Here is a 144,179-nt window from a genome sequence, read left to right on the forward strand (position 1 = left end):
GAGGCGGTCGTCAAAATATCCCACTGAAGTTAACTATACAGGGTAAGGAATCAAACACATGATCTAAAATAAGCTACTTGCACACTATTTCTGGACTATATTCATTGTCATCCAGCGTAGATCTAGCCACCTAGACGGGTTTACCTCAGTTCGTCATTTAGTCATCATTGTTAACTCGGGTATACGTGTACTTGTCATATCGATCAAGTGCCTCCATGTCCTATACCCATATAGACTGGAGACACAGCTGTTGTTTTCTTCATTTGGGAAGTTCTGCCCCATAATTACCTGCACTGTCTGCTTCTAGAGACTCCGGGAGTAAGAAGTTCTAGCAGCACAGCTTCCCATCCACCACTAGCCAAGAAGTGGATCTCGATAACACTGTGTGAAACTACGCAAACACAGTAAGACTAATCACCTCCCTCCACGTGGATGGGGGTCTCACTTTTTAAATAATGAGCATTGAATGCCTTGTTTGAAACATTGAATTATTACGCAAATGAACAGACACACTCTTACACACCTTCCTCTGTTTTTTTTTTCGACAGAGAGAAACAGGACTCCATCACCAAATTCTCCCTTTCATCCTGATGAAGGCCATCCATTTCTCAGCAGAATAGACCAGCTACCTATTGCCCGAAACACGTCTGTGTCGACATCCTTCTCAGTGTTTGATGTCAACACAGTCCCTATTGTAAATTGGTTTACACTAACGTTGTTCTTCTTGAACCAGATTACCTGATCCCAGAATATTACATGGGACCTTGTTGTTTTTTAGATTCCTGTCCAGGTCAAAATGCATGGACTAACATGTTACTTTATTATGTGTAGGCATTGTACTTTCACCATTCTTTGTCCTGTTGAAATTTCGTCTCACTACGAATGTATGTATTGAAAGATTTGGTTAAAACTAAAATGTATTTGCACATCCACAAAAGAATGGCATTCGTTTTTATAAATGTAACAAATACTGAAGTGTGTTCTCTTTGTTTGGTCACCCTGATCATGTTTTTTTTTTGTGACTATGCACATAGTCATCGGACATAGAATTCAAATATTCGTTAAATAAAGTAAAATAACACTGCCCTAGATATGATATGATATGGCATTTATCACACGCCTATACACAAGTGTTTCAAGGCGCTAGTTCTATGACTTTTCTTGGTTGGGGGTTGTGGCAAAATGTCTTCCATTTGTCATTTTGTATATTTCCTAATAGTATTGTGGGGGAAAAGCACCTAAATGTATTTATAAGAACCCCGGGGTTACTCATTTTATAACAATTAAGGATTTTTTGTTTGGCATCACCTGACCAGCTGCTTCTGCAATGACCTTGATATGGCCTGAATAATGATTAAGGAAAAGGTTCTTCAAACTTTGGATGTTTTAGCTCCTCTGTTTATTGATGTAGGCTGCAATTGACATGTAATTCCGCAAGCTTTAGTTCAAACTGTCAACATTTGGGAGAAGATTAAGATGGGATGAGAGCGAATAGAAATCTTTATTGGAGGGTGTGCAGATGAGAAACATCTATTTTAAAGCCCATCTTCAAAGGAAGACAGAAAATGTAAATCCTGGATTAAAGTGTGCATTGTATTCCTTTTTTTACATTCAATTATAAGGTGGTGGGTGAGAGAACAGTCCTAAAGCTACAAACTTTGATGACTAATTCTTCAAACATTTCACTGACCCGATCTACATAGCGAGGATTACAGAAAGTGGATTTTTCCTGGGAGTTGTTGCTAGTCCATATGGAGGTGGCTTGTCATGCTTTTGAAGATGGATATCTTGGGGCTCAAGCAAAAGGATAATTGTTATTTTTTTTAATAGTACGGGTTGGAATTAATCCCATTTCATTTGGACTTGCAGCTGGGTAACAGGGTTCTGCAAAAAATATATATTAGGTGAATTTTATTGTGACTATACAGAGACAGGTCAAGTAGTATCGGGCTAAGGCGATAAAGAATGCTTGTGGCATTCATGACCAAGGAATGCATGCTGTTGTTTATCCTGGAGGCAGAAATTGCATATATTAGGAGTCTGAAAATGTCAGAAACACTGACTTTTTGAGGAGTGATTCGGTGAGATTAGTGTGCTAACAGCATTCAAAATGTAAAGCATAGCAAATGGAATACACTCCATGAATTTAAACTGATGTGGCATTTGGGTAATCAAACAGGGCCCTCCCTCTTTTCTTCTCTACTCCACTCCCTTTGTTTTTCGTGTTCACTGCCAGTGTTCCTTTTCTTTTGGCTGGCTCATTTTGCCTACATGCTGTACCTCTTTGTAAGAGCTCTTACACCAGTTGGCTCAGGGGCCCTTGTGGTAATGAGCTGCTCTGTGGTGCAGACATTTTGTGTCATGGTGCAAGCTCTGCTTCAGTGTCAGGCCTTTTCTATAAGCAACTGTGCAAATTGGAGAGTGAGATATCAGGAGTTGCTTTTAGGAGCTTCTTTTGCTTCCATGCAGAGGCGTAGCCAGGATTGTCTAACAAGTGGGGCCTGAACCTAATTTAGTTGGGCTCACCACAGGGACATTAACATCTGGGAATGCCCACAAAGTGCTGCTGAGGGTTATATGTGATCTTACAGACCACAATTACAGAGTGGAAAATTTAATCACAGACAAAATACCGAAAAACACAGTTTCTCCCCCCAAACCCTCTGTTTTTTTACCCTTATAACGCCACTCCAACCCCATCCCGACCCCTTTTAACCCCTTTACCCCACTACCATTTATTTATTTAATTCATGTTTGCAGTGTTTTCCTGTGTTATGGTCGACTCTGAAATGTACCACTCTGTAATGTTTTATATCTATTGACTGGAGACCCTGCTGAGTGGGTATTTACAGATTCATGGTGGGCTTGCCCGCTCAGTCCCTACCCTGTCTACCCCTCTGGTTCCATGGTGCTTGGTACATTGATGCTGCCTCCACTTTTGTCCTGGGTTACAGTGCTGTTAATAAATATCATAACAGGGCTCCCAAAAGATTAAAATCAGCTGATCCGTGATGCAGAGAGTGCCTTTTAGTGGGCCATTCCATCTCAGCTAAAGGATGCTTTTAATTGGTGCCGTCTTCAAGTGGTATGACCCATCTTCTGAAAGACATTCCACTTTTGCTCACTTTTTGAGAGACTCCTGCACCTTTTTCTTTAATCGCATTCCACTATTGGTCTCAAGTGAATCACATCCAGGCTTCACTGGGGATGCAACGTTTATAATGTATGTGGCTGCTTAGGGACTTGTGAAGACCCACACGATGGGGACTACTGCTGTGGTGCCCCTTAGTGTCTTTAGTCAGTACCATGACCTAGATAGTTGAACTGACTCTGGTTGGTGTCAGTTTACTTTAAAATAGCACATGCACTGGTTGCGATCATTTTGACACAGAAGATGCCCTTTCTCCCTGGAGACTTCCAAAATGGAGCTCGTTGTGTTATGAAATCCACTTACCATGCAGCTGTGCTTGAATACAGTTCAGGAAATGAGCATGTAGATTAATTATCCTTGCCTGGGGGTCACAAAGGAATGTGTGGGCTTGGCTGATTTCTGGGGGTGGCTGTTCTGAATTCCTTAGGAATCCATATCACCTGAGTTTGCAGTGAGAATACACAGGAAAGTGTGTGGCCTGGCCAACACTGGCTGGCTAGCCCGCGGAGTCTGAATGATGCATGTGTGTAAGATTTGTGGTTGGGGTTACCCTCTACACTCTGGCTTAGCATAAAAGCTGACACTGCACCAGAAACAGTGTCAAATCCTGTGTCGTAAATCAACCCTATTTAAAGTCACGAAGACTTGCGATTGCCCCTCCAATCACTTGGAAGATTCCTTGGCGTTTGGCTCAACGCCGAAAACACAGCAGTTCTGTGTGGACTGCAGCATCTAGCATTCCGTGTTAGTACTCAAGTCAGGCGCTATGGTCACGTGATACGCACGGACCGTCATTCGCGTCTGTATGCGAGTACTACTTATTCTTGCTGCGCACACGGAACGGGTGCTCCTTAATTGAGTTTTACAGCCAGTTTTGTAGTATCCGTTTTCTGCAATCTTGTTTCTTGAACCTGTTTTGACTCCTTGGCCTGTTACTATGGATTGACCTATTTGAACTGTCCTTGATTTCTGGTATTCGGCTCCTTCGGATTGATTCCTGTTACCCCTGACACGGCATACGTTACCTGGATTCCTACTGCCTACCGTTTTATTACGTCGTGACCCCGGAACTCTGCAACTCAGCATAATCACTTCTGAAACCTGGTCAAGTACCTCCCGCTCCCGCTTGGACCCGCTACTTACCTATATTTTCCTCTCTTTCAGTTCCATTCCTTTACTCCTCCTGTCCTTGTTCATTTTGTCCCCTCCTCCACACCTCCATAGACGGACTCACTTACCTACACCCTGGGACGCTCTGCTGAACTACGAGGATTGTTTCATTTGGATACAAGAGTGACTGCTGTGGACGCTCTCCTGTTTTCTTCTTTGGTCACTATTTTCACTAAATACCGGGACGCTCTGCAGTATGACACGAACTGTTGTCAATCCTTTTCTGTTGGGATTACGGGACTTCTCCTGGACCTTCTTTATCTGGTTCTTCATTCCATTTCCTCCGTTGTGGCCAAGTAGGTTTCGGGTCTTGTTCTTCACGGAGCAGGTAAGAGTGGGAAATAGGGGGTGGTGTCGGACACGGTTGGTACTTTTGATCAAAGTATTAAACAGCTGTTATTGTTGTTTCCTCGAGCTCTGTTGCTGCTGCTACTGCCTTTTCACTCAAGTCCCTAGTCTGTTAGGTGCTTTCTTATACTCCTACAGACTGTGCTCTTGTGAGGAAAGTCTGGCTGCAAATTGGCTTCAGGCAAGGAGGGGGTTGTGATAAAGACTGTCTGGTTTTGACAGATTAAGGAGCCTACCATTATCATCCTGTGAAATGGATCTGGGGCCAGATCCAGTGCAGGTGCTCATGCACGACTTTAAACCAACGTACGGACGTGTTACAGAGCTTTTTTACAACCGTTACCTCCTGATGAGGAATTTGGGGAGGCTGCTGCAGTTGCAGGCCCCCCGACACACCCAGTTGTCCCTCCTGCTCCGACCCCAGTGGTATTGCCCTGGCTTTTTCCTCTTGCTCCACCAGAACGTTTTATGGGAGACCCTAAAACGTATTGCACTTTCGTAAACCAGTGCCGTTTGCATTTTCTTTGCCGACCCCTGGTAATTTCCAGATGCCACAACAAAAGCTGCCTTTGTTCTGTCCCATTTGGGTGGGACGGCAGCTGCCTGGGCTAACCCTCTTTTAGAGGGGGACGACCCGGTGTTGTATAACTTTGAAATTCTCATCCAAGCTATGGATGTGGTGTTTGACATGAGACATAAGGCGCAAGCCTCTGATCTTGAATTTCTGGCTATCACTCAGGGAAAAACGGACCTTGTGACCTATCTTGCTCGCTTTAACCAGCTAGCGGCTGAAACCTCGTGGCCAGAACAAAAGAAAGCCGCTGTCTTTTATAAGGGCCTTTCCAGCGAACTTAAAGATGCCCTAGCAGTAGTACCAGCAGTACCGTCTGTTTTTTCAGAACTGGTTGACCTGGTCTTACAAGTTGATGCCAGACAGCAGCAGAGACGGGGAGAACGCAGGCACCCGGAACTCTGCACCTCTGGCAAACCAGACACAGGTACTACCAGCGCTTCAAGTGAAGCAGAGCCCATGCAAATAGGGGCTATCAGAGGGCCTTTGTCCAAGACGGAACAGGAAAGACGCATGCTTCACAACCTTTGTTTTTATTGTGGTCAGGCAGGTCACTACATTCGTGTCTGTCCCAAAAGACCAGCTAAATTGGCGGGAAACGCCAAGACTCATCCTTAACTCGAGCCTGCAGGATGAGTCAGCAGATACAAGGCTCAGGGGTCAGTTGTTCTCCCGCTCAAGTATTCCTTCATATGTACTTTTCCGCTCCTGGTTCAGAGGCATTTTCCAGCCCTGTCATGATTGATTCCGGCGCCAGTGGGAATTACATGGACGTCCAGCTGGCTGGTCGCCATGGATTATTCATTATCATCAAAGAGATCCCGGAAGAAGTACATGCCGTTGATGGTTCCCGTCTGGTATCAGGTCAGATAACGGAACAGACGGGGCCTCTTCGGATGTCAACTGCTGAAGGTCACTCGGAGTACATCACGTTTGACCTTATTTCAGATCCACAATTCGGGATTATTCTCAGCCTTTCTTGGTTGCAAACACATAATCCTGTTATTGATTGGTCCGAACAAACAGTGCAATTTTCTTCTGAACATTGCTGCAAGCGATGTCTGGACTCTCCGGTTATTCCAGAGCTCTCGCCTTGCTTGGCTATGGTCGCTAATGTGTCCTCAGTTAATGCCACGTCGCAAACACCTACCCCAGAGTTAGCTGCGGTATACAAGCAGTATATCGATGTCTTTGACAAGAAGTTATCTGAAAAACTTCCTCCGCACCGAAGTTATGACTGCCCAATTGATTTGGTCCCTGAAGCAGTGATTCCACATGGCAGGCTTTACTCCCTGACACAAAAGGAGGAGGACCATCTACAAGAATACGTAGACACTGCCCTACGTCTGGGGCATATCCAGCCATCTCGCTCTCCTGCTGCGTCCCCCATCTTTTTTGTGCCCAAAAAAAAGGGGGATTTACGCCCTTGTGTGGAGTATAGAGCTCTAAACAAAATCACTGTAAAAAATCAGTATCCACTGCCTTTGATATCCAAACTGCTCGACAAAATGACCTCCTCCACCATTTTTACCAAGTTGAATTTAAGGGGGATTTACAATTTGGTCAGGATGCGAAAAGGAGATGAATGGAAGACCGTGTTTAAAACTAAGTTCGGTCTATATGAATACTGTGTAATGCCCTTCGGCCTTTGTAACGCCCCAGCCACCTTCCAGCATTTTGTCAACGATATTTTCAGGGACATGCTGGATTGTTATGTAGTGGCATACCTGGATGATATCTTGATTTTCTCTGATAATTTGTCTCAACACGTTCAGCATGTTTGCTCTGTTTTGCAACGTTTACGAGAAAACTCCTTATACGCAAAACTGGAAAAGTGTGTTTTTCATGCATCCTCAGTTGAATTCTTAGGGTTCCAAATATCAGCAGAAGGGGTCGATATGTGTGCTTCCAAAGTCCAGGCAGTGCTCGAGTGGCCTGTCCCCACTTCTGTAAAAGCCTTACAATCCTTCTTGGGCTTTGCAAACTTTATCGCAGATTCATTGTTTCCTTTTCAGAAATCGTAGCTCCCCTTACACGCCTTACCTACCGTACCGTTCCTTTTCTATGGAACTCTGATGCACAGTTTGCCTTTCAAGCTTTGAAAGAGGCCTTTACAACAACGCCTGTTCTACAACATCCAAACCCATCTCTCCCGTTTATTGTAGAAGCTGATGCCTCTGCTGTTGCTGTAGGAGCTATCCTTTCGAAAATCTGCCCTTCTACGCAACAGTTGCACCCTTTGGTATTTTTCTCCCGAAAGTTGTCACCTGCTGAACGCAATTATACAATAATGGACAGAGAGCTTTTGGCCATACGGGCTGCCTTTAAGGAATGGAGGCATCATCTCTTGGGTGCCCGACATCCGGACACCGTTTATACCGATCATAGGAACTTGCAAGCTCTGTCACAGGCCAAGTGTACCAATGCTTGACAAATACACTGGCACCTTTTCTTCACATTGTTCAATTTCACTGTGACCTATCGTCCCGGCCCCCTACATGGGAAGGCAGACGCCTTGTCCTGGATTGGCACCGATTGTACTCCCAACAAACCGGTAACACGGATTTTGCCAACTGGATCAGTAGTCTGTGTTTGTGCAGCCTCTTCATCACTGTTGGATCTGGTCTGGCGATGGGCCAAGGATCATGTCTCCTCTCTTGAGGAATTGGGGGCTACACTGGTGTCGGGTCTTCCCTATGTTCATGGCCTCTTGTATTTGCCAGACAAGGAGAATGGCTCCTGAGTGGTCCCCAAACTGGTAGCACACCCAGGCCAGACCAAAACTCATGAGTTATTAAGTCGATGGTGTTGGTGGCCCAGGATGAAAAAAGAAGTCGATCTATATGTTGCCATGTGTGCCGTCTGTACCCAATGCAAGCGCCAACCAGGTAAACCAGTCAGTCTTCTGATGAATATGCCATTGCCTCCGCACCCATGGTACATGGTTACGCTTGATTTTGTAGTGGATCTTCCTATGGTTATGGGTAGGACGGCAATACTAGTAGTGGTGGACAAGTTTACCAAGATGGCTCAATTTATTCTGTGTCCAGGTATCCTGTTGGCCTCCCTGTTGGCCTCTCTGCTCTTCGACAATATAGTCTGCTTTTTTGGACTTCCTACAGTGGTGATATCCGATAGGGGATCGCAATTTACGTCACGATTCTGGCGTGCATTAACCAGTGCTCTGGGCATGGATGCTTGTCTGTCTTCAGCATATCATCGGCAGACAGACGGCCAAACGGAGCGTACTAATGCTACCATGGAACAGTACCTCCGCTGTCTATGTCTACAACATCAGTCGGATTGGTTGTCTGTGTTGGGGATCGCTGAATTCGCATACAACAATTCCCGACATTCATCGGCGGGATTTTCTCCATTTTACGCCTTGTATGGCCTGCACCCGAGGACTCTTCCTGCTGTCCTTCCTTCCTTAGACCGGGTTTCTGCTGCTAAGAAAATGAGGGATTTGCTGCTCTCTATACGTACCTCTGTTCTTTGCCACCTCCAAGCCGCCCAGCGTCGCACTAAGGAACAAGCAGATAAACATCACTCTCCAGCCCCTGTTTACACTCCAGGTGACTGGGTATGGTTGTCAACCGAACACCTTACTCTTCGGGGCAAGAAGAAGCTTCTGCCATGCTATCTAGACCCCTATGAGGTTTCGCATTGCATCAATCCAGCTGCCGTGCGTCTACGAATACCTTCCACTTGGCGTGTACACCCTTTGTTTCATGTTTCCTAACTCCGTCCATATGTGTCTGCCACTCGTCTCCCTGTATATCCAGCTCCACTGAAAGTGCAGGGTGAAAAAGAATATGAGGTTCACGCAATTCTGGACACACGAGTGAGGAATGGGGTGCGCTCATATTTGATCGATTGGAAAGGCTATGGTCCGGAAGACAGGACTTGGGAACTGGCTTCCAATCTACATGCTCCTCGACTTTTGCGCTCCTTTTGGCAAACACGCCTGCGAGATTCCAGGGAGCGATGCCCTTTGCGGGGGGGGGGTACTATCGTGAATCGACCCTATTTAAAGTCACGAAGACTTGCGATTGCCCCTCCAATCACTTGGAAGATTCCTTGGCGTTTGGCTCAACGCCAAAAACACGGCGGTTCTGTGTGGACTGCAGCATCCAGCATTCCGTGGTAGCACTCAAGTCAGGCGCTATGGTCACGTGATACGCACGGACCGTCATTCGCGTCTGTATGCGAATACTACTTATTCTTGCTGCGCACACGGAACGGGTGCTCCTTAACTGAGTTTTACAGCCAGTTTTGTAGTATCTGTTTTCTGCAATCTTGTTTCTTGAACCTGTTTTGACTCCTTGGCCTGTTACTACGGATTGACCTATTTGAACTGTCCTTGATTTCTGGTATTCGGCTCCTTCGGATTGATTCCTGTTACCCCCGACACAGCATACGTTACCTGGATTCCTACTGCCTACCGTTTTGTTACGTCGTGACCCCGGAACTCTGCAACTCAGCATAATCGCTTCTGAAACCTGGTCAAGTACCTCCCGCTCCCGCTTGGACCCGCTACTTACCTGTATTTTCCTCTCTTTCAGTTCCATTCCTTTACTCCTCCTGTCCTTGTTCATTTTGTCCCCTCCTCCACACCTCCATAGGCGGACTCACTTACCTACACCCTGGGACGCTCTGCTGAACTACGAGGATTGTTTCATTTGGATACAAGAGTGACTGCTGTGGACGCTCTCCTGTTTTCTTCATTGGTCACTCTTTTCACTAAATACCGGGACGCTCTGCAGTCTGACACGAACTGTTGTCAATCCTTTTCTGTTGGGATTACGGGACTTCTCCTGGACCTTCTTTATCTGATTCTTCATTCCATTTCCTCCGTTGTGGCCAAGTAGGTTTCGGGTCTTGTTCTTCACAGAGCAGGTAAGAGTGGGAAATAAGGGGTGGTGTCGGACACGGTTGGTACTTTTGATCAAAGTATTAAACAGCTGTTATTGTTGTTTCCTCTAGCTCTGTTGCTGCTGCTCCTACCTTTTCACTCAAGCCCCTAGTCTGTTAGGTGCTTTCTCATACTCCTACAGACTGCGCTCTTGTGAGGAAAGTCTGGCTGCAAATTGGATTCAGGCAAAGAGAGGGTTGTGATAAAGACTGTCTGGTTTTGACATCCTGGGACTCAATCCTGAAAAACCTAAAAAAGACTACTGACCCCAGGACAGCTGTGGAAGCTCTGCACCATCATCCTTGGGGACTTTGAAAATACCCGAAGGTACTGTTTCTGGTGCTTATTTGCTCTGAACAATTGGGAACAAGTGGGTTCATTGTTCTGGGGGTGTTTTTATGGCTCTTCACTACTCAGGGCTAGACTATGCTGCTTGACAAGTAGAACTGTTGACTGCATCCTCCTGGCATCACAACATTGCTGTTGACTCTGTGTGGGACCTTTTCCTTGATAATACATCTGTGAAACAGGATGCTGGTATCCTTGTCCCGGTGTGGAGACCTCCAATGGCATTTCCTTATTCACTTCTGAACGAGACTGGTGAACTCTCAGCTAAAGGGTCGTCATTTCTGTTACTCCAGCTAGGCATCTAGGTCTGCTGCTCCTGTGTTAGCGTGTTCTGCTGAAAACATTGCTTGATGGCTGTCAAACCGTGACCGCCAGAGCTGTTGCTCCAAGGGATCCACTTTGCAGGCTCTGCAGGCTCTTCACTAGAATATATCTGTGTGCTTTTCGTCAACAGGATGTACTATTTGGACGCTCATTCATTCTGCTGGGTCACACTAAGGTAACCAAACACTCAGAATGGCATTCAGCAGGCAGGCAGCCAATCGGGCTCACGGTGCATTCAGGCCATCCTCCTCCCTCTCAGACACTTACAACAAGGAATGTGTATTGGGACAAGTACCCAGTCATTCAGCACTCCACACTGCATTAATACCAGTTTAGGGCAGGGCTGTCTCAGTCTTTGTGTCACATACCAGAAACTAGACATCCATAACAAGAAGTGCATATTGGTCACACACTCCATTCACCCAGGTCCCACCCGCAGGGTGTACCCACAACATACAGCCACTGGGAAGGCCCCAGTCAGTCTGGCCTGGACTTTGCCACAATACCATATATGGAACTTCCACCCAACAGCCAGTAAGGGGGAAGGAACAGAGTCAGGGCTTCCCAGGACTTTGGGAAAAACAAGGTAACAGGCAATAGAAAGCAAGAGGCCACAGGGGCCATCTTGTCTCCTATCAGGAATCAACTGATTCCAGTGGCAGGACCTGGGTATCCCAAAATGAAGGATACTCAGAGCTCCTATCAAATTCAGCATGGACCTGCCACCAGCCCATACCCTGCTCTGTGGGCCACACACAGGTGCCCAGAAACATACACTAGGTGCACAGGATTGTACCCCCACCAATGGATGCCATAAGGGTATCCCAAGGGTCTGTAAACCAAACCAAAAAGAGGAAGAGCTGCACAGCCAGGAGTCCCGCATGGACTCCTGTGCAGAACATAACACAGAACATCCAAGAAAAAGAATGACAGAACAAGGACAGGGAGGCCCTGTCCCTCCAATACATTTCCAGCATCCTACATGGGGATTTGTGAGACTGCTTCTAACTGTTTGGACATTCTATGTTCCTGGGCAACCAGTTTATGTATTGTTCACATTCTTGAGAGTTACTTTTAAATGAGTGCTTGCCGTTTATAGGTTGTAGTTACATTTTATGCACTACTTTATCATGTAAATAATACATTTAGCAAATGTAGTATGTGGATCTTCCCTTATTCTGTATTAATCCAAAGTCTCTACTGTGCCTTTAAACCAATTCACTCTCTCAAAAGAGTTGCTTTGCCGGTTCATGCTATTCTACAAGCAGGAGCTAATTCACTAACTACCTTTCAGGCCTAGTAGAGTGATAATTCTGGTCTGCAGAAATAGAGCTTAAGAAAGATCTCCCTACCACCTACCAATCACAGTGTTCACTTGTGTGTACCAGCGCCATGATAATATCTTCATTTCATGTGTGTCTTTCTTGTGTGTGACAACCTTGGACTGCGACAGATAACAATGCATTTAATGAATGAACCAGAGCATTAGATACATGGGAACCTTTTTGCTGTGTGCCTTTTTCTTGCTTCGCAACATTGAAACACTGGATTGTAATGTTATGATACATTATAATGAATATACCTCTATTAAGCTATACAACAATATTTTCTTTACAGATTAGAGTTTTTGCAAGATGGAGTAGGTTTCGGGTGTGGTTTTTGAAAGCTGTGGTCCCAGCTTTTTTAGGGAGCTTCTAATATTTATTGTCAGTGTAAGTACTGAAAAAGATTTACAAAGAAAAACAAAAGGGTATATGTATAAGACTGATTCTGAAAATTGAATAGTAAAGGTGCCCATGTTTATCCTTGCACTACTGCCTAACCACTGATCTCTCTCCATTCAATCCTTTGTAATTCATTCAAATAAAAATAATAGGGCTTCCCGAGTATGGGAATGGGGTCTAGGGGATGTATGGGGCATGCAGAGTGGTTGCTGCTTAGAGAAATTAAAATGAACATGAGGATGCAGAGCAAACATGGAGGACAGCAGTCTGCAGACATTATGAAGTGGAAGCACTTGGAATTATCTACAATGGCCAATCTTATAGTGGGAAATGGCAAAGCCCATAGGTCTGAATTTACAAATGTAGATGGTAGCTTTCTTTTGTCCTGTGGAGGCTGTACAGAAAAAATAATATCTGATAAAATAGCTGAGCGGGTTCCGCACTTGCTGCTGTGGTCTGTGTGTGATCTGTAGGTCGAAGATTGGAATCTCGGCCAAGCCAACTCAGATATTCATACTTCGGAAGGTCAATAAATGGATACCAACTTCACTTCGGTAATAATAATTGTATACACAAATGATATCACGTTCATTTACCAACTGGAGTTTTTTGAAGTCATTTTTAAGGAAATAAAGTCTTTGGGCAAACTCATCGAAACATATAGGGAGCGGTAAGGGGATAAAAGTGGTAGAGAGGGGGTTGAGATAGGGATAAAAATATAGGGAAGGGGTTTTGGAGGTTTGGGGGACCGTCCCACCAAATATAAAAAAAACAATGTTTTTTTGAAATAATTTTGTCTAAAAAAATTACTTTGAAAAAAATTCCTCTCGGCAAAGAGACATAGAACTACACACATGTTTAACATACATCTCTTTTTAAAACGTGCTATATAAATAGCAAATAACTATTATTACCCTCCACATTTACACACTAGCAATATTGGTTTGCTTTGCCCTCTGTAAGGAACCAACATTTAATGCAATCCAATATGTATTGTGTATCATTTCATGCTTTGTAATTAAATATTGTTTGCTGCATTAAGATGTGTATTCTATATATTTGAGTCAAAACATCCATAAATAAAATCTAGTCCTCTTCATTTCTTGCTTAATATGGCCAGAGGGAGCAGCTGGATGCACATCTGGTCACATTGCTCCTATCCATTGGATCCTCAGTGTCTGTTAGGTGTGATGATACCACAACCTATGGACCTGTATAACATAGTAGGATGTGGCAGTATTTTTAACTATGACTTTATCATCTCCAATACCCACTCTTGCTACCTTACCTGGTTGTTGGATGAACCATTCTTAGACCCACAGGATTAAACAGGGCTGGTCATACAAAGTCATCAAGCCCACCTGAGTAGGGGCAATGCTCCCATAATTCCCAAGGGGACATCCTCAGTGTTGCAGAGCTATACACCACAGAAGAGCGGTCATCAGACTCATCTAGATTTTTACCCCCCCCAAAAAAGGGTACACACTTTAGAGAACGTAGTGGGGCATAGGTCCAGTTCAGGTTCAACATTCCTAAACTTTACAAATGTTTCCATGTTTTGCTGCAGTCTTCAGAGAGCAACCACAATTCAGTCACATCACATATTCAACACATCCTTAACAACCTGAACTATTGAACCAAAATATGATTATGCATATGATTTATTGATGAATGCGGTTAGTTCTAAGGTTCCCAACCCTCCTAGCAAAGAACGCAAATATGTGGCCGCCATCTTGGATGCTAGCAGTACTAAAGGGTTATTGCAATCCGGGGTCAGTGTTCCACAACTTTATGAGAGCCCCTAGCAGAACCATCCAGCAGCGGAATCAATGCTGTTGTCTTGTTTAGTGGATTGTTATATCTTGTGAGTGCAGAATGTGGTTCTCATGTTTGGGTTGTTTTTCTTATTTTGCTTCGGTTGACGATTGTGTTGGGTGTTGAGCAATGGGTTTGCTCCATAATTATAGGATGTAGACTTTGAGCCATTTTTGGAACTCATGGGTTTGACCGTGCTTGGGAGAATGGGGTGCTTGTTGCAGAACCCTAAGGTCCTTTGGTCCCGCTGGAACCAATGCATGACCTTCTGGCAGGGCGCTAGTGCTTCACACCCCGCTCCCTTGTATCTGCAATCCACATACCTAGATATTCTCCTCACCTGCAGCAAGGTACAGCCCCCTGTTCCTCTCATCCTAGGTTATGAGGTCCTTGTTGGAGAATCAGTGCCACATGTGTGTGCAATCAGCCCCCTCCAAGCAGGGACAGCATCAGGTCCTTACGGGGGTGGGGGGCATGTGACTATGCCAGAGAGACCTTAAGAGCTCTCTTAAGGGTTCTTTAGGGATGAGTCTACCCTGCTGGCTGGCTTACTTCATTCTGTTGTGTGGAGGGGTAATAAAAAAAAACATCCCTTGTTCATTTGAAGCCTAACACCCCTGCGTGGCTTCATTTAAGATTTTATCAACACAAAATCTAAGGGCGCACAACCTAAGAGACTGCATGCTCAACCAACGGGGCTCGAATGAGCTATTGACTAATGTCAAAGACACCACTCACTTTCTACGACTATTCTGTAATGTGAAGCGCCATTCGACACATATCATGTTTACGGGTAACGTTAAATCCTTGAACGCGTCCTTCAGGATCACCACGGCAACGCTGAAACCGGTAGAGCATTACTGTGGATGTGTAAAAGCTGACCACACGCACCGCGCCAAATAACTGAAAGATAGCCTCAAGAGTGGAAGCCCTCGCCCACTCACGTCTCTCTTCTGTTGCTGACAATATATTTAGTGCTTCCTGATTTTTCTTTTTCCTCTTACCTTTCCTTCTCCCACGAACTAAAGAAGTATAATTTCATCATGTTCCGAGTTTCTAATATTGATTGAATGCAACGGTAACGAATAAAAAACTCGTAATAGACCAATTGTGACCCAAAAACATTTTTAGAGGACCTGTAGATAGGGACAGCCCCTCCCTGTCTTTCACTTCGATAAGCGGCCCCCCACCGCCGACTAGGGACAGTACACCCAGACACAGAGGGAAAGTTAGGGTCTATGCAGGAACAAATAGCTATTTGGTAGATTGAGAACGTAAAATTAAAGTTCCTCTCTCAATAAGTGTTTTCACAATACTATTAGGGCGCAGGAGAGGTTCACGTGCCCAGCCCATCCCCCCACCCTTTGTTTTTCTTCATTGTTAGAATTCACAGCAGTCTCCAGGTTCTCTTGCATGGAATTTTCCAAAGGGACGAACCGCCTGTGGTATAACTGCCAATACTACAATTTACCTCCAGCCTGGGGGGATGTAAACCCCAATTCATTTTGGGTGGCTATTCTGGCAACAGCATTCGGGATGCATAATACCCTGCGCCAAATTCAACTTTCCAATTTGGGCAGGATATCAAGCGGCCAATACTGCATGGCCTCTGTCCATACTAAAGACAGAACCACCTTAACCTTCATTATACTTTAGCAAGGGCATCATAGAGAATGTGCAGCATTTGCGCAGAATAAGTACCACCCGCAATGCCTTGTGCATTAAATAATCCGCGATATGTTGTTTCCCTGATGAATGAACTATCGGGAAACCCAGTTACGTCATATTGTCAACAGACTCCAAAGCACTTTCATTCTGCCACCAACTCGAGCGCAGTTTCCTTTTACTCGCCGTGAATTGCAAGATTTGAGTTTTCTTCACACTAACACATAACTTCACACGAGCATACTCTGAAAATGCGCAAGCAGCAGCGGCGGGCACGCTGGTGTACGGTCTAGCAATAAAGATTTGTCGGCATAAGCAAGCCAGGTCATCCTGCAGGTGCCTATTTTTGAAGGGGCAAGTGAGGTCTGTTCAATGGCCTCTCCAGAATCCGACACGTCCAGATTAAAAAGGCAGGGGGCCAAGATGCAGCAAACAAACCCCGCATCTGTGCAGTTTAACTTGAAATGGGCCCAGCTGGCACATCTCCCGCCGGCCCTGCTTAGGGGAAGGAAGTGTTTCTGTGTCCCTTTTGATTGTATGATGTGCCCGGGAATCTGACGCAACACCCTCTGGCCACACACCTGCTGACGCAACAGATATTAGGAAATAGAAGCCTTAATAAACAGTGCGAGAAGCGCTGCCCAGCCCGTGTGTCTAGTCTGAGAGGTTCCCGTTGTGCTCCGAATTCGGAGTGGGGACTTGGGAGCCGGGTAGGGGGGAGTGCTTCGGTTCCATCAGAGGTTGTAGGGACGGTGCTGCTTCATCAAGGCCGAGTAGCCCGCCCGCCCCACAGCCCACAGTGCCGTGTCCCGAGAGCTTCCTGAGAGGAAAACGAGCAGCTGTGACGCAGCATCGGCGCCGCTCAGAGCTCAGCAGGTGAGCGTCCTCAGGGCACTGGCAAAGGCTGCAATGTACCAGCTGCATGTTCTTTCTCGCCTGCGTCACTATTTCTCCTGCCTCTGCCTGCCGCCAGATTACAGAAACGTTGCACCGGTGCAAGTGCAAAGTTGCACGGTATTAGCAGTAGGAGAAAGTTTGCCCTGTTTAAAAAAAAATGCTGGGACACCTTAGAAAACCACTGCACCGCGACAAGCGCAGATTGGCATATTAAAAGCGCCAGGGCAAGAAATGCCCTTGTGCAAAAAATATACATTTTTGATGCATTTTTGCAGCAGGGCAAAGTTTGCCCTAGTGCTAATACCATTCTGTATTAGCACTAGGGCAAACTTTGCCTTGCCGCAAAAATGCAGTGAAAATACATCTTTTTTGCACTGGGGCATTTCTTGCCCTGGTGCTTTTAATGTGACAAACTGCGCTTGTCGCGGTGCAGTGGTTTTCTGATGTGTCCCAGTGTTTAAAAAAATGGCTCAAACTTTGCCCTAGTGCTAATACCGTGCAACTTTGCATTTGCACCGGTGCAAAGTTTCTGTAATCTGGCCCCTGCAGCAGATGGTGTTGAGGATGTTGAATTCTTAGCGGAGAATAGCAAAAACCTAACAATGCAAAATATCATTGTCACTGGCTACGCCGGACATGTCACGACTCATACCCCCAGCAACCACTCCCACTCCCACTCCAGCAGTCTACTATTACCTTACACAGCTAAGGTCCCATGAAAAGCTGAGCAAAATGCGCAAACATACCTACCAGCTGGACCCATTCCATTCAAGAGGTTTTAATCCAGCTCTGCTTTCTTTGTCTGCATTCTGGGACTTGTAGTCCTGGATTTATAATGGTGGGGGGAGACGGGAATGCAGGACCACAAGTCTCAGAATGGGAAGTAACCTCTGGGACTGGGCGGATGGATGGAATGGGGTAGGGTTGCTTGTATGCGCAAACCCATCACCACAATACCATCCCAGTCTCAATAAATCCTCGCAATTTATATAGTGTTATTTACTTGTACTTCAAAACAATAAGTAGACCTAAACAAGGGTGACAATGTTACAATAGTAAATTAAGTGTCATGCCCTAATGTTTATGATAGTTGTCTAAAAATTAAATGAAGGGCATTGGCCAAGATGCTGCTGCCACAAAAGCCTTTATTGCTGCTGCCTGATCTATGTTCCCAACCGTTTTGCTCTCACTTCAAAGTTTAGTAAAACCTAATAACCTCTCTTCAGTCTCTGAAGGTCGTTAATATGTGTTTTTTTCAGTTTCAATTTACTAAAATGACCGTCACTATTTCCCGCAGTAACGGGAAATGTAGCCAAGCTGAGAAAAAGGTCTTTCAAGTACTTGTGTGTGCTAGGCTATCTATACAGCGCTTAAACTGCCGCTTCTATGCTGTTTAGAATGTTCAGGGTTAAGGAAGGAAGGGGTGTGGATGAAAAGGACGGAATAATGAGGCGAGGAAATGGGGACAGTGCCAGGCGGTAAGGTTAGATTACATGGTTGGCGCCTGGGGTCACCGAGAAGCTATTTCAAAGCACTATAGGTGAAAAGAGGGAGACATGGGTAGGCTATGCGGTGATCAGTCACGTTGTCACATAATGTGAGTACTTTGTCAAAGCATAACAATATCCGCCAAATGGTGCGAGTACAAGGGTACGGTGGCATAGGGTGAGAGAGTCTGAGTATACTATGCCAGTAGCTGGAAGATGGCATGCGTGCCTGGACATATGATGGCAATTGCTGTCTAATGGAGAGGGCACCTGGGCATATAACTAAAACATCTGGAAAATACAAGCAATTGCTGGCATATAATACAAGGATATGGACAAATTATCGAGAAAAATACTAGCACATTGTGCGAGTTGCTGCAGTGCCATCTGATGGCAAAAGCTGCCAGTGTGCATGAGTAGCTGGAGTATATGACTACCTTGCTATCTGATGGCAATGAAGAACACGGTTTCACTGTATTTGGCTTTGTTAATGGTGGTTTTATATTAGCAGATGCACGTGTTTCAGACTGCATGGCACACACACACAATATTGCGTCCAGCGACCTAGAACACCAGAACATGGCACATGTGCCCAATTTCTCACTCTTCTACACTTAATCTGCTTTAACAAATCACCCTCCAGTTTTTCAACTTGTCTAAAACTGTTCTTTGCCTCTCCTTGAGCAAACAATCGTTTGTACCGACCCAGTAAACATCCTACGCTGGCCAACTGGCTCCCGGACACCTACTTCCGAGCCATAGGATTTTATTTAGCAAATCAATGCATTTAGGAGCTGCAGTTGGTTTGGATTACTGTGTACCAGCATACACATATTGTGCTCCGACGATACAGAATCCATCATTTGACTGCCCTAAAACCTCAAACACACAGGAACGTTTGCCAAGTCTCCGGCTGCTAGACCATACTTGTCCCTCTTCCTCGAAACAGTTCTCAATTGTGAGCAGGACTGGGACAAAGAAGGGTCGGACTCCGTGTAATGAGGATTCCTGGTAATAAACTCCCGCGAGATGATGTTCTGGGGGCTCGGAAGTTGACCATTATCTTATGGCTTTGCCCACAATTGGAGTCCCCTGAACAGCGGGAGGCCATCATCCTCATCTACTGGCAATCCGGTCTCCAGTCACTTGACTCCCCCCCCCCCGCCCCCAATGTTATCCCCATCCCACATCCTCCACTCCACGCACCCACTTACCTTGCCTCCTGCCAGATCTCCATGCCACCCGCTCTCCTCTGCCCGAGCCTGATAATGGCTGCCATGGAAAGGGAGAAGAAAGTCCATGGTGGCCAAATTGAACAAAACATTTTTTTTTTACTTGAGAAAAAGTGACTGCGTCATATTTGAACGTAAAAAAAGGCTATTTTCACACTAGAAATTATGTTGGGGTGCTAATTTAGTTTAGTTTATCATTTGTATAGCGCACAAAACCCAGAGGTATCCAGGCGCTTCAATTTAAGAGATTAGTTACAGAACTTCATTTACATGATGGGAAAGATGAAGGGTACATTTACAGCGAAATGGAAAGTGCAAAGGCAGTGCATCATGAGCAAAGTGCAAAAGAGAGGTAACAAATATAGAAGTAACAACATTAAGATAGACCCCAAGTTGCAGGGTGGTGGGGACACACAGATGCACGAGTCAATTCAGGTGGCATGAACAGGGTGCCTACCCATGTTGCAGCGCGACAGACAGCACACACAAATTCAATTGTCAATTCAGGTGGCATGAGCAGGGTGCCTGCCCCATGTTGCAGGGCGATAGCACACAGAAATACAAGTGTCAATTCAGGTGGCATGAGCAGGGTGCCTACCCATGTTGCAGCGCGACAGACAGCACACACAAATACAAGTGTCAATTCAGGTGGCATGAGCAGGGTGCCTGCCCCATGTTGCAGGGCGACAGCACACAGAAATACAAGTGTCAATTCAGGTGGCATGAGCAGGGTGCCTGCCCCATGTTGCAGGGCGACAGCACACAGAAATACAAGTGTCAATTCAGGTGGCATGAGCAGGGTGCTACCCCTTGTTGCAGGGCGGCAGCACACACAGATGCAAGTGTCAATTCAGGTGGCATGAGCAGGGTGCCTGCCCCATGTTGCAGGGCGACAGCACACAGAAATACAAGTGTCAATTCAGGTGGCATGAGCAGGGTGCCTACCCATGTTGCAGCGCGACAGACAGCACACACAAATACAAGTGTCAATTCAGGTGGCATGAGCAGGGTGCCTGCCCCATGTTGCAGGGCGACAGCACACAGAAATACAAGTGTCAATTCAGGTGGCATGAGCAGGGTGCTACCCCTTGTTGCAGGGCGGCAGCACACACAGATGCAAGTGTCAATTCAGGTGGCATTAGCAGGGTGCCTGCCCCATGTTGCAGGGCGACAGCACACAGAAATACAAGTGTCAATTCAGGTGGCATGAGCAGGGTGCCTACCCATGTTGCAGCGCGACAGACAGCACACACAAATACAAGTGTCAATTCAGGTGGCATGAGCAGGGTGCCTGCCCCATGTTGCAGGGCGACAGCACACAGAAATACAAGTGTCAATTCAGATGGCATGAGCAGGGTGCTACCCCTTGTTGCAGGGCGGCAGCACACACAGATGCAAGTGTCAATTCAGGTGGCATGAGCAGGGTGCTACCCCTTGTTGCAGGGCGGCAGCACACACAGATGCAAGTGTCAATTCAGGTGGCATGAGCAGGTGCCTGCCCCATGTTGCAGGGCGACAGCACACAGAAATACAAGTGTCAATTCAGGTGGCATGAGCAGGGTGCTACCCCTTGTTGCAGGGCGGCAGCACACACAGATGCAAGTGTCAATTCAGGTGGCATGAGCAGGTGCCTGCCCCATGTTGCAGGGCGACAGCACACAGAAATACAAGTGTCAATTCAGGTGGCATGAGCAGGGTGCCTACCCCATGTTGCAGGGCGGCAGCACACACAGATGCAAGTGTCAATTCAGGTGGCATGAGCAAGGTGCATCCCCACGAATAAAGGAGGACGTCAATGGGCATGAACAGACCTCCTGTCATGTCCTAACAGATATAAACCCCTGATGGGCGGGTATTATCAGTCAGGTAATGGCATTGGGGCCCACGTTAGCATCGCGCTCTGCTCTGGTCTGTAACACGGGCTCCAGCCCATTGCTTGAGCAGTAAACCCGCCCACTTCTGGCGTATTGCCTGAGTAGCTTGGTCATTACCCAACTAAGGACTGGGAAGAGGAAGAGCAGGACTTGGTGTAATGAAGAATGCTGGTCCAGGCATGCATGCTGTTTGTCCTTTACTATTATAAGTCTTGCTTTGTGCCATTAGTTTGGTCTTAAACCCCTGCCTCCAAAACTCTCTTTTCCTCCATGCAGTCTCTGGCACCTTTGTTCAACTCAGCGGAAAAAACAAGATTCTTTTAGCCCTCCCCGAGCAACCCTCCATTTTGGCAGGCTAGTATTTCGGGAGTCATTATTACACTTTGTCCAAGCTGTCAAGACAGCGCTAAGGATGGATGCTTCCTTTCCCAAAGAGATGCTGCATTTTGGGAGGTGTGAGCCATCTTAAAACGTTGATCAGTGCAGTTAATCCTTTTCCTGCGTCATGGGGAGTGTGGGGGGGGGGATCGATGGACACAGGCAGGGCAGGCGTCTGTCTTCTGCTACAGTGTCTGGCTGCTGCCTGTTATTGATTGCTAAAAAAAACGACATGATGAGCGATTCAGCTGGTGTCCCTGCAGTGTGCCCTCCCATCAGCACCCCAGGCCATTGATGTCTTCGCTCATCCCTAGAAACGGCCCTGCCTACACCTGTCGCTCCTCTGTTATGGCTCCTATTCTTCTGCAACACCTGCACTTCTGTGGCATTACTATTCGTCTGTTATGGCTCTTCTTCTTCTGGTGCACAACTTACTCTTCTGCAACAGCTCTTCTTTTTTTTTGGCTTGTATTGTCCTGCTGCGCCTCTTAATCCACTGCCACAGCTCTCTTCTGGTACGGCTCTTCCTCTGGTACAGCTCTTCTTAGATGCCTTTTGTTCTTTTGCTGCACCTCCTACTCTGCTACAAATGTCACTCTTCTGCTAACGCTCTCATTCTTCTGCCTTCTTCTACGGCTCTTACGTTTCTGCTACGGCTCTTACGTTTCTGCTACGGTGCTCACGTTTCTGCTACGGTGCTCATGTTTCTGCTACGGCTCTTACGTTTCTGCTACGGCTCTTGTTATTTTGCCACCGCTCTTGTTATATGAATGTTGTTCGTCTGCTGCAGCTCTTATTCTTCTGCTACAGTTTTCACTGTTGTTATACAGTTCTCACCAGTGACATATTTAGGCTTTCTGCTGACCTAGGCCCAAATATGTTCATACCCCCTCCAACTTTACTCCACCCCTGCCAGACTCTGCACCTTCGCCAGATTCCGCCTCTTCAACAAAGTCTGTCCGCGTTGTCCAAACTACACCCCTTCATCCCCATTTTGGCTGCATAACATTATAAGGATGTTTTTAAGGTTGCAGGGATTAGAAAGTTATTGGGTTCTCTCTATTAATTCAAACCTGTCATCTTCTATGTTGTGTTACTTGAACAAGTGTTTTCAGATCTCTGCTGTCCAAGATTTGAAGAAGGCAGTGTTTTCTACAGTTGAGTGTACTAAAGGTAATTGTTATGGCTAACGATCAAATTTCAGTTAGGTCAAAACAATCTTTTATAGGAGGCGATAAAAAAATAAGCTGCCCGCCAACTGGACACAAGTGAGAGAAGGTTGGAACAAGGAATTTTAGTTTCAATGCTAATATCTGGTTTCTCTCACAAATGACCTGCTGTCACTCTTTGAGAAGCACCTAGACTGGTCTGTAATATTAATGCAACATAACTAAATCTCTCGGTCTTGTCAAATGGTAAAGTTAACATATGAAATATATGCAAATTGTACAGGTACATCTTATAAAAATGTTGAATAAAAATACCTCAACCCCCTTCTCATGGTTACAGCTCTGGTGTTAGCAGGGGACACAATGGAAATAAGGCAAGTTACCTGCTGCAGCCGATGTACCTCCAATACCTTGGGCTGGAACACCATTAAAATATGACAAAATCACAAGTGAAGTTTGCAAACTCTGCCTGGGCATAGACACCTCAGAAGACAGTTAGTAAAGGTTCTTGGAATCTTTGGCTCTGCATCCTCCCGGTGGAGTAATGGATAAGGGCCACCCTGGACATTCATGTGTGGGAAGCAACAGCATTCCTCGTAGCTGCACAATACAGGCAGCTTTTATAACAAATGAAATGGTACATACTGTTTACATCATTGCTGTTTGTGCCATTGTTCAAAATACCCCAAACTCCAAGAGTAAAATTGAGCAATGGATTGGGCGTTCCAGCACAATATTACCTTTGTGAGCGTGGTTTAGGCTCTGGGTCTTGCAAGCTTGCGTTAAAGTAAATTTAAAATGTTTGTTAACTCAGTAGAGTTGGTCGGTTAGACTGTACAATACATAGGAACATTTTGAGATTTGTGGGTATAGATATAAATGTCCTGCTGTTGTTTGAAGTACTGTTTCACAGTAAAAGCCCTACCTTGTATTTAAAATATAATTAATGTAAAGATTACTTAGAAACATCACAGTTATGCATTGTGTGACATACTTTGCAGTTAGTTCTCCTAGTAGTAGTGAGGGTGCAGCAGAATGTCATCAAAGACACACGATAATCCCGGCAGGAATGCCATTTGCCTGCTAAGCACTGAGCAGCTTCTTTAAAGATGGGTGATTGGATAGCTTTTCGGCGCACCTTTACAGCTCTGAAACAGTGTGTACCTTTTGCACACGGTTCTGGTCTAACCCTTCTATGGTTTTGGGTATCCTTTCACAGGTTTCTAGATGCACTCGCGCCTTTAGATTTACTCTTTGCCATTTTAATTTCTCTATGATTTATTTCATGCTTGCACCTTCTGTGCGGCCGCAGACCTCTGAAATGTAGGGCTGGGGGAGGAAATGAGTGCTTGCTTCTGAACAGCATTTTAGTGCCACCCATGGGAACTCTGTGCTTGACTTACGCAAAGGCATGCATTTAATAATGTAAAATGATGCATCATGTTTAACCTATACTTTTCTGAAGGGAAAACCCTGATTTTTGCAATGGTTTAAAAAATACAAGTGTATGTAATATCAAAGTGATTGCTTGACACAGTGTGTGTGTATTGATTAGAAAGAATTCCAAACATGATGTGAAGTGGCACCAATAAAACCAATGAGGCGTTAGCTGTTTTGCATATAAAATAACATTTTGGGAAGATAAGAATGGCCAAAGAGCTTTATACCTGTCATATATGTCTGTGAGAGTTGTATGACGGAATCACTAAATACCTAAAGCATGCTGCATTTGGTACGCGTTTCCTTTATTTATTTTATTCATTTATTTATTTTATAACAAAAGTCACTCTAACAATAAAGCTTTCGTAAATATCCAGTATATATACAAGTCTGGCTAAAGAAAAACGTACTAAGAGCTCAAAATTACTTGCAGCAGTGTTGTGGACAGCCAGACATTTAAAAAATGACAACCAGTAAATTGAAAATAAACTGCAATAAAATGGTGTTCCTCTGGCAATCTGCCACCCTAGGCCTGGGCCTATTCAGCTTTGTTGTAAATATGTCTATGGTTCTCACTCGTCTGAAAAATCTCATATTCTTTCTCTTTCATTCTTATTCTTCTACTGCAGCTCTTTTTTTGATTTTGTCCTTTTGATGCAGCTCTTCTTCTATAGCGCTTACACTTCTGATATGGTTCTTATTCATCAGCTACAGATCATCTGTAGTTTTTCACTTTTTCTGCAGCTCTCATTCTTGTGCTACAGTAATTACTTTTCTGCGATAGCACTAGCTCTTCGGCTATGGGTGTTATTCTTCTGCTACAGCTCTTTTTCTATGGCTCGTGTGGTTCTACTGCACCATTATTCTTATGGTACAGCTCTTCTTCTATGGCTCATGTGGTTCTACTGCAGCCGTTATTCTTCTTCTACAGCCCTTCTTCTATGGCTCGTGTGGTTCTACTGCAGCCGTTATTCTTCTTCTACAGCCCTTTTTCTATGGCTTGTGTGGTTCTACTGCAGCCGTTATTCTTATGGTACAGCTCTTCTTCTATGGCTCATGTGGTTCTACTGCAGCCATTATTCTTCTTCTATAGCCCTTCTTCTATGGCTCGTGTGGTCCTACTGCAGCCGTTATTCTTATGGTACAGCTCTTCTTGTGGTTCACTGCAGCCGTTATTCTTTTGCTACAGCACTTCTTCTATGGCTCATGTGGTTCTACTGCAGCCATCCTTCTTCTTCTACAGCCCTTCTTCTATGATATGATATGATAGTTTATTTATATAGAGCCTATACACAATGTGTTTCAAAGCGCTTCAAGGCAAGGTAGGGAACAAGGGAAAAAACAATGACATTCTTACAGGCCACGAACAGTAAGGATGTGAAATTAACTATCGTACTCGGTCTGACGACATTTCAGATAGTGCAAGAGCTAAAACATAGATAAGGAAGGGAGGGGGGAAAGTGGGAAGGAAATGGAAACAGACAGGAGACTACCGTACTAGGCCTGACGACATTTCTGGTAGAGCCGGAAAAAAACAAGAGGTGAGGGAGAGGGCTGCAGAAAGGGAGGGGAGGAACAAAACAAGCGACTATCATATTAGGCCTGACAACATTTCAGATAGTGCTGGAGGGGCCTTGGGGAGGAAAAAAACAGTAAGGGGAGGGAGGAGGAGAAAGACGAGGTTGCTATCATACTAGGTCCAGGGACAATTCTGATAGAGTAAGTGCATAGAAGAAAGTAAGGGGAGGATATAGGAAAATGGAGAAGGGAAAGGAGGAGAGAACAGAGAGTTAGCAGTGAAAAGAGTGGAGAAGCAAGAGTGGAGAGTGAATACAATTGCAGAAGTCAGTAGTAACACATAATGTTGCAAGGCAGGATACAAGATGAAGATGGGAACAGCATGATTCAGGGCCACCATGAGTACAAGATGCAAAAGAAGTTCAGCATGAGAGTTGAGAAGGGTAACGCACCATGAATGAATGAAGTCCCTAAAAGTCAAATCCAGCATTGTCCACAAGACGGTGATGGTGAAACCAGAATGCATCAGGACAGACTCCTGCAGAAGTAGGCTTGACTAGGGTGAGGGGGGAGCAGGGTAGAAGAATCAAGCAAAACAGGCAACATCTGTGTGCGAGAATGGGGGGCACAAGGGAACATCACGGGGGGACCAGAGGGAGTAACACATGTTGGTGCATGCCTACCTGCATGCCTTCCTGCTGTCTGGCTCGTGTGGTTCTACTGCAGCCGTTATTCTTCTTCTACAGCCCTTCTTCTATGGCTCGTGTGGTTCTGCTGCAGCCGTTATTCTTATGGTACAGCTCTTCTTCTATGGCTCATGTGGTTCTACTGAAGCCATTATTCTTCTTCTACAACCATTATTCTATGGCTCGTGTGGTTCTACTGCAGCCGTTATTCTTATGGTACAGCTCTTCTTCTATGGCTTGTGTGGTTCACTGCAGCCGTTATTCTTTTGCTACAGCACTTCTTCTATGGCTCATGTGGTTCTACTGCAGCCGTTATTCTTCTTCTACAGCCCTTCTTCTATGGCTTGTGTGGTTCTACTGCAGCCGTTATTCTTCTTCTACAGCCCTTCTTCTATGGCTCATGTGGTTCTACTGCAGCCATTATTCTTCTTCTACAACCATTATTCTATGGCTCGTGTGGTTCTACTGCAGCCGTTATTCTTATGGTACAGCTCTTCTTCTATGGCTTGTGTGGTTCACTGCAGCCGTTATTCTTTTGCTACAGCACTTCTTCTATGGCTCATGTGGTTCTACTGCAGCCGTTATTCTTCTTCTACAACCATTATTCTATGGCTTGTGTGGTTCTACTGCAGCCGTTATTCTTATGGTACAGCTCTTCTTCTATGGCTTGTGTGGTTCACTGCAGCCGTTATTCTTTTGCTACAGCACTTCTTCTATGGCTCATGTGTATTCTACGGAGAATAGTGAACGCGTCTTTTCATGAGGGTATGGTGCCTAGAGATCTGAAGAGAGTTACCATCACTCCTCTTGTCAAAAAAGCGGGACTAGACCCCAAGGATCCCGCTAATCTTCGCCCCATTACAAACTCGAATTTTGTTCTCAAACTACTAGACAAGGTAGCCACACATCAGCTCCAACACTTCATTGAAGTACAGGAGATTCTGCACCAACAACAATCCGGCTTTAGAGCATCCCATAGCACCGAAACAGCTATGCTAGATTTGCAGAATCAGATGTTGACGATGTTGGACGAAAATAAACTGGGGATGCTGATGCTCTTAGACCTCAGTGCAGCATTCGATCTAGTGGTTCACAGTCTTCTTATCAAGGCGCTTAAGGAGAGCGTTGGCTGCTCGAAGGGAGCTATTGACTGGCTCTTATCCTTTCTTTCTAACCGCCAAGCGAGAGTGCACTGGGGTAATAGTTTCTCCGACTCTTGCGACATCTTATTCGGAGTGCCCCAGGGTGCTAGTCTATCCCCAATGCTCTTTAACATTTATATGCGCACTCTGTGCACCCTCCTGGTGAAAGCCGGAGTGTCATTTACTAACTACGCAGATGACACCCAACTCATATTGGAGTTGGGGGGTAGGAACCACGCCACAGATAGCGAAACGCTCACCAAGGTTTATAAGCTAATTGACGACTGGATGCAGGCAAACTGGATGTGCCTGAACGACTCCAAAACAGAATTGATGTTGTTTGGCTCTAGTCGTCAGTTGGAAAAACTGGGAGCAGAGTATAACTCTTTTCAAATAAAAAATGCCACCATCCAAGTGGTTCCCAAGGTGAAGACCCTGGGCATGATGGTCGATTCAGTTGTCGACTCTCACGCCCAAACCAACTTCCTCCAAAAAAATTCAGCCTACTATCTTAGGCTCATGAAAGCAATTAAAACTTTGCTTAATGAAGCAAATAGGGCAACGATAGCCAGAGCCATTATTCTCTCACGGCTTGACTATGGGAACGCCCTGTTGTTGGGAGCCGCTTCCAAGGATCTATCTAGTTGTCAGGTGATTCAGAACAACGCGGTCAGAATAGTAAAAAACCTGAAAAGGAAAGACCATGTCACTGAAGAGAGGCTAGCGCTGCATTGGCTCAGGGTAGAGGAGCGCATTAAGTTCAAGGCCCTCTGCTTGGTTCACAAATGCCTGTATGGCACAGCACCTCCCTATTTGAAAACTCACGTAAGGCCCTACAATCCCACCAGAAACCTTCGCTCGGGTGGAAAATGCCTTTTACACGTGCCCAAGTTTAAGCTAAAAACAGGGCTGGGCAGATCCTTCCTGGTACTGGCTCCCAAACTGTGGAACAGCGTCCCTGAATCACTTAGGTCTGAAGTCAGTCACCCAGTTTTTAGAAAGAGGCTGAAAACATACCTCTTCAGATAAGAACCCGTGGGCGCAGGATCTTAATTAGAGACCTCGTCGCTTATTAGTTAGCTGTACCATTCGTCCGTTCCATATGTGTTGTTTGTCTTTGGTCTTGCAGTATCAGTTTTCTATGTTCAAGCGCCCTGATGCCCGCGGGCTATCGGCGCTATATAAAAACTAAATACATACATACATACATACTGAAGCCATTATTCTTCTTCTACAGCCCTTCTTCTATGGCTCGTGTGGTTCTACTGCAGCCGTTATTCTTATGGTACAGCCCTTCTTCTATGGCTCATGTGGTTCTACTGCAGCCATTATTCTTCTTCTACAACCATTATTCTATGGCTCGTGTGGTTCTACTGCAGCCGTTATTCTTATGGTACAGCTCTTCTTATATGGCTTGTGTGGTTCACTGCAGACGTTATTCTTTTGCTACAGCACTTCTTCTATGGCTCATGTGGTTCTACTGCAGCCGTTATTCTTCTTCTACAGCCCTTCTTCTATGGCTTGTGTGGTTCTACTGCAGCCTTTATTCTTCTTCTACAGCCCTTCTTCTATGGCTCATGTGGTTCTACTGCAGCCATTATTCTTTTGGTACAGCCCTTCTTCTATGGCTCATGTGGTTCTACTGCAGCCATTATTCTTCTTCTACAACCATTATTCTATGGCTCGTGTGGTTCTACTGCAGCCGTTATTCTTATGGTACAGCTCTTCTTCTATGGCTTGTGTGGTTCACTGCAGCCGTTATTCTTTTGCTACAGCACTTCTTCTATGGCTCATGTGGTTCTACTGCAGCCGTTATTCTTCTTCTACAGCCCTTCTTCTATGGCCCGTGTGGTTCTACTGCAGCCGTTATTCTTATGGTACAGCCCTTCTTCTATGGCTCATGTGGTTCTACTGCAGCCATTATTCTTCTTCTACAACCATTATTCTATGGCTCGTGTGGTTCTACTGCAGCCGTTATTCTTATGGTACAGCTCTTCTTCTATGGCTTGTGTGGTTCACTGCAGCCGTTATTCTTCTTCTACAGCCCTTCTTCTATGGCTCATGTGGTTCTACTGCAGCCGTTATTCTTCTTCTACAGCCCTTCTTCTATGGCTCATGTGGTTCTACTGCAGCCATTATTCTTTTGGTACAGTGCTCACTCTACTACTGAAGCTCTAATTCTCATGAAATGGCTCTTATCCTTCTGTTGCTTCTCCTGTTCTGTTGCTCTGCTTCCCATTCCTATGCGCCCACCCTGATTCTTCTGCTACGGCTTTTGTTCTCTGCTACAACTTACTCTTTTACTACAGCTCTTATTTTCTGTGCTACAACTCTTATTCTTCTGCAGTGACTTTTACTTTTTAGCTGTGACTATCATTTCTATGCTGCATCACCTCTTCTGCTGTGGCTCATATTTTGTTTACTCTTATTTTTTCAGCGCTAGTTCTTCTGGTGCGGTTCTTTTTCTTTAGTTTCAGTGCTAATAGTTTTTTAGTAGTTGTATATTTAGTTGCAGAAAATATAAAGGTCTTCGGCAAATTTGATGTGGTCAGGGCATCAAAAGAAATGTTAATATGTTTATGTTGACGAAAGACATATGACTGAAAATGCATCTGTGAAACATGTAGAAGATGAAATATGAATGAAAAATGTAAATTATAAATTGAAGGAGAGTAGTGCCCTTACATTCAGGCAAAGCACCTCTGTGGCAAGCGTCGTGGCTTCCACACACAGTGGGATTTACTGGCCCTTCAATGCTCGTTCACATGTCCATTCAAAGCAGTGTTATGAAGAATCCAATCTAGACAGTGTCTAACATTTACAATGATCTATTTGTTGGGGTATGTTGCCTACATTTAGTTAATTCAATTCACTATTTTCATTCCCCTAAATACAGAAACATTTGCAACTACAGGGTAACTCTGTGACTTTGTATCAGGATCTCCGGTTCACATTTCAAGTGCCATATGCACCAGATCCAGCTTCCGTCATGGCCCTATCCAAAAAATTCCCAACCTCCAACATGAGCTTATGTACCAGCTCCAATCTCTGTCTTGGCAATTCCCACGAACTCCAACCTCCATCACGGCCATATCCACCATCTCTGACATCCATCATGGCTGTATCCACCTACTCCAGCCTCCATCATAGCCATATTGTATAGTATTATATTCGTTATTTATATAGCAACCTTTCCCCATTTGTATGGCCATAATGCACTTTGTGGTTGGAATGCCCTCTGTGACCGCAGTCCATATATAGGAGGTTCTAAGAGTTTACATTAAAAGATGCATGTGTGCTTATGTGCATTTTTGCCAGGTGAGGAGTTGGGTGGGCTGGCTATGCTCCAGTAAGCAGCCCGGAGGTCAGGCACGTGGGTGGGACTGTTGGTGGTTTAGGGTAGAATGCTATTGCTGAAGATTCAATTTGTCCCCAGCTAGACAGAATTATTTTTCATTGGTTGTCGCTGTATACTAATGGCAGAGGTGTTGCGGTATGTGAGGGGTTTCAGTGTGGACGGCTATGTGTGCTGCTAAACTGGAATGGCATAGCCATAGCTGCATTACAGGGTGCATGGATGGGTGGCCATGCCTTTGGCCTGTGTCCACAGATGTCGTGTAAGGTACAGTTACCGTATGCCTCGATGGAGTTCGACTGCTGTGTTTTCTTTCTTGGTCCAATGCGATTGGCTGGTCTCGGAATTTGTGGTCTCCCTGGAATGAAGGTCTTAGCAGTGGGAGAGGGCATCCGTGAGGTATTGGTGGATAGGAGAGTTGTTGTGTTTGGGTCAGTGTTTCTGAGCACCTATCTAGGGTTTAGAGTGGGGGAGGGTTTCAAGAGGAGGGAGAGAAAAGCCATGTTTTGAGGGCCTTTTTGAATGCCAGGTGATTGTCAATATTGTGAATGTCTAGGGGTCTAGGGGTAGGGAGTTGCATATGTCCAGCGCTTGGACAGAGAAAGAGGATGTGCCCAGTCTGGAGGAGATGTAATATGGGACCACTAGGAGAGATGTTGTATGAGATCCAAGAGTCCTTGTGGGGTGGTAGAAAGTGATTTTGTCTTGAAGGAATTCCGGGCCGGTGTTGTGGATGGCCCGTGGGTGATGCATAGTGATTTAAAGGTAGTACATTGACCAATCCCGAGCCAATGAAGGATTCTTAGTGTAGGGCTGATGTGTTCTCTGGGAGTTAGGTTAATTAGCAAGCAGCCTACACCATTTTGGATTCTTTGCGTATTCTAAGCAGGAGAGGATGATGGAGATGATGGTGGAGAAACTGTGAGGATAGGTGAGATAAGGGAAGATATGCCCGAGGATGCATAGATGGAAGAAACAGGTTTTGGGTACAGAGCTGATGTGTTGGGAGAGGGATAGATCTGGATCCAGTGTGCATCCAAGGTTTTTCACCAAAGTGGAGGTTGCCGGTAGGGGGCCTAGGGACTGCGGCCAGGAAATAGGTTGGGGGAGAAGAGATGTTTTCCTGCAGACTAGGATTTCAGTTTTCCCAGGATTGAGGATGAGGTGGGTGGTTGTCATCCAGTAGTCAATAATCGAGAGGCATGATGACAGATCTGGACGGTTGGAGTGTGGCGATTTTGTAGATTTTAAGGATGATCTGGGTGTCTTGTGCGTAGTTGTAGCAGGTAAGATTGTGGGAGTGGATGTGAGGGCAGAGGATTTAGATAGATGTTGAAGAGCAGGGGAGATAGGGATGCTCCTTGTGGGACCCGTTTGTTACTGGTTGTGAGGTGGAGGTGAACGGGTGGAGGAGCATGATTTGAAAGCAATTAGAAATGAAAGAGGAGATCCAAGAGAGGGCTGTGTCTTTGATTTGTAGCCTGTCTATTAGGATGGTGTGATTGATGCCATCGAAGGCGGCAGAGAGGTCAAGAAAGATGAGTACAGCGCAGCCTTCTGCATCAGCTGTTCTTTGTAGGTTATCCCAGATGGAAACTAGGGAGGATTCAGTTCCTCTGAGCGGTCTTAAACCAGATTACGCAGGGTCCAGGAGTTTGTCAGCTTCAGTGAAAAGGCAAAGCTGCTTGTATGCTGTGCAGTCCATGAGTTGGGCCATGAAGCAGGTGTTGGAGATTGGCCGGTCATTCTGGGGGAGGTGTGGGTTTTTTGAGGAGGGGTTTGGTGTAGGAGGGTTTTAGGGCTTCCAGGAGGGTTCCCTATGTTAGGGAGTGGTTGAGGATTGAGCGTGCGATACTGCCTGCCCAGGTTGATGCTAGGATGTTTTTGAGGAGGGTGGGCGGGCAGGGGTCCTCAGGGGAGCATGATGGGCGGCTTTGTACTAGGAGTGAGAGGAACTCTTGGTGTGAGATGGGAGAGAAAGAGGTGAAGGTTTGTATCGAAGGTGGGTTTCGATGTGGATCAGGCTGTGGGTGAAAAGGGGTAGGGGCATGTGCTCCAATTTAGAGATGATGGTGGAGTGTCTGTCGATAGCGACATTGTGGAAGCGTTCTTATAAGGTGTCACATAGAGATTTGGAGATGGGTGGGGGGTTAGAGCAGGCGGGAGTTGAAATAGAAAATTATTCTAGGCAGTTCCTTGCTCGGGTTGCAAGCATTTAGGTTCCTGTTCCCATAGAATGCTTTCTTGTCTTTCTTATTTCCATTCTGTATGCTCTGGTTAGTCATGCCAAGGCGGTTTTGTTCTGGGCTGTAGGGATGCTTCTCCATGTCCATTCCAGATGGTGCTTGAGGGTTTTTGGTGATTTGAGGTTGGCAGGGAATCCCCTGGGTGTGGGTCCTGATCTCTGAAAGGTAAAAGTGTTCAAGAGCCACGGGTCAAAGATTTTGATGGTCCTTCCTGAAGGGAGAGAGGTGAGGAGAGAGTTGACTAGATCTGGGGTGAAAACAACTTTATTCCATTTTGGAGTGATAGGTGTGGGGGTTACTGGTGGTTGTGCATTGCTTTGGGCATGGGCTGCGGTGGTCAGTGATAGAAGAAGAATGCTGAGTGATCAGTCCATGATAGTGGGTTTGGGGCAGTGTGGATAGGTTTGTGATGCTGAGGATTGCATTGAGGGTGTGGCCTCCAGTGTGGGTGGGTGTAGAGATGTGTTGTGTTGGGTTGAATGCTTATAGATTGTCACTTCTAGGCTGTCTGTGAGAGATTGGGTGATAGGGTTTGAGGGTGAGTCAAACCAGATGTTGAAATCCCCTAGGATGGTAGGTGTTGGATGGAGGTTGAGGTTGGTTGATATAGCTTCACTGTCAGCTTCAGCACTCTGATCGTCTCAAACTCTCCCTTTTCCCTCCTCCTACTCCTCACCTGATAGATCGACGTCCGTAGCGACTGGTGATAGTGATCTTCTTGCCCGGTAGTCTTTCTAGTTTCTAGCTTGATGACAGAGTCTCCCTCGAAGAGAAGCCACACTGAAGGCCTGTCAGAGAGCCCACCTTGTGACCCCTTCTCCGAGAGGGACAAAAAATGGGGAAAAAGCCAGGAGTGGCGTAAAAAAAACCCAAAGAAAGCTGCAGACAAGTTCCTTGATGGAAGATGGGCTCCGCCGGCATTCCAAAGTAACAGCAATACAGGTAAGCGGGAGTCGGGAACCCAGTGCAAAAACTTGCAGGAAGAAAGATACTAAACTGGGAAACCACTGAGGACCACACCCTTACCTATCGGAACCAGAGGTAAGTGAAAAGAGAGAAAGTAAGATAGAATACGAATAAAGAGAAGAGGGGAGGAAGGAATAGAGACACGGCAGGGCCGGAACCGGCAAAGCCGAGTAGCAGCTGAGAAGTACAGAATAGCAGAGACGCTCCGACAAGGAAGCCCGGAACAGACAAAACAAAACAGCACGCAGCGTTAGAGCAATAAGTGGCAGCACGACAGAGCACAGCTGACCGAAAGAGGTTGCAACACACTGTGGGAAGGACAGGGCGGGGTTGATGAGCTCCAGAGCAAGAACGGAGGAAAACATCTAGACGCTGCTGCACGCAATTACGTTGTGCAATAATAACGGGCTTCTAAATGGATGCGAGGCCACAGGCGCCAGGATATGCGGCACATGACAGTATGCCCCCCTCCATATCTAGAACCTCCCGGTTTACCAGGATGAGCCCAATGGAACTTCTGAAGGAGAAGAGGAGCATGAATATGTGAAAGTGGCTCGTATGAGTCCTCTGCACTAGTGAATCCCTTCCAATGTACAAGGTATTCTAATCAACCCCTTCTGTATCGGGAATCACACAATTGCAACACCTCATATTCTGCCCCTGAGTCAGAAGGGGCTTGCAACGGTACAGGTCTGGAGGGGTTTGTTGGATCGGACCCTTTGAGTAGGTAAGAATGAAAACGGGATGAACTCATCTCAAACTGTGGGGCAACTTAAGACGAAAAGCTACAGGGTTAATCCTGGCTGAAATGGGATAAGGACCAATGTAGCAAGGAGAAAGTTTAGAGGGATGAGTCCATCGAGGCAAGTATTTAGTGTAAAGCCGCACCTTGGAGCCCACTTTCCAGTCCGGAATATCTTGTTGATGCTTGTCGGCCTGTGTTTTGTAGGTACGAAGACTGTCCGACAAGCTCAGCTTAGCAGTGTTGTGAGCTTCTTGAATCCGAGACAGGGCTTCTTCGACTGCGGGGAGAGTATACTGTATGGGGGATTTGTGGTATTATGGACCGGGGATGATACCCGTAGGTAAAGGAAAATGGTGTACATCTTATGGCCGAATGTTGTGCGTTGTTGTAGGAAAACTCTGCAGTAGGTAGCAAAGAGTCCCAGTTGTCTTGTTCTGTGTTGGTATAGCTGCGAAGGTATTGCTCCAGAGTGCAGTTCAACCATTCAGTTTGGCCATTGGATTGAGGATGGTAACCTGATGACAAAGCCCTTTTTATGCCTAAATTATGGCAACGGGAGGTCCAGAACTTAGAGACGTACTGACTACCACAATCTGATGCTATCTTGTCTGGAAGTCCGTGTAGTCGGAATATGTCTTTGACGAACACTTCTGCCATATCTGCAGCAGTTGGTAATCCCGGCAGGGGGGATAAATGGGCCATATCCACCAGCTCCAACCTCCGACATGAACATATTCACCATCTCCAACCTCCATCATGGCCATATTCACCAGATCCTACTTGTGTCCTAGTGATGAGGAGCTATAATTTATATTGTTACAACAATGGAATACAATCAGGTGTTTGCATCACACAAAGCCAGTGTCATAATTAACACAGTATGGCATAGCTGTTGGTAATCTACAGGGTAAAGGCCAAAGATGGAAGGGGCATGATGCCTGGCCCCCAGAGGAAGTTTGAGGGGTACTGGTAGGCAGCAGAAATCATACAGTGTTTGGTCTTTGCCGGGCAATATCGGTAAGTGCTGAAAGGATATAGCACAAAGGTACACATGCACTCACCTATAGATGATTGCAGGCTGCTAAGAACAATCATTTTTAATGAAGTCCATAACACTGGCCTTGGTAGCTTTAATAGCATCAAAATTAAAGAAAAGCATTAACTGGAAACAAAATATTTCAGCCTGCTAGTGAGCGCTCCTGCTTTTGCAGATAATCGCCCCAAGGCACAGTGAGATTTAGTTATCTGCCCAGTACTGTGCATTTACCATGATCAATCCAAAGTTGCCACCCTCGCTCCAAGTATCCTTCCTGTGCAATAATGCTCACGCTTCCTTGAGCAAGATTAACCTACAGTGCTTGCGCTCCTGCATCACAAGCTGGGGCCTGCAGCACAGGGATCTGGGTTCAGTCGCCCTGAAGTTAGTGATATGTTTTCCAGCAACACCAGACAATTGTATTCCACTCCATTAGTCCATTTTTGCCACTTTTAAAACTTGCACACGCCTTGTAATCTGTATTTTCATGGTACCTTTTTCCATTGATATAAACCCCTCTTGGAGAAGCCTGTTCTGTGCCTATTAATTTCTCAGAGATCACTCACACTCTGAAAAATCTCAGGGCGAGGCAAATCTAGCAGTTCTAGGAAAGTTTAGACACAGGAAATCTAACTTCGAAAACCAGATCATCAACAGTTGGAATTCAAACCACTTAAAGCATGCTTCTCGTCCCAGCATCCTTCCTGAAGGGTCATCTTCTCTGTTGTATTTTCCACACAGACTTCATCTAGGTTCCCTCTTCTATAAAATTCACACCTTCCTCCGACAACATCCCATAGATCTTCATCACACCAATTCCTTCACCTGTCTGACATGCTTTGCTTATCACTCTTCAGTCTTTGACTGCAATGTGGGATTTACCACTCTGGTCTTGATTATGGACCGTTCGACCACTCTTTAACACTTTAAGTAAATTATGGTGGTCACTACAGCTCAATCCAGGATTTCCCTCCTATGGAATCTCCCCGAAGGATGCACCATCATCGGTCTAGAAGTTCATATCTGGTTCAAAGGTCTAATTGGTTCTTATCACTACTTCTGGGAAGCTCCCAATTTGAGACGGTGGAATCACCAAGGCCTATCTCCTTTCCCATTCTATGTAGCATGCCTCAAAGATCAATTGTTACACGTACTGTTTAACCTATACCAGTGACACACCCCCTGTGCAGCCCAATAGTAAGGGACGTAATTAGTCAAATCCAAGTTTGCTGTTTAGGTTATGAAATGCAAGTTCAAGTCCTCGTCTGAACAGTATTTTGAACCATGCTACCCGAGATGGAACCTCCTTCTTGTTTCAGGCAACAGAACTTTGAAAATGCAGCCCACACCACATGTAAATCATACCTGACTTTATCCTGTTGGAGTGGCTCCTGAAATCATGGCTGTTCCCCACCTTCCCAGCCTGAACACATCTTTAACACCTGCACCGGTTGATAAAACTCACCTCACCAAACTATCCTCTGATTCTCTGCCTCAATTTTGCAACCCCGCCTCCTGTTTGGATCATGCTTCTCCTACCCCACTGGACTCCTTGCTTATCTAGACCCTCCCATAACTCCACAAACTCTCTCTAGCCTATCCTTTTTAACCCTCACCACACCTTTCCCTTCTCCCCACACCTCACTCTGCCACTTATATTTTTATCTGCCTCATCTACCTCTCCCATACCAACTATTACCCATGATTCCCTCACCCCTCCACCTCCACCACTCCCCCTCAAACTCTCTCTTATATACACATTTACACTTTTCCTAATCCCTCCACACCATACCTCCCTGACCTTACTCTGCATCCCACTTTCCAGCCACCTCAACCAAACCTGTTGCATTACTGTGCCCCACCCACCCAACCTACAACCCCTTAACTCCAGCTCTTTCTCCACCTCATCCACCCTGTTCCCACATCACCCTCTGCCACACCAAACACCTACCCCGCACACAACACACCTCATACCCAACAACCTTCCCACACCTATGTATTAGGCATGCCTCTGTCTTCTTCCAGATCCTTCCCCACCCAACCTATATCTACCATCCCAACACTCACACCCTTACCACCTTCAACTGCCACTCTTTCCCACATGTATAACCAATCCCCACGTCCCTCATCTACCACAAACTAATTCCTCACGCACTCCCATCTCCTTCAACTCCTCTGCTATCTTTCTAGCCATCATCCCATAGCCATCCCTCACCCACCGCACATGCCCCATCATACTCTACCTCCCAACACACACACACACACACATGCTCGCACGCATGCGCTCGAACATACACACACACACACACACACACACACACACACACATGCACACTTCTCACCCTATGCCCATCCAGTGAATTTCCCAAATCCACTTCATAACCACCCCCCCCCCCCCCACCTTGCACCTACACCATACATCAATCATTTAGGCACCTCCACCAATGGGATTCTGCATCATTCCGACCCATTACCCACCCAGCACGATCATCATACCCAGGCAAACACTGCACATACCATAATTGCAACAATAATTGCAGCTGTGTTACTTCAAACTAGATGGAACTAACATACAAACATATTTTCTGAGCTCTTACAAAGAGAAACATGGCAGTGTATACATGTTTGTATTCATTTTTGTCTCAAACTATAATTGTCAGCTGTGATCCAAAACATATAATGATATAGGGTGCATGACAGGTGCATGGAGCCATACCTCCAATTGTAGTGGGACGCCGAAGCTGCGTGTCAACTGAGATCACATGCTCCACCCATGAACACAGCATGATGTAGCTGGGTTAAGAATTTCTTAACCCATCCCCATCTAAAATGTTCAACTAACACAATAAACTCAGCACATGGCAGCCCCACCACCACCCCATCAAAGAGTAGCAGCTCATGTAAAGGCATTGCAAATGGATAGTCGTCACTCGGGTACAATGTTATGCAATCTAGCTATGCAGTGTCAGGCTACGATCTACAGGAAAGCCAGAACCATGCAGCAAGGCACTTTCAAGACATGCCAATAGCAGTGTTGCTCTCCTCGGTGCCAAGTAATCATATCATGCCTGCCCTCTCAGACCTCCAGCCACCTCCTCCTGACATCCACGTTTAGTTTGCTTTCACACTGCTGTGCCACGATCATCTACAAGACCATCGCACCCCAAAGTCACCTTACCCCAACAATCATCTTACCTTTAGGAAAGAGAGTATCAATTGTTCGTAGCCTGGCCTCTTCTGCTGCAGTGAACAACACATTGCTTTGTACAAACATCCCAGCTATAAAAGACATTGGCTGTTCCCTTGAACTCTTCACTGTCACCACAGCTGCCTCTTAACAATCTCTCTTTTAGGGCAGCTTTTTCTTTCTTTTTGCTAATTCCTTTTTTTGACTTCTACTTTTCTACTGATCTTGGTGGTTCACCAAGCAACAATTCCAGTCTGAAAGGCAAAAGATAAAGATTAAATAAATACCAGAGCATAGCGCATATGAATGCCCTTAACCATGTGTGCATTGGGCATTCCTCACCTGACAAAGAACTCATTTAGGAAGCCCCACTGCACCTCTTTCCTCTCCCTGTCCGCTGGTCCCTTACGTGTTGATTAGAAGCCATGGCATCTTCTAATCCATTCTGCACCTTGCCAGGGAGTGTACACGTGGTGTATCCACCATGATAACCCTGCCTTCGCTCGCCATCTATCACGTTTTCCTTCACTATCCATCACACAGTTTAGAAGTTCCTCTTGACATGCCCCCCATTACACAAGTAGGGACCTGGATAAAGGGCTTTCGGGGGGCAAGATTGGTTGCTCTGCTGCACGTTGGCAAATTGGAAGCCAACCTGCTCTATATTCCGGAAACTCTTGAAACCCCACTTGTTCTCACTGGACTACCACCCTCTTCAGCTCCGGTAAGCAGTACCATGCTTAAACAGCAGCTAAACATCTTCAGTTCTGTTCCTTTGTGCTCCACACACTGTCTTACTGACATGAAAATGTATGTATTTATTATTATATTGCCATTATATTACAATGCAGCTTACATTTGAAACGTTAAGTATACTTAAGGTGATGATAAAACAAAATATAATAAACTACCATACTTCAAATTAAAAAAGAAACCTTACAGAGTAAAGTTACTAATGGACAATCCAATTCCCACTCTAATGATATTCACATTTTGTTTTGTAATTTAATAAATGCTATCAGTGACCTATGGTCTCCTCTTCTTTTAGATGTCTGGAAAGTACAGGGTAAGTGCAAGGGTAAAGAGGGGATGCAGAGATAGATTGGCCCCCTCAAATTTCTGTTTGAAATTAGAGACAGGAGTTTGAGAGATCAGCAGAATTTTAATATGCAAATTCCAAGAGATTGTATTAGTAATAGGAATGGGTTTTCATAAATGTTAAATAAGAGAGGGGACACGGCAGAGCCCTTTGGGAGCCTACGCTGTATTATCTCTTCAGGAGATCAAAAAGTGAGAAAACATGTTTTTGTCTTTATCTTTGATCCCTACATTTGAAAGTCTAGATGTTAGGATATTATGCTGCATCATTTCAAATCCGGCAGAGAGATCTAAAAGGACTACAGCCTTGCATTATGTGGTCATCCTAAGTACTTGTTATTATTGTTCTGTCCCAGGCATGGGGCAGAACCCGGCTTTGTTGATTGACAAGATGTTATGATTTTCTACATAGGCCTGGAGATGTTACTGCCTGCTCCAGTCATTTGTTCTGGCTAATGGCCATTCAAAATGTTCCTAATGTTGCTCAGGATTTCAGGATCTTCTTTTGAAAGTCGGTAGGATATGATAGGATAACCTGTTTGACATTGGGAATGGTCAGCAGGACGGTCATTGGAACAGGGCATCACTGTGTGTTAGTGGGTGCTGGGGCTGCAGCAGGAGACAGGGAGTTACCCATACTACCCTTACTGCATTCCCAGTGTGAGCTAGGAACTCATCACGTGAGTTTACCTAGGAACTCCACTGATGTCTATGGGAAGGGACTTCCTCTAAGTACCTGGCAGGTAGCTCTCTACATCCTCCCCTGATTCTGGAGAAGTTGTCCCTTCTTGTCAACCAAAGCAGTCCTGCCCCTTTATGGGATATAAGCTGCAGGACTCAGAAGTGAAGAGACATCGTAAGGATTCAAAGCCTCCCTTGGGAATGCTGAGATGAAGTAGGGTTCTGTATCATAATACTGATACATTGTTTTCTCCAACTAGGTTGCCAGGGGGATGTAAGGTTAGGAGTGGTGTTGTCACTTCTTCCGGAGTGACACCTTAGAAAAGCACAGCATTCATACCAGCACAGCCCATGAGACTGACACTGTTACTGTTTTACACCATGTGTAGCAAAGAAAAGTACTTCAGCATGGTCAGCGGAACTCGCAGTGGTACATTCTACCCCTCCCATTCTCAGACTATTACAAAGAATGCTGCGGGAGACCGAAAGTGTCATTTCTCCCATGGCGAACGTTTTCAAGAGCACAATAACTTTGCTGAGAACTTACTGCCTATTTGTGTACATGCTGATAAACCAGAGGCTGCTGAAAAGAAACAAACACACCACAGCTTCCAGGAAGGGAGCTTTCAAATAGTCAGACACAGATTGAAATACAAAATGGTTGCTGGCCTTAAAGTAACCTTACACAGAGACCCTCACAGACTGCCTGCAATGGTTACTGAGAGGCTGCCCTCAACGCGGGGAGTTCCTTCCATCCCCAATAAAGGAGTCACACAACAAACTGTAGAATGGATTCTTTGTTCTGCCCTATTTCAGGCGCCTATCATACCCCTTGGGTCCCTCCACCTGTACAACCAATGAGCCAAGAACCAGACCGGTGTACAGAAAATGTATTTATATTTATTTAAAAGTAATGGAGATCACACTAAAACTACACACGCACCTTCTCTGTGGCTCACAATTGAACTTCATTTTACATAAATAAATCACACAAGTTTGTTGGGAAAACTCAAATCACAATACTTTTCTTTATACAGATCTCATTTCAAACAATTATCAACACTGGTAAATGAGCAAAATCAATTTACATATGCAGTGCTGTGCAATTTTGATTTATTTTCCTGCATGCTTCAAAGGGCTAGCAGTTTGGTTCACAATGTTGGATACAAGAGGTCTCACTTTTGCAAGCACTTCCCCCCCAGCCACAAAAACCCAAGCATCATTTGCATGCAGCACCCTTCTATTCAAAGGCCAGGGCTAGGGAGTGGGGACAGTTTTAGAAGTTTGTTTGTCAAAACCCCTCACTTAAAGGGCTGTGTTGGGGAAGTTAGACAGTACACATTGGGATGATTTAGGAATTTGGGATTTTCAGATCCCCCAACCCCCACTTAAAGGCCTGTGTTGGGGTAGTTGGACATTAAAAATTGGGATGATTTAGGAATTTATGATTTTCAGAACCCCATGCACTTAAAGGCCTGCGTTGGGGAAGTTGGACAGTAAAAATTGGGATGATTTAAGAATTTTTGATTTCTAGACCCCCCTCCATTTAAAGGCTTGTGTTGGGGAAGTTGGCAATTTGGGGATTTTTTTAGTTTACGAATAAGCACACCTCTCTTCTTTAAAGAAGTCGGAATCAACAGGGAAAATAGGATTACTCAATTACATAACAGTGTATAGTTTTCAGAGTACACTGGCAATGAGCTTTGTTAATTTCGAATTTTAACAAAAATCACCCTGTTGTGTTTTGCCAAAGAGGAAATAAATACATTAATATTCAGTCAAATATGCTAAGGATCTGCACTGTTTGCCCCCACCCCAAACACACTATAGGAAAATAACCCACCAATGAAAGGGAAATGGTTAATTAAATAAATCCCCTGCTGACCTTTTGCTGGACAAAATACTTACTTTTGGAAATCTCTGGGCTTGGCACTCAGGGACTGAGCAGCTTCGCACGTAGAGAAAAACAGGATTCTAGCCAGCACTTAAGTCATTTGGATCCCACAGCACTTTTCTCTCTCTGGCTCCAGTGAAGAATCACAGCCTCTGCTTTTCTAGTTTCCCCAGCAACATTTCCATCCAGATGAAACTTCAGCAAATCTCCTTTGCTAATTAGGGCAGCTGTCCCCCTTGGTGATATTTTTGGCAGTTCTTTCTTTTGGTCATTTTTTATAAGCTCTTCTGTTGGTAATTTTAGCAGCTCTCCTCTTTCATAGTGCATCCACTTTAATATGCCAGTGATGACACCATCAAGAATTCAATATGAGCAGTGCCCTGCAAGATCTCCAGCACCTTTGATTGGTCCTGCACATATTTCTCCTACCCCCAATCCCATTCCCTTTCTAAGGATTGGTTTAGGAGTCTAGAACAGAAATATTGCAATTCCAATTTAAAATTCCTCCTTTTTTCTTATGTCATCGTTAGCCAAAAAGTAGCTCTAGGGCAAAACTTCGTAATTTACTAGTAACTGCTGTAATATATATGTATTCCACTTCAGCTAATCATGGGAAATTTAATAAAACGACAGCCGGGTTTGCACAATGTTGCACGGGTGTTGGGCAATTTTTCCTGTTCATCCAGAAAGCATAATAGTTATGAGCATGCAATTTACTCTCCAAATACCTAATTTTACGATCTACCAGTTTGCCAATTCTTACATACAGGACACGTTCAGAGCAGCCAGAAACACATTTTAGCTTGCCATTACAATTCCCTAAGTCAGATGTGGATACATTTTATTTCAACAAAATCACCTTGAAATTATCTTAAAAGTGACACTTAAATGGATGCAGTGTGGTTTGTGGTTACTGAGAAAATGCATCAGCTATGATAGCCCATTCAAACTAATGGGAAATCTACATATGTATACAAATCTTAGCTCTCCTCTCTTCAGGCTAGTTACAATTGTTGGCCAGCATGTGCCCAGAACCTCCTGGACTGTGTTTATTAGCCTCTTTGTTGTTTGAAGTTGGCAGGCTGCAATGTCGTAAATAGTTGGAATGCATCAGCTACACCGAGATCTCCCACTGCAGGCTAGGCGGCTGTGATATCACAGGGCCATACTGACATCTAGCATTTGGTCCTGTTATCTCAAGTTGACCACCATTTCAATCTGAAATCTCCTCTATTTTCGTGTATTTTAAGCTTCCCTTGATTGCAGCCCCTGTTTTTCACAGCTCTTCCCTACATTCCAGTCACGCACTGGCTAGTCCATTTGTCCTCCAAAGAAATGAGCCTTCAGAGACAATAGGTCTGGCCACAGGGGAAGTTTGCTTTGAACACCATTAAGAGCAGGACACACTTTATTGCAGTTGTAAATAGCTGGGATGCAAGAGCCAGGCTTGCAGTGGGGGAAGCCATTTGCAAATTCTGCCCAGAGACCCACGGATTGTTCTTGGCTGAAATGAACTGATCATGGTTCGCTTTGCTTTTGCAAGTGGGGATTTCGTTTCACACACCATATGGCAGCTGAATGTTAAGGGCTGTTTATTTCAGTCATTAATACAATATATTTCTGATGGTCTGCTGTTCATTTTTATGCTGAAAAGTGGGTCTGAGTTGTTATAGGGCATCACCTTTTGATGGTTGCCAGTTTCAATGAAAATGCTGCATTTATCTCTCAGCCAGCAATGTGATGTGTCTTTCCAATCTTACATTTTGTTCAGCTTTCTCTGGATGTCAACTGCAGAAAGACACTCACAAAGTCTGCCTTAATAGACCCATTTTCATTGTGAAGGGTTTTGCAAGGCTGGCAGGTCATTTGTCCTGTTGGCCTTTCAGTTCAGTTTGTTTGGAGATTTGATTAAGCCCCACACGCCAGACCCTAAGCATACAAGCCAAACTAAACCCAAGCCAACCTACACCACCCAGGCGCATTAACTTTCCCTACACTGCATCTTAGAGGAGGGGGAATCGGGATGTCAAGGCGGCCCTGCACTCTGCAAGTGTGGTTGTTCGAGTAGTAGTTGTAAAGCAGTATTTGGTGAGTTGAGGGTGTATTGAAAAGGGAGACAGTTGAAGGCATGGAGAAGGAGGTTGTGCAGGAGGAGGTTTACCATTTAAGAGGAAGTTGTTTATTGAAGGAGGGCTACCATCTGTGAGGGTGTTCTTTGAGGAAAGACAGACATTGCTGGCTAAAGTCAACCCCTAGGTGGCAGCTGGAGAAGCAAAATACCAGCTAGAGGAGGAGATCCTTACATAAAACATGATAAGGGGGATGGAGACCAAGTAATTCCTCTATCCCTATAGAATAAGCAGCTTCCAGTAGGTCAGACTGGTCCAGGGCAAACATTAACTGTGGGCAGGGTCGGACTGGCCCCTCAGTTTCTTCCCACTCCTGGGCCGGTTTGGAAGAAATAAAATTGAAAAGAAATATATCTTTTTTTTCAATGTTCTTTTTTTTTCAAAAAGCCTTTCATCCTTCTTAGGTCGATAAATGAGTACCAACGCAGGTTGGGTGATATTGTATGCATATTTGTTCTATAAAAAAAGAGCTTAAGCGTAAGTGATATACAATAACATATTATCATTTGGCCTAGGACATCTGCTTGCATTCACAGTAATTTGCCAATATGGATCTATACACACTGATATTAATTTTACATATGGTGATCCATTCTTGTATGAAATGTATATCACATTAGTGAAATCATAACAATATTTTTCGTAGTGTACTTAGGAACAATACCATTTGATGCCACTTCCTGTTTTGTCAAGGGGTGAAAGGTGTGTTTCATCGCTTCCAGGGATGTCACTTTGTGTTGGGGTCAAATGACATCACTTCCTGTGATGTCATCAGAGGGCAGGGTCATGAGGCGAGGGGTGGGACACTTTCTTTTGGGTGACCGGGCCTATTTCTTGTCCCAGTGCGACCCTGACTGTGGGTGGAGGACTAAGTCTATGCAGCATCACTGAGTGTTTGGGAAGCCCATGTTAGAGCATCCCAGATCAGGGTGAGCCCTGGGAAAAGCCCAGAGATCAAGAGGGAGAACAGAGGCCTTGCTCAAGAGACGTGCCAGATGCCTGGAAGCACAAACCAAAGGAGCACCCCAGAGCAACCATGCCCACTGAAACTGGTACAGAAACCTCTGAAAAGATAAGGCTTCTTCAGTGGATGTCGGACCAGGCTGAGGTGGGAGACAAACAGAAACACTTGTAAGAGACTTATTTTACCTTTATTAATTGACTGTTGATCATTCTCTGGGGGGAACTGGGTAGCCATACAGGGAAAGGAATGGGGAGCTAGAAAGCCCTACTGATCTCTGGCCTGGACATTTGTTTATATTTCTTTTTTACTACTTGCCCATGAGCATAGTACCCCCAAAGAAGGCGAAGAATCCAGCAACCAATAAACGCTACAGCTGTTGCCAAGCCACTTTTAGCAATGCCATAACCTGGTCATGTTTGGAGCTAAGGAGAGGACTTCCTGTGTGGTTACCTCCCAGAATATTGTGTTCAGAAAGCCCTACTGCCAATTACCCGACACCTTGTTTTGAGCTTTAAAAATGTGATGCCTTTCATTCCGGCATGCTTCATCTGGTCTGTGTCCACTCTGCACTCTCAGGACAAGGGTGGCAACTGCCATTTATTTTAAAAGTATCATGAACTAGTCCTGAGGTTTACGAAGTGTTAAGTAAATTCCCCATAATGTCTGACACCGGACTCAAACTATGTAGTTCTTTATAGAAATTGGAAGGACTCCCATCAATGAGAGATCCAGATTGTTGACCATCTTTAATTAAGTTACACCTCTTGCTTATCAATGGGGTAGCCATGTGTCCGGGTACGCAGGCTGAAGCGTGTTTCAGAGTCAGGGAGTTCTTTATCCTCCTCGTTTCCAGCCAGACATTTTGCTAAGACATTTTTTCTTGGTGTCTTCTTGGATTTTATTCATGGAGAAAGTAGTGACGATATTACAAAGATTGTTGTGAAGAAATGAAGGAATGATGACTGTAGAGGCTATGATAGGATGGCGTAATTCCTCAAGAATCCAGAAGATGTCTTTTTGAGGTGTATCAGAGCAATGCATTGTTGGTAGTGTGACGTCTTTTGGCTTTGCCATCATATTTTGAATTGTCTGTTCAACTTTTTTAGAACAGATTTCGTCCTCGTGCAAATAACGACCTCCTGTTTTTTCTTTTGCTTCGCTTTTAGTAATGTAGCTGTAACCATTGAGGGTTTTTGGTTTGCACTACTTCGTTTGAGGAGCTCATGAAATTGCATTGTGGTGCTTGTATTCCTGCGTTTCTGATTGGAAATTGAAACTTCAAATAGTGTACAAGAAAACGAAAGGACATGAGCTACGCAGCCAGTATTTGCAAGGCACTTCAATCCTTACACAGGACAAGTCAATCTTTTTGTTTCTGCATGTTTTGATGACGTGAATGTAAATATCTACCCCAGTCATTTGGTTAGTCGTTAATTTCCTGTCCTGTAAACTATCGCGATATTTGGAAATGAGAGGACTGAGAACCACAGAGTATTTTTATGTCTGGTCTAAAAAATGGACTATTAGAAACACGGTACTGCATCATGCCCGCCCCCTTTACACCTACCCTTACATGTTTGGGGTAACCAATATAGCTGGCCAGATAGCACGGTGAGCTAAGTGCTCGCCCCTGATATCTGTGTGCAGCCTGCTGTGGCAGGTTTGAATCCCGGCAGGGTCAACTCAGCCTTTCATCCTTCTGAGGTTGATAAATTGTGTACCACTCTGTGGCATAATAATGTCGTCTGTTATTTCAGCGCTCTGAGACCTATGGTTGTGTAGCGCTATATAAAAAATACATTATTATTATCAATAATTCTACTTACCACAATTAGGAAGAGATGTGCTTAAGTCCCTAAGTTGCAAACTTGTCTCGAATCCCTAGAACTGATTCGGCTCACACATAGCACTACTTCAAAAAAAAATCTTGACATTGCCACATATACTAATTAGTGACTATTTGCATATTGGCTTAAGCCTGCCCATTAAAAAAAACGTAATTTACCATGTTCCCCTCGAATGTTAAAGATTCATTCTGTTGCCTAATTTACGTTGATGTCTCTACATAAGGGAATTAGGAGCCCCCACACATCCTTTGCCTCATAGGACCCCGCAAATCCAGGACCGGCCCTGGCTACGAATAACCGGGTCGCTATAGCAGGTGTGGGAGAATCATTGGGTGAACGAGGGGGGTTTGCGGGGGATGGGCAGCACAGAGCTTATACGGCCGCATTTTAGGGTGCAAAGTGGAAAAGAGTCAATAACAGCGCAGACGGGCGTTCAAGTTTATTTAGGGCGGGAGGGGGCCTTTTGAACAGGCCGGTTCAATGACTCGCAAACATTGGAAGCAGCGCGGTTGGGCGCAGAGGTATTCAGTGTTTTTCTCTTGTTCGCAGGATGGTGGCAAAGGTTTCCTGGCCGCTCTTCATTCTGCTTCTGGTCGCCAACGGTCAAAGCTCAGCGTCAGGTAAGGCCAAGTCCCTGTGTTATTGCTAGCTTGGGATCACAACAGCACTCACTGTGAACAGGCTCGGACTGGCGTGTGGGGCAACGCCCGAACCAAAAACGTAAAATGCTGGTGTGGGGCACTTTATTTTGTCAAAGTGGGCCACTTTATTGGGCCAATGTAGGCCAGTTTGATGAGTGACTTCACTATGCGGCTAGTAGTTTTGACCATTGTTGCAGAATAAATATTCTTTAAATTGCACAGTTTGCATCACATTTGATTAAAAAAAAACTCCCCCTGGGGTACTATTCAAACAGTCTGTCACAAAAGGAATGAATAGCCATTTGCAACTGTGGGCCACTTTGTCATCTGTGCCCGAGACACTTTTATGCTCCAGTCTGACCCTGACTGTTAAGTGAAATGCTTAAATATTGGGTGCACCTAAATTACAGTTTTATGACCCCAAAGCATAAATACAGCACACTAGTGGTATTCACACAAGCTGCTTATTTTTCTCAACTGAACATTTGTGCCGAACTCTAGTGTGCTCCGGAGTGTTTGCTCGCACTCACAGCCTCAGTTGTCTTGCATAAAAATGCCCCCACTCCCAGAAGGCCCAGCACAGACTACTGGGGAAAAGGACCGGTTGCAGCCACTAATTTAAAAAGTGAAGCACAATCACTCATGCTCTGAAAACGTGCTAGGTAAATTAATATATAATGAGTGCATATTGACCTCCAACACTGCATCATCCACAAGGCTTTCTGGGGCCTGGGACCCCACTACATCCAACTCTCTCTCCCTAAATATCTCCCTGCTACAGCCCTTCTGTCTTCTAGCTCCAACTCTCTGCAGACCAGATGCTTCTCCAAGCAGAGAGTGGCAGGTAGATCTCTCTCCTCCACAGGTGCCTCTCTCTGGAATGGCCTCCCAACCCCTCTCAGACTTGAGCCGGATCTCCTTAAATTCAAGAAGCTTCTCAAGACCCTCCTTTTCCCTTCCTCCTTCCCTCCCCCCATCTGCCTCTTGACTGGCTGCCTGGTACCTTCATATTATTATAGGGCATCAGGGTCTCCCCTACCAGTCTACCCCTGCACTAGGTCTCCTCTGACCCCCCCCCCCCAACCTGCTCACTCCCCCTGCACTAACCTGGCTGGGCCTGCACCCCTTGAGTCCTTCCAACCCATTCCTCGCACTTAGCACGTGGACCTTTCTGCCACTACACCCTCTTCTCCCTGGGCTCTGCACACCTTGCCTCCCCGGCCCTCCCTCCCCTGCACTTCTATTACTGAACTTGCACAAAATACCTAATGTTGAATCTAGCTCCCCCTAGCAACAGACCCAAGATCAAACCAATGCAGTGAGTTATGCATGTAAGGGCAAAGTTCATGGATTTTGACTTGCAATAAGATGTTTATGTGTTGCTTCTTTCTAACTCTTTGGTAGAAAGCCCAGCAGCAAATGTTTCGGTTCTGAGACCCTCCAGTCCCATCGTGGCCACCCTGTGTGAAGATGTGGTCCTGCCTTGCCAGCTGTCCCACGGTGTCGGCCCCAGAGGCATGGAGGTCCAATGGACGCGGCCACCATCCCAGAGACCAGTGCACCTGCAGCGCAACGGGTCCGATGACAACAAAGACCAGCTTCCGGAATATCGAGGAAGGACTGAGGTGATAAGAGACAACCTGACCGGGGAAGCGGTGGCCTTGATGATCCGTAACGTCACCGCGTCTGACAGTGGGCTCTACCACTGCCAGCTTCAATCTCACAATTTCAGCAGTGGGGCAGACCTGGTGCTGGATGTGAAAGGTCAGTCGAGCATGTTCCCTTTCTCCTCAGTGCTATTGCGCGGAGCTTTCTTCGGTGTCAGTGAAAGTTGTGGAAGATTCTAGACCCACTCCTAGTTGAATTCTCTGCTTGTTTAACATGCTGCATGTTGGCCATTCTCTTCACCCTGTGCTGAATGCTGTGAATTTCTAAAATACAAATAAGGTCCTCATTATACGTTGGAGTTCACAGTACAAACAGGCAGAGTTTGAAATACAGCTGGTGTTTACCACCCACTAAATTATAAATCATAAGGTATATATCTCGTAGCACATTCTGAGGGACTAGATCGTGAGATATTGACCTCCTGATTATGAGGTGAATGTGATCTAGAATGCTTCCATTTCATGCTTCTTTAAAAAAAAAAAAAGGTGGAGGAAAAAATTCTAAAACCCCCCACAGTGTTAAAAAAAACCCCACAAGATTGGCTCCCTGTGGACAATTGCACAGCACAGAAGCATAGCACGGTTGTAGCTTGCTGAAATCAAAGAACATGTGTCCTTATTCTCTTAACATGACCTTTCACTTTCAAAGGTTATTTGAGGTGGTGATGGCAATCCATTACAGGTTCGTACTTACAGTGACAGGTGCTGGCATTTCGGGGCAAAGCCATCACAGTTGTGTATTCATTAATTAATATATTTGACAACTACAAGTGGCATTGCTGCTTTATTTTTCATTAGTACAGGTTGTTTTATGAAGTATGCCTCTTTTCACAACTTTTCCAAATGATGACACTTCCTCCTTAGGTACTTTTGCTGGTTCCTTCAGGAAGCCGAGCAGACCTGGAACTCCATCACTAGAATCATAAGTCCTGGCATCCATCTTGTCCTCCTTCCACATGGAGTGGCTTTCGCTGACAAGACAACTCCCAGTGCTACGAACAAAGGGAATATGCCCAAATGCCTAGGTCCGAACAGACTGGCCTAGTGTGGTCAGACATCTGTCTATCTGACTGACGTTACACAACCACAGGGCGGGTCACCGGACTGCTTTAGGCTCTAAGTCTTGCATACACAGTCCCTACCCAGCAGGATCACCCAGCAAGTGACGAAACAACCCCTATGCTAAACTCCATGCACAGCACACAGTAGGCGATCTCCTTCCCTCCCCCAGTCACCATCACCACTGTGCCCCGATCGAAACTAGCCCAGCTCGCTCATCATGGGTCATTTTAAGGAGAGCTGAAAAAAGCAAGATCTGCTAGGCAAGGCCTGTACTTGGTTTCCCCATTGGACATTCTGGAAAGACCATTTCTTGTGATCTTGACCACTGTTGAAGGTCCCCACCTGCATCCAGTAAACAGTGTAGGAAAGTTAGAGGGCTGTGGATCGTCTGCGATGTAAAGGTTTCACCACATGGGTACAAATACAGCTTTTTCAGCACACAGAACACTGCAGGGCACTCCCTCTTGGGTTCTCACCATCTTTGCTCTGTAAGCTCAAGCTTCCAGGAGTGGTACACCATGGGCTCATAAAACACTACAAGGCTACTGGTTGAGCACTGTTCCGACTACAAGAGCAGACTGGTGCGTTGGCACTACGAGGGGCTTTCTCTGATCAGGACTGGCTAGGAGAGGGATGCATCCATAGGCCCATTTTAGAGCTTCAAGACTGGCTTGAAAATATAGGATCCCCTCGAACCTCAGCAGCCCTGCTAGTTGTGGTGCAACCAAGTAAAAGCTAGGAATGAGTCCGCAGTAAAAGCTGGAAGCATTTACAAAGCTTTGACCTGCTTCTTTGTGGTCTGTACCGACCATGCAAACTAGCCTCTACCTTAGACTGCACAACTTTAGGTGGCATATGCCCTCCACGTTGCCACTGTTACCGTCTCCTCCAGCTACCAGAGGAGAAACAATGGTGGACCCAAGGTTCTGGTCAGCAAGCACTCTGCGCGCTGTGAGAAACCTGAAGGTGTCTCCCTGACTAGTCCCCGGGGGTCTGTCATCCAGGTGGCCAGGACACGGCCATCGCTATTGGATCCAGTTCCTGGGGGTGGACCAGTGAGGGAGGATCACTTGGATCGGGATCCTCGGGGAGTGGAAGTGGGGCACCAATGGTTGAGATGCAGTATCTCCCTTCTTTTGACACCTTTTCCCCAGCCTACCACGTAGCATACACAAACATTTTACGCCCGCCCTCCCCCCGGTTTCCGACGCGAACACTTTACCATATTATGAAGGACAACGGACTAACACTCGAGCCATTTACCTGACATGTCCCAATACCAGGGTCAGGCAAATTCAGGTAATTGACCGGAACCACACACACCTGACGGCACTTTCCCTTCCCCACAGGGATAAAAGGTGGAGCACGAGAGCACAATACGAGCAAGGCAGACCGCACAACGAGAGCACTAACTCAGCATGGCAGTTCAAGAGGAGGAGAAATATGGCACAAACCAAGAGGGTGACAAGGAGATAAGTGACCTGCCCTTTCCAACCAAGCTCGTGAAACCTCAGCAGAAGGAATCGTAAGACCGTGAACAATAGCCAGCGTGGGTTGCAGCAGATGTCAACGGTACACAAGACCCTCCTCCGCTGATGACCAAGCCGAGGAGAGATGCTTATCTCCGTGGTACCAACCTTGACTCCAAAGAGAAGGAAAGCAAAGCAGTTCATCACAGTCGGTGAGTCGAGGGGATGCTCACTCCAGAAAACTGTGGGTTGATCACCCGATTGTTGAAACTACCAGTACCAGGAGGCCTTGGGAAAGGCAAGAAAGGGGGTCAAAGTGGCCATACAGGGGTCTTGTAAATTCCTCTGTACAGTTGAAAGTCTTTGACCGACAGATTATTGTGAAGTTAAGGGAAGTGAATCCCATATTGTAAGAATTGAATGAGAAAAGGTATGATTGACAAGATTGAACCCGAAAGAGGGATGTTGATTAAGAGGGGGTGAAGTCTAAAGTCCCGATATACAGTGTGTTGACAAGAGTGAACCCGACCGAGGGATGTCCACAGTGAACTGTTTAAAAAGACATTACGATTCGGGAATTGCATTGAAATCCATAGTGAACCCGATCGAGGGAGGAAAACATTCTAGGTATCTACGCCCGGAAGAGGGGGATTGAAGGGAGAAAGCCATCACCAACATGCAAGCACAAAGGAACTTGTGTTTATTATTTTTGAATACATTAGGTCCACGGCAGCAAGAGACCTTTTGGTAGAAAAGAAACTTAACCACTGAAGGCCCTGATTTCTGAGAGCGGAACTGCTGGCTCGTGCTGGGAAAGCTCGACCGTGTGCTGTGCTCCGGAATCCTACCTTTTCCCATGCTTAAAACGTGGGGAAGGGAGTCCCCAACCACTGCATCCTGACTTAGTATTTGTGAACACTCCCTTCTTTCTTATAAAAATTATCCCACACTTCTTTAGTATTTAGCATAAGGATTGGCAATAGGTTTTTCTTAGTATAGACCCTTTTATTTGACAAGACACCACAACGACTGCCTTATTTTTCTTTGCTGGTCGAAACTTGCTCCGATCTTAGATTTAGGTTTAGATTAGGCATTTTTCCAACCTACCTATACAGTTTAATAAACACACTTGAACTGTGATCACTTCTGTCTGTCTTTACTGTAAACACCATGAGTTCCTTACAGCGCTCACTGAAATGAGCCTATACATCAAGTGCACTGATAACCTGGGCGACCTGTCTCTCTCAACAGCATTGTTAGAGGTATGTGCCGCAGCCTGAATCCTCACCAATGTGGCATCCGGCCTAAAGGCTTCCCTCAATCCCCTCCTGCCATGGAGCTTGAGGGACCCTGAAATCCAGAGTGACAAAGGATTGGCCACCTTTTCACCCTAGACCAAATGATCCATGCCCTTATGCTCAGCTATCCACACCACCCCATGCTGGGGTACCTTCCTGTTGATAAAGGCATGAAGCTGCTGGGCTTGTGATGGCGGTGAGTGGGCTGTGTACCACTGCTGCACCACCAGGAGCAGCCATATTTTTGTCTTTAATCTGAATCAGCATAGCATTGAGGTAATCCAGTTCTATGATGCTGGTAACTATTCGTTACTTATAAACCCTGACCTAATTGAAGATGTCCCTTAGACCCTACGGACGCCCCGTTGGGAGTTTGATGTAAAATATAGGGGTTTGAGCTTTGCTTTGCTTCTGGAAAGAGACCTCCCCTGTCTGTGCGTTATCTGATTGGGCAAGATGCCATTTCTTTCTACCATGGCCACGCTATTGCTGTAACCAGGCAGAGGCAGACATTCCATCCTATCGAGCCAATCCCTTTGGTAGTGGCCTTCCACCCCACCTCCATGACCACCCTTCCTCACTTCTGGGAAACCCTTGCACCACACCTGGGTACAATCATCCTTTTCATGGCAGACTGGGCCCCACTCTGGGAACAACCCTTCCATGGTAACCCACAATTACTTGTTCCCTTGGACTGGGATCTTGATTGGTACCCGGTTCACTCTCATACTCTTGCTGCTGTTTTGCTTGCAGCACTTTGACGCTTATGGAGACCTGGGTCAGAGAGAAGCCGTGGGTAAAGAGTTATTTGCTTTGCCCCCTCACCTTACTTCAAGATCTGGGTGACTAACCTGTGATTGTTCTCCATCTGTTACGCTCACCTGGTATCCACAGGGAGGCCACCCAGCTGGGTTACTCGCTGGTATGCTTCTCAGCTTTGCCCTGATGTGGTCTGCGGGGAAGGTTCTGCCTGAAAATACAGGAGGACTGTGTTCAAGACTGACCGACTGCGGTAAGTATCCTCCCTCCACCCCCGTATGTTTTCCGTCCCTCTGGCGCCCTCTCCTCACCTTGTGGTAGAATTAGGCGTGCTTTCCGTCCTGCCTTCTTTGCAGGGTGCGTTGTCTTTCATGGGCGAATGCGGTCCAGTTACTTCACTGACGCTGGCCCGTTTTATATTGTTCAGGTAGGTCTTATTGCTGTTCTTTAGTTTTGTTGCTATCCTGCATGCCTTTCTTGGTTTAAAATGTCTATTTTTTCTCACTTAGGTATGCAGAGCTTCAGCGTGGCGAACTGGCTTGGTTGAGCCCCGCTGGTAAATGATGGCGCATTAAGAGCGCTATGATGCGGTAAGTAAGCGCTATGCACAGCGCTGCAAAGTCTTGCCTTTGCTAACCTGTGTTTTCCTTCCTTGTAGGGCGCGGTGTTCTTCAGCGTGAGTGGAATGTCCGGAGTGATGTCAGCCGAGAGGCGACCAGCCAGGTAAGCCTTTTGAGCAGTTCGTAATTTGTAAATGTCTCTACAGCTTTAATGTTGCCTCTATATTCCTCATTCAGGTCGTTCTGTCCGGGAGGCGTGCAGATCCAAGGAAAGCTGTTCTCAGGAGCTGCGAGTAACTAAAGATGAAGACTGCAGGTAAGATGCTGCTGCTAATGATGTTCCTTTTGTCTCCTTGCAGGTTCTGCTTCTCTGAGGTTCGAGGGAATAGCTGGACACGGTGAGTGTCACATTGCAAGCTGCAAAGTAACACGAAGCATGTTCTGCAGTCAGGGTGTGGTTTATATAGCCCAGGTAAAGTAGTACCAGGGAAAGTAGTTCCAGGCCTGCCACACCCAAAACACTAGACCACATAGCTTGGTTCTTAGGAACCAAGCTATGTGGATGCCTCCATGTTGGCTGACAATACAATAAAGTAGTTCCCAAGCACATTGTTGTTCATGGTGTATGAGCGGCGCCAGGGCGAGGGTCGTGACACCATCCCTACAAATGAAAAACCCTCTGGTTCCTTTCCCACTCATCACCCTTCGTGGTAGCCTCCATCGCAGTCACTGGATCAGAGTCCTGTAGAAGAGTAGGATGGGATCTATGCAGACTCTCAAGAAGAAGCCCTGGGGAACAAGCCTTTCAGTCCTTTCACATCCACCACCCCCTCTCTGGCCGGCACAGGTTCCACAGCTCCTTCAGCTTTTGCTGAGGGTTCTTGAAGAAATCAAAGTCTAAGCTTTGAAGCTTGTAGAACCAGTGGCTGGAGTGTAGCGAAAGGACTCCAGCAGCACAGCTTTTATTTCCTCATAGGTGGAAAGAGCAGCTGCTCAAGCTTTGGCTACAGGTACCCTCGCATATGCCCACACCCCTTCAAAATTGTTTAAGAAGTAGAGATGGTTGTCTGTCCTTCCACTACTCAAATGGTTGCATCGGTGCCCTCACCAACTGTTCCTCAAGTGCGTAGGCATTCCCCAAGAGTGAGATCCACACACACACTATTGGGGTTTAAGAGTCCCAATTGGGCACTGATGGTGCCTCAGATCTCTTCCTTTGCACGTCCAGTGCAATGGAAGAGCCAGGTTATGCTGGCACCACCCACGTCTTCTATATCACCCATATTTTCCTTCATATTAAATTATATTAAAGTCACAATGATATTATATGATATGATAGGTTATTTATAACACGCTTAATACCCAGAGGTTTCTAAGCACGGTCTCAGGGATCGAACCTCTGTTGCACTGTGTCGCCATGCTTCCAAAGCGAGCATGTTGCCCCTGTGCTATCCTCTGAGAACGAAATCGCTGGTTTAAATACCCAGACCTTGAAGTAAATAAATGCAAGGGACTAGAAAAACTGAAAATCCTCAGACAAGAAGCAAGAAAGTGACAATGGACACAGAATGATTGGCGTACGAGGCCTTACAGCAGTGGTTCTTAAACGTGTTATGCCTAGCCTCACCCCTTAAGTAAAAGAACGCTAGTGCCCTCCTCCCCCAAATGATGGAGTCACTAGAATGCTTTTATAAATGTGGACTTATTCCTTATTTGAAAGGCTCTCATGTGCCGTGGCCTCACTCTATACACCTCCTCTCCGCCCCACCCACACAATAGCAGTAGTAGAAACATTGCCAGTGCTTTAATTGGGCCGGTGCTAGCTTGGGCCGAGCTCCGCCAGTCTTCAGAAAGAGCTCCAAAGCCGGGCTCCACCAGAGCTCCCTGTCACTCATGAGCAGCCCATGCGATTTTCCCCATGCAAGCGTTCAGAGTGGCTGCCTGGTCTCCCTGAGGTAGACTGGGGAACCTCAGGTCTGTGTGTCTATAGGGGGCACTCCTGCACCTCCCTGCATATTCAGACAGCCTGAGGCTTTCATCTCAGAGCACACTGGCTCCTCCATGCATGTGTAGAAACCAAGAAGCTCTCCCTGCTTCCTGGTTCCTGTTTCGTTGGGCGTGGGACCCGGAAGGCCTTCATGTCAGACAGCGTCAGGCTGATCAGAGTCCAGACTGGGTTGCAGGTAAGGAAAATAAAAAAGCATGAGTGTACGTGATTATGGATGTATGTATGCGTGTGTGAGTGAATGTATGGATGCATGTTTGAGTGTGTGTCTGAATGAGTGAGTGATGTGTTAGGAAAGACTTCACTTATTTGCAATTTTCCCTCCATTTATGGACCCCAACCAAACTTTTTCCTTTTGATTGGCTTACCTAACCTGACTTTCTGCAGTGGAGCACAGCCTTCATCTGTGCTCCTCTGGGATTTTGCTCATCTGGTATGGGGAAACGGACACGCCCTTCACGCTGTCAGTACTGGGAAACTATGTTTCCCTTAGTCTTTGACTATGTTGCCATTTCTTGGTAACTTTTTATCGATGTGGCAAGTACCTTACAGGACTGCGCACAGGGGTCTTTTTGTTTTTTGGCCCTAGCCACCCTCTAAGGATTGTTTGGTGATTGTATAAGTGTGCCTAGGATGAACTGGTGGCAGCAGTTTACTTTAAAGTATTTTTAGTTCTTTTTACTGAACCAAAAACCTATTTACCGTGTTTGGCTCACGACTGTGGCCAGGGCTGAAAATGGTTGTGCAACGAAGTCTTTTGTTCTGTCCCTTCGCATTCCCCCAAGTTGAGTGACCCGGGTATTCCTTATTTGGGCATGCAGCCTCCTGTGAAAACCGCATCTTTCGCTGGATCCTGCATGTCACGTGTACTAGTGCCCAGGAGGAGGGTTGGGACTGTCTGGTCGCATTCCACACTACTGGTGTCAGTATGTCTGGTATGCCTGAATGACTGGAACCATCGTGGCCCGTGATTGGCCCACACCGTGAATGCAAGAGAGACGATCTTCCATTGGCTAGCCCAGAATTGAGCGCGAAACGAATCTTGGATAAAAGAAGGGCCTCTGCATCCATTCCAGGTCAAGCAACTGAAGTTCACACTGAACTACAGAAGGTGCCAAGTATCCTGAAATAAAAGAGCAGACCTGTGGAACCGGCAGAGATGTGCTGGAAGGTTTGGCAACTTAGGCCCGCTGTTGTCCCGTCAGACCCCTGCTTTTGTATCAATCAAAGATGGCCTGCAATGGTGATTTGACCCTTTGGGCTAGTGGGACCAACTACTCTCTGCAGCTCCTGCTTACCCTCGAAAAGAGCCTCTTCGGAAGTGTTCCTGGGCCAACCAGCAAAGTGACCAGTTCGAACACAGGGTATCGTATAAGAGCGCTGCCATCTGAGTTGATAGTTGAGACTTTGGGAATTGCTAACATCTGGTCCTGGGCCCTCTTCCACCAAAACTCGTTGTCCTAGCTCCTCTGGGTCACGATTTATCAGAGTGCGTCACACCCCAAGCATTTGAGGTCCCTATGTTTCCCTGCTGTGGTGATGGTCCTTGTATGAGTCCTGCCTGTCTGCCCCCCCCTGGGCCCTGAGATGTGCTGCACTGGAATTGTCCCTTTTTCTTCACCGAGAGCTGAGAAAAGGCTACTGTCCCTCCACGGATGATTGTCCCGTCTCGCAGTCACTGACAGCCAAGCAACGTGTAACTGCATGGGTTAAACCTACAAGCGACCTAGACTAGACTGGCAAAGTTTGGCCCAGACTGTGTCGAGGGTCGGTGAGTACTTGCATCACTTACTGGTGGCCCCTGGCACAGCCATTGTTCTTTATGCACGAGAAGCCCTGAAAAGATATGCACCTTAGCTGGGCTAGCCTGCGCTCCCTAGCCGTTCCCGAAACTCAAAAGTCACTCTACATGCAAGTGTAGACCCTGCTCGAATAACAGGACACTGTTCTTCATCACCTCAAGCCACTTCCGGAAATGATATAGCTCCCTGTAGAGTTCCCACTTTCACTTTTACGCACGGCCGCGCATTGTTAACGCACTTCTGTTTATTGAGCACAAGGCTCCCCACTTCATAGGGCTGGACTACATAAGTTAAGGGTCAACTCTGAAGCGCTGCCTAATGTGATATTTGTGTTAACTTACCTCTTCTGTTGCAGGTTGTGGTTTTGTTCCCTCTATTATCCGCACTAGGCGAAAACGCATTTGTATATATGGTAAATAGTCTAAGGCGTGTGTGGTAACTGTTTATTATTACTATGGTTGATTCGTGTTTAGCTATAAGGCCTACATGTATTTTTGATATACACTTTTCTAAGAGTATTCTGTGGAGTTTTACTGTGTGTGCTCATTGTGGGCTTCTGATCACTCTCACCCCTCCTGAGACTTAGGGCCTCATTACAAGTGAGGCGGAACAGGTTTACGGGACCCGCTAAAGGAGGCGGACCCGTTAAACCCGTTCCGCCTCATTACAAGCTCCCTTCGCGGGAACCGGTAGGTAACGCCTGTCAAACCAGGCGTGCTTACCGGGTCCCGTGAGGGGAAGAGGAAGCAAACAGCGGGCCGCTCGTAATCGGCCCGTTGTTTGCTCCCCCCCCATTCCCATTCAGCCTTATGAGGGCTGAAATGGGAATGGGGAAGGTCCGGGCCCGGGTTGATGGAGGGAGGAATTGCCGGGCCCTCCGAACTCGGAATGGCCCGGTAATTCCCCATTCTGGGAACCCGGACCGGATTTTGGCAGCAATCGTAAGGAGGCCCTTAGTCTTGACCGCCTGCCATACTACCGTAGATTGTTCTGGTTTGTCAAAAAGGTTCCCCTGTTCCACTAAACTAGGGTGGCCTCCTAAACCTCTGCCCACCAGGTCAGAGTTTAGAAATCCATCTCGATTGGTGTACAGTGGTGGGATTTAATTGCATGTACCCAGTGTTGCGCAATGGTCAAATACGCAGGTTACACTTACACAAGAAACACCATGACCTTAGTTTAAATTTTACTGTAAACCACCTGTCTCACTTATAGCATGGAAGCAATTGCGAATATAACTTTAAGTGCTTCCAAGTCTGAAACAACATCTGAAATGATCCAGAAGATCATGGAATGGCAGGAAAGCCAAATCACAGCTCCCCTCTTATCACAGTGCAGAAGGTGCTGGGGCTGCTCTCAGTAACAGTGTTGAAAGGACTGTTGCTGCCTTCATAGAGGAGTATAATTATGATAGGGATGATGTAGAGTCCCATGTTTCTTTTGCTGGCTTTGACACCGAGGCCATTCTAGAATTCAAAAGACAAGAGCTGCTGTTTGAGCAGAAGGGGATTGAATTTCGCATTCGCTAATCTTGAACTGGAGGTAGCAGAGAAACAGAAGGACACGGATCACCAATTGGACCTTGCCAAGTTACAAGCTGCCAATGGCTCCTATAGAGGATCTGTTAATGGATCTGGCTTCTCCTCTCATTCAAGGTTTCCCAAAGATCTGCTTAGTATGTATGATGACAAGAATGACATCATGGACTGGTTAACTGCATTTGAGTATGCCTGTGAACTGCAAGAGGTAGTGGATGCTGATAAGATTGCATGGTTGCTCAGTCGACTACCCCATTCTGGCTGCAGTGCGATTATGGAAATGTCAAAGGCTGACAGAAAAGACTTTGCAAAATTAAAGCAAACTCTGGTCTTGGAGTTTGGGAAGACTCCTGCCCAATACTTGAAAAGATTCAGAGATTACAAAAAGAAAGTACTTCGGTCCCATATGTAACTGATTCCTTGAAAAACTTGACTGGCTAGTTGGAAGGTTTATAAGGTCACCACCTTTGAGGATATGATTTGTTCAGTCATGCTTGAGCATATACTTGCTTCTTGTTCCCCTGATCTTAAGTAGCACTTGGCTGATTTTAAGGAGATAGATCCAAAGAGGTGAGCCATTGCAGCAGATTTATGGGTATCACACAGAGTGTCCTATAAGGACAAGCCTGCTTCTGGTAAGCAGGAGGAGGGGAAAAAGCACAAAGATAAGGAGGGTGGGGATACTGATAAATCTTCCTCTCATAAGGGCCACAAAAAGCATAGTAAGGGTAAGTCACATGAGAATGCTCAGAATAGTGGGAGTCATGCTCCCAAGCATAGCTCTGGTTACATTAAACCGCCCTATTTCCCAAGACCCAGTGGATCTTGTGTGGCTTTTGGATCAAGTGACCATGTGAAGGGGTCCACTCTGTGAGTCTGGCTTCCCCTCTTATGAGGAAGAAGAAATGGTCACAGAGGCATCCTTCGCTTCAGACTGCTTCCCCAGTGGGATAGAGTCTGAAGTAGTCTTAGTATCCGTAGGTTCCTGGGAGGTTAGGGTTTCAGAGCTTTATGCTAGTATTCCTGATAATACCAAGCACTACTTTAAAGACAGTGTGCTAATCAATGGAGTTGACACTCCTGCCCTTAGGGATACTGGGGCCAGCAGAACTGTGGTGGATTCAACTTTGGTAAACTAAGAAGAGCTTGCCAGAGCTCCCTTGATGCCCACCAAGGTAACTGATGGTCCCCTCTCAAGTGCCCAGCAATGCCTGTAAATCTAACCACTAATGGCATAGTAGTAAGGATACCTGTGAGTGTACAGTGGCAAGTCCCTGGAAAGATTCTGCTGAGAAATTACCTCAGGCTTAGGTCTTGTGGAGGACACAGCAGAAAGACCATGCACAAGGTCACACAAAAAGGCTGCCCTGGCCAAGTCCAAGGATAAGCCAAAACCAAAGGGGAAACACAAGGCTAAGGGAGTCAAAAAACTCAAAAGAGGGAAAGAGAATATTCCCCCTAACTCACTTGCCAGTGAGGTTGAGGTAGTTGGCCAAGTACCTGAACCTGACCCGGAAGAGGTGCTGCCCAAAATTCTCAACCCACAGGACCATCCGGAACTACATAGTTTATTGGTTGAAGGTGGTCCTGATAGGGAAGAGTTTAGTAAGGGCCAATGTGCGTGCACCTCTTTAGAATGCCTAAGTAGATAGGCCTGTTCCCAGCTTGAGGCTGAACCTCCTGCAAAACATTGGATTTATTGGGACGGTGGACTCCTGTACAGTCAGCCCACAGAATCTACTGAAGGTGACCATGGGAGGTTGGTGGTCCCTCTTCAAGGAAGACCCTTCCTCCTACAACTGGCACACGCACTTCCCCTAATTGGTTACCTTGGGATCAAGAGAACCAAGCAGAGGCTATCCATGCATTTCTACTTGCCCAAGATAGGGCTCCAGGTAGAATGCCATTGTAGGAGTTGTGCCACTTGTTAGATTTCTGGTAAAAGTGGCTCAACAAACCAGGCTCAATTTGTGCCACTCCCTGTGGTGGGGGTGCATTTTAGAGGGTAGGGATCAACATTGTTCATCCCCTTGACCATCAGACATCCTGTGGTAATAGGTTATCTTGGTGCTGGTTGACCATGAAACCAGATATGCTGAAGCCATCTCATTGAAGACTGTGACTGCCAAGTCAGTTGCAAAAGCATTACATGGAATTTTAAATAGGGTTGGCTTCCCTAAAGAAGTTGTGTCTGACAGAGGAAGCTACTTCATGTCTAAGTACATGCAAGCCATGTGGAAAGAGTGTGGGGTCACGTATAAGTTTTCATCGGCTTATCATCCACAAACAAATGGCTTAGTTGAGAGATTTAATATAACTCTCAAAAGCATGATTGGGGCACTGGTAAATCCCCAAAGGAGAAAGCGTGATCTCCTGTTGTGATGCTTACTCTTTGCCTACAGAGATGTACCTCAATAGGGTGTTGGTTTCAGCCCCTTTGAGCTTCTTTTTGGTCACCTTGTCGGGGACCACTGGCCATAGTCAAGGAAGGGTGGGAGCTCCATACTCCTTCTATCACTACCAATGTAGTAGACTTTGTGCTGGGGTTAAGGAAGAGATTGGTCCTACTGGGGGCTCCAGCCAGTGATAAATTGAAGGCTGGTCAATCTGTGGTAAAACATTGGTATGTCCAGAAGGCTTCACTTATTCACTTTACCCCAGGCCAAGAAGTCCTGATTATGAACTCTATAAGGCATAAGGCCCTACAGGATACATGGCCAGGCCCTTAAACGGTTGTAGAGCAGCTGGGTGAGGTAAACTAGTTAGTGGACCTTAGGAGGCTGGGTCAAAGCCCCAAAGTGTTCCACATAAATAGGCTCAAGGCTTTCATACCTAGGGTTGAAATAGCTGCATGACGTTTGGCATCTGACATAGAAGAGGAGGAATCAGAACCTCTACCTGGCTTATTCCAAAGTAGCCCTTCAGATGGCTCATTTGATGGTGTCAAAGTGGCCCCTCATCTGACTCCTGCCCAACAAGAGGAAGTAAGAACTTTGCTCTGACAGCTCACCCCCTTTTTCCCACTAACTCCTGGTTTGACACCTTGGTGCAAACATGAAATTGATACAGGGGACAGTGTACCTACCAAAGGTAGAGGGTATAGGATGTCAGACAAGGTGAGATCAAACATCAAAACTGAGATCAACAAGATGTTGGATCTTGGGGTGATTGAGCCCTCTGGGGTCCATGGTCCATTCCTGTGGTTCTGGTGCCAAAGACAGATACCTCTGAACTGAGGTTCTGTGTGGACTACAGGGCTCTGAATGCTGCTCACCAGGACAGATGCTCACCCCCTGCATAGAACGGATGAGCTGGTGGACACCTTGGGTGCCTCCAAGTACCTCAGCACATTTGACCTCAATGCAGGGTTTGGCAAATAGCCCTAGCAGGACATGCCAAGGAGAAGACAGCATTTTCATCCCCAGAGGGCCTTTACTATTTCAGTTGAATGCCCTTTGGATAGGAAAATGCACCTGCCACTTTTCAAAGGCAGGTGAATCATGTCCTAAATGGGTTGGATGAATTCTTCTTTGCATATCTGGATGATATAGCAGTTTTCAGTGCCACCTGGAAGGAACATGTGGAACACCTGGGAATACTGTTAAAGGCTCTTCAGAAGGCCCACTTGACCATAAAGGCTGGTTAGGGCCAGATTGGACAAGGATCAGTGGTCTACCTTGGACATGAAGTAGGTGGAGGGAGGATACAGCCTCTACTCAGTAAAGTACAAGCAGTACAAAGCTGGCCGACCCCCACTACACAAACCAAAGTGAGAGCCTTCTTAGGTCTCACTGGGTATTACCGAAATTTGATGGCAGACTAGCTGCCCCTCTGATTGCTCTCACTACTCCGAAGAAACTCAAGAAGGTCTCTTGATCTGAGGAGTGTGAGAAGGCCTTCGATGGCTTAAAAGACTCCCTGTGCCAGGCCTGTGTTCTAGGGGCCCCTGACTACAAACATGCTTTTATTGTGCAGACAGGTGCCTCTGACACTGGCATAGGTGCTGTACTATCACAGGTAGATGAGAAAGGCAAGGAATATCCGATTGGATTCATTTGTCGCCAGGTTAAGGACAGAGAGCTCAGGTGGTACATTGTAGAGAAAGAATGTTTCTCTGTCATGTGGGTCCTAAGGAAGATGAGGTCCTACCTCTATGGGACCCACTCCACTGTGCAAACTGACCATAAGCCTATAAAGTGGCTAATGAACATAAAGGGAGATAATCCAAAGTTGCTCACTTGGTCCATAAGCTTGGAAGGGTTTGACTTCACCATTGAGCACATGCCAGGTGTACAACATAGCAACCCTGATGGGTTCTCCAGAATGTTTAGTCTGCCTGAATATGACACTCATCCAGGGGTGGATTAATTCCCCCTGTCCTTGGTCTGGGAGAGGTGTGTTTTAGCAAAGATTTCCCTTAGTTGCAAATTTCCCTCCATTTATGGACCCTCCAAAACCTTTTGCTTTTGTTTGGCTTACCTAACCTGCCTTTATCTGCGCTCCTCTGGGCTTTTGCTCATCTGTTATGGGGAAACGGACACGTCCTTCAGGCTGTCATTACTGGGAAACTATGTTTCCCTTAGTCTTTGACTATGTTGCCATATGTGCCAAGTACCTCAAAGTACCCTGACTTGGGGTCCTTTTAGTTTATGGCCCTAGCCACCCTCTAAGGATTTTTTGGTGATTGTACAAGTGTGCAAAGGACAAACTGGTGGCAGCAGTTTACCTTTAACGTATTTTTACTTCTTTTTACTGAACCAAAACACATTTACTGCGTTTGGCTCAAGACTGTGGCCAGTGCCGAAAAAGGCTGTGCCCCGAAGTCTTTTGTTCTATCCTTTGGCCATTTTGTCCCTATGCCTTGCCCCAGGTCGAGTGACTCAGGGGAATTCCTTATTTGGGTTAGCAGCCTACTGCGAAAAACCACATCTTTCGCGGGCTGCTGCATGTCACTTGTGCTAGTGCCCAGGAAGTGGGTTGGGACTGTCTGGCCCCAATCCATACTACTGGTGCCAGTATGTCTGGTATGCCTGAATGACTTGAACCACCATGGGGCGTGATTGGCCCCCACCTGACATGAATGCAACAGAGCAGATCTTCCATTGGCTATCCCAGATTTGAGTGTGAAACGAATCTTGGATAAGACAAGGGGCTCTACATCCATTCCAGGTCAATCAACTGAAGTTCACACCAAACTAGAGAAGGAGCCAAGTATCCTGAAATCAAAGAGCAGGCCTGTGGAACCTCCGGAGACGTGCTGGAAGGTTTGGCACCCTGACCCCAATGTTGTCCCATCTGACCCCTGCTTTTGTAATCGATCACAGAAAGCCTGCAAGGGCACTTTGACCCTTTGGAGTAGTGGGACCAACTACTCTCGGCACCTCCTGCGTACCCTCGAAAAGAGCGTCTTTGGAGGTTTCCTGGGCCAACCAGTTAACTGACCAGCTTGAACCCGGGATATCGTATAGGAGCGCCGCTGTCCCAAGCTGACACTTGAGACTTTGGGAATCACCAACTTGTTTTCGTGGGCGCTCTCCTGCCAAAACTTGTTGTCCTAACTCCTCTGGGTCGTGATTTACGAGAGTACGCCATGCCGCAGGCATTTGCAGTTCCTGTGTAGCCCTGCTGTGGTGACAGCCATTGTAGGAGCCCTGCCTGCCTGCCCCCTTCTGTCCTGAGACGTGCTGCACTGGAACTGCCCTTTTTTCTTCACCAAGAGCTGAGAAAAGGCTACTGTCCTGCCACGGACAATCGTCCCGTCCCGCAGCGCTTAGAACCTGGAGCAACGTGTAACTGCAGCGGTTAAACCTACACACGACCTGGACTAGACTGGCAAAGTTTGACCCGGACTGTGTCAAGGGTAGGTGAGTACTTGCCTCATTTACTGGTTCCCCCTGGCACAAGCATTGTTCTTTACGCACGAGAATCCCTGAAAAAGATATTCACCTTTGCTGGGCTAGCCTGTGCTCCCTATCCGTTCCCGAAACTTAAAGGTTGCTCTAACTGCAAGGGTAAACCCTTCTCAAATAATAGGACATGACTCTTCATCACCTCAAGCCCATTCCTAAACCGCTACAGCTCCCTGAAGAGGGCTCGCTTTCGCTTTTACGCACAACAGCGCTTTGGTAACGCGCTGCTGGACTTTTAGGCACAGGCTCCCCACTTCGAAGGGCTGGACTGCATAAGTTAGGGTTCGACTATGAAGAACTGCCTAATGCGATATTTGTGTTAACTTACCTCTTCTGTTGCAGGTTGTGGTTTTGTTCCCTCTATTATCCGTACTAGGCGAGACGCATTTGTATATATGGTAAATAGTGTAAGGTGTGTGTGGTAAATGTGTATTATTACTGTGGTTTATTTGTGTTTAGTTATAAGGCCTCTAATAAATGTATTTTTGATATACACTTCTCTAAGAGTATTCTGTGGAGTTTTACTGTGTGCGCTCATTGTGGGCCTCTGATCACTCTCACCCCTCCTGAGACTTAGTCTTGACCACCTGCCAAGCTACCGTAGATTGGTCTGGTTTGTACAGAAGGTTCCCTTGTTCCACTAAACTAGGGTGCCATCCTAAACTTCTGCCCACCAGGTCAGAGTTTAGAAATCCATCTTAACAGTATGGTGTATAGTAGCGTAGTGAATTAGCGAGTGAATGCTGTGTGAATATGTTTGCTTGCATGTGTGCTGGGCTGGCAGTGCTGATTTAGGGTGGGGGCTAAGGGGAGGGGTGAGGGTAGCAGAGCTTATGTGGCTGTCATTTAAACAAATATTCTTACTTGGACATGGCATTTTGTACATGGTATCAATGGTAAATCAAACATGATAAGTGTTATTACGCGGCTAGACTGGCCTACTTTGATTCTGCCAGTCTAGCTTTATTTTCTTACAGTGGCATGGCATTTTTTACTGGTCATAAAAAGTAAGAAAACATGATAAGCATTAGTATGTGTCTATACTGCGCTACATTGAGGTAGCCAGTCTGGCTTTATTTTCTCACTATGGCATGGCATTTTTAACTGGGCATCAAGAGTAAAGCAAACATAAAAGTTATTATGTGACGAGGCTGGCCTACAGTATGGCATCCAGTAAGGACGGGTTTTCTTACTGTGACATGGCATTTTCTTCTGTGCATCAATGGTAAAGCAAACATGGTATGTGTTATTACGTGGCCATACTGGCCTACATTGGTGCACCCAGGCGGACATTTTCTTTATTGTGGCATGGCATTTTTACTTGCACATCCAACTGAAGTATGTTCTTACATGGGGATACTGACATATATTGACAGAGCCAGAATTGACAGGTTTTCTTCTAATATCATTAATGGCATTTTGCGCAGCCAGCATGAAAACGTTTTTATACTGGCATATATTGTGGGAAAACGTATCATGAAAATGCGTTTGGAAATTCTCCTGTGCACTATTGATGATTTGCATCTATAGTTTCTTTCACCCTACAACACTGCTTGCAAACTGTGTGGCTTTGTACCCAATTTTTCACAGAAAGGTTTGTTTAAAATACCCCGTGTGAACACATATATTTTAAAATATTCACGGGGACACCTCTCCACATCACCTCGAACCATCCTTTGTTGGTTCGGGTTCTTGTGCTAGGCACAGGCCCTCCCACATATTTATGGCAAACATGTACCCTTCTGCAATCAAAAAAAAATCACCAGCCGCCACAGTTTGTTACTGGATTTGATCAAACCACTCTATGTGGGAGGACATTCCAATCAACTATTTCTGTGACGTGTGGGAAAGCCTCTGCTCGTGTGCCCTTGTTCTGCTGGAATATGTTTGCCCTGCTTATCTAGGTTCTCTATTAAAGCAACACAAAGGGCCTCATTCCGAGTATGGCGTTAAGGGATAGCGGCCACCGGTAACGAGACCGGTGGCGGTGATCCCTTACCGCCATACTCCGAGTTCCCTTTGCGCCCTCGCCCTTAACGCCTGCTTTGAGCAGGTGTTAAAGTCGAGGGCGCAAAGGGGCCTCCAAGCCAATAACGGTGACCGTAATGAACGGTCACCGTTATTTGCATCTTCCCCATTCCCATTGAGCCCTATGGGGGCTCATTTGGGAATGGGGAAGAGCCTTGGTGAATGGGGAATTACCGCCCCGCCAACCTTGGAATGGGGCGGTAATTCCGCCATCCACCAAGGCGCTGCCGGTCCGTGTACGCCGTCAACCAAGGCGTTAATAGCGCCATTGGTTAGCGCCGTACTCGGAATGAGGCCCAAAGTGTACCTAGTAAACTTAACAAAGCACGTGACCTGATTGCGAGGCTGATGAGGATGAGACATGGCTAATCATGGTTCCTTTTCTTCCTTAGCAAAGTCGCCCTGTGAGCTGCAAAGAGAAGTAGGTAAGAAACCTGTGTCCTTTAAAGATTACCTGCACTATTTTTGCGCATGCGCTCTCCTCGGCATTGCATCTCTCTGGGGAGATGGGCGATGGTGAGTCTGCCCCACCCCCCTGCCTGACCACTCTTCACTGAAGGGGTGGGAAAATAAGGCAAATGGGATAGACCATTCACCAGTCCCTGCATTGGTTGAATGGTCAAGGGCCATGGAAAAGTTCTGGAAGAGGGCACCATTTTATGCAGACATTTTCAACCCGCCCTGATGTAGTTGTCACTGTACTTTGTAATAGGACAGGCATTTTGTGTGCAGGGTTGGGCATTTACAGGGCGGGTTTATATATGTTGTAGCTTTCTTTGTTGCTTCTGTGCTGGATGGCCGAGTGGAGACACCTGAGTGGCTAGCTAAAGTTACAAGCTAAAGGTTAGTTCCTTTTTTTTTCATTTATATGACCCGCCCAACCCTGAGGTATCTGGGCGCAGAACATTCAAAGTTTACAAACATAGAGAAGGGAATCCAGTTTACATTTACATTTTGGCTAATTATCAGTTATTTACAACAGTATTACTCTCTCTAGGGAAAGAGAAGTCAGCAATATACATAGTACAGTTAATAAACATAGTTACAGACAATATGGGGACAGTTATTTACAGGTTAGTTACAACAGTGATTAAGTTTACAGGTTTGGAAGGGCCATCATTATTCACAGGTCATACACAGCAGTCAGAGGACCGCAGCCAAACTTTTACTGCATTTTTGAAGGTTTGAAAGGATGGTATGGCTCTGATGGAGTCAGGCATCGAGTTCCAGAAGTGGTTTGCCACAACCGGGACGCTAGTTCCTCCAGTGTTTTTTTGTTTGTATCAGGGATCCTGGGGCTGTTGGTTTGCACCATTCTTATAGGGCGTTCTGAAGTGTGTCTGGTAAATCTCTCCACAAGGTATTGTGGAGCCATGTTGGCCAGACATTTGAAGGTAAGGTTTAGGGATTTTAACTTTATTCTGTCATGTATAGATAGCCAGTTAGTGGAGTGCCTGGTGTGAGAAATATGTTGGGTTTTCGGGATACCTAAGGCAGATCTCAAGGCATTGTTTTGGAGTGTTTGTAGCTTGTTGATGTTATATTTACTAGTACTGAGGTATAGAGTATTACACTAGTCCAGCTTTGATAACATGAGGGCACGTGCTTCAGGTTTCCGTGGAAAGAAACAGTTTGCATGCATAGATCAGTTTACAAGTATAGCTGGTGGCCGAGGCTGTGCCATTAACTTGCTTATTAAGGTTCAGAGATGAATCCAGATAAAAACCTAAGGTTTTTACCTCCTTTGAGACTTTAATGTTGATTCCATCAATAATGAAGGAATTGTACTGGTGGGAAAGTTTGTTTAGTTTGTTAGTTGACCCGATGAGTAAGAGCTCGGTCTTATCATCATTGAGGCAAAGACCGTGTGTGGCCATCCAGGTTTATATGATCAAATATATTTTGTTGATCAATGCAGTGTCTGTGTTATAATCTCCTTGGATGGAGATAAGAATCTGGGTGTCGTTAGCATAGTTAGTATATGAGACACCCAACATATCCAGAATATCGAACAAGGGCTGAGTAAATATGTTGTACATAGTTGGAGGGACACAGGATCCCTGAGGCACTCCACATGTAATGGGTACTGGATCCGCTGCAGAGATAGGGGAGAATACTCTCATGGAACGGTTATCTAGGAAGGAGTTAATCCACATTGTGGCCTCCTTTGATGTTAGATATGGTTTTGAAGAGAAGAGTTTTGGGGAGTTTTAGGGAACTATTAGGTCTGCATATGGTACAGTGAGATTTTTCCATAGAACAATTAGGCAGGGCAGGAGCAAGATTGTGTCTTGGCGGTAAAAGAATGTGTTAGGAAAACCTGTATATTGTTGAGGATATCAAAGAGGCGGGCGATGATAAGCCGCAGGAACATTAGGGGAAGGAGAGGTGGGCAGAGTCAGGAGTGCTTCAGGTATTATTGCACTCATATGGCTGTTCAGGCTTTAAAGACAGCAAGCCAGGTTACTGACAATCGTGAGTTTTAACCTGTCACATTTTGTATTTTTTAATTGTTTTATTTTATTTGTATAGCGCCTCACACCTAAGAGCTGTACATAGGACTAAACATGATACGGTAATAATGAAAATGCAAAACAAGGTCCGGAAAGTTTAATGAGAGGGAGGAAGGATGCCGAACTAGTCACTGGGGAGACGACACAAAGAGCATGTGAAAAAGCATGATAGATAGAACGAAGAGGGGCCAGCTGGTAGGCAGGAAGCCCAAGGAGGAGACTAAAACAATAGAACAGGTGTGAAAAGACGAAAGAAGAAACGAGAAGCAAGGGAGCTTCAAAGGTGAGAAAGCCACAGGCCTTGCCAATATTAAAGTGCTGGGAACAACAGGATCTAGGGTTACAAGCAATATGTGTTAAAGGAAAGAGAGGCGTTGAACGTGATGGCCAGGTTACGGGCAGAAGCAGGGATCGGAAGAGAGGTAGTAGGAAAGGAAATGGATAAGGGAGGAAGGGGTGTGGGAATCAAGGAGGCAGGAAAGAAAAGTACCCCTGTTTTAGACAGGATAAGATGGAGGTAGTGAGATGACATTCAGGCTTGGATAGAAAGCAGGCAGTTAGGACAGAGTGAATAGAATCAGAGAAGGAGGAAAAAGGCAAGATAATTTGCCTATCATCCACATAAAGATGATAGGGAAGACCAAAAGAAGCGATGATAGAGGCCAAAGGAGTAGAGTATAGGAAGAAGAGCAAAGGACCCAAGACAGTGCCTTGGGGTACTGTATGAGAGAGGGGAAGGACAGAAGAAGAGTTCCCAGCCCCAGTGACAGAAAAGGTACGGTTAGAGAGGTAAGAGCAGAACTAGTCAAGGACAGAATCACGAAAGGCGAACTGGCTGAGAGAGGAAAGAAGTATTGAGTGATAGACCATATTGCAGGCGGACGAAAGGTCAAGGAGAACTAGGAGGGAAGAGAGTTAAGAGTAGCAGCAGGATAACAGGTATTCAGAGACAGCCAGAATAGCAGTTTCAGTAGAGTGGTGGGTCGGAAGCCAGATTGATAGGAAGGCAGAGGTGAATTTAGGGAAACAAAGCCCAAAACCTCTCAGTAGATGATACATCCAAGTAGTTTAGAGAGAGCGGGTAGAAGTGAGATCTGGCGGAAATTAGAGGGGAGGGAAAGGTCAAGAGTAGGCTTCTTGAGAATAAGGAGGCTAGACGCATGCTTGAAAAGGGGCGGCACAGTGGAAGAACGGAGAAAGGAGTTAAAAAAGTGAGATGGGGAGGAGTGAAGAATAGACCAAAGAGATAACAGATGAAGAAGAGGATTGCTAGGAGCAGCAGTGGGGTGGGCTTTGCGTAAAAAAGATAGTTAACAGATTCAGATATTGGGGAGAAGGGGTGTGAAGAGACTCAGGAGAGGAGGGAGCAGGGAGAGGAATCGAAGATTAAGAAAGAATGGAGAGAGATTTTAGAAGAGAAATTGTTAGCAGATTCAGAGTCGGAGAGAGATGTAGGATTGGAGGGAGCAGGAGAATAGGGTGTCCAGTGAAAGGATTGATTACAAAAGGCTCGAATGCAAAAGGTGAGAGTCAATAGGGTCGAAAACCAAAGGTTCAATTTTTTTTTTAATTTATATATTTATTTTTAGGTTTCCATGTAGGTAAAAAAAAGTGATATATTAAAAATAAAAAAAAATTCCAACCTTTTGTTTTCGAGACTATTGACTCGAACCTTTTGTCATTCGACCCTTTTCAGTCCATCCTTTGACCTATAACCGGAGAATAGATTGTTAAAGTAACTTTGTTTAGCCGAAAGAAGCATAGAGCTATAGACAGAGTGAGGTGAAGACAGAAGATCAGAGTTTGCTTGGATTTATGCCACTGCTGCTCGGCCGTATGCACGGAGCGGTGGCTGGAGCGAAGGGTGGGGCTTATCCAAAGCTGAGAAAGTTTACAAGAAGGGACACAGGGAGAAGAAAGGTAGAGAAGATCTAGAGTGTATGCAAAGCTCAAAGAAAGGAGAGTAGATTAAAGAGGTCTTTTTCACTTTAGTGGTGCCTGTGGTTAGTGTTGCACCACCCAACGCACACAAACAGGCACAAACATCATGTTTATCAGGGCCTGCCAACATCAAACGTTCTTGATAGTACACTGCCCCACAGTGTTGAATGTTTTGGGTTTGAGCGCATTCTAACACGCGAAACAGTCTTCCGGGGAACCTGGTGTATTATTTTCTTAGCCACAGTGCTAGACTGAGTTTGGTTAAGGGCTAAAGTCCAAACATTTGGCAAAAACAGTTAGCACACAGAAATGAATACTATGGCAAATTTAAATATTGCAAAATTAGCATATGAGGATATAGCACATGTGAAATGATGAATGCAGAATGAATGTACACTAAAAAAATCACATTGAATTTAGCACATACTCTAATATACACACAAAAATCAGTTGTATGTGCACACGGATTGTAACACAGAAATGACTGTAGCCTATTACACGAATAGAGCAATGGAACCAGCCCATTCGGGTATTAATTTGCAACTCAAAATAAAGCTATGTGTTCACAAACTAACTAACTTTCTCCACTCACTGTTATATATCATTATTCACTTCAAATTGTGCAGTGTTAAAAAAAACTATCATTAACGCGTTTTTTCTTTTTTAACAGAGAAATTAAAGGAAGCCAACAGTAAGTTACAGTATTTGGAAACAGTGAAAATGGGTTTGTTTATAGCCATAGTTCCCCTTTATACTTGCAGTAAATACAATACATCTGTTTTGCTCTACCATTTTAATTAAAAATATATATACTCAATGGATTCTACTTTCCTGCCATTGCCAGAGTAAATCTTGTTGAGTCGAGTGGAAATGTGCTCTTATGAATGCTGTTTCGATTCAATATGTGCGCTGATGGAAGGGCTCTGCGTGAGCACTACATCTGTAGATTTATTTATTTATTTATTCAATTCTTCTAACGCGCCAAATGCCCATAGAGCTCAATATGGCAGGTGGAGGGTTATGGCTCTGCCCTTTGACGCTAAACGTATTGTGGTGCCCAGGACCTGCCCACTGGACACCCCATCAGACGTGGCGCATAGAGAAAAGAGCGAAGGGGCATGCCCTCTGTGTACCACCCTCTACCACTGATGGAGATCAAGCGGGCCAATAATGATCCCTTTCATCTACGGGGGTTAATTAGCAAAAGATAAATCTTCCACCTGGTGTCAGAGCCCTTCATTAAACTTCCCCATGTATGTCAGTGCCTAACTTCCACATGTATGGCAGGGCGTGCGCGCCCACCCCCCTCCCCCCCGCTAATCTGATGGAGCATGATACTGCCACTTCTCAAACCAGGCTGAGGGGTCGGCTCCTTTCCGTGCCAATCAATGATTTTCTTTTTTCCCAAAATCAAATGTTATTATCTTTTTGTCAATAATCAGAAAGACATTGAAACAGTGTACTTACTGTACAGCATGTAGCATGGTTCTTTTTCAAACCTCATATGCCTTCTCAAAATCAATGATTTTCACTGTGGTTTTTCTTCTTGCAGGAGAACTTTCCGCCAAAGTGGGTGAGTCTTTTTTTCAGTTTAAAATAGAATATCTTTTTTGTACCTGTTAAATTAGGGCATTTGTGTTCGCTGGCCACTAGAGCAGAGGTGGAGGGCCCTCTATGGCAATCTGGAAAGCCTCCAAGAGGTGGGTGCCTCGGAAAAGCTGTTGGGGTTTAGGCAGGCTCAGCCACATCACACGTCGGGGTCACCGATCATGCTGTCCTAAAACATCCTCATTTTCCTATGGGCCATTGCACTGCTGCTACCTTATATCAGAACCACCTAGTACAGTATTTCAGGAAAAATTGCACCATCCTCTCCAGAAGGGGATGGAGACCCACCATGCAACCTCGATGCGCATCTGTTTGCTTTGCCTCCAGGAAGTCCATGCAGGACGCCATGAGTGAAAGCAGAGATAACTAAACATCATCTCAATGGCCAAGCCATGTCAAAGAAGCTAGCTTGTACACCCAGCATTGCAAAGCAAGCATTTGCAATGCCAACAGTACAGGCTTTTGTGTAGGCATGGGAAAGGCTCTTGCCAGGCAAAGCCGTAGTGGCATTAACTGCCCATTGATGGTAGCAGGTGCAAAATGGTGTGAGTATCTGGGCTTATACTAGCAGTGCCTGGCAAAAGCTGAATACTTATATGCAAGCCAAAACTGTTGCCTTTGCCAATGCTTGTTTTTAACAGGACTTCAGTGAAGGACACGCAGAGTGCTTATAAATCGTGTGGCTGAAGGCAGACCCCGTAAGGCATTTATATTACACTAGTAGCAGATTTACAACTTCAATTAAGTCATTGGACATCATTATAAGTTTGCCGGTATCCCGCCGGTAATTCTGTCGCCTTATCTCTATCACCCCTTTCTTGGGCAAACTCATTGAGAAGCTGGTCATCCCCAAACCGACCCTCCATACCGAAATGGCCAGTTGACACAGTCAACCACTACATCCTCATAAACCGCCTCCGTGATACCCTAGGCATCATGGACAGGGCACTGGTATGGCTATCCTCCTTACTTTCTAACAGACCCTCCCAAGTGCAACTGGGTCCTTTTCTCCTCTCCACCACACACTCTACCTGTGGCGTCCGTCAGGGCTGCATTCTATCGCCATGGCTCTTCAATATCTACCTCGCCCCTCTGGCCTAGCTTATCTCTACATTCTCATCTCATTTCCAGTGTTATGCAGACAACACACAGCTCTCCTTCAAGCTGCCATCCTCTACCTCTTCCTCCTCCTAACTCATACATGACGGCCTGACTGCTATTCAGGCATGGTGTTCTGCCAATGATCTCTGCCTTAATGCCAGTAAGACAGAGATCCTATTCATTGGGACGCCTACTCCTTGTTTCGACCCCTCTGTCTGGCCTGAATCCTTGGGTCCCATCCCTTCAACCACCTGTGAGGCAAAAAACCTTGGGATCATCTTTGAATCCTCTCTCTCTCCACACATCCTGGACCTTGCCAAGAAATCAAACCTTGAGCTCCACCTTCTCAGGGGCATTCTACCTTTCCTCACCTTCCCCCAGAAGCTCAATGTCTCCAGAGCCCTGGTTCTCTCTAGGCTTGACAACTGCAACAGCCCCTTCCTCAATCTTCCTCTCTCCCCCTTTCCCCCCTCCAACTAATCCAGAATAGGACTGCAAGACTAACCTTGGCCTCAAGCCCAGGGACTGCATCTCTCCTGCCCTAAAAAATCTCCCAGTGACTTGCAAGCATCAAATCCAAGACCCTCTGCATCATCCACACGGCCTTCTGGGGCCTGGTGTTAGGACTTGATAGTTGTGTAGATGATGAAACCTCCGTCCCCAAGTACCACACAAGCAAAATAGCAATATTACTGCTCGTGCAATCTTTGAGGCCACAGGTGCAGAGTGCCGTCAGCCTGGAACCAGGAACGCCGGAAAGACCGCCCTGACCACTGTAAGGCAAGCAACCAGGTTAGACAATGGAAGCAATCCCAATCAGAGCAATACAATATCACTACAGAAGGCTTACCCAATACAGGTGACAGGGTACCCAGGATAAGGTGAATGGACAGGGGTCTGCAGTAGTCGACGGCGGTAGGCGACAGTTGTTACACAGGATGGCACTCTAGTTGGGTGGTAATAACACCTGATGCAAGAAAAAAAACATGAGCCAAAGGCAGAGCCAGGAGAGGCGAAAATCAGTCCGGTAAGCAATCCGAGGTCAGAGCACCAAGAGATAATGTCAATGCAGAGGAAAATCCAATAACAATTCCAATGGAAGGCCGAGGTCAAAAATCTGAGTAAGTCGCCAGAACAAATGCAGAAGTACCAAAGGAAGGCAAAGAGGAATCCGGGAAGCAGTCCGTGGTCGAGATAATCAAGAGCATGAAAATCCATGAGAACGCCAAACAGAACTAACGAAGTCAGCTGTGAAGCGCTAAAAGTGAGTCAGTACGTTCCTTTTGAATACGAAGGTGATCACATGATTCAGTCACGTGACGCATGCTCCACGTCCCACTGCTCCGACCAGGTCCCTTCCTGGTCACGTGGCGAATTGCGTGACGAGCCCAGTGGTGCTGGTGCCTTGGGCACCTGGTGGCAAGCCACCACGGCATTCGCCAATGTAGGAAAGGGGACTGCACCGGACGCATTAGACGCAGGTCCTTCCGAGAGTGCCAAGTGCCGTCGCCCACTCGCCGCCGCCAGACCTGCATAGGTAAGTGGGACCTAGTCTTTCTGGGAACCTGAAGTGTTTGTTGTTTCGCTAACGGGGCCGCTAACGGGGGCGTGACACCTGGGACCTCTGTACATCCAGCTTGCCCTCCCTAAATACCTCCCGGCTAAGAGCCCTTCGGTCCTCTGGTTTCAACTCTCTGCATGTAAAACGCTTCTCCAAACAGATTGTGGGAGGTAGATCCATTTCCTTGGCTGGCTCTTCCCATTGGAACAGCCTCCCTTCACCCCATCGACCTGAGCAGGATCTTCTAAAGTTCTGGAAACTTCTCAAGACTTTCCATTTCTCCTCTTCCTTCTCACTCCCCCTCCCTTGCTAACTCTCCCTCTGCCGCTACAACTGGGGACTGGTCCCTTCAGATTTAATACAGGGGCCAGACCGACCCCCACCAGTCCCCCCTAAATCCTTTCCAGCATCTGTCCTCTGGCTCCCTTTCCCGGAGGTCCCACTGCACTCCTCCCTCTCCCCCTTCGTCCCCTGGCTCTTGCAACCTTTGCCCGTCCAGCATTTCCCTGCCCCCTTCCCTGGGGGCTCCAATCTCCTGCACTTCTTCCCCTACCCCCGCCCCCTGCACTTATCACCTTCTCAAGCACTTGCACGGTAGGATTGTCACAAGGCCAATATAATCGTTTTTTGTTCTTTTTTGTTGTTATTCCCTTGTCCCTACCCACCTCCCCTTTCTCCTGTGGCACCTGGAATCACCTGTGTATAGACGCCATACAAATGTCTAACAAATAAAATAAAAACAATGGGCTGCTGAGTTGCCCAGATCAATTTCCACGTGGTATAATTGATTAAAAACTTTACCATTTTCATCTTGCTGTGCTGCATAAGTGGATTTGATGCCAAACCCGTACGAGATCAAGTATTTAGAAAGAAGATAGTATTGCAGATTTTGTGGCTCAAAAAGCGATGTAGTGTGTACCCGAAATGGTGATTTCTAAGAATTCTCTTTCTTTTTCTTTGAACAGAAACACTGGAAAAAGAACAAGGTAAGGCTACTGTATTTAATAAAGACAAGGCCCCATATCCCAGTGTACCTAAAGGGCATTATTACGAGTTTGGTGTTAATTAGACGGTAAATCCACTGAAGTACTGACAAACTTGGTTACTGTTACTGCCACTTGTTCCCGTGCATTTCCCACAGGATTAAAAGTAGTGGTAATTCCCCATTTTTGGAGTCCACATGACTTAATGGAGATTCTTTTGTGGATTTTCCGCTGGCAGAATTACTGTGTGGTAAATCTGCCGATTTTTGGCATTAAAGTGGCGGATTCACTAGCAGCTTATTACTGAAGGTAAATCCTCCACTTCACATCTAAAGTTATCATTCGGCGGTGTGGAAAAAATGGCACTAATTCCGTTACCACCAAAGAAAAGTGGCCATTTGGTGACTGCCTGTACCTTCTTGTCATCCATAACTACTCCTGAGGGTGTCAAAGTGAAACCCAAAAATTCTACTCTGGCGGCATGAAATTCACATCTTTCTAACTTTGCGAACACATGATACTCATGTAATCTGGCTAGAACTGCCTTGACAGGCTGTACATGTTGCTCCACAGACTCAGAGAAAATCAAAATGTCATCTATGTACACAATCAAAAACAAACCCAAATATTCTCGCAACACCTCCTGCATAAAATGTTGAAAAGCAGCAGGAGCGTTTCATAAACCAAAAGGCATCACCAAATATTCAAATAAACCAAACTTTGTTACGGAAAGCCGTCTTCCACTCGTCACCCTCCTTCACCCTGATGAGATGGTACGCCCCCCCTAAGTCCAACTTGGTATACATCTTGGCCATTTTTACCTGGTCTAACAATACTGAAATTAATGGCAATGGGAACCGGTTCTTGATGGTCACCACTTTTTTCCATCACCGCGGAACCTGTAATAAGGTCCTTACGATTCAAAGCAGTGGGGGGCGGTTTCAACCCAGAAGCAGGAAATACAGTAGTTGCTGCTGTTATTGCATAAATAGAAGCAACAAAGGAATGCATCGGAGAGGAAAGGGGTGCAGCATTTGGAAAGTGAATTTTCAGCATGGTAATTGCCTGATACAGAAATCAAGTGTAGCCGTATGACCTAGAGCCACTATTGGAGGTGGTTAATGCAGTGGTGTGTCCCAGGAGTAAATGTCCAAAGCAGAAGGCAGTGTTTGTTGCAACCAATGAATATGGATTGTTGTGGTAGTGGAATGAATTATGCAAATAGGGATTAGGACTAAATCACCTAGGTGACATGACGTGTATACTTTACTACACGAACAAGGAGTGTGTCAGGGTCTCGCAGCACCAGCCCCTCAATCCCCTGTGGCACTCAGCTCAGGCTGAGAGAAAACTGCAAGGCCGCAGGCAGCACTCTTGCCGGTCAGGTCTCCCTGACCACTTCAGCACCATCTACAAGGACTCTCTCCCTGCACTAGTATATGCAAAATCCCAGGACCTTTTGCCTGTGTGCAATCATTGCAGTGGGAGTCAGGCAGGCCCATGCTGTCCATCCGCCAGAAGCCACACAAACGGCGGAAACAGAAATATAGGCAAAGAAAGATAATGCAAACTGACCACCTGTTGGGGGGGGGCTTGTGAGCTTTAACATTTCTGTGGTCTGTCTTCAGTTCCGGGTCATGAATGCGTCCAGTGTTTTCCTCCCTGGGCCTACTTCTGGTTTTGTATTCATTACTTAAAGGAATGGTTCGCCCAAAAATTTTTATTTCAAAAATAGATAGGCAATATTTAAAAAAAAACGAATGGCATTTTTTTTTCAAGTCCCTATGTAAAATTTTGAGCAATTCAAGCTCAAAATTTGCAAAAGCAAGCACATGGGCGCATCCATTTTGTGAAATGGATGCCCGCCTGTGCTGGCTTTTGCTTTTGCGGCACTAATGAAGGAAAAGCCAGCCAGCTGTAGAAAACAAAAGCTACCACTGGGTGGCTTCTACTTCATTGGTGCCGGGACTCAGAGGACACGGACTGGAGACTACAGGCAGAAAAGCTGCAGCTCCATCTCGGTAAGTGCTATTTTTTTTTTTTTTAATATAAGCACTAGCTGTGGGTTTTTTCTAAGTTTTCCGGGCTGGAGGAGCCCGGAAAACTTAGAAATAAAACCACTGCTTTAAAAATGTTGTATTTATGTTTGCGGTCGCTTTTGAAGCGACCGCAAACATAAATACAACGTTATTGTGTTTGAAAACGCTGCGGTTTTTCTTTCTAAGTTTCTCAGGCTCCTCCGAGCCTGGGGCTCTAGGGCTCCCCGTGGGGAGCCCGAGAGCCCCAAATGGGAAAGCAGATTTAGGCAGAAACACTGCAGCATTTAGCATTTCCCATTTGGGGCTCTCGGGCCCCCCGTGGGGAGCCCGAGAGCGCCAAATGGGAAATCAGCTGTAGGCAGAAACACTGCGGCATGTAAACACAACCGTGTTGTGTTTCTGCCTGCCTTGGCTTTCACTTTGGGTCTCCGGTGCTCTCCTGGGGGAGATAGGTCAAAACATAGTGATTGGCCAAATAGGAACTTTATTGGTTCTAGGAAACTGAAGGGTCAAACCATAGTAGGCGCATGCAGACCCTGGATAACAGTGTCACTTGGCCTCCCATTCAGGTACTACAACCTGCTTTACCCAAGAGCTTAACCAACTCCGATGATCATTCACCATTGATTCTGCCCACTACAGCTGGTGGAAGTTGTAGCTCAAACAACTGGAGAACCAAAGGTTGCAGACCCCTTCCCGAGGGGCACATTGGAGTCAACCATCTGTCTCAACTAAATGCTGTGTTAGCAGACACTTTGCCCCTGCTCTGCACTGCCTGTGGTGACATGCAGTAGTCCTTGAAATGCTTCCATAGAAGTGCAGACATGATGCCATGGCCTGATTCCAAGACCCTCAATACTTTGCCGTGCCTCACAGGGGACACTTGAATTGAATGTAGTTGGAGCGGAGGGTGCCTGGTCGTATGTTTCACTCTCTCCCCTACAATTCTGCCTGGTTTCATGCATGCATCAGTGGGCACTCAAGGGGGCCTGGGTATTTGTTAAGTTCCCTGTACCACCTTGTTTCCGCTCCCAGAGTTGCCAGCGGGGCCATTCTCTGCTGATATGCCGGCACCTCACGTACCCTTGCCCGGCTCGGCCTATTGCAGCTCACTGGATTATCAAGCTTCCCTCCCATACTTCCCGCTAGCCCTTTGGGATATCAGCTCCTCTAGACTATATGCAGAGAAGGCTACATTGGTTCAGGAGTCCTTCTTTCCATTAGGCCTTTCCTTTTATTTTTTAGCCGCAGGGGTCAGTTAGGTAAAGTTCGGCTCATGCAACCATTGGCGTCCAAAGCATTCTTGTTAGTTCTGGTGAACACATTGCTTCACTTCTTGTGACTGTTTCTATTTCCTGATTGCTTTGAAAATACTTAGATTTTTCAGGATTGGTTGGTTGAAAGCCCACGCTGGGGTTGGTGCCCCCCACTATTTTAGGCAGTTGTGGTTGTTCCTGCTTGCTCTGCAGGCGGAGCTTGGGTTCCTGTTAAAGGCTAAAGGCTTTTTGTGGGTGTCGTGCTTTCTTGCTTGCTGGTGGCTTCTTCACTCATTACCACAAACTCTGGCGAGCCTCAACTTTGCCGATGACTCGTCTCTAATGTGGGGCCTCTACCTAGGCACAGACGGAGTGGCAGAAAGCTTACTGGCACCAGGACCACACATGGAATCCCCGAGGTGCTGCCCGTGCATGGCATAACCAGTATGAGACAGCAGGGCAGGGGTATGCTATTTCAAGCCCTTGCTATCGCTTAGCAATACCACACTGCTTTGTTATCAAAAGACTATAGTACTTTTTAAATAATAATATTGATCATTTGTATAGCACATACCTTTCATGTGACATTGGCATACATGTTAGTTTACACAGGCACCTTTGACGTGATCATGTGGTTTGCATCACCACACGTTTGAAATATAAGGCCGTCATTTACAGTCGTTGGTATTTGTTTTTGACGCAACAGTCCTGAGAAGTCATTGGCTGTTTATATGCCTACCTGCGCCTTCGATATACAACCTATACATGACTAGAAAGACTGTCCCACAAGGGAGGGGCAGCAGGGGACCTTGCCACGGGTTTCACACACTATAAACAGGTCGTCCAATTGTGAAGTGAGATTTTGTTTTCTTGTGTTCCCGTGGCCGGGCATTTCTCCGGGCCCGGTGCCGGATACGAGGGGGCGACTGCAGCTGCTGCACTCTCCCCCCCACTGCCTCCAATCCATCAAATGACATCACGGTCTTTGTTTTACTCTCTCTTTCCAACATCGTTGGGATTGAATGGATAGTGTCCAGTAGTGGTGTGTACGGATCTATGTGATTACTACGACCCCCAGAATTCCGAGGGCCGAAAATGCCGCCTTTTTTTTCAAACCCCTTTACTCCACATACATATGCGAGGGAGACCCTTGCAGCCCCCCATACTACTATTATATCCCATACCCCCCCACATATTTATATGTGGTGTAGGGGGGGGTTGGGGAAAAAAAGTCTGAATTTCGGGAATCGGAATTCTGTCGGCGACATTTTGGTGCATGTCCGTTTATACCACTACTGTAAATTTGCTTAATGGGCAAAAGCGTAATTTCTGACCGTTGTATGCATTCGAATGGAAAGGTGGTGGGATGGTGGTAATCGGAGATGCCTACTTTTTCACTGCCTTCCCATGTCACCATTTAAAAAGTGTGCACTTTCCTCCTATATAGGAAAAGAATTTGAAAAACACCTGGGAACCTTTCACAATCTTACATCCACATATCCCGTGGCGGTACAAGTTGTCAGCTTTTCTGGGATAAACAGCAGCCTGCAATCCAGCAGCGTTTACCACTAGTGGTATTTGTATACATTTGTAAAGTGCTTACGCTTAAGCGCGGAACAAAATTAAAAACGGTACAATAATAGTTGTAAATGCAGAACAAGAAAATAAACATGTGGAATTATGAAGAAGAAGACTTAAGTCGAGAGCGGAAGACGGGTAAAGAGGAAGAAGAAAGAATTGGAAGTGGAAGGGAGTTCCAGTAGTGTGGGGCTAGAAGAGTGAAGGACCAAAAGTTGTAGGAGGCACAAGGTAAGGTGGCTTTGGCACGGCAAGAAGAAATAAAGACAGAGAACAGAGAGTGCGAGGGCTGTGTAGAATGAAATAATAGGAGACAGATAAGGTGAGGCAGGACTATGTGAATACAATGCATACAATATTAAAGAGGACGGGTGATTAAGAAGACCAACCAAGACAGTGAGAGAAAAGCAGCAGAGGAAATGGAAGGATGTGGAGGAAGAGAAAGCAAAGTCTGAATTGATTGATTGTAGACAGATCAAGGTGGGCGAGCTGATACACAGGGAGACCAAACAGAAGCCGAGAACAGCAGAAAAGACGAGAGAAAAAGAACGCAGGGATAAGGGCTTTAGAAGCAGACAACGCTCGTAAAGGGCAAATCTTGCGGATCTGAGATAGGTGGGCAGAAGAGTTAATGTGGTGAGAAAATGAGAGAGAGGATCCAAAATGTATGCCTAGATAACGAATGATTTTAGAAAAAAGCAAAACTGCAGAAAGGAAAGAGAGAGCAGAGACAGGAGGGGAAAAAGTGGAAGAAGCCAAGAAGAAAAGGACCTCAATGTTGGAGGGATTCAGATGAAGAAAGTGAGAATTCATAAATTGGAGTGGCTGGCAGTGAGGAACTTGTTAGTGATGTGATTTATAGTAATTTCAGTGAAGTGCATGTCTGGGAAAAAACTCGATTGGTGAAGCGGAATAAGAGAGTTGTGGTGAAGACAGCAAGAGACTTGTGAGAGAACAGCATGCTCAAGTAGCTTAGAAATAAAGGGAAGGGGCGAGATTAGGTGATAGAGGGGAGAGATAGATCCAGAGAAGGCTTTTTCAAGATGGAGAGTATTGCTGCGTGCTTGAAGGCAGCAGGGAAAGTAGAAGAAGAAAAGGAGGCGTTAAAAAAGAAGAAAGATAGGAAGAATTGCAGGATAGACTTTAGGAATAAGAAGCAAGGGCAGTGGGTCCAATGGGGAAGCAGTAGGATGGAGACTGGAAAGAATGGTAGCTGTCTAAGAATGATGGGAAAAAAAGAGGACAAAGAAGGATGAAGAACCATGGAAAAGAAAGGCGAAGGAAAGATGGAGGAGAGGATAAGCAAGCTTGTAGTTGTAAGAGCTTGGAGGAGACAAAAGTAAGAAAAATCAAGGGCAGAGAGAGAAGAAAGAGAAGCAGAATCTGGAGAAGGAGGGGAAAGCAAATGATTCACTAATTGGAAAAGATGACGAGGGTGAGGGGAGAATTGATGAATGATATCAGAATAGTAGGATGAATTGGCTGAGAGACGAGCCGAATCATAGGATGAGTGAAGCAAGGTAAGTGAGGAGATATTGGAGAGTTAGCGAGATTTCCTCAACACTGTTTCGTGCCCATGAGAGAGATGCGCAAGGAACGAAGCTGGGGAAGACAACCAAGGCTGAGAGGGATTTTTCATTAGAATACAAGAGCAAAGAGGTAGAAACGAATCAAGAATGGCAGTGAGAGTAGAAGAAAGACAAGAGATAAGCTCAGTCAGGCGAATAAGAAGCGAACGTAGTAACTGAAGGTAAAGAAAAAATAAGTGGAGGAAAAATAGTAGAGGGAATACAGTTCCTTAGATCACAAGGATAAAAAGATACAGAGTTAGAAGGTGCTGGAAGAGAAGAAGGAGAGGAGAGTGAAAAGGAGAATCAAAGAAGAGCACGATCAGAGAGAAAGAGGGACTAGCTGGGATAGGATAGAGTCCAGGATGAAAAGACCAAATCAAGGGTAGAGCCATAAGTGTGAGAAGGAAGAGAATAGAAAGAGGAGAGACCATAAGAAGCAAGCAGGGGCAGAAGTGGACAAGAAGCATGAGTAGAAGAAAGATGAAGATTAAAGTCACCAAGTAAAAAGAAAGGAGAGGCAAAAGGAAAAAGAGAAGACAGCAAGATGTGAAGCTCATTGCAAAATGAAGAAATAGGTGCAGGAGGACGATACATGGTGAGAAAAGAAAGAGAGCAAGGCTTAGAAAAAAGAGACACACTAATATTCGAAAGATTCAAAGGATGGGACAGCAGGAAGTGGAAGAGGGATAAAAGAAGAATGCTGGTACCGCCAAAGATATACCCAGCTAGCAAATGCTGTCCATTTTACCGTAACCTTCAAGGCTGTAATGTGGCGCTTGGTCTTCATCAGCAAAGTTCAGCTGCAAGCATAATAGATCACATTTGATGTTTAAAATTTGATAACTACCCCAAAACATAATCAGAAATTTCAGGGTAGACCATCATTTGCATTCAATGTGAAATTCCGATAATCATGGAAAAGTTACTAGCTTTCTTTTCACCCAAACTGGGCATATATCCATACATTTGGGCTATCTGCGTGCTAACATATACAATTTACAACATGGCCCGAAACAGACAGGATTTTTTGTTACAAATAATGCAGTAAATTATGAAACGACTTATAAAAGCCGAATAAATATGCTGATTGTACTTGTTTTGGAAAGCAAAACTAAATGTGCATCTTTTTCTGATCCTTTTCAGAAAGAAACAGAAAAGAAATAGGTAAGAAAACCATGTGGTATTTGATATGAGAGTGTTTGTGAGGAAGGACCAATACAAAATGCTTAATGAAGAAGCCTTTATTCACTGCAAATATAACAGCACAATTATTTATTTATTTATTTATTGGAATGTCTGAATGTTTGTTTAGCACTTGCCCTACCCAGAGGGTCTCGAAGCACCTTACATTGTTCAAATATTAAAACCGTGTGAGTTGAAAAAAAGAAGTTACATAATGCTTTCATGAAAGGATAGGATGATGAGGATAGACAAGTGATAGTGGAGGAGGGCAGGGTTATGTCTGGGGCAACAGGTATATTTTGAGGCTCTCTCTAAATGTGGTGATGTAGGATGAGGTTTATACGTGCAGAGGCAGAATGTTCCATGCCGTGGGTGGCTAGTGGGTAAATGCTTCTTTTTGTGTGCTTGTGAGTTTGAGGAGTGAATTATGTGCAGGGTGTTGGCTGGCTTGCTTGCCTAGTGCTTGCTGTGTGTGTGATGGCTTTTTAGTTTGTCATGCAGGGAAGATGGAGTTTTGCCTTTGAATACAATGCAGAGTCATTTGAAGGCAATTTTCGGGGAAATGGGGAGCCTGTGGAGCTGGGCAAGAGCTGGGCAACGCATGATAAACTGAGAAGCTTGTATGAGCTGGGAGCAAGACTGTCTGTCTGACATGCCTGGAGCACTGCAGTGTGCACACAGATCAATCAATCTGTGCGTCTCCCACAGTGGGCAAGAGGGTGTAATGTAGAGCAGCAGGTCAATGAGTGGGGTTCTGTCCATCAAGAGGATACACAAGAGGACCCTATAACAGGCGACGTAGAAAGAGAAGGATAAGTTGAAGATCCGACAAAACTATAACAGGCTTTCGAAGGCCTCTTATCCCACTTTAATTTGAAGGATATCAATGGCTTCAGTTCACCTTTTCCTAAAAAGCCAAATGACTCAATACACTTTAACAGGAACACACTCCCATCAATCCTGGAACAGCTTCTAAAAATGTTGATCTCCATTGCCCTCAATGGGATCTGCCCTAAATCGTCTGACTCTTTGGAGACACAACAGGTTAAGTGGTATCCACAGAGAGGTGAAGAGGCACGCTGTCATGTTTCAGGGTCAGCAAGAGGTATGCACATGTATGTCAGGATTAGATATGTGAAAAAAGGAGGCCTCACTCAGCCCAATTCTATGTCAAAATTTGCAGAGTGTGATGAACCTGGTCCATCCCTCCTGTATGGCATGTCTGCATGGGTGGTGCTGGTCAGAGTATCAGGCCATGGTATTTTTTCATTTATTTATTGGTTATTTATATGGCTCTTATACAACAAGACAGTGTTTCAAAGTGCCACAAGGCAAATGGAAGGGAACATGGGAGCAAGAAAACAATGTTAATAACAATTGAATAAATAGAAACAAACAATCAGCGGTCCTACTAGGCCTGTGACATTCAGAATGTGCAAATGCAGAGAAAAGGACGAAGGGGGGGTTGCAGGGGTGTAAGTGCTAAAGTGTCCCCTGGGGGGCAGTGCAAGAGGTACCTGTTGGAGAACAGGTAAGTGCATGGGTGGAGGCATCTCAAGCCAATATGGGGGGGTCTAACGCTCATCAGATGAGTGCAGGGCTGAGACAGACCACCCAACTAGCAGGAGCAGGCCCAGAGGGCAGTGCAGATGGGGTGTGTGGAGGGGGGTGATGCTGGTGGCGATTGGGCAAATGGCCAGGACCCTATTGGTCTCTTGAGGGACCGGGCCAAGAATCACAGCAGCTGTGGGCATGGTTAGCATGGGAGAGAGAGAAGGAGGAGGAGAACTGAAAGGTCTTGAGGTTGATCCGGTTCAAGGTGGAGAGAGAGAAGGAGACTGTTCCAGAGAGGGGAGCCAGCTGAAGAGAGAGATCTGCACCCAGCTCTTTGCTTGGAGGAGAAGCGTTTGACCAGCAGAGAGTTGTAGCAAGAAGATCGAAGGGATCTGGAAGCAGTGTATTTAATGAAAGTTACAGGTAGCATGGTCCCAGGCCCCAGACAGCCTTGTCGATGATGCAAAGGGTCATGAATTTAATCCTTGCGGCAACCAGGTGCCAGTGGAGAGATTTTAGAGCTGGAGAGATACGGTTCCTGGGCTTTAGATGAAGCATAAGTGTTGCAGCCCTATTCTGGATTAGTTGAAGAGGGCGGAGGGAAGAAAGAGGGAGGTTGAGAAAGAGGCTTTTGCAATAATCCAGCCTGGAAAGGACCAGAGCTTTAGTGACATTGAGCTTCTGGGGGAAGGTGAGGAAATGGAGAGTGCCCTTAAGGAGGTCAAGTTGAAAGTGGGCCTTCTTGGTAAGGTCCAAGATGTGAGGAGTGAAGGTGAGAGAGGAGTCGACGATGACCCCAAGGTTTCTGGCTTCAGTAGAAGGAGAAGGCAGAGAGCCCATGGAGGGCATCCAGAGTGCAGGGGGGTAAACGGGGAATAGGTGTCCCGATAGGAAGAATCTCAGTCTTACTAGCATTCAAACAAAAATCATTGGAGGTGCACCAGGACTGGACAGCAGACAGGCAGTCTGGGATGATAGAGGAGGAATAAGGGAGCTTGAAGAAGAGTTGGGTGTCATCTGCATAACACTGGAAATGAGGAGAGAAGGCAGAGATCAGGTGAGCAAGAAGTGCAGGGTAGATATTGAAGATCCAGGGCGAGAGTGTAGAGCCCTGGGGAACACCACATGTAGAGAGCGTGGTGGTGGAGGAAAATGAGGCCAGTAGAACCTGGGAGGGGCGGTCAGTGAGGAAGGAGGTCAACCAATCTAGTGCCCAATGTGAGATTCCAAGGGTGCCTTGGAGCCCCTTTATGAGGATAGAGTGGTTGACTGTGTCCAAGGTGTAAGAGAGGTCAAGGAGAATGAGGAAAGCAGGAGAGTTAGAGTTGGAATTTGAGAGCAGTTCTTCACACGTGTTCAGGAGAGCAGTTTCCGTGCCCCTGGATGCTCAGAATACCGATGGAGGGTTGTGTAAACAGCCAACGGTCTCAGTGTTTTGGGTCAGTTGGGGGAAGACCAACTTCTCCAGGTTTTCCCCAAGGAAAGGTGTGGTAGAGATGGGGCGGTAGTTGGCCGGGTACGAGGGGTCAGCAGAAGGCAGGGTGCACAAGGGAGTGCTTGAGAGAGGAAGTGAAAGAGTCAGAGGCAAAGGAGTGGTTGCAGAAGTCAGCAAGAGCTGGTGTAAGGGAGGAGATGTTGTCCTTAATGGTTCTGGAAGAACAGGGAGACACCTGTCTGGAGGAGACCTTCATAGAGCTGACTACTCTAAAGACCTCATCCGTTGTGATGGGTGAGAAGGAGGAGAGTGTAGGTGAGGGAGGGGGGAAACCAAGGGAGGAAGGGGGACAGGGAGAGGAGTAGAAGAGGTGGAAGAGGAGAGAGCAGTTAGAATAACCAGAATTTTAGAGCAGAAATGGGTGGCCAGTGCAGTGCAGAGGGTCTGAGAAGGAAGAGGTGAGGTACAGACTTCAGATGCATTGGCTAGTCCCTTGCCGATTTGGAAGAGTTCAGCTGTGTTTTTACTGGCTCCAGAGATATGGGTCTGGATGTGGACCCTCTTCTTGGAGCGGATGGAGGGATGGTATTGCCTTTGGAGCTGGCGACAGGCCAGTTTGTTAGAGGATGAGCCCGAAGACTACCACTTCCGTTCAGCTGCTCTGCACTTGTGGTTCAGAGCGGCTAGATTGGAGTCATATCAACTGTTACGCTTGGAGGTAGGTTTCAGGTGGATCCTCGTGACAGGGGCAAGAATGTCAAGAGTGTTAGTAATAGCAAGATGAAAATTGGCAAGGACAGAGTAAGTAGGAGAGTCGATAGGGGGGAAGGAGGTTAGGTGAAGGTGGAGGCAAATGCAGCCACTGACACTCGTTTCATCGATCGGATGAACGCAAAGGGGGCTGGCAGTCCTGGGGAGCAGGAGGGGCTCAGTCAGGGGCCTAGAGGTCCCAAGTGGGACGAGAGGAGGAAGTGGTCAGACCAAGAGATAGGGGCAGTGAGAGGGTTAGAGAACGAAAGTACAGACAGGATGATGGAATCAAAAGTGTGCCCGGCAGAGTGTGTAGGGCCGGAAGGGAGGATAGTGAAGGAGAGAGAAGTGCAGAGGTCATGGAAGAGTGTGAAGACAGAGGAGTCATGGTGGATGTTGAAGTCTCAGAGGAAAAGTAGTTTAAAGGAAGAAGTCAGAAGAGAGGAGGTAAAATTGGCCCATTAAACGAGGAAGAGAGAGACAGGGCCAGGGGGTCTTGTAGATGGTGGCAAGGGTGAGAGAGAGAGTAGGAGAGACACCAAGCTTGCAGACAAGGCTTTTAAAGGAGGAATAGGACTGGGTGGGTATGAGTGAGGTGGGGGAACCACTCAACGAAGATCAGGGCTACTCCACCACCAGATCGGTTGGGCCGATGCTTGGAGCAGATCTTGTAGCCATCAAGGAGGAGGGAGTCAAAAGCAGTGACAGAGCTGGCATTAAACTAAATCTCAGTGAGAGTGAGGACATCGATATCAAAGCCTTCAAGAAGGAGGTAGATGTCAGAAGAATGTTTGACAGCAGATCGAGCATTTAGAGTGGCTAAGTGTAGCCGGTCACCAACTGTGAAGGTTTTCTGAGGAGGTGTGCAGGGGGGTGGCACACCCATCGCAGGTGGTGAAGGGGGTGTAGAGAGAGAGCAAGGAGGGGTAGCAGCCGAAGGTACGAAGTTGATGAGGGGTAGTAGGCACAGGTCAAAGCGAAAAAGATTGGGTTGCGGACCCTGGGCCATGACTGTGCCATTGTGATGGATGTTAACGATGCACCTAGAGGATGAGAAGTGCACCAGAGTACTTCAATATCTAGTGCCACCATTAATGGGTGAAGAGGAAAAAAGGGAGAGGGTGGAGATCATATGGGAGGGCCATAGGTCTGGAGAGGGAACCAAGAGGAGCATATCAGTGATAGTCTGTCTGGAAGCAACACTGACATCGGTGTCAGCAATAGGTAGGCCAGGATTAGATTTTTAAAGCTTTTTTCTTGTAGACTTTGTGCGAGAGAAGGGATAGGTAATAGAGTGACAAATGGAATAGATGGAAGAGAGCTAGAGAGTGCAATTGAGGTAGAGGAAAAGAAGGAGGGATAGTTGGAGAGGCTGCACAAAGCACGGGCAAACTCACCAGGCAGCCTAGCAGCCAAGGGGAGCAGTAGGATGCACGGATGTAAGGCACAACCACATTAACATTTTCCAAAGAGCACTAAAAAAGCAGCACAAAACAAAGGATGCACAGTTGTAAGGAACACCTACATTTAAATTTCCCAAAGAGCACTAAAAAGCAGCACAAAATGGAGGATGCACAGTTGTAAAGCACACCAAGATTTGAATTTCCCAAAGAGCACTAAAGAGCAGCACAAAATGGAGCATGGTACTATAGTTTGTCTTTCCTCTGTTAGGACGTTTTCACAGTGATCCTTTTTTTGAGGTGATTTTATATATTTGTCTTTTTTCTTTACAGGATGGAGAAAAGGACGCATTTTTGAAGGTAAGCTGACATTTTGCTTAGTTTAATGTCTTTCATGCTGTTTAATGTCTTTAATGCTGAGACCAAGACCCCTATTTTGAGGTAGCGGTTTTGACATAATGCAAAATGTTTGCAGTAATGTCACATTTTATCACCTGCAAAAGTGTTATGAACGTCCCAAAGACGTGGCCCAATGCACAGTAATGTTCCGTAGGTCATGCCATGTTTTGACGTAGAAAAGCAAAAGAGGATGGCTGGGAGGTTAGAATTAATCATGCTCTCTGGATTTTATTCTGGGTAACCCTCCAGATCATCATTGTACAGCAAGGGGACAAAGGGGAAAGACATTATGCAAATCAGGCTTGGACCTACCCAAAAAGGGGCAGTCCAACCCAAATTACTTGGTCATATCGCTTCTGCACAAGACCACAAGCAACCCCAGACATTTGTCAGCCGAATTGGCCATCATCAGTAAACTGTGGCTTGGGTCTCTAGGCCCAGCAGGCATATGACCCACGTCTGGGCATACCCGCATACTCTGGGTGTCTGGGCATACCCGCATACTCTGGGTGACTAAAGCAAAACAAAAGAGTGATGGCTGAAAGGTTTTGAATTAATCTGAAATGTTTCTGCCTCATTAGGCATCATCAGTGCAGTGAGATGTGGTTTAGGTCTCTAGGCCCAGAAGTCTCCACACCCATGTCTGGGCTACATCAAGAGAGCAAAGATCAAAGAAGAAAGAAAACCAAGCAGGCTGGTCCCTCTAGAAATAGATATAGGAGATAAGATTCTACCATGCATCTTAACCTTAGTTGATGGGACTTGGAAATCTTACAGACCGTATGTAATGAAAGTCAGGCCAAAGACAAGTGATTCTAACAGGCGACTAATAAAACTAAAATCAACCCTATTGAATGCCGTGATGGTGTCTCACTGGGTCTCCGCTTCTTTACCCAGTACATTCTGTGATCAAATCATTCTTACTGCTTGACATGAACATTGCTATAGCGTTCGTGCATGTCCTAATACTGTCTTTAATAACATGTGGCCTGTGCCATTTTTTCCTAAAACCAATTAACAATCTACAGGTCGTTAAAAAATGCATTAGATCTTCCTCCCTGCCTAGACCGCATGGACATGCCCTCCCTTAATCTAACCAGCACATGCTTGCTCTCAGTGGGAGGGCATTTAATCTGACCATTAGTATAATCCTAGAGCACTCTGGGGATTTGATTTAATCTATGATGGTGAGCGTCCTTGGTTTCTTACAAGAGGGGGAGTAGAATTTTACGGATTGCATTTTACTGATTCTAGCCTGAGTGAGCAAAACTCTGCATCAGGGATCCTTTGCTTAAGGAGGGTCTTACGCTGAGCATTCCAGTGAATGCTTGGGGCGGCTACACCCCCAATCTCCTGTTTTTCATTAGGGCAATTCCATTTAGGTTTATAGAATCTCTTTCATAGCAACCAGTGAGAGTAATGATGACCTGGGTATCATCCGCGTAGTTAGTGTAGGTGACACCCAGATCATCAAGACGGTCAAAGAGGAGCTTAGTAAAGATATTATAAAACGTAGCTGAAACACAAGACCCTTGGGGAAATCCACACTAAATAGGTACTGGATCGGCAGCCGCCGTGGGTGCGAAGACTCTAGTGGTCCTATTTGAAAAGAAAGATTGGATCCAGTTAGTGGCATTCAGTGAAAAGGCATCAGCAGTGGAAACGTGTTTAGTCAGGATTTTATGGTCAACCAAGTCAAAGGCTGCAGATAGAGCTAACAGAAGCAAGTTGGCCAGGTTACCCTTATCTTTAGCTTCATCCATTTGGATTTTTAGGTCCAAAAGGGCTGTTTCAGTTCTGTGCCTGGGTCTAAAGCCAGATTGTCGCAAGACTAGAAGATTATTATCTTCCAAGTGTTGTTGAATTTGGAGATAGGCCACTCTGTCTCATATATTCAGGAGGAATGGGACTGTTGCAATGGCTCTGTAATTTGTAGGTATGTTGGGGTCTAGGTTGGGTTTTTTGGTTGCAGCCAGAGTCTTAGTGGCTCATAATTGGAAATCCAACATGGCTTCAGATGTCCGGAAGTGGTGGGCAAGATTTGGTTTGAGGCTGCGATGTGTATAATTGGAGCTTCAGTGAGGGGTGAGATGCCAGTGTACTTTGAGATTTGGAATCCTTTCATGCAGTTTATTCAGATACATGATTTTCAGGGACCCACCATTAACCCCCAAATTTGAAAGCCTTTACTTTATTATGCAGTTTATTCAGACGCATGATTATCGGGATTCACCATTAACCCCAACATTTGGAAGTCTTTACTTTATTATGAGTGGTTATGATAGTCCAACACTGAAATATGTATCTAGTCTTTTTACGGTTGCCTTGGAATTTTCAATTGCAGTTGGTTGAGATATTGAATGTCATTCAGGATATAGGAAGATTTTGAAAAGGTTACTGTACATTGATAGATGACATATATTGTGTTTGTCTAATTCAGGTGACCAATAAAATTGTCATCCGCCGCCGCTCTTGGCGCCTGTTTCCGCGCTGGCGGATCCTTGACAGGCGGCGGGGCTGACGTTCCACCACGTTCCGTCCCCTGCGTAGACTGCCGGTCTAGAGGTTTTTCAACATGGCGACCGCTGGGAGGTACATAGCTCCGCTTCCCCCAGCGGTCGTCGCGTTGCAACCCCCTTGCTGTGCGTTCTTTCACAACTTTTGGGTCTATGTGCTAGTTTTCCTATTTCCCACAGCCACCCTTGTCTGTGTCTTCTGTTTTTTCTGGCTCGCCCCTCTCGCGGGTCGCCTTCTCGCTCTCTTTCCTCTTTCATTTTTTTTCCTCTCTCCCGCTGCTACTCACCGGCCTCTCCCCTTGGTCCCTGCTTCGTTTCTCCGCAGGCCGGCCACGGGAGTCCACTTGTTTCCTCCTGAAGCCTCTCTCTCTCTTGCCGCTTTATTCCTCCTTTCTCTGCCCAGTGCTGGTTGTGGAAGGTGTGTTCTTTGAGCAGATTCCAGCGGCGCTTCTACGCCTGCAGTTCTCAGTCCAGTCTCGTTCCTGCTGCTATCAACTCCCTACTTGCAAGGACTTGGTCAGTCTTCAGATCCTGGACTTCTCGTGCAACACAGCATTTCCACTCGCCGGAAGGGTTTTTTCCGCCGGTAACGGCTTTTTCCCTTCTGCACAGCCTGATCGCGGGAAGGGGGCCCCAGGACTGGTGTTTGCTAGCATTCACTGTGGCTTCCTCCCGAGACAGGCATTACACCCTCAAGAAAGAAAAAGATTACCTGTCTCATCGACTGCTACATCTGGAGGACTTAGAATCAGGTGAGGAGAGTGGGGAGGATAGAAGGTTGGAAGTAAGCATTGAAGAGGACAGTTTGCAATGCCAATCAGTAAAGATGTCAGCCGAAGAACAAATTCAAGAATTATGGAAGGCAATCCAAAGCATGTCCCAAGAGCTCCAGACCGTAAAGGCGGAGAATGTTGTTTTGAAACAGATGATCTCGACACGTGAACCCCCATCGCCGGAACTACCGGTCATAGCTCTCTCTGCAGGAAAGTTTGATGGGACCCCCAAAAAAGTCAAGGAGTTCCTGGAAGCTTGCATTGTGTATTTCATATTCAGACCCCGTTTGTTTTCTACTGACCAAACTAAGATTGGGTTTATGATTTCTAATATGACCGGTAACGCTCTGACATAGGTTACTACGCTAGTTACCAGTGCCAACCCAATACTACAGAATTTCACCGGATTTCAAACCTTATAAAAACAAACCTTTGAAAGGCCTGAACTGACATACACGGCTTGTGAGGATCTGTTGGATATCCGCCAGGAGTCGTCAGAAATTCTAACTTACATATCAGAATTCAAGACATTGGCGGCAGGAGCCGGATGGTCGGAGAAAGCCCAATACGCCATTTTTCGGCGGGGTCTCAAAGAGGAGATCAAGGATGAACTCGCTAGAAATCCTCGACCACCGTCTTCTCCAGATTTACTGTCTGCTGCTCTACAAATTGAATACCGCCTACAGGAACGGCGTTTGGAATGTCGTAGACACAGAGCGACGACCTATCTTACTGAACCCTCAACTTCCTCCTCCACTACTTCTTCTTCTCACCTTCCTGAGGAAGCCATGCAGATTGGAGCTACGAGGGGACCTTTGTCCGCAGCAGAGAGAAGGAGAAGAAAAGAGAAGGGGCTATGTGCCTATTGTGGATCGGATCAACATCTTCTTAAAGAATGTTCCGAACTTCCTCAGAAGAAACAGGGAAACGGGCTCCCTCTGCACCAGTAGGGACCTGGCTCTGAGGGGCTTCGAGCTTGACTTGCAGGCCCTATGTTTCTCTCTCCATCTCAGCTCCCAGTTTCCAGGATGACTCGAGACTCATGGTCCTTCCTGTGCTCATCAATGTCTATGGAAAGGCAGTTGAGTGCTTCGCACTCTTGGATTGGGGAGCGGCAGGGAACTTTGTAGACACCTTATGGGTCAAACAGGTGGGCCTCCGCAGACTGCCCAGCATCGAGGATCAAAAGGTGGAAGGTGTGGATGGATCACCCCACTCTTCAGGACCCATTACTCACACTACCGAAGAACCTCCTGTGACCATCTTTCAAAATTCTGAGAATATCAAGTTCGACATGATACGAGCGGCTCATTTCCCAGTTATTCTCGGAATTACCTGGCTTTGGAAGCACAACCGTACATTAATTGGGCAGAAAACCAACTAAACTTCTGCTCCTCATATTGTAAGCCCCATTGTTTTTCCAGCAGAAGTGATCTCCAGACCATGACAGTACTGGCCAAGGAGCAACCCGGCGTACATGCCTTACCTTTGTACTGTTCTCCCTACCAGGAGGTGTTCATTGAAAGAAGACCTGCTACCTTGCCTCCTCATAGGCCAGAGGATTGCACCATAGACTTGGAACCCAACGCACTGATACCGTTCGGAAGGATGTTTTCCTTGACGCAAACTGAAAAACAAGTTTTGCGGGACTATTTGGAAGTCAATCTGCAGAATGGGCTCATACAACCTTCTAAGTTCCCGGCAGGAGCGTCTTTGTTCTTTATAAAGAAAAGAGATTCCACTGACCTACGTCCTTGTATAGACTACAGAGGCCTCAATAAAGTGACTATCCGGGACCGGTACCCTATGCCGTTAATACACGAAATAACTGAAGCAGTTCAAGGAGCACGCTGGTTCACTGAACTGGATCTAAGGAATGCCTATCATTTACTACGGATTGCCCAAGGGGACGAGTGGAAGACAGCCTTCCGTACCCCCTTTGGTCTGTACGAGTATAAGGTTATGCCTTTTGGCTTGGTTAACGCTCCAGCAGCATTCCAAAGGTTCATGGACCAAATGTTTTCAGACTTGTCTGTCTCTGTCATAATCTATCTAGACGATATATTGATCTTTTCTGCCACTCTGGAAGCACACAAGACACATGTACAACAGGTATTGGAAAGACTTAAAGACAATCAACTTCTAGTTAAACCCGAGAAGTGTGTTTTTGCCGAATCTTCTGTGCCTTATTTGGGATACATTCTATCTAAGGAAGGCATTTCCATGGATTCGGGTAAGGTGGCTGCCGTACTCGATTGGTCTTCTCCATCTAACGTTAAAGAGGTACAGAGATTCCTTGGACTGTCAAATTTCTATCACAGTTTCATCCCTAACTTTTCAGAGATTGTACTTCCCATAACTCGTCTGCTCAAGAAAGAGGTCAGCCCCTTTCACTGGACTGATGAAGCAGAACAAAGCTTTGGTCGTCTAAAGAACCTCTTCTGTTCAGCTCCCATTCTCCGCCATCCCGACCAGACCAGACAATTTATTGTTGAGACAGATGCTTCCGCTATGGCTATCGGAGCAGTTCTATTACAGTGTTTTGACGACCAAGAACACCCCACAGCCTACCTTTCCAAAACTTTGTCTCCCAGCCAACTTAATTATTCGGTTCTGGAAAAGGAACTTTTGGCAATAAAGCAGGCCTGCGAAGTTTGGAGACATCTTTTGATGGGAGCACGCCATAAGGTCATTATCAGAACTGATCACAAGAACTTGAAAGCCCTGCAGACTATGGAATGTGTCAACTACAGGCAAGCCCGATTGGCTTACTTTTTTGCCCAATACGATTTATGCATCACCTACCTACCCGGCACCCTTAATAAACTGGCTGATGCTCTCTCTAGGAAGGATTCCCTTGAAGCTAGGGTACCTATGAGAGAACCAATGTTCAACAGAAACAAGAATTTGGCTCTTGTCAACACCAATTCTCCAAGACGTTAAGTCTGGGTTGATTTCGGAAAAATCAGAACTGCTGCAAGAAAAGAAAAAGCCATATACGGAGAAGAATGGTCTGGAATACCTGAACAATCGCCTGTATATCCCTGCTGGTCCTCTGCGTCGGAAGATCTTTGGCTGGTGTCATGATGCACTCACCGCCGGACATCGTGGTACATATAACACCACAGAACTGGTTGCTTTGTCTTTTTTCTGGCCAGAACTTAAGAAGGACGTCAAGGAATATTTGTATGCTTGTCCGGTTTGTGCTATGACTAAAACTCTTACTGGAAAGCCTCTAGGCCTTCTCACTCAACCGGAAATGCATACACGTCCTTGGGGTCTGGTGTCCACTGATTTCATCGTCGAACTCCCGGTTTCCAACTCCTGCATGTGCATCATGGTGACTATTGATACCATGACCAAATTGGCTCACTTTTCCCCTTTACCTTGTCTGCCCACTGCCACAGAGATGGCTGAAGTGTTTTCCCGGGATATCTTTAGACTTCACTGTCTTCCAGATAAGATCATTTCAGACCGTGGCAGTCAGTACGTATCCAAGTTTTGGAAAGCACTTTGTTCTCGTCTGGGTATGGAACAAGCTCTTTCCTCCGGGTATCACCCCCAAACTAATGGTCAGACAGAGCGCCTCAATGCTACATTGGAACAGCACCTGAGATGTTATAGCAATCAACTTCAGGATAATTGGGTTTCCTTACTCCCTACTGCTGAGTTTACGGACAACTCTAGGCATTCTGCCATTGGCCAATCTCCCTTCTTCTGCACTTACGGAGTACATCCTCGTGCCTTTCTTCCCCTAGTGCCATTGCCTACCAACTCCCCGACGGCAGAAGGAGTCCTGCAATCCATCGCCGAGGCCCATACCATGGCCAGACAATGTTTGGAGGAGAGTCGGAAATCTAATAAGACTCAGGCCGATAAACATTGTAGGCCTTGTCCGGATTGGAACGAAGGTGACATGGTGTGGTTGTCTACCAGATTCCTACCTCGCTGCGTGCATCCCTCTAAACTTTCTCCTCGTTTCTTGGGGCCTTTTCCCATCCTTTCTAAGAACAACCCTGCCTCTTTTCGGATAAAACTACCCCCTCACTTGGGGCGCGTTCATCCTGTTTTTCATGCTTCACTGCTTAAACCTTTTATCCCCGATTCCTACCAGAGACCCATTCCCGATCAACAAATTACTCAAGAGACACACTCTGATGAATACGAAGTCTCGGCTATTTGGGATTCCAGATATTACCGAGGGAGACTGAAATACCTGATTTCATGGAAGGGGTATCCAAGATCGGAGGACTCTTGGGAACCGGCTTCCTACATACATGCTCCCCGGTTGCTTGCACGTTTTCATTCCCATTTTCCCAGCAAACCGGGGGTGCCCCGGTCTGGAGGAGGGCATACTGTCATCCGCCGCCGCTCTTGGCACCTGTTTCCACGCTGGCGGATCCTCGACAGGGGGCGGGGCTGGCGTTCCACCACATTCCGTCCCCTGCGTAGACTGCCGGTCTAGAGGTTTTTCAACATGGCGACCGCTGGGAGGTACTTAGCTCCGCATACCCCACCGGTCGTCGCGTTGCAACCCCCTTTCTATGCGTTCTTTCACAACTTTTGGGTCTATGCGCTAGTTTTCCTATTTCCCACGGCCACCCTTGTCTGTGTCTTCTGTTTTTTCTGGCTCGCCCCTCTCGCGGGTCGCCTTCTCGCTCTCTTTCCTCTTTCGCTTTTTTTTCCTCTCTCCCGCTGCTAGTCACCGGCCTCTCCCCTCGGTCCCTGCTTCGTTTCTCCGCAGGCCGGCCACGGGAGTCCACTTGTTTCCTCCTGAAGCCTCTCTCTCTCTTGCCGCTTTATTCCTCCTTTCTCCGCCCAGTGCTGGTTGTGGAAGGTGTGTTCTTTGAGCGGATTCCAGCGGCGCTTCTACGCCTGCAGTTCTCAGTCCAGTCTCGTTCCTGCTGCTGTCAACTCCCTACTTGCAAGGACTTGGTCAGTCTTCAGATCCTGGACTTCTCATGCAACACGGCATTTCCAATCACCGGAAGGGTTTTTCCGCTGGTAACAGCTTTTTCCCTTCTGCACAGCCTGATCGTGGGAAGGGGGCCACAGGACTGCTGTTTGCTAGCATTCACTGTGGCTTCCTCCCGAGACAGGCATTACACCCTCAAGAAAGAAAAGGATTACCTGTCTCATCGACTGCTACATCTGGAAGACTTAGAATCAGGTGAGGAGAGTGGGGAGGATAGAGGGTTGGAAGAAAGCATTGACAAGGACAAAAATATGCACAACAAAAAGTTACTAATTTAGTGTTTTCCAGTTAACAAAAATGAACCTAAGACCATCTTGACGATATGTACCTAATTAGTCTTGCATCACCCTGGAAAAAAGTGAGAAATTAATAATTTGGTGTACTCCTCTGCAACTAGCCAATGTCTTAAACAATTAACCAATTACAAGATCTTAATCTGCTTGATAGTCTTCCGCCATAAGTGAAGGATTTGCATTACAAGCTGAACCACTTTTATGGTCTGGTGGGGATATATTGGTCAGATCGACGTGGTAGGGAACCTTCCCGCCTCAAATCTGTATTCAAAAGGCAGCACTGTACACACTGATGTCAACTACCGATAACAAAAACGAATGCTCAAAGATGAACCATGAACAAATCTAATAATTCAACTGTTAACAAATCAAATTAAGAACTCCCCAGAGAGCCCCTGTGATCTACTCCTGGCCTAGGAAATCATGTTGATTCAAGAAGGGGAAATGTGCACTCCAAAGCCAAAGCCATAAATCATTTGGAATAATTGTAGATTGACTTCACCAATCAAAGTCTAACAGATCGAGAAACATTCCTGTTATTTGAAGGCTGAGCCCTCTTTCCATCTCTTGGTCTTCTTCCATCCAATCTGTGGACCCTCAACCATTCCCTGGTTCATGAAGTAGAGCACTTGTGAAGATGTGACTCATCGACAAGGTCAGGAAAGGTGGCTCGGGCATCAGGATTCATGGTTGGGGAATGCATTCAACAAACATCCGCTGGCAGCTGTCTCCTTCTTGAAGACATTGACCTCGACATTTTCGCTCTTACTGAGACATGATTCAACGCCAGCTCAGTCACTGCTTTTGACTCCCTCCTCCCTTAAGGCTTCAAGATCATCTCTAAGCCTCGACCTCAGCGCACTGGCGGGGGTGTTGCCTTAATCTTCTCTGTGTGGGTTCCTACTTCCATTGTACCTACCCAGCTCTGCTCTTCCTTTGAAAGCCTGGTTTGCATGTTGGTAATCTCTCCCATCACCACCCTGACCATTGCCACCATTTACCGGCCTCCAGGAGCCACCTCCATGTTCCTCTCTGAATGGGCTGATTTCTGCTCTTCCTTACTTTCATCCACATCCAACCTCCTCCTACAGGGTGACCTCAACATCCAATTGGAATCCCCAGGCTCTGCATCCATGCTCTTCACTGACCACTGCACCTTGATTTCCCTCTCTGTTCTCCCTTCTGGGGCAACCCACTCAGCTGGACACACTATGGATGCCCTCATACGCTCTGACCTCCCTCTCTCCCCCCTCTAGTCAACCCTCTCTCCTGGTCTGACTATTCTCTCCTCCCACTTGAGTCCCCTTGGGCCCCTGACCGCCCCCGAAAGTCCCACCAACCTTGTTCACTAACATCCGCCCAATGAAACGTGTATCTGTGACTGCCTTCACTTCCACCTTCATCTCCCCTCATCCCCACCTCTGAATCCACTTCTGACTCTGCCCACAGCAACCTCCACCTTTCCATCACCAATACACTTGACATTCTTGCCCCAATCATAAGGATCTGCCTGAAACCTGCCTCTAGGCGTAACACCTGGTATGACACTGAACTTGCAGCCCTGAAATGTAAGGGCAGGGCAGCAGAACAGAAGTGCCAAACCTCAGGCTCATGCTCTGACAAAATGCCCTGCCACTTGATCCAAAGACAATAAAGAGCCCACATTCAGGCACGGGTTTCCGGTGCATCCAATAACACGGCTGAACTTTTCAAGACTTGCAGGGAACTAGCCAACCCTTCCTCAGTGTCCTCCTCCCCTTCTCCCTCCCAGGTCCTCTGCAATGCACTGGCCTCACACTTTGCCTCCAAAACCTAGGACATCCTTACCATCCTTACTACTCTCCTTCATAACCCGTTCCACACCCCTCACCTCCATTCTCGCTCTCTCCCCTTCGCGCCTCTATTCTCCTTGTCCTCCTTCACCCCTGTCACACTAAAAGAAGTTACCAGAGTTGTCCGCTCCAGGAAGGTATATCTTCCCCTATGCTCACCCAGGACCATCAAGGATAACATTGGCTCTCTTACCCTTGTTCTCTCTGATTTCTGGAATCACTCTTTCATCACAGGATCTTTCCCCTCCACCTTTAAGGACTTTCTTGTGCAGCCACTCCTGAAGAAACCTTCATCAGATCCTACCTGCTCTGCCAACTACTGCCAACTTTCCTTTACCCTCTTCCAGGGGAAACTGCTGGAGAAGTTGGTTTTGCCCCAACTCAACTCACACACTGAACTTGTTGGTGGTCTCCATGACTACCAATCTGGATTCTGAGCATCCAGAAGCACAGAAATTGCTCTTCTGAACACCTGTGAAGAACTGCTCGCAACTCTGGACTCCAAATGCCCAGCTGTCCATATCCTTCTCGATCTCACCTCTGTTTTTGACATGATCAACCAATCCATCCTCATACAAAGGCTCCACAATACCCTTGGTATCTTGGAATGGGCACTGGACTGGCTGACATCCTTCCTTACTGACCACTCTCCACAAGTCATACTGGGCACTTTCTCCTCTCCTACTTCCCTCTCCACCTGTGGTGCCCCCCAGGGTTCTATCCTCTCTCCTTGGCTCTTTAACATCTACTCTGCTCTGCTTGCCCGGGTCGTCTCCTCCTGCTCTTCCAACTTCAAGTGTTACGAAGATGACACAGAGCTCTTTTTCAAACTCCTTGCTGCCTCTCTTGCATCCTCCATCATCCCTGACTGCCTATTTGCCATCCAGTCCGGGTGCACTGCCAATGATCTCTGCCTCAACGCTGTAAAATTGCGATCCTTCCCATCAGGACCCCTGCTCCCTCCTTCTTCTCTTCACTCTGACCTTCCTCTTTGGGCTCTCCCCCTGCGCCCTCTTCTGAAGCCAGAAACCTTGGAGTCATCTTCAACTCCACTCCAAGCCCTGGTTCTCTCTAGGCTTGACTATTGCAATAGCCTCTTCCTGAATCGACCATGTTCCACTCTGCGACCCCTCCAGCTAATCCCTCTGCGCCTTGAGCAGGATCTTCTTAAATTACAGAAGCTCCTTAAGACCCTCCTCTTTACCTCCTCCTTCTTATCTCCCCTGCTAATCCCAGAGTTTCTGCGATTAGTGTCCTGGGCCCTTATGCATCCTGGGGCCCTGACCTCCCGCACCCAATGGGCCCTGCTCCTGTCTATTTGCACCTACACCCTCTGCCATGGTGGCGTGTACTTACACCCCTTGTGGCTCCTGGCCATGTAGCACTCAACATTCCTAGCACTTCATCTGTGGCTCACCCATTAACACAGACTCCACAGCACTGACCCCCTGCCTTCTTCCTTGCTGCACTTGCCCTTTCTGAATACCACTGCTCTTATATATTGTGTTTTCTATGCACTTTAATGTTTTTCCCACTCCTGCTCCCTCCCTTGCCCTGTGGGCGCTTTGAAACAGTATTTTCTTATTGTATAAATGCCTAACAAGCAAACAATAAAATAAATAAATAAATCCTTCATCAATGCAACGGACCATTGCTTCTCCTCAAATGTGAACTGAATAGCAGATGTAAATCCCCATCTGTTTGTAATCTCTTGAGCAGAGCCAGTTTTGAAGTCATGCCAAGCTCTTTTTGGAATGAAGTAGCTGGAGCAAGATCCTGAAACTATTTAAAACGTTAGTCCAGAAGTAAATCAATGATCCTCAGAATGCCACAGTCATAGGCCCTCATTCCGAGATGGGCGGTAGCCATGGTGCTATTAGCACCATGGCTGCCTCCCAAACCGGGTCCGGGTCCGGTCTGGTTCAATGGGGATTTACCGGGTCATTCCGACCCTGGAGGACCCGGTAAACCCCCATTCAACCAACCATTCCCCATTCCCATTTGAGCCTCCATAGGGCTCAATGGGAATGGGGAAGGTGCTAATAACGGGCCCGCGAATAGCAGGCCCGTTATTAGCACGCTGGTCCCTTAGCGGGACCCGTAAAGGACGTGTGGTCAGACCACACGTCCTCTACGGTTCCTGCTAAGGGACCTCGGAATTGGGCTGTAAGGGATTACCGGCACCAGTCTCCTTACAGGTGCCCGGTATCCCTTACCGCCCAACTCATAATGACCCCCATAAGGTTTTCTTTCATCCAACAGTTAAGCACAACACTCTGGGGCTCACTCCGAGTTCAGGGGGCGGTAAAAAAGTGGTGGTAATGGAATTACTGCCACTTTTACCACTCCACCAAATCCCGAGTTTGGCCTTGAAGTGCAGAATCTACCTCCAGGATCATGCTGATTGATTGCTATATAGATTTGATGATAAGTATGACTTAAAATATAATGATTAGGGTGTAAACAATTCTCACTGACACATGACACAGATGGGTTGAACAATTTCACCAACTCGGGAAAAACAGTTCAAGGGAATTGTTTATTCTATATATCACCCCTCCTTTCTCTCTCTCTCTCTCTCTCTCTTTCTCTCTCTCAATCTCTTTCTCTTTCTCTCTCTGCCTCTCTCTCCCTCTATCTCTCTCAATATCTCTCTCTCCTGTCACTGCTCCCGCCTTACAGTCTTCCTTGTTCTTCTCCTCCACTCTCCTCCTTCCACACCTCTGCTTTCCGAGTTCCTCTCTCGCCCCCTTTTCCCTCTCTCCCCGCCTTCTATCTGCTCTTCTCACACTCCTCTCTCTCTCTCACTCTCTCTATCACACACTCACAGAATCTCCATCTCCCACACCCTCTCTCTATTACCACTGGCTCTAACATACACGGCCACAAGCATAACATACCTCTGTTGGAGGAGGGGTGTCTGTATTCTAAATGCATGCTTCCATAATAGTAGACAAAAACGCTGTTATCATATGCATCACCAGAAATAAAAGTAAAGACAGTACTCACATTTTGGATTCTGTAGGATATCTTACTTGCTCTAGTAATTTTACAACATATCAGAGCTAATAACTTTGACACAAAATTGTTCTAACATTTGTATTTAATTCATTCAACAACAGTAATTAATTTCATTTTGAACTCTTCTTGCCAATGTATGGCTTCAAACGTTAATAGTTCATATCACTTTTTATTCTTGGTGGCAACGTTTTTAGCAGTTTAAGCTCCTGGTGCCCTTGGTTCCACTTCTCATCACTTTAAGCTTTTAGTGCTGACTTGTGTTTTTTCATCAACTTGGATCTTTAAAGTAAAAAGGACAACACCAACACAGGATTTGTATTATATTTGAAAAAGTAATAGCTAACAATTTGTACACTGTAGTTACCGTGATCAATTGTTAATAACAAACTTTGCATACGTATATCCTTACAAAAATAGTAATGGTGCTCCCCTTCCATTTATTTATTTATTTAGTGTTTTCTTGTTGAGCACTTATACAGCAAGTAACATACTGTTTCAAAGTGCCCAAAGGGCAAAGGAAGGAAACAAGGGAGTGGAACAAATTACAAAACACAATATTTAAAGCCGTGGAGGGAAAGAAGACGAACCTAGTATGCCAGGTGAGTATTCAGAACGTGCAAGTGCAGCAAGGAAGAGGGAAGAGCGGTTACATTCTGGGGAGTCCAAGCTCATGGGTGAGACACAGATGAAGTGCTTAGATTGTTGAGTGCTACATGTCCTGGAGCCATGTTAGGTGTAAGTGCGAAGCTCCAGGGCAGAGGGAGTGCCAAGGCAAGTGCTGAGGGTAGACAGAAGCTGGGGTGATTAAGTGTGGGAGGTTTGGGGCCCGAGGATGCATAAGGGCCCCGGACATCAATCACAGCAACTGAGGGATTAGCCGACAGAAGAAGGGAAGGAGGAGGTAAAGGGGAAAGTCTTGAGGAGCTTCTGGAATTTGAGAACGTCCTGCTCAAGGCGCAAAGAGAGGGGGGAGGCTGTTCCATAGGAGGGAGCCAGCTGAGGAAAGCGATCGACCACCTACCCTCCGTTTATCGAAGCGCTTTACACACAAAGAGTTGGTGCCAGAGGAACGTAGTGATCTAGACGGAGAGTATCTACAAGCTTTACTCAAACAATATAATTCTGTTGGCTAATACATTCATCTCTTTACCAAACAAAACAAATGACTATCAAAACTTATCTTTCGGAAACACAATTTCTCAAGCAAAAAGCTCCTTCTGCTTTGTATTGGGAGACATGTTATGACCCATCCTTCACTTGCAGAATTAGGCTTTACCTTTTATAACTCTTACCTCTGAGTGCATCCAGAGTTCATGTCAAGAGAGTTTATATCTGTAAACAAAAATATGCTGCAACTTCAACCTTTCTTACTTGGTACCACTCTTTCTCACATCCATTACCTTACCTGCACTCGTATCCAAAGGATCACAGACTTCTTAACACTCCGCTCCACCTTCCTCCTGTTTTCTTGGTCCACCACCACACCTCTTGACCTCACCCGAACCCTTTACACTCCGTTTTATGAATGCGATCCTTTGATACCTGTGATCTCCCATTCTTTGTTCCCTCCCCCTTCTCATTGGTTCACTGCTTAATTTGACTATTCGGGCCAATCTAATCCTAGCCCTCCCACCCGCCAGGGCTGGTTTATCACGGTAGACATTTTAAAAAATATCTCTCGGCCTGCCTCCCTTTTCATATGCAGGTGTTGGTACAATCTCAGTGGTCTGTGCAGATTGGCATTCACGAGTCGTCTTGCCTTCCCTTTGTGATGCTACATGCCGTGGCGGTGTGCTGAAAATTGGTGTGATCGGGAGCTTCTTGGTCAGCGTCTTTCTTCATCTGCTCATTTTGTTTGGTTGCTGCTGTGCTGGATTCTGGCCAGAAAAGTAGCTTGTAGTTGTGTGATTGACAGTGGTACCCACATTAGCAAACAAGACATGCTCATGGGGGTTAGGGACTGGGACCCACCAGCTCCCTCACCATGCCTCTGGGATAGGTGAGGCTCTGGCATATACCCTGGTAGGCACCCTAACCCAGGTCGACAGAGGTCCCTGTTCCCCCCAAACCAGGTCAAACCCTGCTCCCCTTGTTCCAGGCTCCCATTACCCCATGCTAACTATCTACGGTATCTGGACCAAAAAATAAACATGAGCTTCACAGGTTAGTTTCTTTGTTCCGGGTCATACATACTAGGGGTGCATCAGTGACCACTCTGAACTCTCGTTCTTTTAAATAATATCGTAAGCTGTCGACTGCCCATTTCATTGCCAGACATTCCAGTTCAATGATGGGCAGTTACATTTTCCAGGACGTAACTTCCTGCTGATAAAAAGGATAATTTTTTTCTTTGGGAAAATAATGTGCCTAGGCTGATCAGTGAAGCATTGGTCTGCAGGATGAATTCCTTAAAGAAGTCTGGCATCCTTATCACACGGCTATCACATAGTTTGGATTTCAGTTGTTCTAAGTCCCTCTGCGGTTCAGTTTGCGTTTTCCCTAATTTTTCAGTTAATGGTGCAGTGAGAGTGGAATCATTTGGAACAAAGTGATGGTAGAGCCCTACCAACCCAAAGAAAACTCTGATGTCCTTTTTGGTCATTGGGTGTTTGAACTCTGAACTGCCCCCACTGTACTGTTGTGGGGGAGTCGAAGGCTGTTTCCGACTTGGAACCCTAAGTATTTGACAGAATTCTGTGCCGGGTGACACATGGCAGGGTTAGAAGTGCTGCCAGCGTTCCTTAGGGAGGTGCAAATGGCACAGGTGTGTTGGATTTGATCCCTCCATGGCTTGCTGTGCATGGCAATATCATTCAGGTAGGCCTCGGCCAATCTTCAGCATGATTCCAAGACTCTATCCATGAGTCACTGAAAGGTGGATGAAGCCCTATGTAAACTGAAGGGCAACACTGCAAACTTGAAGACTCAGTTAGGGGTGGAGAAAGTCACCTTCTTAGCTTCTGGGTGCAGGGGTACTTACCAGTAACCATTAACAAGAATTATTGTCAATATAAAGGTGGCTTTACTCAAGGTTAAAACTAACTCGTTGATGCAACGTATCGGGTAAGCATTGAATTTGGCTACTTCGTTCAGTTTTCGGGTGGAGGCAAAACAACTACCTTTGATCTGGCTTTGGCACAAGCACTCTTGGGGATGACCATTTGCTGTAGGACTTTTCAATGACTCCCAAGTCTAGCAACTTTTTCAGTTCCTCTTGGATGATCATTTTCTGCGCCTCTGGCAGTCAGTAGGGGTTTAATCGGAACACTCTCCCTGGCCTCTTGATTTTACAGAAACTTCCTTGCACTGTTCCTCTTTTACTGGGGGAGATATCAGGGTCGGCTTTTTGGAACTTCACCCGGTCTTTGTGGCTCAGAATCCCTAGACCAAAGGCGATCATCACCACATGTTTGGTGGAAGGGGAGCTTGTCTAGTGTTGTTTCATATTGTGCTAGCAAAAGGGAGTTTCTGTTTTCCTTCCAGTTTTGGAGTTTACTGATGTGGTAGATTGAGATGGTTTCTTCTTATCCGTTTGTTGGATTTTATAGGTCAGGTTGGATACACCTTCAGAAATGACGTAGGGCTCATCACCTTGCTTTCCATTTTGAAAGTAGGTGTGTCATCCACTGAAGCTAGGTTGCACAGATTGTTTGGTCACTTTGATTTCAGAGAGACACCTTCTAGCACTGCTATAAACAGTTAACAACCTCGATTGACCAACACAGATGTTAGCCACCCACCACTAAATGAGAAATGCAACCATACATTCATCAACATAAACATAGAGGAACTGTGTGCACCCCTCATAGGCAAGGCAGTAAGTGCCGGCTTGCAGGACTTGTGACTGTTACTATGCATGTTCAGGATTACTGCCAGAATCCTTGACTTTTCAGTCCCTTGATGAAGAACTGCTAACATTTCTATGCATGCTGGTTTGTGATTGTGCAATGTTGTTCCAATTTCAGGTTGGAGTGTAAAATGACCAAGTGTGCCTATGCGTCTCATCATGAATCGTGTGGCAATAGTAAAACATGCAATTTTTCTCCTGGATGTTTTAAGCACACCCGTCATTTTGAGTAGGCAAAGTGTGTGATAAACACTACATGAGGCAAATAGAAAATACGGTTCTCTCTTCTCTGCTTTCCTCAATCATTCTTTTCTCTCGGTCCTTCTGTCTCTCCTCTTCCTCTCGCTCTCCTTCTACCCTCTCTGTCTCTCTTCCCCCCTTTGATCTTCCTAGGACTTATGTCTCCTCCTTCCCTCGCTCACTAGTTTCTCTCCCTTCACTTCTTCTCTCCCTAAGCTTACTCACACTCTCACTACTCCCTCCTCTCATTCCCTCACCCTCTCTGTAATGCATCAGCCGTGGAAGGTTTGGCTTTGATGGAGATACACCTAAAATGGAGACAGGTGTTCCGTTTTATCGGTCTATGCCTTTTTGCCAACATGGCCGCCAAGACGTATTTACATCACACGCACCGTAGCTCTGATGCGTTGTATCGTTGTTTTTTCCTAAACACCCAACGCTAGTCCTCTGAGGTCCTTTCACTACTTAGAACTTTCTTTGCATTCCTAAATTGCTCGTATTCCTAATTCTTCTATTGACACTCGCAGTGACATCCTTTTAAGGGGATCCTATTTTTCGCGGGTTGTTTCCTGTTAATTTCACCGAGAGGTAAGGTAACTCTGCTTTCTCAGCCCACTGTCTTCATTCTCTATACTGTTTGTCTTGCTGTCCTTATAATTCTGTTTCGTTACATCCCTGGCTATATCCTTATTCTACTTTGCCTTTCCCTTCTTACCTTTTGCTTTCCGTAACCATTGGGTGAACTCCTTGTACTCCTTTCTGTGGACGGGTTTCCCGTTCTCAGAGTGCGGAATACTACCTCGTACCCAGCGAGGTCCAGAATCCTTCTGCTTAGCGGCTCAGTACTATTCTGCCGAGCCGTTCATTTCCTGGTTGCAAGACAGCTCCTCCGGTGACTCCAGACACCAAACTCATTGCGGATCCAATCAGCCAAGTGGAGGAACAGTTTGTCTTCTTACCTGAGTCAGCAGAGTTTCTACTACCGCGCTATTTGAACTGGACATTTCTAAACAATCTCGCAAGAGCCAAGTCACTGCATCCAAAGAATAACATCCTCCTATTCAGGGTTTTTTCTGGCAGCCGGCTTTTTCCCTGGAATTGGGGGCTAGCTCCTTGGGGGCCCCCGGGACCAGGTTTTCTACCTGTCACGGCAGCCTCCGAGGAGTCATGTCCCTATTTACATCACAAAAAGGATAAAAAGGAGAAGGAGACTAAGAAATTCCGATGGAAGAAAGAGGCTGAACTCCCGACAGACTCCATTGAAGACCGAGGTGAGGAGGAGTGGAGGGAAGGGAACAGTATTGTTGTACAGTCTCACACTCTCGCTTCAATTCGTATCACACTCCTATGGAGGAGCAGTTACATGCCTCTGCAGGAAATCCCGCCCCTACTTCCTATATGTTGGAAGTCTGAGATCGTACAATGTTTGAGAACAGCAGTTGTGACGACTATACTGAAGCGTATATTCAAAAGAAGATACCCATTGAGACAACCCTATTGAATGTATCCCCGAAGAGACAACAATCTGAGGGAGGAACTCCCTGAAGGGATATGAAGAAGAGAAAAAGAGAAGCTAGTGACGTCACACGAGACATGTGCGACATCCCGGGATATTGGCTGAAGAGGATGCATGGATCTTACAGAAACTAATGACCAAATAAAGAGTCAAGTGAACTTTTAAATACAAAAAAGAAAATTAAACATGCATAAAGTTGTGCAGAGAATCAACTGTTCAATAATTGTACAGACACTGAAATGCAAGGTAGATTAAATCATCATAGAAGCTGGCTATACAGAGTGAATAGAATGCAGGCAGAGCTGCCATTGTACAGAAGCTGGACATCGGTGTCATGAATTTAGTAAGCCAGGACCCATGAAGAGAAAAGGTGAGAATTGTGTTGCAGCAAGAATAAGCTGAAATCGTGGAGCTGCATGGCTGTCTGGCCTGGTATCAAATCTGAAGCAGCCAAGGTCGGTTATCTATTCTTGAAAGGAGTGAACGTGCAAAAGATGAAACATCTCTTGTTAAGGTGCACAGAATGAACACTAAGGGTGCCAAGTTTTATTAATTTAAGACATTTAAAAACTTGCCAAATGGACTTTATCGTGGTCTCCTGTCACGTGAGCTAAGGTTGAAAATAGAGTCGAACTTGGAGTCCTAGAACAACGATAGTGAGTGCTCGCACTCCCATGTATTCCCAGAGACAAGGATACTTTGCAAGGCCAAATTCAAAGACAATCTTCATGGCAGAAGGCTTGCGTGATGAAAGATGTTGGGCTAATTGGGTGGGGAGACAGAGTCAGGCCACCTCCTTGCATTTGGCCTGGGCTTACGTGCTGCTAAGTGAACCGAATGTTCCAGACATGGCACACGCGTGCCAACAAATTGTAGAGGTCTGTATAACAGAGTACCTTATAGTTTGAAGACCAATTGAAAACTGTGTACTTAATGGGTTTAAAGATGACATTTTTTAGCGGTAGGCATATATTGTCCACCTAACATTAGGCAGCCAATCACAATCCTAGGTTATATGTAATGCATACTTGGATGTTCCCCTTAACCCTATCACAATCCCTAGTAGGTTTTTCATTATTTGCCATGTAGTATGACATCACCTCTGATGTATTTTTAGTATAAAGTCTATGTTTTGTGAAAAGATTGCTGAGAGAAAATTGAGCGAACGTCTGTTGATGTCCATTGTAACTACCTGTTTTAGATTATTGTTAATAAAACAGTATCTTTGCCATCTTCCTGAGTTGGTTCGGTAATTTGGACTCAGAGTTGTTCTGTGAACCCATCCATTGCATGCATGTTCCTAAAGGGCCCTAAACTCACTCCTTCCTCACTCGTCTCCCTCCCCTCCCCTACGCCTGCCTCGCCTTTCATATGACCCTCCTCAATCTCTCAAGTTGTCTCTCTCTTTCACTTCCCTCTCTCTATGTACCACTCTCACCTTATACTATCTTCCTGGAATCCCTTCCACTACTCTCACACTCTCCTCTCTCCTGCCCCCTTACCTACACACACTTTGACACACACCATTCACTACACTCTCAAGCTTGGTACCATTCTCTGTCACACATAATTCCTTACCGGCACTCTCACCCAACACCTCGACAACTGCAACAGTATACCACTCCACCTTCTGCACTCATTCGCCTGGTCTCTCAGTCCACAGACACTGCTTCCGGCCCCACTAGAACACCCCTCAACCATTTATCTGAGTAGGGGTTTTTATTGCCCTACTGATCTTGGTTTTCAGACCTCTCACTTCTCATTGGTTCCTCTTATCACCTATACACTCAGGCCAATCTTCCCCTGCTCTTGTCACCAGAGTTTATGTTACAGGTGCAAAAGGTGTAAAGTCTTGGCTAAGCCCGGCCCCTTTTTGGTTCATTGTCATCTGCACAGGGTTGTTGGCTCCGCATTGCTTGGCTTCACCAGGTTGGCCTTCTTTCTCCAGCATGGTGAAGCTTGATGCCTGGCAGGCAGCCTGCCCATTGCTGGTATTTGGGTTTTGCTGTAGATGTTTCTTGGCTGCTCCTTGGCTTGTTCTGGGCTCAACATTGAGGTTTCTTGGCCTTGTGCTCCTGTTAAAAATGCATTAGAACTCTGGCCAGAAAAGAGACTGACAGGTATGGTGGAAAAGATAGTGGTACCAAACATTCTGGTAGCATAAAACATGTTCCCGGGGGCTGGGGGCTGTCCCCCCCACCCAACTCCCTGACTCCTCCTCTGGAAAGGGTCCGCTGTGGAGTACACCCTGGTTGGCCTCCTACCCCAGGTTGGGAGGGGTCCCCTCTCGCACTGGACAAGGTCACGACCCTGATCTTGGGGTCCCCTCTCGCAGTGGACAAGGTCACGACCCTGATCCTGTCACAACTGTTGTGATCTCAGGTCCCCTAACTCCTGTCAGGATTTACTCTCTCCTTAGAGCTAGTTATATAGAGTTAACCTGCTAGCGCCAAACCCAAGGAAAAGCCTTGGGTATAAACTAAAATATTTCTGGCCAACTATGCTTAAGCAATAAACTCCAAGGTAGGGAGGCATTACCAGTTTGGTAATGCCCAGGGCCCCGAGTTTGGGACTCAGCACCATTGCCTGACCGGTAATCCCCACCCACAGAATGGTTTACAGCTGTTATCACCCCGGCAGGCTTTCCGGGGTGTAAATAGTTTTCTTTTGTAAGTTGAGAAACAGCGCCATTTTGTTTTGTACCTTTATTTTAAGTTTTGAAAAGGGAACCAATCCGTTTCTCAACTTAAAAAATAAAACTACAAAATAAAATGGCTACCATGGGTATATAGAGAAGAGATCTATCTGTATTCCCTTCTCCCTTTCCATGGTGGACATTGCCAGGGAGTCTTAGGGACGGATAACGGGAGTTTCAGGAGTCTGCAGCGAATGCAGCGGCCGCAGGTAAGTGGGGCCAGGGCTGGGATGGTGTGGGTCAGGGAGGTGGAAGTGGTCGCTTCTCAGGAGCCTCGGACATGGGCAGTATCATGAAGTCTGCCTTCCGAGCTTTCCGATTGCCTGGGAGCTGATGCGTAAGACATGGGACTACGTAAAATGTTGTGTGTTAAGTAGAGCTCCCTGGAAGAAGAAACGCCTCCCGCTTACCCTCTGCCTTCCAAAACAAATTGGTTTTACACCAGCATGAGATTTTCATGCTGGCGTAACTCAATGATTTCCTATGAAATACGCTGTGTTGTATAGGAAATCATTGTAAACGCTGCCTGCTATGCGTACAAGGCAGGCAGTGTTTACTCTCTTTGCACTGTGGACTGCAAATAGAGAAGTGTAAAGAGGTTTCCGACGTCTCTTTACCCTTTTCATTTGCATTCTGCAGTGCAAATGTTGAAAATTGCACGCAGGGGAACTTTTTGCACAGAGGTGCAAATGTAAGTTCTCCCCTCTTGGCAATTTACAATTTCAAAAAAGTGAGCTTCATTTGCCTGCCACACGCTTTTTGACTGTTGCAAATTACACATGCAAGACTGGTTTCCTAGAAGCAGTCATTGCCGTGATGTTTGCACACTTTTCAGAATGTGTGAATAGAGTTTTTGATATAGCCTTATAGACCAAGGAATGAGTCACTATCAGCTATTACCACCCTGGCTGGGGGGTGCCAGCCAATCAGGTGGCTAGGAACGTGGGCTTGAACCGCCGGTGAAAGCCTGTGTTCCATGCCACATGACAGCCAGCTCCCCCCACCGCCATCTACACCCCACTCTCTGCCCCCTTTGTTTTTGTTTTCAACTCCCACACCCTTTTTTTTTACCTTATTTCAGCTGTGGCGGGTGCTGCCGCCGCATCTGCTCCTTCCCCTTGCCTCCTGCAGGCCACCATCGAAAGGGAAGAGGTGCACCTTTCCTTTCCATGGCGGCCATCTTTGTAAAGGATTTTCCTTCGTACAACGGGACACTGAGCGCGTACCGCTGAACAAAGGAAAATCCTTTTTTTTTAGCACCCCGGGTTACTGTTTGGTAGCCCGGAGTGCTAATAGCCTTAAGCCCCCTTTCTAAGTGCTGGAATTGTGGGTAATGGCCCAGAGCCCTCGTTAATGGCCCTCGCTTTGCTCGGCCATTTAACTTGGACTTCTGGGCATTTATCCCCACCTTTCCGGCCCTAGGAACGGGGGCTTAACGCTACATAAAGACCCCTGCCGAAGGTCTGTAATTAAATGTGGTTTATTTTACAGTATTAAAACAACAAGTTTGTCTTCATAAGGTGAGCATTTCAATTGGAAACTTGGGTAAACTGGAGAGGGTATAAAATGAACATGCATCAGGGGTTGTGTAAAAGTAAACTGTTTCTCTATAAGAAAGTGAAAGAATGTTCTCATATTTTAGCCTTCTCTTTTGTATGTTAAATAACATGTTGCAGTGAAAAAAACGGGTCCTCCTAGACATGAAGAGTCTTGTTGAATGAAATTTTTCCTGGACATTGCATTATTGTTTCCCTGTCTGCTTTTGAAGTCAGAGTATTCAAGATGCAGTCAATACCATCAGGTATTGATTGCACTCTGAACATTCTGAGTGACTAAGAGGAGGTCAATAACGATCTTAATGTGCTAGTAATATATATATATATATGTATTGTCTCTTTCCCTGGCTTTAGAGGAAGTGACTCTGGACCCTGAGACAGCCTACCCACAGCTCATCATATCCGAGGATGGTAAAAGTGTGCGATTCGGAGAAGTCAAGCAGAACCTGACAGAGAACCCCAAGAGATTCACCTCCCACCCTTGCGTCCTGGGATCAAAGGGCTTCACCTGGGGGAAATACGCCTGGGAGGTGGATACAGGCGACTCGGGCGAATGGTCGGTGGGGGCTGTTCCCGCATCTGTGGATAGGAAGGGGGACTTCATGATGACCCCAGAGAGGAAATTCTGGGCTGTATACATGGTAGAAAATCCCTACCCCTCCATGAGTCCTAGACCTCGACGGATTGGCCTGTTTCTCGACAACATTGCAAAGCAATTCTATATTTACAACGCTGAGACCATGGACCTCATCGGGGCATTCTTTGTCGCTGATGAGGAAATATTCCCATTATTTTGTGTGTTTTCTACAGCAGAATTAAAATTGTGATCGAACAACTTATTAAAGAGAATCTCTGCATTCAGATGAGTAGGATAAACTATCTACTTAAGAATGTGAAAATAAATGTTCATGTTCCATACCCTGGCAACTTTTGTAGCTGTGTAACTGTCTTTCTTTTTGTTTGATTTGCTTCATGTGGTTTATTTATATAACGTCAATTGATTTGTACTGATGGAAGGACGGGCAGAGTCTCTGCTTATCTCTCTTGTAGTCACTTCCTCTTTCCTCTTCAGCAGGTTACTGCCTTTCCCGCTGCTCTCCTGTGACATCACTTCCACCTGAGTAAGGCAAAATGCTGTTCGTATTTTATTGTGGTCGTTGTGGTCCTGTCTGTCCCATTGAATTGAAGGGCAGTGACTGTGTGCTTGGTTGGGTCTTTTAGACTGTTGGCATGCACACACGTACATGTGTACACACACACACACACACACAAATACACTCAGCAGGTGTGTTGCTAGATCTGTAAAAAGATCCGGGGCTACGCTAATGTTGCGACTGTCGGGACTCGGGCTATCTAGCCTTTTGGTTGTAGCCCCTGAGCTTCTATCCAGGGTTACAAACAAAAGACCCGGGCCTACAGCACCCCCTTCCCCAAAACCCTCCTACCGACACCTCATCCACATCCCCTCCTCTGGCCACTAAACATAGGGTTCTGGTGTTACACACAATTTCCATATGTCTGACACTAAATTGCACGCAGGCCATAGATTGGATTGAGGGTAGAACATTGTATCTCATTTCTTGATTATCACAGGAAGGTGCCCTGCTCCATTTCCTTATTGATGTCCACAGAGCACGTGCACGGGTTTGAGGGAGGAATTGCGCATCATTAAATCCACTTCTCAACTCGAAAGACAGTTGCAAAAGGTCCCCGGAGTTGAATGTTAATCAGAAATAGTAGATGAATGTAGATTAGTTAAACTACTGCGTTTGATCAAAATGGCACATCTTATGTAGGTTACGTTATAAAGATTATATAGAGCATCAATCACCACTGTAGTGGTCTTACAGCGCCAGTCACTTGTTTGGGAAAATGGTGCACTGTGACCATGCCTGGGGTAACCAGATGGTAGTCTATGTAGTAAGAAGAATAGAAAATAAGGCAACAACAGGAATTTCCACAAAAAATAGAGAAATCGTCTGCAAAAGGCTAAACACACTCGGCAGGAATTGTATGATGTTAGAGTTGAGGTCTGAAGGTCCAGTCGTCGAGAGACCCAACCATGCCAGGTTATAAGAATAACAACTGACTACATGAAAATATCCAATTCCCATTCACTCTGTTCAATGCACTTTGTGAAGATATTCTGAAAGCATGGAGGGGATGTGGCTCTTGAGGTTTGGTCCCATAAACCTCTTAGACTTTGCCGCAGCGAAATACATTCTATACTATGCACAAAAGGGTCTCAGAGCCCCACTACCGAGAATGAACACGGCCAAATAACCTTTTCTATGCGAAGGTGACCACTCGGGAGGGTCTGCAACCACGCTTTAGTTCAGAGGAGAATTACCTAGCATTTTGGGGCTGGACTGCCCAAGTGGGTGGGACAAAGACTGATATGCAAATGGACATTTCTCCTCTGTGAAGGGTACAGTTAGCTAAAACGTGGTTGCAAACCCTCCCGAGTGGGCACCTTCCCAAGAGCAGGTTATTTGTCTGTGTTCGTTCTCGGTAGAGCGGCTCCCAGACCACTTTTTGTATGTTTATGAACTTGGGGTTTCACCCTAAATTACCCAGATTTATCCAGACGTAGACCCCTTGCTCACTGTACTTAGAGAGGCACAGCTTCACCTCACTGATGAGGTCCAACTAGGCCGAAACACGTGTCTGGGGTTGCTGTTGGAACTCTTGTTCAGGGGAAAATTGCCTTACATTTCGATGCTGGACTGTCCAAGTGGGTGGGACAAAGACTGATAGCCAAATGGATATTTCTCTTCTGTGAAAGGTACAGTGAGCAAAAACGTGGTTGCAGACACTCCCTCCGTCCAACTGCAGGTATGGTGACATCACTCAACCTCTGCCCAAAAGGAATGGTGTTCCTCCTAATCTCTCAGAACTACAGCAAGTTCTCTTTCTCTCGCTCGCTCTCTCTCGCTCTCTTCCCTAGTTACTATCTATCTATCTATCTATCTATCTATCTATCTATCTATCTATATTCTTGTATAGCGCCACCAACCCGTAGGCCTCAGGGCGCTCACAAAAGAAGGAAAGGGACAGAAACAACAAAGAAACAATGGACAGACAAAGGACTAAAAAAAAAAAAAGACATGAAGACTTGGTGATATCTAAGCCTCGTAAGGCCAGCAGAAGGGGGAGGAGATAACGGAAATTAAGTTCAGATGCCGAGAGGTCTACGCTAAGAAGGCAGAAAAGGACCTAGCCTTTATCGAACAGGAAGGTCTTCAATTTCTTTTTGAAGATAGGCAGAGACTCACTATTAGAGAGGTATTTAGGGAGAGCATTCCAGAGAGCTGGAGCCCAGGAATTAAAGCTAATACCCCCAAATCTTTTTAGGATAGATGGGGGCTGAACCAAGACAATATTGCTACTTGAGCGCAAGAGACGGGTGACAGGTTTCTTTTTGATCCTGGTAGCGAGATAGGATGGAGCTTGGCCATGAAGGCATTTAAACACAGTAGTAAGGCCTTTGTGGTGTAAGCGCTGTTTCACAGGGAGCCAGTGAAGGCTACGCCTGGCGCCAGAGACGTGCATATTGCGCTTAAGGCCCATTACAGCGCGTGCTGCGTTGTTTTGTATGATCTGCAAGGTTTTGATGTTGGCCTGGGAGGTACCGATCATAAGGCTGTTGCAGTAATCGAGCTTGCAGTTTACAATGGCGGCTGCAATTAGAGCAAGGTTCTCTTTCGACAGATAAGGACGGATCTGCCATAGGAGCTGGATGTAATAGTGACACGAGGATTTGAGATAATTGGCCTGACGGGTAAAAGATAACTGCGGGTCAAAGTAAACTCCTAAGGTCTTTACTGACTTAGATACGGGAATTGTATGTTGTCCAATCAGAAAGTTGTCGTAGTTTGTGTCTAGTTTCTTCAAATTTTTCTGGGTGCCTAAAATCAACAACTCTGTTTTCGCATTGTTGAGGGCCAGTGAGTTTAAGGCCATCCACTTCTGGATCTCAGTGAAAATTGAGTTGATGTGCTCAACATCTTTTTGATACTCACCAGTGAGTTTAATAACCACCTGCGTGTCGTCAGCATAGTTGGCAAAGTAAATTCCTAGAGCTGACAGGAGAGCACAGAGAAGACGAGAGTATATGTTAAAGAGAAGAGGCGAGAGACATGAGCCCTGTGGAACACCACATAGTAGTAGGGAGGCCATGGAGTGAGCATTATCCTTAGTAACTCTCATGTTCCGTGGTCCCAAAAATGATTTGAACCAGGCAGAGGCTTCAGGGGAACATTTGCCGATTGTGATTAGTCTATCCGCCAGTAGTTGATGATCGACTAAATCGAATGCGGCGGATAGGTCTAATAATAATAACAGGGCAGTATGTCCTTTGTCAATAAGGCCAGCAATGTAGGATTTCAAATCTAGCAGTGCAGTCTCAGTCCCATGATTGGGGCGAAACCCAGATTGTTGAGAGGCTAGAATATCATGTTCCTCGACAAAAGTTTGGTATTGACAATAAGCGATCTTATCTATGATTTTCAGCAAAAAGGGAACATTAGTAATTGGGCGATAGTTTCCTGCTTCTGCAGGATCCAGATTTTCCTTCTTAAGCAAAGGAGTAACCCATGCTTCCTTTATGTTTTCGGGGACGCATGATTCACTGAAGGATCTGTTGACAAAGGTAGTGACCCATGGGGCAAGGGTGTGGATATGATCTTTAAATAAGGAGGCCGGAAAGGCATCTCCCCTACAAGATGTGGGTTTAAGTTTTACGACGATGTCAATAACTTCCGCTGTGGAAACGGGTTTAAAGGTGAAGACATGAGAGTCATTAGGCGAAGCCATGTTATCTAAAATGGAGGGGGTATTAGTCAATAGTTTGACCTGAGAATTAATATTGTTTTGATGAGTAAGAGTTTTTTTGGTGAAGCTGTTGTGGATGTTTTGACACCAGGTACTGTCTGCCGTGGGCAGTGAAATGGTAGTACAGCCTTTAAGCTCCTGGAGAATGACGAAAAGCTCTTTGGAGCTAGATTTGGCTTTAGAGATCCTAGAGTTAAGATGCGATTCTTTTGTTGAACGAATAAGGGATTTATACTGAAAAAGCGCCTGCTTATATGCGTACAAACTGGACTCAGATGGTTGTTTGTGCCATTGTCGTTCCATTTTGCGTTTTTTAGAGCGGGCCTCAGTAATTTCAACTGAGAATGGGGTATAGGGAGCATTTTTAACCTTTTTTTTGTTAGAGGGTTTCAAAGGGGCTAGTATTTCTAAAGTGGTATCGAGTGCGGATCTTATGTTAGCTACAAAGTCGCAAAGTGGCATGGTCATCTCTAGAGAGGGTAATAGAGGAATGACCGTAGTACGAAAGGCCTCTTGGGTGACTTTACGTAGGTTCCTTGACATAACAGGGATAGTAGGCTGATTATCTTTTCTCAGAATACACTTGTGGTTGGTCTGAAAGATTATGGAGAAATGATCTGACCAGATGCATGGCTTTACATCGATGTTGATAATAGGGACATTTTTTGCTATTACCCAGTCCAGTATGTTGCCGCCAATATGAGTGGGGGTTTTAACGTGCTGAGTAAAGGATAAGGAGAGCAGGGAATCTGCTAGGGAGATGGACGAGGTGTCCAAAGGATTGTCAGCCTTGTCAGTTACAAAAGCTTCTGGAAAATAATACATTGGAAAAAGGTGACTGGTTGACCCGAGTTGCCTACAAAGATCTAACCCCGATTTTGGACTTCTTGACAATTGCAAGGAGGAAGGAATAGCACGAGGCTAGCATGGCGCTCACACCCAAGCCCATGCCCCTCACACCCAAGCCCGTGGTGCTCACACCCAAGCCACAGGCTTTTCTCACAGATGTGGCGCCGCTGTGGTTGCTGTACTGTGAAAACGACAGCCTCAAATTGCAACACATCAATAAACTCTCACTTGAACACAGAAGAATGTGTGTGATGGGGCTGGGGCTTTCCCTGTATTGAATGCATTTGCTTTCAACAAAATGCATCAGTCTTGGAGAAATGTGAACTGAATGACTTCCAGAACAGTGTTAGCTTCTTCTCAAACACAAATCTTACCTTCAATTTGACATGAAAACTGTCGGATTAAAGAAAAGGATTCGGGCCCTGGATTGTTGGACATTCACAAGTCCTGACTGAATGCTTAGAAAATTGTGGAATCTGCGCCTTGCTCGCTTAAAAGAATGTGTCAATGCTAAGAGCTGTAATGTGAAATTGAGCATAGAACCTTTCAGGTGTTAGTTGGCCTGCTGTTCAGGGACAACTGAGAGGCCTGTATCTTAAGTGTTTGGGGTCTTCCAGCTATGGCTTTAAGCACTGGGGAATTTCAAAGAGTTACCCAAACTTGTTTACATTTGTCCCCTTTTTGGCAATTTGAGCCCATGAGTCAACTTGAAGGATCGCTGATATTAATGAGAATTTAGAACACTAAAATGATTTAGTGGTAGCCCGGATCATTTGCGGTAAAGATGGGAGGCTGGTGAAGAGAAGAGGGGGGGGGGCAAAAGGAGGGTGGAGATGGTTATTGGGTGGGGGGGGCAATGCAGTGATTGGAATCAAATACTCCAGAATGCCAGAGGGACTCTTCAGCGAGCAGATTTAATCCATCTTCCTAATGATATGCTATTTGCCTGACTCTTGCAAGGCCTTTCGCAGAGGTTTCGCAAGACTCCCTTTATTTGTTTGGAAGACCGAGAATATACACTGCTCCCAAAGGACAAGAAGAACATGGTATTTGGGCGGTGGGCATAGGAGTGCATCTTATCTGAATATTGTTAAGTGTTGAAGTTGAACAAACACAGGACATCCCCTGCCCCCTATAGTGCTGCATTTACAAGATAAAAAGGTTTGTTGGCCCTATGTACGCCATCCAGTAAGAGTACATGATGGGCGCTATTCGAAGCACCATTGAAGCCCAATTTTTGAGCTACCCTGCTTTGAATGGAGTCCCCAAAACCATAAATGATAAGCCCAAAATGTGAGTTTATCAAAGCATGAATGATATGTTGGAAAAAAGATTTTTGGCTTCATTACATGTTTGATGGTAATTCGGAGGTAAATGCACAAAATTGCCATCAAACTAATGTACTGTTATTGCCACTTCGTCTGGTCAGTTTACCTCGGGACAAGTGGTGGAAGGGTGGTGTTAATCCCCATTTTGAAGTCCATAGAACTCCATTGGGATGTTGGCCAAATACAAGGGCAATTATTGCTTCACTGCAATAATTCCCCTTATAGTTGGCCTTAAAGTGGAGGGTTCAACCCTAGCAAAATTCTCCACTTCAAGGTCATACTGGTAGATTGGCAGTGCGGCACAAACTCTGGTAATTCCATTACCAACAAAAATTAGTGGTAATGGAAGGAACACCAGTTTCTCCTGCACCGCCGAACTTGTAATGCCACCCTTAATCTAGTTTACAATAGACACAACATTTAGAAGTGGTCTTAATTTAAATTTAATTAATCCTACAGTGAAAGCAGAATTACTAAATTCATTATTTGAATACATTAATTGATAATTAGATCAGAGTGTTAAAATACTTAATTCTAGAAGAAATAAAATAGGCGAGGGAACCTGCAGGAACCTGCAAAGCTTAGCCGCATTACTCGGATCAAGAATCCCCTCACCATAATAGCATCATCGCCTTCAATGATCGGCTTCTCCAAAACCATCTTCTATAGAATGTTGCACATTTCCATCACCTGATTGCCTTGCACTCACTCACACCTGTTCCCTTCCTTTTCCTGAAGTTGCCAGCTCCTCCTCCACTCCCTGAAGAATATATAAATACATGTCCATGTTCCAAAGTCTTTGTAGCTATGTAGCTGTTTTTCATTTTGTTTGAGTTGCTTCATGTTGTTAATTTATATAATGTTAATTGATTTTTATTCATGGAAGAATGCCACCTCTGTAGTCTCTGATGTTATCCTTTTGTCTTCTCTCTTCTTTTGAAATCAGCGCCCATCCTTCATCTTAATCTTTGCTGCCTCTTACTGTCCACTCTCCCCCTATTTTATAACCTCCTTTAATGGCTTAGCTCCCACCACCACCATCGGTTTACTATTTTCTACCTGTGATATCTTCTCCTTGACCATCTTCGCTCTAACCACCTCTTCCTGCTCTCTGCTGCTGCTTCTCCCTATTTCGCCAACCACTGCTTCTTACGCTGCTCTCCAAGTCCCCAGTCTTCTCCAACCCTCCTCCTCTTGCAATCCACACTGCTTGACTGGGATTGGGGTCTTTTATAGTGAGTTTTACCCCCGGTTGACCCGCATGGGAGACAGAGCGCCCAAGGCCGGAGGCATAACCTCCGACCATCCTGAAGCACTGGCTGGGCTGTGTTACAGAATTTCCCTCGAGGGAAAATGGCTGTGCTTGTGGGTGGTACATCCACATGGGAAATGGATTCCCAAGGCCAGGGACATCCCCTCCAACCGTCCTAGAGTTCTGGTTGGGCTGCGTTACAGCTCTTCCCTTCGGTGAGGTATTGACACGCTGCCAGGGCTCCCTGGTGGGGAAAAGCTGTAACACAGGCCAGCCAGAACTCCAGGACGGTTGGAGGAGATGTCCCCGGCCTTGGACATCTGTTTACCACGTGGGTGTACCGTCCCCAAGCAGAGCGGCAGCCCCAGGCAGCCCGGGCAGGGTCCCCTTCCATCCCCCGAGGGAAATTCTGTAACGCAGCCCAGCCAGTGCTCCAGGATGGTCGGGGGTGATGTCCCTGGCCTTGGGCAGCTGTCTCCCATGTGGTCGAACCGTCTCCAAGCCCAGAAACGAGTCCAGGGAGGTCCGGGATATTCCCCGTCCTTTCCCGGAGGGAGAAGCTGTAACACAGGCCAGCCAGAGCTCCAGGAAAGTTGGGGGTAATGTCCCTGGCCATGGGCACCCGTCTCCCATGTGGGTCTTTGCCGGGGCTTGTGGCTAATACATTCTGGGACGATTCACACAAGTCAGATATCTGTGCATTCTCACGGGTGTCTTCTTTTCTGAAATGCATGGGGTTCCCTGTTTTCCTTGGTGGCTGCAACACCCCAGCCCCAAATCTGTAGGTTGGCTCCCTAAACCTTTTGTGGATAGCAGTGGTTTAGCCTTTTCCCTTTGTGCCCAGGTAGGTGTAACAACACATGTGAGGTGCTGTTTTTGTCGGGACACCAGTGGGAGCATGGGAAGGTAGGATATGTGGTGTTGGTGGCGTGTTACAGAGGGTGGGCAGAGGGAAATGTCTGAAAATTGTGTATTTTTAGCCAAATTTTGGACTTTACCAGGGATTGTGGGTAATACATTCTGGGCCGATTTACGCAAGTCAGACCTCTGTGGATTCCCACGGGAGTCTCCTTCTCAGAAATGCATGGGGTTCCCTGTTTTCCTGGGTGGCTGCTACACCGCAGGCCCAAATCTGTAGGTTGGCTCCCCAAACCCTTTGGGGATAGCAGTGGTTTACCGTTTTCCCTTTGTGCCCAGTTAGGTACACCCACACATGTGAGGTACCATTTTTGTCAGGACACCTGTGGGAACACGACAAGGTAGGATATGTGGTTTTGGTGGCGTTTTTCGGTGGGTGGGCAGAGAGAAATGTCTGAAAATTGTGGGGTTTTTTGCCAAATTTCAGACTTTGCTGGGGATTGTGGGTAATACATTCTGGGGCGATTCGCGCAAGTCAGACCTCTGCGGATTCCCATGGGGGTCTTTTTTTCAGAAATGCATGGGGTTCTCTGTTCTCCTTGGAGGCTTCGGCACCATATAGACCCAAATCTGTAGGTTGTCCACAAGAGCAAAATTCCTCAAAATCTGCTCGGCCAAAAGACTTGGAGTTACCAGTGGTTTAGCCTTTTCCCTTTGCACCCAGGTAGGTGCACCCACAAATGTGAGGTACCGTTTTCGTCGGGACACCTGTGGGAACGCGAGAAGGTAGGATATGTTGTGTTGGCTGTGTTTTCCGGTGGTGGGCAGAGGGAAATGTCTGAAAATGGTGGGTTTTTTGCCAAAGTTCGGACTTTGCCAGGGAATGTGGGTAATAATTCTGGAGCGATTCGCGCAAGTCAGACCTCTGTGGATTCCCACATGTGCCTTCTTTTTGGAAATGCATGGGGTTACCTGTTTTCTTTGGTGGCTGTGACACCCCAGGCCCAAATCTGTAGGTTGTCCACAAGACAAAAATCCCACAAAATCTGCTCTGCCGAAAGACTTGGGGTTACCAGTGATTTAGCCTTTTCCCTTTGCACCCAGGTAGGTGCACCCACACATTTCGGTGGTGGGCAGAGGGAAATGTCTGAAAATGGTGGGTTTTTTGCCAAAGTTCGGACTTTGCCAGGGATTGTGGGTAATAATTCTGGAGCGATTCGCGCAAGTCAGACCTCTGTGGATTCCCACATGTGCCTTCTTTTTGGAAATGCATACCTGTTTTCCTTGGTGGCTGTGACACCCCAGGCCCAAATCTGTAGGTTGTCCACAAGACAAAAATCCCACAAAATCTGCTCTGCCGAAAGACTTGGGGTTACCAGTGGTTTAGCCTTTTCCCTTTGCGCCCAGGTAGGTGCACCCACACATGTGAGGTACCGTTTTCGTCAGGATACCACTGGGAACTTGGGAAGGTCAGACCTTTGTTGTGTTTCCTTGGTTTTCATAACATTTTGACACATTTACTGCTGCACTTTGTCACACAACCCTTTCATTTCCCAAATGTGACCTACATTTAGTCGCTGCTTTAGGCACTATACACGTTTGTATCCTACCCTTCAAAAGGTCTGCCTGTGCTCTTTCAAAAAATGCATGCTTGCCCTTCCTCACCAAATTTTTTTCCTTATTTACACATGCTAAGTACGTCTGTTTAGGCCGTAAGTATCAAAAAACCCTGTGTTCCATGGCTCAGTTTTTGGCTTGTGGTATTGCTTGTTTTGTGAAACATTACAAAAAATGTGTGATTTCCTAACTGGAAGTGTCGGGGGAATGTAGCGAAGCATTGCTTTTCTCAAAATTCACAGAAGCCATTGCCTTATCAGGCCAACCATGTCCACCACATACCTTTTCTTTCTTTCATTTTCCCAATTTTTCCCCAAACTATGGATTTTTTCGCTACATAGTTGTTGCCTGACCTGCGCAAATTACCCCTTCCTAAACATGGAATGTTGTCTACTTTTCAGAAATGTATGCCTTTCTGTCTTCTCATTCAGCTTTCCTACCCTTCTCTTCCATTCCATCCACACATGTCCTATCGGAAAAAAAGGCCAAAATCCCCTACCTTTCACAAAACGGCTCGTACCATATCAAAATGTGTTTTTTTGATTCCCACAACCTGTTCGTGTAAGCCTGGAAAGTGGTGAATACAGCACAGCAAACCATTTGTTCCTAGTTCTTAGAAGGAAAAAAACACATGCTTCTTTGTACATCATTTTATTGCCATTTTCTGAAAAAATCCAACATTTTCTCTCTTTTTGGTTATTTTCTCTCACCCCCCTACAGCAAACTAGGATTCCATGGTGGCGTTATGACCGCCTACATGTGGGGAAAAAAGGGGACAGATTTGACCGAGATATCTCATGTAACAAAAAAGTTACAAGGGATTGAATGGCGACATTCCGAAATCACCAAAAGAGGACTTGGCACGGGGGGGACCCTTGCCAGTTAAGGGGTTAAATAGGACCCACCAGTGACCTACTTAATAATGGTGTCCACATTAGGGAGTACAGGTTTGGCACTTTGGTATACATTGGATAGGAAAAAGGTTCCAGTCACATTGGATGAAGGGGGGACAAGGATAAATTGGCTCAGCCTACCTCTAATTCTGAATTAACCTTGTGTGCTGCAGTACTGGCTGCTGAAGGAAAAGTAGGACAACAGGCATGTTCTGGGCTGGCTGGCCAAGGTGAGGAGTAGACGGACATAACAATTAGTGCTCCTGACAATTCATTGATGGTGACAGTGGGAAATGTTGATCAAGCACTAACCCAGATTGAAGAAAACATAGATATTAAGGTGGACTGTGTCTTTGTGCCGGGTATGGACCTGGTCTCGGATGTATCTATGTTGGCTCCTGTTATATCACATGAACTGGGGAAGCAAGTAAGATTTATCGCTGGACTTTAAGTCTATTCACTGGGTTCTCCCCGAATCACCAGCATGGGCCTAACAGAAATTATGTTGTATCAGCCGGGAGCACTAAACCCTAGTAGAGTGGATGCATCATGCTTGCCTGCCCTGAAGAATTGCATAGCTGGGATGTCGTAGTTGGTAGCGAGCATAGAGGGGGAGGAAGGGCAGGAAGGTCAACATAACATACTGGCCCCTCAAGAGGGCCAACTCCCTGATGGGGAGTGTCAAACTGGGGGTGGGGGCATACAACACGTGTGGTCGATGAATTGTCATTTCCAATTTTAGCATGACTGTTAGATTCTTTGTACAAGAGGTATGACTCCTTAAATTCTGAGCTACGTGAGGTAAGGCAAACCCTAAAGGAACTCAAAGGGAAAGTATGTTTTCTGGAAGGGTTTATTGTAGCCACAACAAAGGCCCATGGGTCACAAGCAAGTCCTGAGGGACAAAATGATGAACCTAAGACCCATATGAAAAAGGGGGTCATCCCGGGGTACTGTGTGGAAGTAACTCAAACTCAGGTTGTGGTCCCTAAAGAGGAACCTCTGCCATCAGTGTCTCTCTTAGGGAAGGCTTCTGAGGAGGAAAAAGTAATTTTGGTGGTAGCCTAATATAGGCACGACCCCTAGTTAGAGGTCCAAAAATAAAGGACAAATTGTGGCCGAAAAGAAACCAAAAAACAGTAAATCTCCCCCTAAGCAGACAAACAGGGATAATGTACATGTTTGATACAATTAAGGAAGGAGGTGGATAGGGGAAAAGCCCTTGAAAGAAAAGCTTCAGATCGGAGAAAGAATTTCTTTAAAAGTAGGAAGGCAAAGGGAATGAGTGAGCCGGCTAATGATTTAACTTCAGTTGAGGCAAAGAGGACAGAGAAAATTGAATTGATAAAAGATAAACAAGTTGAAGATAGCCTGTCCTTTGATCTTAGTAATATCAGTTTATCCAGTTCAAGATGATATTGTAGATAGGTGGGGAAGAGAGGGGCAATCAGGATATTCCATTAAAGATTGAGACAATAGTTGGACTGGGAGGGGGTAAAGTGTGTGTTCTGAGGAACTCATTAGTGCACACCCTGCATGGAACCAAGCAACTAAAGATGCCCAGTGGTGAGTCAGGGTTGGCAGACTTAGGACCTGTTCCAAGGGACCAAAATTTGTACTCAATATTTTCACGGGCCATTGTGTTTAATGAAGTAATGCCAGCCCTTGATTTGCAGGGTATCTTATGTGCAATCCCTATGCCCCCGTCGAGTACCATCGAAGAAAAGAGGTCAGGGATGGCAACAAGTAAAAAGCTCCCAAAAAGTAGGGTACAACGTACAGATTCCCTAAATAGAGCTAAGCAAAATAATCATCAAATTAGGGTACCAACTACTACAAAAAAGCAGGAGGAAGAGGCGTTCTGTTTGCATCTTAGTCGCCTCTTCGAAGGTTCTAACAGAATCCCCCTAAAGAGACATTATATTTTGTCCTTGCTGTCTGAAATCCCTAATCTGAGGCTGATATGATATGGCATTTATAACGTGCCATACACAAGTGTTTCAAGGGGTGTAACTACTAGTTTCAAGGCTGGTAACTACTAGTGGTATTGGGTTTGTTGAGTTTGTCCATGAGGATTGTTTGGACATTGTTAAATTACACTTACATTTGCAAATTGTTAAAAAACGCAATTTTGGCAGAAAATGAATCATTCCTCCCATTAGGGTTGGAAGTTGCTGAGGTGGGGACTTCTTTCATTTCAAGATGTGTCTCCCATGAAATAGGGTCTGGATATCGGTGTGTGGAGTGACAGTGTCCCCTCCAGACCGACATGGTTGGGTCTCCACGGTGCTCTGTGCAGTTTCTACAAAATGAGGTGTATTGTGGTCAACCACAGTGGATGGACTACAATCGTGAAGCTGAAAATGCAGATTTGTCCTTCGTATCATGGAATTCAAGGGGTTTTATGAATATTATGAATAATCCAGACCTGTTCCTAACGTATAATATTGTGTGTTTACAGGAATGGACATACCTACGGTAGATGGCTTTGATTTGTTCTATGGTGAAGCAGAACAAGGCATAAGGGGTTGCCCATTTGGAGGGATTTTGATTGCTATTAGGAAACATTTGGGCATTTCTTTATGAAAAATAGATCTGGATAGGAGGGATCTGCTGGCCATTTTGCTCAAATGGACGGGAACGGGGGTGGGAGGGACTTGAAAGTGTTTGCTGGCCAACATATAATTAAACCCAGAGTCTGAATTTTCTGTCTTTTTTATTACTTGGGGTAATCCCTGAAGCTGGAGCCTGAGTAATGTTCCGTAGGGACTTTAACACTCCTGCTACCATGAACTAATGAGGGTAAAAACGGCAAGGGAAGCTCAGGAGAGGGGACAACGTGTACGACAGGAGCTAGAGGCTTGGGGTTTGGTGCCCATGAATGGCCATTTTTCAGGACATGTGGCCGTGAATTTTACTTGGCAAATTGGCCCATGGAAGTCTAATATAGACTACTATTTACTGTATATCAATTTATTCCAGAAAGGTGGAAGTCTGGTGGTTAAAACTATAGAATTAAGTGACCACTTTATGGTTTTCTGTAAGCTTCCACTTCTTAGGGTTGAACAATCTGAGGTAAATGCCCTGAATGTTGTCATTAACCAAAGACATCACGGAGTAAAGTGGTCTCCAAGAATAGCGATGGCCTTTGATGACAACATTTGGAATCTCTTCCGTGAAGAGGGGAGCGTCCTGTGCTCCATGGATGGTTTTACTCCTTGTGTGTCCATGGTTTTGGGGGGCTTGATGCCAGCAAAGCATTAAAGGAAGGTTAGGCACGATCATGGTTTTGATCCTTTGGCCCAGCAGCATAAAAGGTAGATGTGACTAGAGATAAGAACGATACGGAGCGCAGGGACTCCCGGGGAGCTTAATACGCAGGGTGAAACAAAATGATAAATATTGGTTAACGGGCCATGAATTTCTAATGGGGATTAATGAATCAGAAAAAATGTTGAACTGCATGTTAGGTCATAACACTACAAGGTTTTGGCAGTTGGTTAAGCCAAAGGTGGCAGACCAACATCTCCAAATTCAAGCAATAATGGAAGACGTGTGGGTAAAGTATTTCGCTGAAGTATATGTAAAGACGGGGGCACCTGAATGTACTCAATTCGCACGTCAGTTGGTGGGCGGCCTTGTGTTGGAACTTTTGGATGATATTGCTGACTTGATTAGGTCGAGTAAAAAATCAAATGCTCACGGCCCGGAAGGTCTGTCTAACCTGGCTTTCAAATCAAATGTTCCTGTTATGAGACCAGCTTTTGTCACATTTGTTTGGTAACATCTTGGTAAATAGAAAGCTGCCGGCAAGCTGGGGTGCGGCTTTGATTGTCTGGATTTTTAAGGGAGGTGATAGACTGTCACCAATGCACTATAGGCCCATTTCCTTGCTGGATGCCTCCAACAAACATTTTGCTAAGATCATTCTGAAGGAATTGCAAAGCTGGGCCAGGGGTGCTAACTCTCTGGTCCCCTACCAAGCATGCTTTATGAAGGGAGTAGGAACCGCCTTAAATAGTCTTGCCTAGCACTTTTGTCTAGGCAGGCTAAAGAGCAGGGGAGGCTGGTTTATCTGGCCTTCCCGGATGTGAGCAAAGTATTCGATCATGTGAACAGGGCAACCCTTCGGGAGAGTCTGCAGGACAGTTGTTGCCCCCAAGCGTTAATTGGTATCTTGGAGGCCTTACATCGGGGGACCAAAATGAAAGTCAGACTGGACTCTTACGGTTCTTTCTCTGATTGGATAGAGACGAACCAGGGGTGTGTCCTTGGTCCATCTCTATTCTGTTTTTACATTAAGGACATGCTAGCCTGTTGGAAAACTGCTAGGGCAAACCCCCCCCCCCCCCCAAGTTGGGAGATGTAACAGTACAACATTTAACATACGCGGATGACATCGTCATCTGCGATATGACCCCGATAGTGCTTTGCAGGCGGTTGATGATTTCCTGAGTAAATTGGATCTTTCGATTAACAGTACGAAATCTAAAATCTTGGTGCTGAATAGGGGAAGCTGTAAATGGAAAAAATGTGGCTAGTATATGAGAAGTCAGGTTTTGGAGGTGGTAAATATGTATAAGTGTTTGGGCTTGTGTATTTATGATGGAAAGGATAGGAATTCACCAGAAGTGAAAGTAAGGTGTAAGTTCCTGGCAGCAACTAGTCAGCTTGTCCAATTTGACTACGAGTTTGGGAGGCTTTCATTACTACCTGTAATGAAGTTGTTCAAGCAGAAAATTGTTCCTAAATTGGTGTTTGGAGCACAAACTAGTGAAGATGGAGTATGTTGAGCAAGGCTGGAGGCTAGGTTGTGGAGAAAAGTGCTGCGTTTACCGGCAACAGTCCAATACCAGGAATACTTTTCGAGTTGAGGCAACTACCAATTCAAAAGGGCAATTGACTGGGGAAAGCTGAGGTTATATTCTGGTATTGTTTCTCCACCCAATGCTTCATTATTTTTGCCTGTCTTAATGAAAGATGTATAAAGGGTAACTGTAGGGTTCTGGTGGACTGGGGCACATGGTGCATGCAGACTCTTGTAAAAATGTAATCTTCAACGCACAAATTGTCCACAAATCCAAGCAAAGTGAAGCAAAAGTTATTCAGACATTCATGGCTACAGCTCAGGGCTGGTTTGTTGGAGTACCAATGTTTTAACAATCATTTTGTTTGGCGGACAAAGAACTTGAAAATGTTAGCCCCATATTTGAGGAAGCACCCATGTAAAGAATTTAGGTTTCAAATTATTAGATTAAAATTAAATGTGTTCCCCACAATCGAGGTGTTGCGGAAAAACAAAAAGATGTTAAGCGGGAAAAGATTATGCCAATATTGTGCCCTAGATGATGAAACTTTAAAGCATTTGTGTGTGTATTGTCCAGCCTTGCGCTCCTTGTGGTTGAGAATAACTGAGCTGCGCACTAGAATATTAGAGGAGGATTTATGGCCAAGAATCATGAACACAAATGAAATGTCCTTGTCTATACGGCTGTTAGAATTTCTGGATATCGTTTTAAATAAGTAGGAAGGAACATTTTAGGAAGGTGATTTTGCTCCAATGTTTTTAGAGTTAAAACTGTAATTGTATTGCTTAGGATTGTGACTGTATTTTAATATGTACAGTTCTAAGATTTTGTAAGATGTGGAAATAGTTGATTTTATGAAATGTCTGTTGTAACAAGTTGTGTGAAAAGTTCAATTTTGTACTAAACCACACAATAAATAAATAAATAAGAAAGTTGAGAGGGAAAGGAGCATCAGGGTCAGGAACACAAGGGTGTGAAAGTTCTGAGGGCTAGGAACTGGGCATTCAAAAAGGCACCAGATCATACTGAAGAACCTGACATCAAGGAGAACAGTTAAGGTAGGTTTTCCCCCTAGAAGCTCCTGGAGAAGGTGAGCTAGAAAAGGCTGAGGCCTTTAGGTCATCACTCTTTTGTGAGTTGTAGATTGGTGTTACTGATCTCTAGTTGCCAACCCAGGGAATAGGGAAGCCTGTGCTATGCAGGTGTGAAGCCCATGGGAGACAGGAGAGGTACAGCCATTAGTGTGCCATATTTTATTCACGCATCATCAGGTTTCAGCATCATTTCAGTACTGCCAAATATAAACCATCCTCTGGAGTATGGTTATTCTTAAGGCCATCTGTGACACACTTCCCCTGTTAGCCTCCCAACTTACACCTCCAACACTCTGCTATCCTCCTTCAATAACGTGCCTCAAAACACATCAAAGGACATAGGGCCCTGCATACCTCAAGGGATATAATGCCCTGCTCACTTTCAAGGGATATGGTGCTGTGCTTACTACTCTTCTCCCCCTCTTCCTCCTTACCACTGTCACTAATTCCAGTGCTCCTCCAGTCACCTGCTCGGCTCCTCACCTGGGATCCACTCCTGGCTCTTCTGCCATCCAGCTCTCCTCCAACACTCTCCTCCTGTTGCTCCATACATACCTCTCAACCTCTCTCCACCTTTTCAGTCCCGAGTTGGGTGAAAAGAGTTGATTCTGATTTTGGGGGGTGGGAGCCCATTAAAATGTGTGGGCTGGTAAGGGGCTTTACGAGTGACCGAACTTATTTAATGGTGGGTGTCACCCGCCAAAAGCATGTCAGTTGAGAAGTTTGTCCAAACACACAGAGTGTGTTCATAGCTGCTTTTTTGTACAGCTGTAACTCCTTCCATAGAGAGGCTCTAAGAGTTGGAGCGACCATCTCAGATGTGATATGTTATGTTGTTGAGATTTGTATAGTGCACTGCCAGCCAAATGCATCTTGGTGCTAAGAACAACACAAGAACGGCCAGCCAGTCAGAACAAGGCCACTTAAAAAGATATGTTTTTAAAGAATGCCTAAACAACAACTGATTCTTGGTGGCCCTAAGTGGGAAAGGCAAGGAGTTTCACAAATTAGCAGCAGCCAATGAAAATGCTTGGCCACTAGTCCTGGAACAAGACAGATGTAAGAACCATATGGAGAGCCGGTGGCAACTCTTGCCACAAGATTCTGGAGAAGTTTCAGGCGGCGTGTAAGATAGGGAGGCTGTGCTAAAAAGAGGGAATTACAGTAGTCAGTGCTACTAAGAACAAGTGAAGCAACAACAGGAGCATGCAACAGTGAGGGGAGAAAAGGCAAGACCTTATGGAGTAACCTACGTTAGAACTGACCAGTTTCACTAATTGAACTCATCGAAGCTTCTGTTGAAAGGGAGGAGGAGATTGTCAAGCCCAAGTCCTTAACAACAGAAACAGGTTTAGGAAAGGGACCAAGTGCAGGAGGCCAGAACATAGGAGCCTACAAAACCAATGGGGGGCTGGGGTCAAGCCCCAACACCTCTGCCTTGTCCCCATTCAACCCATGCCAATAGTCACTCATCCAGCAAACCACTGCTTCCACACAGCCTCTAAACTGAGAAGCCATATCAGGCCGGGTAGGGTTAAGCCGAACTATAACCTCAGTGTCATAAGTAAGAGTAGCACTGCAGGCAGTGGGAGTGGATGAGCACAACTAGAGGCTGAATGTAGACATTGAAAAGGATGGGAGATAGGGCAAAGACCTGGGGAGATCCGACAAGATAAAGGTGCATATTGAGAATGAAAAGACAAAAGAGAGCGAGATTGACCCCTTTCAGTCAGGGAAGATGTAAACCAGTACACGAATGACCCGGAGAGTCCAGCCATGGCTAGGCAGTCCATCAGTAGGGAGTGGCCAATAGTATCAAATGCTGCTGAAAAATCTAAAAGGATCAGCACACCTACTGTGCTCTGATCAGAAAGCTGGGCCATGTCATCTACCACAAAGACTAAACAAACAAAGGAGGGGTAAGGTTGCTTAACAGTGATTCTGTGAGGGTTGTGCCCTAGCAATATTGTGTAACACAAAAGAAAAAGGGGCTACAAACCCTGATGATGGATCATTCAGCTGAGCATCTTTAATGATCCTGAAGGTTTTGAACTGTCTCTGTGAACAAATTAATTATGTGGATTGGACAATGTGTACTGGGAAGATTTTTGATATAAATCTAGAAAACTATTTAGGACAGAAGGCAAAGAGGATAGAGACGGTTCTATCACTCCCTGCCTATCTAAGACCCTATCCCTAGTCGGCGCTGGTGAGCCGCCTGTCTAAAAGTGGATAGAATAAGGAAAAGGAAGTATATTTTCATTTTTGTTCTCTCATTGTTACACCAAGTCCTAATTTTTGACTTCAGTACCAGTTTCTTCGTACGTAATTATGTTCAAGACAGGAGAGCCGGCGTGGAGACTTACTCATGTGCAATGTTAGAAATATCAAATAGGATGGTTGTCGAACAGTATTATCACAATGGTTACTTTATTGGCCAGTTGTGTAGGCTGAACAAATCCCTATTAAAAAAATATAATAACTCTAAGTGAAGAGCTAAACATTTTTTTTCTATGAAGACGTATGTCAGAGGTCTATACATTTGGGTTTCTAGATGTGCCTATGTCTTGTGCTGGAAAATGCAGCAGGACCTTTCCTGCTATCAGTCCGTATCTGTCGACCGGTTTCAGTGGACTATCTAACTCTTGCCACCTTCTTCAGGACTGTCTTTGTGCTATGGTTGTAAGGGCTGAAAAAGCATGCGTAGTCAGGCAATTAAGCCACATTTGAAGGAAAATGGGAGGCATAAAAGGCTTAATGAGGAGCATGTGTCAAGCCGTGCGTCTCAGGAGCAAGAGGGGCTCCATAAACATGTGGCCAAACCAGAGACAACTTCACAGAGTAAGCGTGTAGGTCCCTAAGAAGCCAGAAGCAGTAGAAGTTGTGGCAAAAGTCGTGGAAGCAGTGCGCCCTGCAGAGCAAGTGTTAAACGAGCCAGTGAGTGAAGCACAGTATTCTAATACCTTCACGTGAGCATTGCTGGCAACAGTATCCAGTTCCCTATTCACTTGCGAATGGTTTAAAGTGAGTAGAAGTTGTTAGTTGAAGCTGTGATACCTGAACCATGGAAATGTAGCACTCACATAGAATCTGAAAGTCATTTTACTCACTTGAAAAGCAAAAACTGCTTAAATCCATGGTTCAACCATTAAAGGACTGTCACTGTCTGAATGAGTGTTTGCGTGTCACTAATTTGGAAGAGTGAATGTTGTAAAGACCATGATTGAAAACTTAACATTGATAATACAATTGTTGAAACCTTCTTGTGAGAATTACATCAAGGAGTAGTTGCGTGCACCTAATTGTGATTCTCTAAGAAGGACTGAACTCTATTGTTCACTTTCATACAGGAATACAATTCAATACCACTCTTTAAACTTTGAAAACTACATTAAGAAGTGGGCGCTTGTGCCCAATTGTTATTCCTTAAGAAAGACTGAACTCTAGTTCTTACTTTAACATGGCATACTTTTCATATATAAGAAGTTAAAGTGCAGTTATTATTGAAGTAGAGAACAAGCATGGCCCAAGCCAAGAGTGTCCCAATATTAACTGTGAAACCAACCCTTTACAGAGTTAAGAAGCAATCTAACTGTTACTGTGAAGTTAATAATAGTCCAGCTGGCCTACTTTACATATGTGCAAGCATTACAGGAGCTACGAGAGTGGCACCAAGGTGTCTGGGTAATTACTTGGGTTGAGATAGTTGAGGAAGGGAAACTAGCTTCTTGTAAAGACTATTTTGAAGTTGACACAACCTGTAGTTCCAGACACTGTGGAAAACAAAGAGAAGTGAGTCTTAGAGGCAAAAACCAGGTTATTATTGTGGCAGACGGACAAGAGAGGCAAAGAGGCTGCCCCTTTTGAAGAGAAATATTCAGAGGAAGAGTTTTTTTCCTACTTGAATGTGTTGAAGTACTTTAAAGTGTATCTTGTTGAAGCCTGTCTAGAAGTGTAAATCACTGAAGCTGTGGCAGTAGTCCAAAGTACTGACACTTTGGTGGTATATGTGGTTGTCATTAGTTTAAACAAAGTGGAGTACTGTGAGACAAATGTGACTGTTCTTATGGTGAATCAAGTAGAAGTGAAGTTGTTGAAGTGGAAGCAGCAGCACTGGGAAGTCATCCTGACAAATATACCATTGTGAATTCTAAAACTGTCAATAATGAAAGACTGTCAGGGATGGCACTCTATAAAGAGTGGCACAGGACACCCAGAAAGGGTTTGGGTGGTTGTGCCAAAAATAAGTGGACAGAGAAGTACACACACAGCAGAAAGGAAAGAGAACGAAGAGTAGGCAAGAGTAGTAAGGGGAAAGGTACAGAATGAATTCCCTCTTGGGGTGTATGCAGATATAGGAAAAGAGTATTCCACGAACCTTAGGAAATACTCTAGCCTTCTGCACAGTTTGCTATAACAGAGGCCCACGCTGTTTGCTCATAGCTTGGAACAGCAGCTATGGGTGTCTGTAATGTAGAAACGAGACAAGGGAAGGGGCAGAGGTTGACTGATGGGAACCAACAGACAAGCTCTGTACAAAAGGGTCTACAAACAGTATAAGAGAAGATACTTACAGACAAATCCAGGAAAGGAGGTTGATAGCAAACTAGCAGAAGGAAAATGAAGGGAAAGTCGTGTAACAGGATAGGTAGCAGAGGACAGTAAGGAACAAGGTTGAGAGCTCAGAGGAGCAGAAAAGCAATGAGCAAGCCCACAGGAGCAGGGCTGTAAGGTAGAGAGCCCAGAGGAAAAGGGCTTAGGGCAGCAGAGTAAAGCAGGCTGCACGGCAAGGAACCCAGAAGGGCCGGGCAGCAAGGAGTGGGCCCTGAGGGGCAGGGCCGCTGACCGTAAAAGGTTGCAGAGGACTGTAGAGGGCTGCTAGGCCGAGAACCCAGCGGAAAAAGGTAGGTAGTAGGCAGCGGAGCGTGATAAGCTGCAAAGTAGGAAGCCCAGAGGACAAGGGCTGTAGGCAGCCGGAGTGAGGCAGGCTGCAGAGCAGGAAGCCCAGAGGACAAGGGCTGAGGCTGGAAGACAGCAGAGCGTGATCAGCTGCAATGTAGAGAGCCCGGCAGGGCAAGGGCGGAGGCTGGAAGGCAGCAGAGCGTGATCGGCTGCAATGTGGCGAGCCTGGCAGGGCAAGGGCGGAGGCTGGAAGGCAGCAGAGCGTGATCGGCTGCAATGTGGAGAGCCCGGCAGGGCAAGGGCGGAGGCTGGAAGGCAGCAGAGCGTGATCGGCTGCAATGTGGAGAGCCCGGCAGGGCAAGGGCGGAGGCTGGAAGGCAGCAGAGCGTGATCGGCTGCAATGTGGAGAGCCCGGCAGGGCAAGGGCGGAGGCTGGAAGGCAGCAGAGCGTGATCGGCTGCAATGTGGAGAGCCCGGAGGGCAAGGGCGGAGGCTGGAAGGCAGCAGAGCGTGATCGGCTGCAATGTGGAGAGCCCGGAGGAGCAGGGCTGTGAGGAAGAGAGCCTGGAAGGCTATGGCTGTAGGCAGCGAAGAGTAACAGGCTGCAAGGCAGGAAGCCCAGAGGAGCTGGACTGAGGCAGGGAGCCCAGAAGGCTAGGGCTGTAGGCAGCAGGGTGTAGCAAGCTGCAAGGCAGGGTCCAAGCAGGAGTGATGGTAAACAGCATACAAAGATCCGTAGAAAGACACGAAAGGTGGAGGAAGGTCTCTCAATGCAAGAGGCTGAGCCACTGCAGGCAGCAGCCTTTTATACTACCTAGCCCAGCACAGGGGCAGGCTAATTGGTTGCACCTGGCTAAGCACACCTGCAGACAATCGGCCACCTCCCTCTCTGTTCCTGAGCTGGTGGAAGCAGAGCCAATCCCTAGGGCTTCTGGGGGGTGTATTTCCTTTGATGACCAATAGGAACAGCCAGGAATCGATGCTTATAGCCAAGTGCATTGTGGTATGCGTAGTTTGTTGGAAAAAATAATAAAGCACCAAAGTCTCACAAATGGGAAATAAAGTCCCCAAAGTAAATATAGATTGATCCAAGAGTCTGTTGTAAATAAATGATAAACAAATAGTCCATATTGAGCGCAAATGGATGCGCCCATGGTGCAGGCATGACAAAGACTAACTGTTCACCAAGAACTGTGTATCACTAACAGTTGTGGATATTACATTTCTTTTGAACTGTGACAAGTTTTCTTCAACAGTTGACAAATCATTGTGGGTGGGATTACCATTGGTGCTATTTGGTGGAAGTGGATAGTGGATATTTCACCAAGAAGAAGAGATTTGCTATCATTGGAACTTTGGTTAGCAAACTTTGACTTTGACTTTGAAACATCAAGAAATGATTTGAGACATTTCCTTCTTGGGTTGAACATTAGTCGAACTGATTTTGAATCCTGGGGAAAAGGGAATTACCCAGGACATTAGAAGGTCATTCAGAAACTGTGAATGTTGTCCATGTCATGTTATATTGCCATGTACCTTATTTGTGTATTTATTGCTTAATGTGAGGGCTAGTTATCCTGTATTAGAGTGATTCTCATTAAATTTGGTTAGGCAGGGCAATCGTCAGCAGAGCAAGGATAGCAAGGGATTTTTATCACATTTCTTTTGAGAAGAAAATGGCATGGTTTGATAAATCATCAAACAGTTGTCCGTCTCGCATTACTGACCCTTCACAGGGAATCACCAATGCCTGCTTCAGCTCCATAGGAATGAGGAAGGATGTGCACAAGAGATTTGTTGCATGAACCAGTAGAGGGCAACATCAGGTATAATATCTTTAAGGATGCCTAATGTTATTGGGTCGAGAGGGGAAGCAGAATTTAATTTCAGAGTGGCGGCTAGACTATCCTCTATTGTAAACACAGGAAATGTGAACCAAGAATGGATAAAGTTAGTAGTCTTGTACACTGACATGTATTTTCCCCGTTCTTAACCCGGAGGACGATATTTTGTTTCAGATATCGTTGATCTTTTGTATGAAACAATGGGCCTCATTCTGAGGTGGGTGCAAAGGGATACCAGGCACCGGTAATGACACCGGTGCCGGTAATCCCTTTGCACCCTATTCCGAGGTCCCTTAGTGGGTCCCTCCCTTAACGCTTGGTTTTACCAGGCGTTATGGATGGGACCCGTTAAGGGATACCGGGGTCAATAACGGTACCGCAATTTGCGGTACCGTTATTGACGCCTTCCCATTGAGCCCTACGGGGGCTCAAATGGGAATGGGGAATGGCTTTTACAATGGGGACTTACCAGTCCTGCCAAGGTCGGACTGGACCGGTAAATCCCCATTGAACGAGGGCGGACACGGTCCCGTTATTGGTGCTAGTCATGGCGCTAATAGCGCCATGACTAGCACCAACCTCTTAATGAGGCCCAATGTGCTAAAGAGTCGCATAATGCTTCTGATGGAACAGCCCCGCCAAAGAGATGGAGTAAGATGACAAAGAATGTACAAGGGTAAAGAATTCCTTAGGCTGTTTGTGGGCCCCCTCAACCATAGTAGTGTACTAGGTAAGCTTAGCATCCTGGATCAATTTATGTTAAGTAGTGGTAATTTGGTGCAGCACGGTTTTATGAGCCTGGCAAAACGTTGACCGCCATTTGCGCTCAGCTTGTCTATGTTTTAAACAAAGCAACCAGATATCATTGTTGAACCACAGCTCAGAGGGACGGCCACGTAACTTCATTGGTCGAATTGGGGCAAGGCTATCAGCTCTGGATGTAAATGCCTGAGTCAAAAGGGACAAAGCAACAGCTTGGCAACTGCTGAAATTAACATCAATAGAAGAGACAATATCAGACTTAGCAACTGAATGTCAGCTGCGCTTCAGAACAACCTGTGAAGTTGGAGTGGGCAGAGGGGTCTGAATCTCAACAGAAGAATGTATAATCAGATGTGCATTCCATATTGCCAGTTTCCCTTAAGTAAGGCCTAATATTACCAGCTTCTTTGGAGAGAGGGCGAGGCTGTAATTTCTGGTTCCCTGTTGAAATTTGGTAGGGGATGTGTTACGCTTTCTCCCCTCTTATGAAAACAGGTGTGGATTCCATGTGTTGTCTTCCCTGGGGTTGGCCCAATCCATACTCCCCAAAGTTCTGCTGTCCCTTTGACAATAGATATGATTTCCCAATCCGAACTTTCCTTCGAGAAACCAGGAGGATTAAAGGAGCAGAGGTCCTTCTGTTTTGGCCTTATGGAAAAACCCTGGGTGACCTGAATTGGAGAGGATGCTATTAAGCGAGCCATGTGACTCTCACCCGCTATATGGAGAGGGTGCTGTAGAGGTGACCAAGAGGATTTAAGTGTCCTAGGCACCCGTGAAATACAGCAGGGGACCTTGTCACAACAGCCAGATCTCTCGAGAGGACGTAAATCAGTATGTTTTATTTTCACAACAGAAACTATTACGATATGATATGGCAAGTCATTTATAACACTCCTGTACACAAGTGTTTCTAGGTGCGACAAGACAAGGAAGGGGGACAGAAGGTGGACAAAACAATGGTCTTACTAGACCTTGTGTCAATCAGATCGCGCAAGTATTGAGAAGAGGGAGGGGGAGAATTGCCGGGGGGGCGGTATTGACAATCATATTGGGGATTGTGAGAAACCAAAGGGTGTCTCACCTGATAGTGCCCGGGGAACTATCTCTCAGGTGGCCAGGGCACAGCCAACGACCTTTGGATCTGGGGGTGGACCAGTGCGGGAGGATTACCTGGGTGAAGTGTCTTCGGGGAGTGGGGGTGAGGCAGCCGATGGCGAGACGCGGTATTCCTTCCTTTCCCGTACCCATAATCCCTCCTATTTCATATGATTCTGTGATGTCGCAACCCCTCTTTCAACACAAACAGTGGCCCAAGGAAGAGGGTGACAGAGTAATAATGCTAACTCTTACACATCGCATAGGATATATCCTGCTAATTGGGTCAAGCAAAGTCAGGCACTTGACTCTAAGTGCATACATCTGATACCAATTAGCTCTCCTCACACGGATAAAAGGCGGAACACAGAGACACACTCCGAACAAGGTGGAACACGAGTAAGAGCAGAACTTCTGGGATGAAGGCAACCCTACTGGAGCAGAGCAACGGACCGAGGGACGAGAGCCACAGGTGAAGAACCCCAGGAGTTCCCTACAGGAGGTTGTTGCCTCCAAAAGGCTGTGAAAGACCTGTGGAGAAGCCGAATCCAAAACAAGAAGGCTACATTGTGTTTCAAGGAGGCCAGCAATCTTCCCGGGTGAATGGCAGAGTTAGGGAGGTGAGGACAAGCCTGTGGTACTAACCTTGGCGTATAAACTGGAAGTCAGTAAAGACAAGAAAGAAACACACAGCCGGTGAGTCGGCAAGCGACATGAGAGACCAGTTTGTGCTAAAGAAAGATTGAAGTGGCAACATTATATCGCACAATTGAAGGCTGAGTTCGTCGAAAGGAAGTAGCCCATTGGAAAGTCTCTGTGAAAGGTTAAACATTTGAAGCATTAAGGTGATTGAACTGTAAATGCAAGGTGATTGAAATTAACCCTGAGTAAAGGGGAGAGTAAAAAGATGAACGTTGAACTTTAGTGCATAATACAGTGAACTACCCAGACCAGGAAGCACTGGGGCAAATAACATAGCAGTGTGAGTTGAAAGTTGGAAAGTCAAAGTGGTCCTTCGGAGGGCTGTAGAATAAAAGTCGCACACATTCGAAAGTCTTCGAAATCAGGAAACGATCTGAGCCCAACTGAGGGAGACCAAAGGTGTAATAAGTTAGGTGAAGGGAACCCCTAAGGGAGGTGAATTAAGTTTGGGGAAAGGAAACCCTGCACATATTTTGTTTTACTGGGAAAGGTCTGAGCCCGACTGACGGAGACCGACGTGAACTTTTGCTGTGAAAGGTCCGAGCCCGACAGAGGGAGATGATGTGAACTTTTGCTTTAAGAGGTCTGAGCCCTACAGATGGGGACCGACGTGAACTTTTTGGGGAACTATGTTTTGGAAAAGTAAGACTTTAACATGGAAGGCCAGGCAGGCCTCGATCCACGTTTTTGACTGCCTTTTGTGTTAAGAGTTAAGAGTCTGAGCCAGAATGTGTCATCTTGCCTACAGGGACCGCCTTACTCTGTGATGTCCAACGTGGGTGTCACGGATTTCCCCCTTTCTCACCTGAGATCGATCCTTGCAGGATTTCTTGGAAGGAGCCCTCTTGCGTATAGATCGTTTTTTGTACAAGCCCGCGTGAGCCTCTTCTGGTTCCAGAGTGCCCGGGTGAATGAGATGATACCTTCTGAGCAATCGAGGGGTATTCAGATTTGATAATGGGTCCCAGGTTCTTTCACTAGGAGGATATCCTTTCCACTCAACCAGGTATTGAAGTTGACCCCGTTTATACCTGGAGTCGCATATTCTGGATACTTCAGATTGCAGCTAGTCATCCACAACCACAGGGTTGGGTCTGAAGGACTCCCGGGAGGACTGGATGTAAGGTTTTAATAAAGAAGTGTGAAAAACTGGATAAATCTTCTTCCAGGGGTCTGGCAATTTGAGCCGGAATGTCACTGGGTTTGTGATTTCCTTTATGGAAAAAGGGCCATAGTACCGGGGAGCCAGTTTGTTTGGTCGTAAATGTTGAGGCAGTAGTTTTGAGGACAGCCAGACCTGATCACCGACGGCATAAGAAGGTCCTGGTCTTCTTTTGGTGTCCGCATAACGTTTGTTGTGAGTTCGGGCCTTTTCTAAGTGTTCTTTGGCTTCTTTGAGTACGTTGATGAGAGTTTCAATCCAGGAGTCGACTGTTGGTACTGGTGTGGGATGTGGGAGAATGGAAGGTAGTACCAAAGGGTGGAATCCTTGGCTGCAAAAGAAGGGCTGGTCTTGACTGCCGAGTGATCAGAATTGTTGTAGGCGAATTCAGCCACGGGTATTAAGAGTGACCAGTCGTCATGTACCTTGGTGGCGAAACAACGAAGGTATTGCTCCAGTGTCTGGTTCACACGTTCCGTAGCTCTGTTAGTCTGTGGATGATAACCTGATGAGAGGGCATGTTGGATTCCTAGAATACAACATGTTTCCAGAATTGAGAGATGTATTGAGGTCCTCTGTCTGATATGATCTTGGAAGTGAGCCCATGAAGTCGAAATATATGTTCCAGGAAGATGCCAGCGAGTTCTGAGGAAGATGGCAATTTGTACAATGGTGTAAAATGGGCTATGTGGGTGAATAAATCAATGGTGACCATGATAGTCGTATAACCTCTAGATGGTGGTAATTCCACGATAAAGTCCCTAGCGATGAATTCCCAGGGCCTAGACGGTAGCGTAGGTTGAAGTAGGAGACCTGCCGGTTTCTTGTTATCATGCTTGTTTTTATTGCAGACTGCACAGACTTGAATGTTCCGTTGAACGTCAATTTTCATTTTAGGCCACCAAAATTGTCTTTGTATGAGACGGAGGGTGTTGGTGACGCCACGATGTCCGGAGTGAAGAGTATCATGACAGAGGTTAATAATCCATTGTTGTAGTCTCTGTGTGGGAATGACCAAGCCATTATCCTTAAACCGGTACCCGTCTCTAGTTCTAAGATTCCACCGATTCTTCCCCGTAAATTCCTTCCAGATCTCAGAAGACTGGGTTTGCATCCGAATGTCTTCCAGGAGACTAATTGCTTGGGCTACAAAAATTGTGTGGGGAAACATCTTTGGGAAGGACCGATCTTCAAGAGTTTCGTAGTCAGGAGGTCGGGATAAGGCGTCAGCAATTATGTTCTGTGATCCGGGGACATGATGGATGTGGAACTGGTACTGGGCAAAGAAGAAAGCCCAACAGG

General features: G+C 46.0%; 1 protein-coding gene across 1 annotated transcript; it reads left to right on the forward strand.

Annotated features, from left to right (window-relative positions):
* The first annotated feature begins 16,663 nt into the window (after window positions 1-16,663).
* On the forward strand, window positions 16,664-115,806 carry LOC138580880 (butyrophilin subfamily 1 member A1-like). Its single transcript, XM_069651772.1, has 10 exons — window positions 16,664-16,907; window positions 48,552-48,622; window positions 50,048-50,407; window positions 69,133-69,165; window positions 73,865-73,885; window positions 74,747-74,767; window positions 78,430-78,450; window positions 86,035-86,055; window positions 91,546-91,572; window positions 115,230-115,806. The coding sequence occupies exons 2-10, from the start codon at window positions 48,553-48,555 to the stop codon at window positions 115,700-115,702; spliced, it is 1,047 nt and encodes a 348-aa protein (XP_069507873.1). The 5' UTR covers window positions 16,664-16,907; window position 48,552; the 3' UTR covers window positions 115,703-115,806.
* The last annotated feature ends 28,373 nt before the right edge of the window (window positions 115,807-144,179 follow it).

The sequence above is a fragment of the Ambystoma mexicanum genome, chromosome 3p, assembly GCF_040938575.1.
Source record: "Ambystoma mexicanum isolate Mex_15411 chromosome 3p, UKY_AmexF1_1, whole genome shotgun sequence".
Lineage (NCBI taxonomy): Eukaryota > Metazoa > Chordata > Amphibia > Caudata > Ambystomatidae > Ambystoma > Ambystoma mexicanum.

What these genes read in the sequence shown, in the direction of transcription:
- LOC138580880 (XM_069651772.1), top strand. Translation starts at nt 48,553, where the DNA reads ATGGTGGCAAAGGTTTCCTGGCCGCTCTTCATTCTGCTTCTGGTCGCC. An exon ending in CGGTCAAAGCTCAGCGTCAG is followed by an intron (nt 48,623 to 50,047) that starts GTAAGGCCAAGT and finishes ACTCTTTGGTAG; the next exon opens with AAAGCCCAGCAGCAAATGTT. An exon ending in GAAATTAAAGGAAGCCAACA is followed by an intron (nt 73,886 to 74,746) that starts GTAAGTTACAGT and finishes TTCTTCTTGCAG; the next exon opens with GAGAACTTTCCGCCAAAGTG.